At 47.8% G+C, this 136,523-nt stretch overlaps 5 protein-coding genes across 15 annotated transcripts; 2 read left to right on the top strand and 3 right to left on the bottom strand.

The window, feature by feature from the left end:
• The first annotated feature begins 24,713 nt into the window (after positions 1-24,713).
• Positions 24,714-27,159, top strand: KLF2 (KLF transcription factor 2). The gene is made up of 3 exons (XM_062015252.1): positions 24,714-24,831; positions 24,968-25,865; positions 26,248-27,159. Exons 1-3 carry the CDS (start codon positions 24,757-24,759, stop codon positions 26,421-26,423), a joined length of 1,149 nt encoding a protein of 382 aa, XP_061871236.1. The 5' UTR covers positions 24,714-24,756; the 3' UTR covers positions 26,424-27,159.
• A 6,421-nt stretch (positions 27,160-33,580) lies between these two features.
• On the bottom strand, positions 33,581-73,037 carry EPS15L1 (epidermal growth factor receptor pathway substrate 15 like 1). Of its 9 annotated transcripts, none has more exons than XM_062015212.1 (24): positions 72,968-73,037; positions 68,482-68,523; positions 68,200-68,289; positions 67,793-67,840; positions 67,207-67,302; positions 66,499-66,561; positions 65,489-65,614; positions 64,059-64,118; positions 63,487-63,723; positions 62,882-63,039; positions 62,274-62,430; positions 59,988-60,073; positions 59,530-59,602; positions 58,828-58,995; positions 58,350-58,547; positions 57,942-58,106; positions 57,263-57,389; positions 57,090-57,140; positions 56,572-56,708; positions 55,524-55,584; positions 55,077-55,159; positions 53,586-53,718; positions 43,304-43,509; positions 33,581-38,961 (listed from the first exon to the last, which is right to left on the bottom strand). In XM_062015212.1, the coding sequence occupies exons 1-24, from the start codon at positions 72,995-72,997 to the stop codon at positions 38,815-38,817; spliced, it is 2,742 nt and encodes a 913-aa protein (XP_061871196.1). In that variant the 5' UTR covers positions 72,998-73,037; the 3' UTR covers positions 33,581-38,814. The 9 variants fall into 9 exon arrangements, with proteins under 9 accessions (XP_061871196.1, XP_061871197.1, XP_061871198.1 ...); XM_062015213.1 differs by having other exon boundaries at positions 58,834-58,995; XM_062015214.1 differs by lacking the exon at positions 57,090-57,140.
• Positions 73,038-76,658: 3,621 nt separating this feature from the next.
• On the top strand, positions 76,659-81,145 carry C25H19orf44 (chromosome 25 C19orf44 homolog). The gene is made up of 8 exons (XM_062014769.1): positions 76,659-76,814; positions 77,011-77,637; positions 77,902-78,217; positions 78,753-78,829; positions 79,118-79,505; positions 80,232-80,327; positions 80,454-80,611; positions 80,981-81,145. The coding sequence occupies exons 1-8, from the start codon at positions 76,659-76,661 to the stop codon at positions 81,065-81,067; spliced, it is 1,905 nt and encodes a 634-aa protein (XP_061870753.1). The 3' UTR covers positions 81,068-81,145.
• Positions 81,146-82,539: 1,394 nt separating this feature from the next.
• LOC133627851 (la-related protein 6-like) lies at positions 82,540-84,599 on the bottom strand. Its single transcript, XM_062015246.1, has 3 exons — positions 84,433-84,599; positions 84,049-84,259; positions 82,540-83,562 (listed from the first exon to the last, which is right to left on the bottom strand). Exons 1-3 carry the CDS (start codon positions 84,597-84,599, stop codon positions 82,624-82,626), a joined length of 1,317 nt encoding a protein of 438 aa, XP_061871230.1. The 3' UTR covers positions 82,540-82,623.
• A 1,793-nt stretch (positions 84,600-86,392) lies between these two features.
• RFX2 (regulatory factor X2) lies at positions 86,393-128,149 on the bottom strand. Of its 3 annotated transcripts, none has more exons than XM_062015233.1 (17): positions 128,077-128,149; positions 107,741-107,853; positions 106,089-106,178; positions 105,116-105,195; positions 103,628-103,892; positions 97,049-97,230; positions 96,246-96,365; positions 95,064-95,179; positions 94,426-94,544; positions 94,009-94,121; positions 93,168-93,319; positions 92,195-92,292; positions 91,410-91,559; positions 90,387-90,595; positions 89,749-89,902; positions 88,295-88,337; positions 86,393-88,146 (listed from the first exon to the last, which is right to left on the bottom strand). In XM_062015233.1, the coding sequence occupies exons 2-17, from the start codon at positions 107,843-107,845 to the stop codon at positions 88,043-88,045; spliced, it is 2,100 nt and encodes a 699-aa protein (XP_061871217.1). In that variant the 5' UTR covers positions 107,846-107,853; positions 128,077-128,149; the 3' UTR covers positions 86,393-88,042. The 3 variants fall into 3 exon arrangements, with proteins under 3 accessions (XP_061871217.1, XP_061871216.1, XP_061871215.1); XM_062015232.1 differs by lacking the exons at positions 107,741-107,853; positions 128,077-128,149 and adding an exon at positions 106,485-106,623 and having other exon boundaries at positions 86,393-87,705; positions 87,995-88,146; XM_062015231.1 differs by lacking the exons at positions 107,741-107,853; positions 128,077-128,149 and adding an exon at positions 106,485-106,623.
• Between the last annotated feature and the right edge of the window lie 8,374 nt (positions 128,150-136,523).

The following is a 136,523-nucleotide window of genomic DNA, read 5'->3' as shown; positions in this document are numbered from 1 at the left end:
CTCCTCTCCTTCCCCAGGCGTGCAACACTGACCTCACCTGCACGGCATTTCATTGCTGACTGCTGAGATAACTCAGCAGCGCTCTGCACGCAGGGAGCTGCGTGTCCCGGAGCAGCAAGGGGCTCTACTCCACCTCTGCAACAACCCAGTAGGTGTGTGTCGCTTTCCCTCCCGTCCCCGGGCAGTGCTGCCAGCAGATGGCATTCTGAGCACGCTGCCTGCTCTGGCACTCGGCAGCACGGAGCAGCCTGTCCTCGGTGTCTTGGGCTTGGAAAACGTTCTTCATTGCTCCAAGTATATTGGGCACCACCAACACCAACGCTCCTTCTTCAGGCTTCCATGCAGTGTGAGTGTGTTTTGAAGCTGTCTCCCCAGGTTAGTTTGACAGTTCTCTGTCAGCCTTTGTGCCTGTCACTCAGGGGCTGCTGGACCCGTGTGGCAGCAGCAGGGATGAGCTGCTCTGCGCTGCCAAACGAGCAGCTCCTCACACTTGCACTTCACTGGTGTTGGGACGTGGCTGAGGCACAAAGTGAAGAGTTGGCTGGTAGCCTGGAAGCTCCTGTTTGATACAACACATGAGGAGCATCTTCACTTCCCCTCTCTTTGATTACCTCTAGAGAAAACTGGTTGTGTTGGGATAAAAGCAGCCAGAACCTGCCTCTGAGTTAGATAAAATGTGAGTTAGAGAAGCTTCACGTCCCTGCAGTCTCCCAGCTGGGGGATTCCTCTGTTGCTTCTTTTACATGTTTCTCCTCTTCCTGCCTGGACTTTGTGCCTGTCCCCCACTTGGATTGCTTAGATCTGCTTCACAACTCATCTGAGCTGCTCTGGGCTCTAAAACATTCACACAGAGACAATCCACAGCGGATTAGCCTCAGCTGAAGAGGCTGCACCCGTTTGCTTCTCACCTGACATTCTGTGACGAGAAATGGACTCAACTTTGGCACCTCTGCCTGGTGCCAAATGCAATGTGTTGCAATTTGTTCAGTGCTGCTGTTTTTTTCCCCCCTCTGTGGTTGACACCCAGTGCTGTTTGTGACTCGAGCAGCCCTGGCACGGGGAGGGTTGATGGCCTTGCACAAAGTGAGAGCAAAGCGAAGGGACAAGGCCACTGATGTTAATGGCAGCGGCAATTAACGATCCAGCCCTGCAACCCGCTGCAGAAATGGCTCTGGGATCATGAAGGATCATAAACCTCTTCCTCTTTTGTTTTCTCCCCTCACTGAATTATGTGCAATGCTCAGTGAGCTCAGCTCCTGCCCTCCCTACGCACGGAGAAAACTCGTTGCTCCTGTGCTTGCAGCACGTTGCCCTGACTCAGCGTTTGTGAAAGCTCAGTTACTCACAGCCCTGGCTGCTCTCACAGGCAGGAGATCCTTGTTTGCAGTTATTTCACTCTGGCAGGAGAGCATTGTCACAGAATCTCAGGGGCTGGAAGGGACCTGGGAAGCTCATCCAGTGCAACCCCCCTGCCAGAGCAGCACCACCTAGAGCAGGGCACACAGGGACTCATCCAGCTGGGTTGGAACGTCTGCAGAGAAGGAGCCTCCACAGCCCATCTGGGCAGCCCCTGCCAGTGCTCCCTCACCTCAACAGGGAGGAAACTCTTCCTTGTGTTGCTTTGGAACCTCTCCTGTTCCAGCTTGTTGCCCCTTGTCCTGTCATTGGCCATCCCTGAGCACAGCCTGGCTCCAGCCTCCTCACACCCACCCTTGATGGATGTATAACCATGAGTGAGGTCACCCCTCAGTCTCCTCTTCTCCAAGCTCCAGAGCCCCAGCTCCCTCAGCCTTTAGTTAAAGAGTTTGTGCCCTTCTGTTCCCTCCCTTCCTGGGGCTGGAGCTCTGGGCTCTGGCAGTGCAGGGTCCGTGTGTGACTCGTGGCTGTCTCTGCCTGTGAGCTCTTCATGATGTGACCATTGCTCTGGGCAGCAAAGCAACTCATGCACCAGTTCCTAACAGAGAAGTGTGATGTGTTTTTAGAGCCAGGACTTGTGCCTCAACTCAGTTTGTGTTTCATGCTCCTGAAAACAAATGATTCTTGTTTTATTAGGATGCTTTCTGGGCAAGGTTCCCAGGGGCTTGGTGCAGCCCTCTGACCTTGAGATGGCCAAAAGCTCTGCAGCATCAGTGGCGTGGCAGGGGAAGATTAAAGCCACTTTTCCCCCTTCAGCTGCTCTGTGGTTGGTGGCAGCCTGGCTCAGCCAGAAGATTTGGATAACTTTGAGTTCAATATCAGACATTACACCCAGTTTGATTTCATGGCCTCTCTCTCCTTCCTCCTCTCCTTCTTTCCCCCTTCAGGCTGCCAGCATCTCTTTATGCTCACCCTGGTCTTGCTGGCTGGCCTGGCAGTTGCAGCCTTGCTCTGATACAGCTTTGTTGTGCTCTAGTTGCAGTTGCTCTGTGGACTTGAACCTGGAGCCTCCAAGTTCATTTGCAGGCTGATGGGCAAATAAATAAGCAGAAACAGGCCTGAATCAAATGATCAGCAACATGAAGAACAAGCTGCTCCCAGAGTCAGCGTGCTGGGCTCCAGCCTGTTCTGGAGAGAGTTTTGTAGGCTTAGTTCAAATCTTGGCTGTGGATTTGTACCTTGGATCAAAGTTTTGTTGCAGGCCCTTCTCCAATATAAAGCAAAGAAACATAAAACAACAACTATCCAGTGAAATCCAAACACAATCTGCTCTATGTTATGCTACAAAAATGAATGAACTCTGCCTCCCACCCTCTCCCACTGTGGCTTGCTGTGAATAAGCACTGCTCAAAGGAAAGCACCACAAGAAGTTCTGCCTCTTTCCAGCAGGAATAACAATGGAGCAAGGAACAAAATAAAGGCTGACTGGTTTGATCTCTGCTCTTCCAGTTGGGCAGGTAGAGGGGAAGAGCAGAGGGAGAGTTTGAAGCAACATTGAAAGGATTCAGCACTGAGCTGAAGCCAAGTATTCAACCATAAAAATGTCCTTCATGGGTAGCCTCCTCTCCCTGACTGGTGACTTTCTAGACCAGCTGAAGCAGCAGGGTGGTTGCACCATGGATTTTGAAGGACAGAAGATGATCTAAGGCAGTCAGACTAGGCTAAATGCTGAAATCTCTCCTATTTGGGAATCCTCAAGTCCCTGATGGAGCTGGTGCAGTGCAAGGAAGGCTCTGCAGAGTGATTTTTCCCTGGCAGGCTCTGGATTGCACTGTTGGGAAACCAGGGGTAGAGCCCAGGCTTCCAACCAGTGAGAGCACAAATCTCACTCTGGGTTTTTTCCTCCTTAAGCCTTACTTAAAGATCAACCAGTCCCTGCCCACGTGCTGGGGAGGGTAAGTGCGCTCTGGCACCAGCAGGGAACGAGGGGTTGGAGGATCCCACCAAGTCTGGAGCCAGCAGAGGTTCTGGGTTTCTTTTATCAAGATTTAGGAGGTTTTTCTCTCAAGGGCTGTGTGAGTGGGCTGGGTGGCAAATACCCATTGGGTGCCAGGTAGGAAAGCTCAGCTGTGCATGAGGGACAGACAGTTAAGGGGTAACAGAACCCAGCCCCAGCTCTGCTGTTATGTTCATAAGTCCTTCCTTAAAGCTCCTGGAGTGCTGAGTTCAGGCTGTGTACCAGTGACTGCTGGGGTCCACACAAAGAGATGGGACAAAGCTACACTGGCAGGAAGAGTCTGAAGAGGCTTCAGGGTGGCAGTTGGCTAAAAAGCTCAGGGGAGAGGAGGTGAGACCTGACCAGAAACAGCAACAGCGTAAACAGCTGAAATCTGCTCTTTGGTCGTCAAAGGTAAAACAGCACCTTGTGAAGCTGGAAATGAACGTGCTCCATGTTTTCTTTGGTCAGCTTCACAGTGTAAAATTCCACCTTTTCACCAGATTTGTTTAGAAAAGGACTTAATCCAGCAAGTGCTGCCCCATCCCTGAGGCAGGAACCCTTTGCTAACGGAGCCAAGCTCTCAGCTACGTTCCAGCCACCTCTAATGACTCCCCTGCCCAACAGCACACACACACACACACACTCACACTCACACTCACACACAGGCTGCAGGACCAGTGTTTATTTTCTTTCTTGCTTATTTATTAAAGCAGAAAAGCACAAGACAGAGCCCCTTCTAGTGCTGTGAGCTCCACAATTGTTGCCGTTTCCGAGAGGTCACGAGGGTCCCAGATAACATTCGCAGCTCAGTGCTCTGTTGTCCTTTCCTTGTTATCAACAGGAAACATCTTTTAGCAGCACAGGAACTGGAGCTTTGTCATTGGCCTGGTGCAAGAACATGACAGTGTTTTCTCATCCTATCAGGACTGGGATATTTTGGGAGCTGGTATATAAAGGCCACAGAGCACACGGTGTCTTTGGGACGCTGGGAGCAGGTTGGTGGCAGGAGTCACTGTGCTTTGCTGGTTTAGCAGTTGCTATAGTTGCAGCCTGAAGGCTTTTGCTCAGCCTGTGTGGTTCTGGGGGGCTGTTCCACCACAGTTCATACAGATATTTGTGCTGTTTGAGTGCAGATGGGCACGTTTACAGCAATTAACAGGGTGACAGAAGCCTTGTGGAGGAGCCTTCAGCGAATCAGGCTTTGTTTAGCTCTCGTTAAACCACTCACAGAGCTTCCAAGGTGCAGGGTTGAGCTGTGTCCAAGCCACTTTCAGCTTCACTCCATGATCAGATGCTCTCTTTGGGCTCTGAGGTGCTGTGTGATCCATGTGGAGCAGGGAACAGCCCTTTCTGCCTCATGCACTTGGTGGCAAAAAGTCCAGTGGCATCTATCACTCGTGTTCAGCTCAGAGCAGAGAGCAGGGAGATGGAGCTGGAAAGAGCTGAGCTGGAAGGGAGCCAACACTGCAATTCATATTCCCTACAGAATGACACCACTTGCTGCGTCCAAACCTCAGTTTGATAAAGCTGCTGTGGGGACTCCACAGTCCAAGGCTTCTAAGATGCATCTTCTCCAAAAGCTGCAGTTCAGAGCTGCTGCAGCTCATGTCCAGGGCCATGGAGTGGTGTCTGTGCTGTGCAGCCCCTCACACACTGGTTGCTCCTTCACCTCCAAAACCTCAGAGAAATCCTTCCTAGAGGGTGGTTTTTTCCCCCTGCTGAGCTCATCAAAGCTCCTGCCCTCACCAGAAGCCACACACCTCCACACTGGGTGTAAATTTCCTGCAGGTGCCATGGGACATCCCCAGCTGAGAGCAGGGCACCCTGTGCTGAGTCAGTGTGGTGCAGGGGGCTGGTGCCTGGCCTCAGGAGAGCTCTGCTCTCGGGGAACGTCTCACCCACGTTTCCTGCACGAATCCCGTGTGAGAGCAGCGGCTGCAGCAGGGCACAGGCGAAGCCAAGGCCGTGGGAAGGCTCAGCTGAGCCTCCTGTGTCCCATCCTGCCTGCCTGGGCAACTGGCACCCAAAGATGTTCTGTTCCCTGCCCTCCAGCCATGGCCCATCGCTGCAGACGTTGCCTCTTTTCTGGGACTCAGAACCAGGGAGTTTCCCCTTCCCCACCTCCAGGACACTGGTTGCCCTTCTGCTTTGCCACAAGGGTTAGAAGCTGTTGGCTCTGTGCTTGCCTGGGGAGTGCTGGCCTCACATCTCCTGGCTCCTGACCATCTCCTCTCCCCACACCCAGAGAGTGAGAGGGAATATGAACACTACACAGCTGCTTGTCCCTGCACCCAGGGTGCAGTTCTGAAGGGAGACCCTCACTCTGCCTCGCTATGGTCCAACATTCACCTGTGCCCCGTGACAGATCCCCCTTCAAAGCCATTACAAAGCTGTGCAAGCAGGGGAAAGGCTTCAGGAGTGTGTTGTGGATCCTGCCTGCAGGATCCTGCTGCTGGCAGCGTGAGATCTGCTCCCCAGGGCTCCCCAGGGCTGCAGAACTGGCTGTTTGCACCGCTCTGGGCTCGAAGGACTTGGGATAAAGCTGCAGGAGCTGAGGGCTGGGGCACAGCTGAGAGCTTCACGTTTTGGTGGAGCTTAGCAAAAGCAGTTGCTGTACACTGGAGTCACCAGTGTGGGGTCAGGGCTGTGTGTGAAGGAAACACCAGCAGGGCTGCTCCATGCTCAGCAGGGTGAGGCACCCGCCTCAGACTCAGCAAACCCAAGTGTGCAGGGCTGTGAGCAGCTGCAGGGCACCAAGTCTGTAACAGCCTCAGGGTGGAGAAGTGTCTGGGGCTGCCACTCCTCACCTCTTTGGGGTTTTTCCCCTGTTAAGTGGCTCTGTCACTGCTTTTCTCTGGGTCCCCAACAGGGGAAGGTCAGTCCCAGCTGCTTCCCACAGCTCTGCAGAGCAGCAGTGCCATCGGCTGGGAAAGCTCCTGAGAGAGACACGGGCTCACTGCTGCTGTGGCTCAAAGTGAAGAAGCCTTTGGGCTGCACCAGGAGGAGACCCTCCTCTTGTTTTGGCTGATACTCTTGTGAAGAAACCAACAGCTGCTTTCCATGGCGTGTGCTCAGCACCACTGAGCCCTCAGTGCCAGCCTTGGGGCTGCTCATGGCGTGTGCTCAGCACCACTGAGCCCTCAGTGCCAGCCTTGGGGCTGCTCATGATGATGCTCAGCACCACTGAGCCCTCAGTGCCAGCCTTGGGGCTGCTCATGGCGTGTGCTCAGCACCACTGAGCCCTCAGTGCCAGCCTCGGGGCTGCTCATGGCGTGTGCTCAGCACCACTGAGCCCTCAGTGCCAGCCTTGGGGCTGCTCATGATGATGCTCAGCACCACTGAGCTCTCAGTGCCAGCCTTGGGGCTGCTCATGGCGTGTGCTCAGCACCACTGAGCCCTCAGTGCCAGCCTTGGGGCTGCTCATGATGCTCAGCTGAGCCCACGTCTGGGGCTCCCAGTTGCTCCACAGCAAGAGCAGAGCCAGAAGCAGCCCAGAGCAGGGTGAGGGGCTGAGCCACAGTGGTGGGAAAATGCCCTGAGTAGAGGTTTTTTGATTGTAACCCTTTCCCCACCCCAACTTGTTGTAAAGCCACCATGGGAATGAAACCAACTGGCTGCCTGTCCATTGCCACACCAGGGCACTGCATCTGCTTTTGCCCCACCAAGGAGCCAACACCGAGCGTGGGGCAAAGCACCAACAGCCCTTTGCCGTGGCTTTTGGCAGGGGGAGGGGGAATCAAACACACTCTTAGAGTGTTGAACTTTGGGGCAAAACAGCTTATTTTGCCCTTGGCCACCATCATTCACCAAACACCCCACCACAAGGTTGGTCTGAAGGAAACCACACACGACTTGACTCCCGTTATCTCGTCTCAGCGGCGGAGAGCTCGCTGTGGTTACAGGGCTCCTCGTTTCTGAGAAGAGAGGATCACATTTAATCATTGTGTCAGTTGGCACAAACACCCTGTTTGTAGTGAAATGCTCAAAAACAGCCCCTTTATCTCCCCCTTGATCAAGATTCTGACGATAGAAGCTCTTTAACGTTGAAGCTCATCAGTGATGGAGCATCTGAAGGGCTCAGCCACCAGCCCTGTTTACTGAAACTCATTGGAAAGAATGGACTGACCTCTCCTGCCTAATATAACAAATACAGGATCAGTGATCTCCACCCAAGGGCAACTGGGCCTTGGCAAACTTTGCTTTGGCTCAGAGATATTATTCCTGGACTCGTGTGGGGGCAGATTCCAACTCCCCGAGCAGCACGTTTCAGCGCCCAGAGGGCCCGTGGAGGCGGCCTCAGAGCACGTCCATGACCAGCTGCACAACTGCAGAAGCCAAGAGGAATCTGGAGGCAGAGAGCTTTTGGAAGCCTGGGGGAAGAACACTCTGATTATTCCCCATCTGCCCCACACCAGGAGGGCCAGAGGCTTCCCCCAGCGTTTGCTGCAGCGAGTCCCGAGCGCTGCTGATGTCAGGGCGATGCTGCTGAGGGGTGTTACATCAGCCACTGCTCACACAGCCCCAGCTCTGACTCCTCCTCGTTCACAGGGTTTTGTTGGCACTGACTGGTGCTGTCTTGTGAGGTCTCAAGCCCAGCAGAGCCTCCCCTGTGCCACAGATTGAACAGGCATCGCTCCTTGCCTTAAACAGCTCATGTGTCACTCACTGACATCCAACCAAGTCTGAATCCCTGTTGTAGAGCCAGTGTCTGCAACACCCACTTTGCACAGAGGGTCAGTGATGGCAAAGGCTGAGCCCTCAGGAGGTGGGCAGTGCCACTGGTGAGGTGCAATGGCTGGTGCTGGTGCCACTTTCAAAGGCAGCAGTAAGTTTTCTGCAGAAAAAGGCTGTTTGAGCTCTCAGTAAACCAGCAGCAGTGACCCTGGCAGGGTGTCTGGGGCTGTGCCCTCCTCCAGCAGCATCTCCCCCAGCCCCAGCAGCAGCCTCCAGAGGAGCTCCAGAGGGCAAAAGGAGCGTTGCTGCCAGTCCCTGTGACGTGCCAGCTCAGCCCCGGGCGCTGGGGAGCAGCTCCTGGCTCGTGGCACCTTTCCTTTCCTAGAGCTGAGTTTCAGTGGTTTCTAACGACTCTTTCAGTTGACATGAAATTGTGGAGGAGTTGAAAACTCATCTTTGCTCGTGGCACAACCCAAGTCAAACAGCCAAACGAAAAGGCAACACAGGAGGCAGCTCTCAGCCTTCACCCTGCCCCTGAAACAGCTCGTTACACCCCTTTCCTCCTGCCACCCCTGTCCTGCTGCTGCCCAGCTGCCACTAATTCCTTGACAGCCACGTTCCAAGGGCTCATCTCTCTGCAGAAGCATCAGGGGGGTGAAAACTGGAGCTGCTCTTCTGCTGCAACAAGCCCATTTCCTTGGGGAGCACCGTCCAAAGGCACAGCATCAGCACTGCTCGTCCCATCAGCCTCCCCACACCACAGCTCATCTGCCAGCATCACAGGAGGGCTGGGGCTGGCTTGCAAGCCAGAAAAGCCCAATCAAACAGAAACACCCAGGACAGGACAGCTGGTGAGATTCACAGCACTGGGGTAACCCCAGGAGTGGTTGCCTTGTGCTTTTTTCTCCCACCTTTTAAGGCTGGAGGCTTGCACAGGCTTTAACTGAGGCTTGAACTTGTTTTGTGCCATTTGCTGCTGGTTGCTGGTGCACAGATGCACACAGGATAGGTATCTATACATACAACAAGGAGGGGTTGAGTTCCCTCACCCCCACCCCCAAAAACATTGAAACATTGAATCCCAATGGCTAATCAGCTGCTTTTGGGCACAGTTCTCTGTCTACAGAGTCAGGAGCCCATCTGTTGTTGTCACCTTCCCTCCCATGCACCCCAAATAGAGATGGTTGTGTTTACCATCTATTGAGATGTGTGTGCATGTAATTATGGGTCTATTTGTGGGTTCTGTATCTAGAACATGCAGATCTGTATCTCCACAATTGCATCAGAATGCAAGGACTTATCTGTGTTTGCTCTGCAAAAAACGAAGCACCTATAAAGGCTGAGTTATGATGTTATAAATCTCTGTGAGTCAGGACACTGGCCCTTTGCTGCTATTCCCAGTTGCAGCACCTCACCCTTACTGGCCCTGGCAGTATTTTTATAGAGGAGCTGAAAACACTGAGTGGAAGCAAAAAATGATCCCAAGCTGTGGCCAAGCCCCAGCAGCTTCTTCACTCGCTACTCACCAGCAGAGAAACAACTTTCATTGCCTGGGAGGTTGCAGTGAGGGGCTGGCTGAGCTGGAGCTGAGTGCCATGGCTTGACTTGCAGGGAAATGGGACCAGGGATGTGCATTTATCTCCATTTCACTGGCTGGGTGGCAGTTTGGTGTAACCTGGAAGCTTCTCTCTGTCTTTGGAAGCTTTTCCCCCTCGTGTCTTGGTGTCAGAAGGGAACTGAACACCCCATTAGAGTGCAGAGGGGATGCTCAGATGGTTGCTCTAATGCTTTGATACTGTGTTAACCCAGAAACTGATCCTAAACACAAAGCCACACACCCTGAAGCATTACAAATGCTGCAGTTCATCTGCCATCAAAGTGTCCTGAGGGTCTCAGGAAGATTTCAGCTTGTTTGGCCATTTGGGCTGGATTGCCAAGGGAGGAGCTACAAAGATCCAGACTAAACCTACCCCACAATAAATAGTCACTGCTGTGCTGTAGCCCCAGGCTGGGAAGCCAAGAAAGGAGCAAAAAAGTTGGTCAAAAGGAAAAACAAATAAAAAAGGAAAGAAAAACAAAACTCTGGGGGAGGGAAGAGGCCAAACACATGGAAGGTTTGCTGCAGGTGGCTTCAGTTTCAAAGCCACTCGTGTCCTTTACTACAGAGTATGTGGCTGTCCACAGCCCCTTGAGGTTTACTGATGGACTCTGAAGCTGCTGGAGCTCCTAGCAGGGCTTTCTATAGATGAGCTGCAGAGAGGACTGACAGTTCTGAGGCTGCCAAAACAGCCCGAGTGGATCCATTTACAGCTTCAAGATGAGCAAGCAAAGCTACAACAAAGGCTGGTAGCTTCAGCCTTTGAAATGCCAGCTTCCAGCATGCAGGCAGTGGAAAATAATACTTGGTTAACTTCTTGTTTAGGAAAAGAAAAAGCAGAACACTTCCTTTAATGACATGTTAGCTAAGAGTGGTGCTTTTATGACTCTCTCATAGTCACTGATGAATCACTGCATGCAAGCACAGGGACAGCCTGTTCCTATCTAAAGGTTGCTACCCTGGTGCTTCTCTGGCAACCAAAACAAGGTGCTTCTCTTGCTCCATCTCATCCTCATCAGCAATTCCAGCTGGTGCAAGCTCTTGCAGGGCTGGTCAAGGTTATCACCTGATTACCCTCAGCCATGGGTGCAGGCAGCTCCATCCCCCAGGCACTGGGCACTCAACATTGCCAGTGTCACAGCTCCTGCTTCCCACCATGGCAAAGCCAAGGTGTCTCTGGAACTTTCCTTGCAGTGTATTCCCTCCTGGTGCAGTTCCTGTGTTCAGACATTTCTGTTCTCTCCAGACCCCTTACATTTAGGATTACACATCCTTGGGTTTGATCTTTTGCATTAACAAAAACACCCCTCAGCCCTTTCATCTGAAGCTGAATGGTGAGGGCTCGGTGCATCTGCCAGAGCTCCTGGCTCAGCTCAAGTCCTACAGGAGCAGCCTCTTCCCAGTGACTCCCTGAAGCTGCTTTTTCACTTTCACTTGTATGCCAAAAATAAACAAAACATCAGGACAGGGGTTTTTTCTTTCCAGTTACACAATCACCAGAAATATCCTGACTCCATCCACTGGGGCTCAATGGTCCAGCAGTGTCAAGTGTGGAGGAACGGTTCTGTCCCAGAGTTCAGGCTCCAGGAGCAAAGCTCCACGTGGCCCAGTCACAACCACTGCAAAGCAAAGTCAATCCCCTCTCTTTTATAACTACAGAGGGAGGGAGGGAGATGGCAACGGTGAGGGCAGCCAGTCTGTGCTGCTCCTCAGCAGCTTCCTGAGGGGAATTATCACAGCCCAGCACTTCTGCCAGGTCCTTTCATGTCTGCTTATTATTTACTGCTCTTGGGAAAACAAAAGGTCAGTTGATTTCTGACAAGCCACGGGATTCAGGGCACTTTGTTTCCATCTTAATTCCTTACAGTGGGTTTAGGACAGGAGTGTGACAGCAGCCACCCCTACCCTGGTTTCCCAGCTCCTCTCCCCTCCCTGTCCCGAGAGCACAACGTGCCACCGGCTTCCAGAGCTCTCTTTGCAAATCTTCCACAGGTCTCTTTGCAAATTGAGGGCTCCATTTGTTTTCCTTCCTCATGCATATTTCAGATTCCCTTTTTTAAGTCTGAAGGCTTTGCATGGGTGTAATTCAGAGCAGACTGGGGCCTGGCATAGTTTACATACCACTGAGTTCTGGGAGCCCAATTTCTGGAGGGAGATATACATATAAAAAAGAGATTATATGAAGCATTATGATGCAGTTGAGGAGTAACTGGCTGGAAAGAAAGGACTATAAAGGCAGAAGGATTTTACTGTGTGATTTTTAGGTGCACACACACAGATGAGAGCATTGTGTCCATCAACAATAACCAGAATGGCATCAGCCTCTCTCCAAACCTATGGTCTTAATTGGGAGGTTTAGCTTCCTGGCACTCATATATTTATATATGTGTGTATATATATAAAAGCCATCTAGACTTTAAATGATATTGCAAAAAGTAGAACTAGCATGATAAACCTTCAAAGCTGAAATAAAAGGGAGGCTGTGTTTTAAGGGAGTGCTGGGTATTGACACAGCCGGCAGCGCTCAGCCCCAGCCTGAGCCAGGGCAAGGCTGTGGTTGCACTTGTGGATAAAAATATTGCAGCCTGCTCCTGCTTTTAGGAACTAAAACTTCAGTTCCCAATAGCTCCCTCTGTAATTCTCTTTCCAAATAAAAGGAGGAACTATTCCTGGCTCGGAACGGTGGATTTCTGTGGCTGCTGGGACTAGAGTGAAGGCAAGTCTGGAATGTGAGGAATGAGCCCCTCGGTGCCAGCTCCCAGCCCACGGCCATTGAGGCTTCAGATGGGTTGAAGTTTACATTTGGACTCTGTTATTGTACAACTTCTTAATTAGAACGTTGCTGTGGTGCAGATCCCTGATGCTCCTTGCTCACAGATCCATTCCCATCTGTCTCAAAGCCGCTGCTTGGGGAGGCTGGTTGGGTTTGGTGGGGAGGCTTCAGGCCATCTGCTCGCCAAATGATTTGGGCTTTATTTGGCTCCTTCTAATTGCAGAGATCCAAAGCCATCCCTGACAGCCCCTGGCTTCCAGCAACGGAAACACCAGCTCTTTTTCTCCAAGTGCTTCAGTGCTTGTCGCTGGTGTGGGCTGAATCCTGATGCAGTTCAAGAAATAACCTGCCAAGTTTGTCACTGATGAATCAGTTTGGGATTTTCCCTGTGAGCTGCAGAAACAACACAGACCACTGATGCTCACCATCATCTCTGGTTTCCCATTGAAATGCCACTTAAAGGCAGCAGAAAAAGATGTGGCAAGCTCACTTGGGGCTTCTGGATGTCATCATAACCCAATCATAGCTGCTCTTAGGAGTAACAGCACCAGAAACTCTTCTTGTCATGACCTGTCTGGAGGCATTTAGGTCCTGAAATATGGCTTCAGGTTTACTATGGACAAAGAAGAGGCTTGAACCTGACTTTTGCTCTCAGCAAACAGTGGGAGTTTAGTCCAGTGTCACTGAGGGAGAGAAAAACCTGTAAGTTAACATCCCACAGCTGGGGTTTTGGTGGGGTTTGGGGTGGTTGCTCTCAGTGGGGGTGAGAGCTGCCCCTAAAGCCAGTGTCAGAGCTGGCCCAGCTTTTGAAGGACATTCCCTCAAGGATTTCTCAGCAAGGCCCCCAGAAACTGGCTCCAGGGAGAACTCAGCAGACAGCAATGGCTTTGGGATAACTCTGCTATTGAGGGGGAAATCCAGGCTTTCCAGCTGAACAGCCCTGTGTGCTTCCCTGTGCCAGGGAGCTCAGCCATGGCAATCTTTTGAGCCCAGGTTTAGATTCTCCTTTGGCCAGAGGCACTTGAATATGTATCATGTGTGTGGTTGGGGGGTATAAACATCCACACACCTCTCTCCAGGACACTGTTTTATTCCTGAGACACAGACCAGCCCACAGTGACAGCCTCTTCAGTCCTCCACCTGAAGCAGATCTGCAGTGTCCCACAAATTCAAACCTACAGGAGCTCATACAGGACCCCAAAACGTGAGACAAGGCTCAGACACTGCAGTCCAAGAGAGCAGCTCTGACAGTGGGGAAGCACCTTGTCCTGCATCAGGCACAGCTACACAGCTATTGCTCTGTTCCCATTTACTATTGGGTGTACAGTGATCACCATTTCCAGCGTGGCATCCACGGGATCCTTCTGCAGCTCCTCCCTGCGCTGCAAATGGCCCCTGAGAGCTCAGAGAAACCTTTGGGCAGCTCTAAGTGAGCAAGGAAATCAAGTCCCTTCCTATCTCAACCCCCAAGCCCACAGTTAGTCAGCTGAAAAGGACAACAAGAAACACAGTGAACCTCCCCAGTCTGTGACTGTGTCACCTCTGGAGGCTTCAGACCTTGGCTTTTATCACCCTACACCTTGATGGTTCGTATCAAGAGAAGCCCCTCTGGCATGTCAGCTCCTGCTCCCTCCACAGCAGCTGCCTGCTCTGATCCACACTCCTGCACCACACCTTATTTTTAGCTCTGAATCTTGGTTTTTTGGGTGTAAAGCAAAAGGAGGTGTTATTATTTCCACATAATCGAGGCAGAAAAAAAAAAACAGTTTCACTTTCTTTGAAGCTTTTTATCTCCCTACAACTGGATTTGAATCTCTGACTTCATCACCACAACCCCAGAGCCATAACCACAAGGCCACATGGTCCCAGAGCTGTTTTTGGAGGTGGTAGTGATGTGAGTTATTTTAGAAGCTGCTAGCTATAAATTTCAGTTATATTTGAAGGAGGGTGAGTTCACTTTGAAAGCCCTTGGTGAGCTGGTCCTTCAGTGACTAGTGGGCAATTACTGAGGCTGCTGGCAGGAGCTGGAATGGAAGGCTGTGCTGCAGCTCCTACCATAAACCACTGAGTAAAACAAACAGCAGTTGTGAGTGATAGTTACACTCATTGTCCTTGTTGGTGTTACTGTCCCAGGACGGGTTGTGACGCGGAAAGTGGAGCTGCACAAAGTCAGGTTTTCATTACACTGAGCCCCAAATAGCATCCAAACAAGCCCATTTTAGCTGGACTCAGCCTGATAAACTCAACCCAACCACCTTGATTCTTATTTTAACAAGGCTTCACCCTGACCCTTCAGTTCATGAGGCATTTTTTTGCACTCTTGGTTTCCTGCCTGAAAATAAACATGAATCTGCTCCTGCAGAGCACTTGTTCCATAGACCAAAGGCTACGAGCTGTGATTGCAACTGCAAAAACCAGCAGCAGAACTGGAAAGGTTTATCCAGGGAAGAGTGTCCCTGGCTCAACCAAAGCCCAGTTGTTGGATGTGAGATGAGATGAGATAAAAGCCGCAAAGAAGCAACAAATGAACAGCAGAATGAGCTGCTAAAAGCTCTTTGGGATTTGGCTCTTTGACACCTAGAAGCTGGTTACGTTATTCCCCCCCTCCTTTTCTCATAAGAGTAAATTTGAACTGCACAACTCAACCACATCTCTGTGAGAAGCAGATAACTTTGGGAGTCAAATGATTTCAATCAGAAAAAGGGTCATCTGAGAGATGGTGGTAGTTACCCATTCAAGATCGTGCTTGATACACCCAGTTCAGTGCTTCACTCTCACTGCTGCAGCAAAGAGCTGCTCCAGACACTCTCTTGAGAGGTGTAAAACAGATCCTCACTTTACTCTCTTCCTCATGACCTTCCTCACTGCAGATGCTTCCACACACCAGCCCAGTTCCAAGGGAAAGGCAAAAACGCTGCTGCAAAACCAACAGAGACGGGCGACCTTCAGACCAGAATCATCCCCTTTTGCTTTCCATGAGGTATAACCAGTGGCTCAGGGCATGACTGGAGAGACTGGAAGACTGAAGAGAGTCCTTTAGGGAGGAAAAAGATGATGGGAAGGAATTCCACAGCTCTGCAGAGCTGGAACAGCTCTCACTGCAATTGCCTTTTGTCATGCCAGGGTGGGATGAAATCTCCATCACTCTCTCCTTTAAGTACAAACAGAGCCTTACAACTCCTTCACAATTCACAGCCTACATGTGCAAGATGTAGATGATTAAAATTGAGGGAGGAGAACAAACACACCTGAGAGCCCAGCAAAGGGGCAGCTCAGGGAAATCCTCCTGCTCCAGCCAACCTGCTCCTGACAACCCTGCTGAGAGAAGTACTGGGACTAGAGGGGCCAGGGAGGTGTCACAGGTGATTCTTATTCATGCCCAGAGTAAGAAATAACCCTGAAGGCAATGCCTGAGCTGGGACCACTGGAAATACTCCTAGTTATATTTGAAGGCACAAATCATGTGTCTTGTACGGTGGAGTTATCCCAGTTCTCTCTCTTTGGAGACTTTTCTAGCTCAGCCAGCTCACCTTCCAAGCCGTTGGCAGTGGCAGACAGGAGAAGTCACTTCACAGCAAGGGTTTAAAGTGATAACTGAGGGGAAGATTCCATTCCCAGCATCAAAGGTCACATTTGTTCTGCTGTCTGAGAGCGGTTTTGGAAGCAGGAGCCCCTCTGGAGTCACAAGGGAAAGTTGACGTGAAAAGCACAAGATATGGAGGGATGTTATAGGGAAAATCCGTGGGCAAAGGCACCAGTAAAGTGCAGCTGAGCTGGCTGCTGCCCCTCAGGAAAGCAGGAGCCGCCTGTGCCTGCTCCATCATTTCCCAGGCGAGGACCGGCAGCGTCAGGGCCATGCTGAGCGCTGGGACACGGCCCCTTCCACCGAGGAACTCACAACAGCCATGTTGTGCTGGTTTCCAGGAAGGAAAAGTTGCTCCTGGAGCCTAAGAAAACTGTCACCAAAATCTCAAAGGAGGAGGGAAAATGAAAGCCCACCTCAAGCCCAAGCCCACCAAACCCAGCGAACAAACAGGGAAAACATTGCAGCAGGAGCCATCTGTGCAGAGCCAGAAAAACTCCTTTTCCATCCCGACAAACCGCTATAAATAAAACCTGAGCTATGAAAAGGGTGAAGGCAGAGAAGGGCTGTTTACATAGGAGCATTCTGTGCTTGGTTCAGGCTAATTTGTCACCGCTGGAGGAGCCTGGTCCGTTCGCTGGAGGCCGTCCAGAGCTTTCAAAGGTTTTCTGTCAGGGCTTGACAAGCTGCCAGGTTTTTTTTCGTGGAGCCGAGCAGTCTCAGGCCTGTTGTTCTCAGAGATTTGGTGAGCCAGGGCCGCATGTTAGCAGGAAACAGAGCCAAGTGGGCTTCCTGAGCGTCTGAGAGAGGAAACTCTGTAATAAGCATGGAGGCTGTGGTTAAAAATAACTCTGGTATATAAAGGCTGCGAAGGATCCCCTCTCGCTCATACGCGCCGCTGCCTCTTGGCCGGCTGCTGCGCGCTGAGTTCATGGGGCTGACACACTCATCTCCTCAGAGCAGGTGGTTCTGAGGCAGGAGGAGGCAGCAAAAGGGCTGGTGAAGAAGCAGAGCACCAGGCAGCTCCCATTTGGGGTGTTTGCAGCGTCTTCAGAGAGGGTCGTGAGGGCTGAGCCGCAGCGTCCTGGGCTCTGGCTTCAGGCTGAGCTAAAGTTGTGCTGGAATAAATAAACTGGCTTTGCTGTGATCTGAAACTGTGAAAAAGGGGAACAGGGTGAATCATGCAGAGGCTTGAGCAAGAGGAGAAAGGGCCCCCAGAATTGTTACCACCGGGCCCAGTGTGGCTTGTACCACTTCTGCTACAGAAGCTTCGGTGCCGCTCCGTGCCCCAGCGCCCGAGCAGCTCAGTGTGGCAACCGCCAGCTGGAGGGACTGGCCACCAGCAATCAGTGTTCTGCAGTCCCCATGCGCTGCTCTCTCAGCCAGGAGGAGCCTGTGTGCTCGTGCTGGCTCCAGATGGTTTTGCATGGGATGAGACCCATCTCTCTCCTCTCCAAGGCACATTTTCCTTGCAAATGTGTGCTCAAACCCACGGGGGTGGTTTGGTGAGTGAAAGCTCCCAGGTCCCTGCTGTAACCTGACCCCCACGTCCATGCCCAGCTCCATTCTGACACTTCTTTGTAGCCCATATTCTGCTGTAATTGGCAAAACACATTCTTCCCAGGCTGGTGTTTTTATTGCAAACATTTCTTTGGCACTTTCTGTGGCGAATGAAACGAAAATTTCACAACTCATTCTCCAAAGTTGCATTGTGCTGGGCCCTGCCTTGAGAAGCATCCCATTGCTCAAGAAGAGCTGTAACCCCTCCAAGGGATTTCAACAGCATTATTCCCTTCAACTCTAAGTGCTCTATAGCACTAAAGAGTAACAGTTTTGACCAGCATCAGCCCCTGGCTGGCACATCATCCCTTGTGAGCCAGTGGTGTGACATTTCCTTGAAGGTATTAATCAGCTGAACCATTTGGAGCAGGTTTTCAGGTGCAGGGGAAAACCAAGCTGAAGTTTTTAGTTCTGAACACAAAGCTGGTTTGAGGGGTTTTTTTTTCCCCCTCCAACAAGACACAAATCACTAAGCACAGATGGACAGAGGCATTTAAATATATAAATACCCTAAAAGGGAGGAATTAATAGATCAAGGGAGGGAGGGAAAAAAAGGGCAACAACAATGGACAAAAGTGTCTGGAAAAGAGTCTGTCCCAAAATACCCCACTGACGTCTCAAAGCTTCATCATGATGATATAATTAATTGTGGTCATGGAAAAAAGAAACATATATATATATACACACACACACCATTCTGAATACTTCAGTGATCTAAGGCTGAAAAGGACCTCACAGTCCAGGAAGACAAATGAGATCAGCTGCTCTATACATGCAGCCTATCATGCAGAGATGCCTTGTCTTCCTCTCCCTGGCTAACTCACTAAGCTCTGATTCATACTTCCATGTATTCAACCAGGGAAAGTAATTCCAGGCAGCCAGCAATACCAATTAACAGTGTCACAGTTAATGAAATGCTTGCTCCAGTATTTCCCATTACTCAACTGCAGGACATATGACTAATAAATAATACAGGTGCAGTACAAAGAAGGTATTTTATAAGGGAGAACTAAACCCCACATGTTCATCACGTTAAACAAGGCTTTCCACCCCACAGCCTATATGAACTCCTCTGTGTATTTGGGGAATAAACCCCCACTTACCAGATAAGACCATAACCTAGAAGGATGTTCTGTATGTCAGTGAGGGGAAAGGGAACCCCAAGCCTTCCTTGCTTGTGGGTGGTTGTAAGGTTTGTCCAGTCTTCTCTCCCCCTGCTCCAGTAAAAACCTGAGAACTTCAAAGTGACAAACAGCTCTGGGAAGACCAAGGTCATCTACATCTGCTGGGCTGACTCAGACTGCAGCAGACCTCACAAATTAAAAAGAGAGAAAAATGCATCTGATTAGTTCTTTGAAGTTGCCTCAAGTAGATTTTCCCCCTCTCCTGCGTTAATTAAACCCCAAACGCCTCCCTCACTTCTAAACCCAGCCAGCTTTGCATGTCTTACAATTACTGTCCTAAGTGGACGTGAGAGATAAGACACCACTTTGCTTTTTTCTCCTGTCATCTCCAACCAATTAGACAAGTTGTCTCCTAAAACACAGACCAGCAGAGATGTGACCAGACCCAAAACCTCACGGTGTTACCAGCCATTCTAGTCCAGCATCAGACGAGTCTCGTCCTGCTGGGGCTCCTGACTCTGTGGAGCTTTTCTGTGTCTCGTTCATAGTAACGTGGGGTGGCTTTTTTTCTGAATGGAGGCACGTAGCTACTCTCTGACCTCTGCTCCCATTTCTTCCACCCCCTTCTTGCCCATTTCTTCACCAGAGATTTGCTTCTGTAATAAAAAGTATTTGGCAACAACTGAGCTCTGCGAGTCACGGCCGGTGAGTGATACCCCAAGCAGTCTCACTGACACAACGAAACCCACTTGCAGGGTGTTTTTGGAGCTGTGGTATCACTGCACAGTTCTGTAAAAATAAACAGAAATGTATTGAAATATCTGTCAAATGTGTTTTTAATTGACAGCTGAAAGGGACATCTGCAAGACACCATCTGTGCCTCCAGCAGCCGCGTCAGCCAGAGCTGGCAGAGGCGCAGCGACGTGCTCAGCCAGAGCTGATCGTTACCAAAAAATGGCAGAAATTGGTGAGGTTTGAGGAGGCTCCAAATCAAAAGCAACAAGAAATCACTTGCAGCTGGATGCCATCATTGTCCACACAGCAAACTCGAAGCAGCAATACTTAATTACCTCGATTCCATGTAGCAAACAGCTGACTTTGTTGCTGCTGCTGCACAATTTGACTGAGCCACGAACGTGCTTCAACGGCAGGGAAAGTGCTTTCTGAGGAAAGATCTCTTTCTATAACCTGACACTTATTAAAGTGGAATTTCAGCTTGTTTTCTCCTTGCCTTGATGGAAGGCTGCCTAGCTAAAGGGTGCAGTGGTTGAAAGGATCAGGGCTTGACTCATGCTCATCTTTGCAGACTGAGCGAGCAAAGCTCTGGGCTGAAAGGAGCGAGGGCTGCAGTGCCCTGGGATGGAGATGACAGGACTGTCAATAATTGTGCTGAAAAAGCGGAAGTGCTAACAAATATTTCTGTTCTGTCTTTGGGAAAACAGCCAGATGCTGCAGTCAGATCAGACAACCATGATGTCGAAATACTTTCCATTCCCGTAACTAAGGAGGATGTTAAAACAACTGCTGCTCATCTCAAACAATATGAAGTTGCCAGGTCTGGGTAACTTAGAAGTGAGAGTTTCAAAAGACCCAACTAAGGACATATCCAGATGGTTCATGTTCATCATCAAACCCATTTCACAACAGCGGGGAAGCCCCAGGTGACTTGAGGAATGTTCACACTATGTCAATATATTAACAGGCAGAATGACCCAGATCCACCTGCCAGTGTTACAGAAACCTGGGCAAAAGACTGGAAGGGTTTGACCTACACACACAAAAAAGAGACTTATAAAGAAAGATGGTTTAGTTAATGACAGAGGTATTTGAAATGAGGCAGCAGTGCTGATGGAACAAGCGAGGCTCTGTGAGGAGCAAGAAGGTGAGCAATCAATGAGGCTGCACATGGGCTGATGGCTCCAAACACAAGCTGATGCATCTTGAAATCTAATTCCAGTTTTAATCAGGCCAGTTTATTAGTTCTTGGTCTTTTTTTTTATCATCACTTGCCATTAAATGCTGTTAACAATGACCTGGAAGAAAACAAACTGTTACTGATAACGTCCCAGATGACAAAGATCAAGGAAGTGCAACATAATTTGAAGAACAGGCCATTGTTAAAGGATTGTTAGAACTGCACTGTCCAGGCAGAAACAAGCACCACACGTGGCCACACAGGCAAGCTCAAGGCCATACTTCTAGGAACAAAAGATGCCAGCAGCTCTGCTCTTTGGCAAACACAGGTCCCTATCTAGACCAAAAAAAATGGGGCAGGAGAATTGCTCTGCTGGAGAAGGCAAATGTCAGGTGTCTCTTTTCCATGGTATCTCTTTTGCAGTCTCTTTTTGCTGCTCTGTGCAGCTTTAACTCAGCTGCATTCCTCCTGGTTGTTCCAAGCATCTCGTGGTCTCCCCAGCCCTGCACCACCAGCCTCCCAGGGCTCTGTTTCACCTCCCAGCCTCCCCCCCTCCTTCCCCTTCAATTAAATCTAAGCAAAAAGCCTCTATCCAGCACTGGGTGCAGACCCTGTGGGCATGGTGGTGGTGGCCTTGAGTAGGAAGCTGTGATGTGATGGAAGAGCTGGGAGAGGAGAAGGCTTTGCAAAACAGTTAGAGGCGAGCTTCAGAGCCATGCCGTGGCTGAGGGTGCACAAGTGCAGTCCTTGGCTGCAGAGAGGTGACTCGCCTGCTGCTCCACATTTCCAGTGCTCTCACCTCAAGGAAGGTTTGGAAAATAATTCAAAGGAGAATCATAACAAGTATTAAAAGGAAAATGTGTCACAGTAAATGTTTAACAAGCGCCTTCAACTTCAGCTCATCAAAGAGACAGTTGGTTCACCTTTAAGTCTCTGAATGGGAACCGACTCCAGTCATGAAAGGTCTGGTCAAAAAGGCTCCTTTATCAACTTAATTCATGGTGTTACTTTAATCAGACCAAAGGCCTACAGGATTAAATCAGTCTCTCCAAATGAAGACACACCCCTCAAAGGAAAAAAAAAAAGCCCTGTTTCATTTTATGTGGTTGTTTACATCATTTGATGAACTTCCTTGAGAGCGGACTCTCAAATGTACCAACCCAGAATCTCCAGATTGAATTAGCAAAAGAAATGGCAGAGACAACATAACTATGGCAATTTGAGGTGGCAGGCAGGGAAATCCTGTGATAAGGCTCGTGTTGTTTAAACAGAAGTGGCTGGTCACAGTGTTACTAGTGAGGTCTCCTCTGAGAGGTCTCCTCCTCAGCTGGTTCACCCTGCTGTTATTACGTGTGCTCTAGGTGCAGTCAGGACTTTCTGAGAACAATCCCATGAGAAAGGAGCTTTTTGTTTGTTTGTGTGAGTGCTGCAATGAGTCAGAGTGCTCCAGCAGCCAGGTGACTGACGTGGGCATTCTCACCAGCCCATCCAGCTGCAGTGTTTCACCCAGGCTGCAGTTCACCACGCAGCCCCAGCTCTGATTCTTCTACTGACAAGTGGCCTCTTGGTCCTGATCCCTTTAAAAGCTTCTCCTGATGTAAAAAGCAACAACAAGAGATCAGCAGCAACACCTAGAAAAATCAACTGTGCTGTACAAAAATGGCTGAGCCTGTGTTGACTTTGGCTGGGAGACAAATCACACATAATTTAGCTCTCCTCTACCCACAGCAGATTAACAAATACTTTCTAATCTCACATTCCTCACATTTATACACCAGTGGCATCACCCCCCAAATCCATGCTGCCATCAGCTAGGTCAGATATTTAAAATAAGCATTGCATCTAGCAGGAAAAGGCAGCAAATGTCAGCACAACCATCACAGACCAAGGGGAAGGTCACGGCAAAGTTGGGCTCAATTTGTGCAGAATTAGTGACTCACAAGGTAAATAAATTCTCACCTTGGGCTCATCAGCTTTAGCATAACTACAGGGTTATTTTTTAGCTTCACCACTTTAGTTGAAAACAAAAAGAAACTGAAGGCAGTGGGGCTGTTGTTCTGTGCCCTTGGCTCTCGTTCTCACTGTCCACTAAATGTTTCTTCTACGCAAAGGGAAAAAAACCCCACAGTTAGGTGAAGGAGTGGGTGCAGGGCCACAGACAAAAGCCCTTGCAGTGCCTACTGAAGGCAGCATGGGGCTGGAGCTCCTCAGTGCAATGTACACATGCAGTTGTATATCCTAGAAACAAAATATTTAGCTGTAGCTGTTGCTGAAATCACAAGCACATAAACTGACACAGACGCTCGGGGTGTGTTATCGAGGGACCCTTCACATTCATTCGGAATCCATCAGAGTCTGTTTTCTTGGCTGACTCACAGCACCATATATATGGATTGTACACTTACTAACATTTTATTAGAGGAAAAGAGTTTACATTGAAAGATTACACAAGTGTGACATTACAGAGCTATGAGTCATACATCTTTGTGTACCTCGTTACCATGCATTCAGTGTATTGATTCTGCTCCAGTCACAGGAGTTTGGCTGCTGCCCCTGGCCATCCTGTGAACTTTGAGAATGAAAAGTATAGAAAGTTAAACAAATGAGATTCGTTACTTCCAAACGTGTAGCTCTTGGAAAAGATCATTTACTCACCCTAGCAACTGTGCTTTCCTCAGATGGCTGCAGGCAGCCACAAGCCTGGGATGGGCTCGAATGAACATGCTCCAAATTCTTGTGAGACCCAGAGCCCGTGGTCCTCTCCCCTCACGGGGCACACAGCAGATGAAAGTGAGAGTTGTTCTACACTCCTCTGATCTCCAGCTCACTTAGGAATGCTTTTAGAAGTGATTGCAAGGGAAATATGGAGGGGGTAAGGGGAAAGCATAGCTCTTTCTCTGAACAGGCTCTCAGAGAACCAGCCTGCCCTAGGATATAGATCATCGTGTGTCTTCCTTTAAGAGCTGCCTCTTTTGCTCTTGGATGACGCCAAACTGCCCCAATCCCCAAATTCGGGAGGCTGGGGCACGTTATCAAATAGTACCAGAGAATAGCTCCTTCAGACTGGGTATCTGAGCCAGAGGCCAAGGTAAGGGAGGAGAACAGTCTTCCCTTCTGAAAAATCCAGCCCAGGACCATAAGTTGGCTCGGACCAGAGCAGATCACAGAAGCTACTTGCATTATTTCTCTCATCATGTCACAGGGAAATGTTGCTTTTGGCAATCTTTGTGAGGCAAATGGAAACTCTGCTAGAGACCCAAACTTGCATGAAACACAAGTCTCCAGCACTTTCCCTTCAGGGAGACGAGACAAAGAGCGGCATTAAACAGCGTTGTGTGGGCACAGAGACGTGCCCGTGAGACCCGAGGATGGCCAGAGCTGAGGGCTCCCGTCACCAGGTCGCCCATGTGCCCACCCAAGCAGAGCAACGCATCCACCTCGCTCGCCGTGCTCCTTACACCTCCCGCTCCCACCCTCCCTTTCTGGGTCTGGGCCCACACGGGGTGAGGCCAGGCCGTGGGGCAGCGGCTGGGACGGGTGTGGGGCCAAAACCTTCCTTCACAGTGCCCCACAAGGGCAGGAACCCCTCGGCGTCCCCTGTCCACGGCAGGACCCTCAGACCCTCTGAGCTTGGACCCATCAGTGTCCCCTCACGTTGCTTCCAGGGCAGGGAGCTCAGTGTCTCCTGTCCCTCAGCACGTCCCTCACGGTACTTCTGAGGGCACAGTCCCCTCGTGTCAGTGTCCCCAGCAGCGACAGACCCCTCAGTGTCCCCTCAGCTCACGAGGGCCCCTCGGCACCCCCGGGGCTGGGAACAGACCCTCAGTTCTCCCTTGGCCGGGGCTCGGGGGGATGGTGGTGGTGGGGGGGTGAGGCAGCTCCATGGCCGCCCCTCAGCCCGGTGCGGAGGGGAAAGCGGCGAGGGGCCCGCGGGCCGCCCCGAGCCGTTCCGTACCGAGCCGTGCCGGGCCGGGCCCCGCTCCGCTCCGCCCCGCTCGGGCTTTTATACCGGGGCTAAATTTAGGCTGCGCCCGAGCCGCTGCCTCCCGCCCGCCCCGTCCGGGACGCGTTTCCTCCGCTCCCTGCAATTGGCCTGAGGGCGCCCGCGCCCGCGTTATAAGGTGCGGAGGGCGGCTCTCGGCGCCGCGCCGTCCGCCGTCCCGCCCGGCAGCACCATGGCGCTGACCGACACCATCCTGCCCTCCTTCGCCACCTTCGCCAGCCCCTGCCGCGAGAAAACCCTCCACGAAGTGAGTCTCGGCCCCTTCCCGGCGCGGCTCGGCCGGGATCCTGCTTCTCCCCAAACCGTTCACTTCCCCACCCCCCCCGCTCCTCGGCTCCTCTCAAACGCCACCTCTCACCTTCTCTCTTTTCTTTCTCTCGCAGAGGTGGAAGTGCGAGCAGGAGGCCAAGACCCCCGCGGGCAGCTGGGGCGGCCTTTCCCCGCGCAAGGAGGATGAAGATCTCAACAACGTGCTGGATTTTATCCTTTCCATGGGCAGTGACAGCTACAGCCAGGGAGCAGCCGGTGGAGACTATCCCCCAGCCCAAGGGGAGAGCGGCGGCGGCAGCTTTTACCAGACAAACCCGTCCCAGGGATGCTACAGTGGGCTGGAGCAGGGCAGCCCCCCGCCCTACAGCGCCGGCATGGTGCCGGAGATGATGCGCTCGGACATGGACTCCAACTACTGCCCTCCCGGCAGCGTCCACGGGAGGTTCTTCGTGACACCCAGCTTTGGGGGCCCACAGTTCGTTGAGAACATTAAACCCGAGCCCGATATGGACAATTACGGACCCGTCCTGGGGCTGGTGCCCCAGGCTTGCCCAAAGATCAAGCAGGAGGGCAACGCGACCTGCATGATGGCCTACGAGCAGCCCCGGGTCGCCAGCTCCCCCCAGATCCCCGGCGCAGAGACACCCCCCCTGAGCCCCGACGACCTGATGGTGAATGACTGCCACACGCAGATGATGTGCCCCTCGTCCGTGTCCTTCCAGCAGAGCTACCACCCAGCCTCCAACTTCCACCACCCGCAGACCCACCTGCAGTACCAGAACACCTCCCAGTTCGGCCTTTTCGAGGACAGCCTGCCCTTACAACCCTCTGCTCCCAGGGGCATGCTCACCCCTCCTTCCTCGCCTCTGGAGCTGCTGGACTCCAAACCAAAACGAGGACGTCGGTCCTGGCCACGGAAGAGAACAGCCACTCACACGTGCACCTACGCGGGTTGTGGGAAGACCTACACCAAGAGTTCACACCTGAAGGCTCACCTCAGGACACACACAGGTAAACAGGGCTGGTCCATCCTGCTCGCTGGTCCTGTGTGAAACGGCTTGAGCATGAGCTTTAACCCCAGAGTCCCTTAAGCTCCAGGGGCATTCCTGGTTGGGCTTTGACAGGCGGTCAGAGCGATGATATCTGAGTGCTTTCCCGTGCTTGTGTGTGTCAAAGCCTCTCTAAGGGCTTTTAACACCCTTCCTCAGCAAAGGCTTTCCCCTCGCAGGTGTAGGTTAGTGAAGGAATTGCTAGAGCAGGTTGGCTTCAAAGCACTTGGATCTGGCAGAAGGGCTGGGTGGCAAATCAAAGGAGGTGCTGAGATAAAGTGGGGAGCTTTGCCTGTGTGTGGGAGTGCCACGCTGAGTCACGCTCTGTCTGCTCTCTCCCCCAGGTGAGAAGCCCTACCACTGCAACTGGGACGGCTGCGGCTGGAAGTTCGCCCGCTCCGACGAGCTCACCCGGCACTATCGCAAACACACCGGGCACCGGCCCTTCCAGTGCCACCTCTGCGACAGGGCCTTCTCCAGGTCAGACCACCTGGCTCTGCACATGAAGCGGCACATGTAGCCCCCGCAGACTCCCAGCTGCCCACAGTGGACGTTATTTAAACTGCTCAGGTGCAGAAGGGTTTGGGAAAAGAAACCAATGTTGTAGCTGGTACTACGTAGGGGAGGCACCGACGCTCCGGCGATGGACGCTGAGGAGATTTGACCCAAGGAGACTTAGCCAGTCAGCTCCTGCAGAGAACTTGACGGGACTCAATCAGTGAACCTGCCCATCCCAGGCAGAACAAGGGTTATTTATGCAGCTTGTGTGAAGGGTGAACTCCGTAAGACTCCATACAGATTGTATAGAAGAAGCTGTAAATATGTCTGTCTGTTTTCTAACTGCCCAAGTCCTTAAGCTTTACGAGACAATGTTTGTATGGAAACTGCCTGAAGTTGACCCTAGAAGAGGTTTAAATGAATGTTACTGTAGTTAAGGATGTTGTTTTAGATCTCAGTTGAAGACATGGCTAAGAGAACACTCCTACAGTTTAGACTGTTTGTTTCACAGGTGCAATAATATTCTTGTCTGCCATGATCTACACTAGAAGTACAGGGCTTGATGTCTTGTAAGGAAAAAGAACCTATTTTACTGTAATGTTTTTTATATATTGTAAATAATTTTATACAAGGAGAACTATTGTATGTGTAAATAGAAGACAAATGGGTATTTTGCCTATTCCTGTTTTTATAAGAGCCTCGTGGTTTTCAGTGTTTGAAGACATTTCTTCTTTTTAATAAAACAAGTTTTTAATTGCTGTGATTCTTCCTCTGCTTTTTACATCTCTCCCTCTTCCTTCTTCTTCTTCCCCTCCCTGACAGCCAGACCAACAAACACCTGGCTACACTTTAAATCCTCAACAACTGTAAGAGCATGCTTCAAAAACACCCAATCGAGCTGATCTAGGTGGGAGCTGCTTCTGCAGGGGGGTTGGACTGGATGAGCTCTAAAGGTCCCTTCCAGCCCCCACCATTCTATGAATCTATGATCTCTGAAGGTCCCTTCCAACCCCCCCATTCTATGAGTCTCTGACTCCACCTGAGCTGTGGATTCCTCCCAGCTCCATAGCAGTGGGGAACTCGCTCTCAGGGGTAAAACACGAGACAATACGGTGTTTGATCAAAACAAGAATCAGCTAGGACAGGGGAGATCACATTCAAAATCCACTTCCTAAAAATGGTTAAGCAAGCAACTCTGTAATTTCAGTCTCATTTCTAGTTTGTGCTAGACTATTTTAATAACATCCTTAATGTTTTCCAGATGCAGGGACACTTTTGCCAGCAGCGTGTGGGTTTTCACTATAAATTTAAACACTGCATTTTTGTAATTACGGAGGCTTATTTTAGGGCATTCTTGTACATAAATTACCCTGCTCTCAAGAGCACGGGGCAGAATTCCACTAGAACAGTAGTGGAATTTAAACAGGGCTTCACAACACAGGTTAAAATACCTTCATAAGTCATTCCCCCACACTTCACAGTCACCGAAGGATTTGTGATCCCGCCTAGATTTCGGGAGGGAAGGGGGATATTAACTGTTTAGGAGGGAAAGAAGTCAGCCAGGAATCCACCTTCTGAAAACTCGTTTCACACTGCAATAGTGACCACGGTAAATAGCTGTAACAAGTCAAAGGGAGCCCTCAAAAGCTCCTCCACAGCTGAGATCCAAAGTGCATCTATGCAACAACTGGGATGAGAACCCTCTGCTTTTACAGCCCTGATACTCAATCACATCCCTGTTCATTAAGTAGCCAGGTTGGGTTCGATGTTGGAGCATTTCTCCTGAACCTCTGTATACTTGGAACTCGATTTTAACCAAGACTGTGACACATTTGTGACTCTACAAGTCAGAACAACACGAGGGTGAAATCAACAGCAACGCATTCAAAGTCACTACGAATATAGCTGCTCTTCTGTGAAAGCAAAGGCTGCAGTTGTTCATGTGGAACAGATGTATTTTGGGCTTCAGATCATTGACATGGAAGAATGAGTTCCACATTTCACTTTTATAGCTCTTTCAAAGTGAACTAGAAGGGAGATTTAACGTTTCTTCATTAAAAACAAAACTCATTTATTTGCTAGAAAAGAAATATAATTGCACAATCTAATTCCAGCAAGTGAGGGTGACTGAAAGATGTTCTAAACTTAGCACATGTCTTGTTGCAACAGGGCTAGGTATTTCCTTCTCTTTCCCCATAGCTGAGGACTTCAAAATTCAGCATGTCCTGTGGTGTTTGTAGCCTTTAGAATGGGATTTGTCGAGATGAATTCTCACCCTGAGCCGTTCCACAGCCCCCTGGCTTTCCCTTGCTCTTTCTAGAGATCTGACAAGGGTTTTAGTCATGCCCAGGTTTCAGGGACACTGCAATCTGAAGCTGCTCCCTGTTTTGTAACTAAGCTGCAGGTTTGGCAGCTGGCTGCAGGGGGTACAGCCACCCCTCAGTGCACAGCCCCACGTTGGGCTCAGGAAGGTCTCCAGAGCTCTCCAGCAGCAGGGGAGAGCTTAGAGGCATCACAGCGTGGTTATCTGGTTCTGCCCATCCCCAGGCATCACTCTTGACCTCTGTTAGAGGCAAGGATTTGACTTGGTGGCCTTTGGTCTGGCTGATTCTTATCATCCTCCCAAGTGACAAAGCTACAGCCAGGGAATCAGACCAGGCTGTGTGCAGAGATAAAGGTCACTGCACTCAGCAACCCCACTTGTGTGTCTCCTCTGCAGCACCCACTGCAATGGCATGGGTGCTCCTCCTCCAGCACCTCTGCACAGGGACATCCAAGCTTCCCTTTGCTGCACTGAATCAGGCTGTGAGGGTCATACCCATCGCTTCCTCTGCACTAGACAGCCTTCAGGTGAGACACTGTTAGCAAACAATGCCCACATCGTGATGAACCGTGGTGACAAGCTCTGCTGGGTGCCATTCACTAGGTAACAGTGGGCAGGTTGTGTCCTTGGAGATTGGTGACTCAACTGGAAACAGGGCACAGCCATCCTCATGTGTAATCATTAAAAGAGACACTTTGGGAATGTATTTAAATCTCTAAATGAAGAATCCTAGGTATAAAATGAACATTGATCAGGTGCTTCAACAAGTGTCTCAGACTCTATCAACACCGGTCCCAGCGTGGGGAGGGGCAGGGGGACAAAACACTGACAAAAGCTCCTGACCAAGCCCAGTTCAATAGTTGAAGGGAGGGCACAGATGATCATTTCTATGTGGTCTTTACAGGAAACTGCAGGTTCTTCAATCTCGAGGTGATCTTGTAGCAGCAAGACAGAGATGCTGATCTCACTCTTCTCACATTCCATTCTGAGTAATTGTCAACTCTCTTTTTCTTCTTTGTTTTCTCCCTTAAATTAGCACATCCAAAGATGCATCAATTAGATTCCACCAATCTACCCAAGCTCCCCTGGCCAGCAGGAGATCACTGACCTTCTGGAACCTCTCTAATCAGAGACCATCAGCTCAGCATCTTTCAAGTAGCTTTGTTCTAATTGCTCTGAAAGACCCAGAACCCCGGGTGCCTCTCAAGGAGCACACAGCAAAGAGCTGCCCCTTCCAGCTGCAGCTATCCTAGATTTCATTTTGACACACCAGGGAAGGAAAAACAAGACAAGAAACTGCAGTTAGAGCCGATGGGAGGAAACGTGGAGTCCGTTGTAAACAAGATTTTCACACGTATTCTTATAAGATACCGCAGTGATGGGCTCACTATAATGCAAGACAGATTGCCAGATTAGATTGAGCACAGAAGTACAGAAACTAGCAAATCCTGCACAGTGTTCCCAGTGAAAGCTTCAGCAGATATTTCTGCATTCCAGCCATGCATCCAGGGGAGTTTCTGTTTTCAAGTCAGTTAATTTCCACTCTGGGTTTCAGAACCCATGTGTTTCGCTGGGCTGAAAACGGTTTTGCTCTCACCTGCTGACTTCAGAAGTGTCAGTTACAGCTGTACTATGTGGGAACTGCAGAAAACACCGTCAGGCAGAGGCTGTTGCTGCTGAAGCAGCACCCAGAGCAGAGCCCCGTCCTGCCACTGGTGCAGCGGCTCGGGAGCTGCAGCATCCTGCCCAGCAGCACAGCACCACGCCAGCACCCTCCTTTCCAATCCATTGCTTGGAAGGTTGGATTAGGAACCCTCTGGCTTTTCTGGAAGTTGGTTCTGTAGATGATCACAGCTGGGGGAGGGGCGGGGAGGGAAGTTGAAGCTTTGACTTTGGCACTAGCTCACCTTGTGCAGGGATGGGGATTTCATCCTGTGCGAGTCCTTGGTTACTTGCAGTCATCCACAAACTGCCTGAAAACATTGGCTGGCTCTAAACTTTGGTCCTCCATCCACAAGAAGTGCCAAAAAAAGTTTGTCCATTCTTCAAATTACAGGATTGTGGGGTTCTGTGGGGGCTTTTTTTTCGTGGTAGAAGCTCTGTGGTTTCTAAAGCTATTTTGTGCACCTATAACACAGAGTAGCTGTTAGGCTTGTCTTAAATTGAACTCTTGAAGCCAGAACCCCAAGCTCCAGCAATTTCTTTTGCTATATTTAAATAAAACAACTACAACAAAGTAATGGAGCCATTGCCATGGCAACTAGCAGTGTTGGGGAGAAACATAAGGAGGAACATTCAATCCAAACCCTGTGTAATTGAATAGGGAGAAAGCTATCCCTGTTGCTAACATCCAGACGTGCTTGGTGGCATCTACAAACCTGGACATTCCTGCGTGTTCTTGAAGCAGCCGCTCTCAGCTGGGTCTGTAACAGGTCCCACCTGCCCAGGACTCATCCTGTGTGCCAAGAACAGAATGGTTAGAGCTCCTGAAAGTCACTGGGCACTGCAGCAACAAACCCTCTGTGCCCCGACTGACAGCCCAGGCGCCGCACAGCTCCGTTCAGAAACGTGCTTCCCATGGATTTGGAGGAGAAGGAACAGGAGAAGGAACAGGTTTACAAGCCAAACAGCAGTAAAACCTAAAGCACGTAGCCATACATGATTCACAGCTCCTGAGGGTAACTGGCTCAACTGATTGATTCCCAGAAACACCTTGAAGCTCTGTACTGTTTGATCACAAACAAGCCATTCTCCATGGCTCAGGCTGAGACTGTGAACAGCCTTTGCCATGAAGCAGTGCTCAGTGCAGAGAGGAGGCAGGGGCTTATCCTCAACTTGTTAGGCAGAAAATATGTTTGATTTAATCTTTTGAGGTCTGACTGTTCAGCCACAATTATTTGATCTCACAGTGTTTTTTATGCAGACACAAAGAAACCCCCAGTCACGTGCCCTGCTTCATATAATGAAGATGCATTAACTCCACCAAAACCACCTTTCCAAGCACCAGGAGAGCAGGAGTAGCTTTTATTTACTCTGTAACTATGGTTAGCATTAGTTACCTGTGTTTATCTGCTTCAGTTATAATTCCTTTTGGCAAATCAACATTTTTCTGCCCTTTGTTGCAAGCATAAACTGAGCAACACACAAGCTGTAGATGAACTTACCTACTTCAGGTTTATCCTTAAAGACAGTGTCACTTTACATCAGTTTTACTGGTTTCTTGCTCTTCTTGCAGAGTATTCCTATCACTATTCCAGAACTATGTGGCATCTCACACTGGACATCCCCTGGGACATGTAAGATATTAGGTGAGAAGCTCCCAAGCCTGAGGAACCAAACCCCCCCCACACACAAAATCCTCGATCCACAACAACCACCTTTTGTACAGCCTGTGCATAAGTGTTTTTTTGGATGAATTAGTGATTTTATATCTCAAGAACTTGCAAAATAAGGGATACTGGATGCCTGGGTGCCCTTGCTGTGGGTGCAAGGGATGGGCAGAGAGAGCACAGGCCTTTGTTCTTCTGTGCAGTTTCTGTCTGAAAAGCTGTGATGGAGGACAACATTAATGGGAAGTTCAAGAGCAGAAAGAAATCCTGTGTGCAGCTGGCAAGGAGTGTGCTGTGGATCCATCCACAGGCAAAGCTGCAGCCTTCCTGAGAAGTGCTGCATCAGCACCTATAAAAGGCTTTAATTGCGGTCATTACGTTAAAAACAACGCCAAGCAGAGGAGGTGAAAGCTGTTCAGAGGGACTGAACTGATAGTCAGGCACAGCAGACAGGACATTCAGCAATCTCTCCCCTCCCTCAGCAAAGCAGGGCTGCAACTTCAGCAGTAGAAGGCAGCAAGGGCTCCAGGAGCTCACTTTCACATTGGGAGCTGGGCTGGGGCTGTGTTTGGGTACAGGCAACACATGCCACATTTCCTTTGGAGGTTTAACAGAGGGGCTTGTGGCTTCCAATTCCTTTAGTTCCCACTTGCAACTCTTTCTTCTCCAACAGGATGCCCATGCTGTTCTTCCCTTCCCAAGGAAGGACCTTTTGGCCTCTATGCAATGCCTGGTACAGGGAGTCCTTTTGCATTAGGCACAGACAACATGGGTTATGCAAGTACTGGAAGAGTGGAAGGACAAGGATGTTGTACATGCCAGGCTCCCAAAACCTGAGTGGGAGCTTTGGCCCACATCTTTGTAAGCAAAGAGGAACGTTACACAAGCAGAAAAGTTGGATAGGAAGCTGTGCCTGTCTGACTGTGACACAGTACAGTCAATCCCTGGCTTCGGAGTGGCAGCAGACTCAAGGTATTGCTGGAGAGCAACTTCAAGAAGAACCTGCCTTGGCAATCTCTTGTCAACCATGTCAGTGTGTGCAGAGTAAATAAAACAAACAGATGGGAGAATAATGAGTCAAAGTGAATAATGTCAAATAGCACGATAGTGAGGCGTGTTTTTCCAGCGAGCAGAAAGGGTTTGTCACTGCTGATCTCTCTGACCCCTCCCAGCTGAAATTGCCTGGCTGTTTGGCATTGCAGCACACAAACTGTTTTGGAAAGGGCGAGGCCTTGGATTTTCTGACTGGTCTGTCCAGTCCAAACATGGCCAGGACAAGGAAGAAAGGGAAGGAAACAAGAGAAAAGAGTGTGCAGAGGGTACCAAAAACCCCCCACCACAATCTCAGTGCAGAAGCTTTTGTGTCCAACTTTGTGAATCAAGGAGGGGGGGAAAAAAAAGCCCATTCACAACTTTTTAAACAACAACCAAGTTGTTCAAAGGGAGATTCACAGAGTTGACACAACAGCCTGTGAAACCATGGGCAAACCAACCAACAGTAAAGAAAGATTGCTGAAGTCTCAGAGCTCCAAAAAGTAACTTTTCATTTATTATATTAAACAATAACATTTCTTATTAAACAATAAACACACAAAATGGGTTAAAATTAAAATACCTTTCGTTATGATGTTTGGAAGATAAATATAACTACAATAATGTACATGGCTGGAGAGTAATATTAGTCAAACTTAGGCCAACGTTGCAGTTTCCACTTTGCACTTCCACCTTTTTTTTAGGTCAGGCTTAGGAACGTGACACTAAGAGGGACAACCAGAAGAGCACTCGGGAACAGCAGAGGAACCATAGTCACTAGTTTTCCTTTGAAAGTGGAACTTAAAGGGGAAGGTGGAAGTTTGGACAAATGAAAATTCCATTTTATAACAAATTCATCCTTTATTTAGGAAATTTCCCAGGGAAAAGAGCAGGAGATGAACTGATAAAACAGGTGTGTCAATGAACGAGGGACAACGCATTTAGTCTGGAAATAAACACCTATGGTTCCACCATGCTCCAAGCAAAACTCCTTTCTAAGAAAAGATGTTTGCTGTGAAGTCTACAGAGATGCAATGGTTGGCACACAACAAAAAGCCTTAGCTGCTCCTCCAGCGTAGGAAGGTATTTGAACTAGACCGTGATTAGCACAGATCAATTCACTGTATCAAGGGTTCCAACTCGAAATGAGCATTAAACAGAAATGAGAATTCCTGAGAGGGAGGAAGAAAACAAAAGAAAAAGGGGAGAAATCAAACTCTCACACAAGGGAAAGCAACAGCTCTACTCAGACCAAAACTCCTTGGGCCTCGGTTCTACACAATAAATACTCTTCTCAATGGAGAAACACTAAAGAAGAAATAGTAACCCCAAAAGGATTATAAGAAGAATCCAAGCAAAGTGCATTATCTTTGAGCTTCAGGTGACCAAATAAATTTCCACCAAACTTTCTGATGACAGATTTCACAGAGAGGAATTTCTTTACAAAGAAAAGGTTGCACACAGCCAGACCCAGCTTGGAATTTCCTACACGTTGAGAGCACAGGACGTGAGACAAACCCCTGTAAGGACTGGGAAGCCTCAGAGGGCTGAGACTTCATCAGGGAAAAAACTGCCAATGTAAAAATATTTCATAGAGCATGACTGTAGGAGCATCTGTTTGTATTGCAGTGACTGGGATGTTTTACAAGCAGCCTGATTTGAATGTAACTCAGGGAAAGCACTCGAGGCAAATGTGAACATCCTGCTCTGTAAAGGCTGATGTGGGTAATTCAATACCTGTGTCCCACATGCAGGCTTTGCATGCGTAGGTTCAACGTGAGCAATTGTCTGTCTTTCCTGTTTTAACTGTTGTGCCTGGGTGCTGGGTGCAATTCACAGCTTTCCATGACTCATTCCAGCAGTGACGACACTCTGGATAAAACACACATGTGCCACAATAAAAGCCTACTGAACTCTTAGTGACTGCTCAGCCTACCACACAGTCTCATCATTTCTTTGAGCAGAGAGCAGAATCACCTCCATTCCTTCCTCAAAGCCAAGAATGCAATGGGATGGTCATTCCTCCTGAAGTAAAAGCTTAGGTGGAAATGGAGGAAAACCAGAGCTGGAATCCAGATGACAAGTGATGTGGAACTTATACAAGGGGAATGAAGCAAGAAAAACGTGTTTCCCACCTTGGCATGTGGCTGTGTGGGGTGTTTGTGTGGCTGGGAACAGCGCCTTAGAGTGATTAAAAAAGGGGGGGCGGGAAAATCCATCAAAACCAGAAGTGAAACTACAAGTAAGAGAAAAATCCTTGCCTCAGCCTGGAGGGGAAAGAAAAGACACCAGCACACGACCATCACAGGCAAGGAGAGGAGGAATTAACCATTCCAAAAAGACACCTGAAAAACCTCCAACGAAGGTGAAACCCCAGCCAGTGCAGGTGACACTTACCCTCTGCCAGCCTTCCCTCTGACTCCTGGCCCAGCTAGCAAACAAGAGGTTTTCATGGCAATGCAAGTAATCTTGAAACATGTTTATTAGAAGTAGTCATTTCTCCTTTTCCTTTCACCAGAACTCTGAAATTCTAAGAGCTATGATCTGCATTTCTGTCAAAATGCCATTTCTGTCTCCATCTCTGTTTAGAGAATACATAGACACCAGCTTTAATATATAGAATATATGTGCATATTCTACATATTCATTGTATATACACATTTTCTGTACAGCACAAGGAACTAGATACTAGACATACTGCGTAGACAGATATAGTATATACACACACTATTGTTACATTATACAATACACTATGTATATATATACACACAAGACACAAATAGCATGGATCTCATCATGTACACTCTATATGCATTGTGTAGGCTCACATTTTGTATCTCTTGCATTGTACACACTTCCTCTGCCCAAATAGTGACAGGCCCTCTTTGTGCTTGAGATTTCACTGCTCTGGGAGGAAGAAGGTCGATGCCTTGAGATCAAAAGTTCTGTCCTAGAAGCACAAGCGCGGGGTTATGATACAAAACACGGAGCTACAGGCCTTGGGGGAGAATGTGGGTGATCTCCCTCTTTTTATATGGAAAACTGTATTAAATACAACGAGGAGGAATCACAGCAAAGTTTTCTTCTACTGCAGCGACTCAGAGAGTGTTTTGGTAAACCTAAGGCTACTAAATCTAATACACTGTGCATAGAGAACTTGTCCTGCCCTTGTTCATTTGCTTGATCTTCAGTTACTATCCAAGCAAATATGAAGAATGAGTCAGTAAGGAAATAGGAAAAATGAGCAATTAGCTCTAACACTACATGGAATGAGAGATTTAATTCACATTTCTGGCTTCCTGCTGGAGGCCTTGAAAACACCGACTCATTGCCTCAGAAGCGTTAGAAATTACAGCATTTCAGAGCTCTGCCAAAGGAGCTGAAAGTCTTGTTATGGAACATAACTCAGAAAATGAATCAAGGCATTTAGCTCATCCACCCCGTCCCCCTGGAGTGACATCAGCCCAAGCTGCAGGCCAGAAGTGGGTTTTTCCTTTCTCAAAGGGCCCCAGCGCATGAATGGGGTTTTATTGTAGCAGGAGAGACACCACCAAGGCTCAGCCCAAATGAAAAGGAACAGGAGAATCTTACACGTGGACACAATTTGCTTTAACTTCACTGAGAGTCCTGCAGGTGTTCAGGTGTGAAAGCTGCTCTTTCCCAGCTAAAGCTTTCTCTCCTGTTAGCTGCAGACACAGCCACGTTTGCTCTCAGCCCTGTACGCTGACAGAAAAGAGGATTTGTTGACATTTTACTATGTCTGATGGTTAAATCTGATGCCTCTTAGAGAAAAATTACCACAAGGGGAAGAGATTTCAAGTCAGGTTCTGGAAATTTAGGAATATCTTATTCTGCATTTCAAAGAGTCATTAAAACACAGCGTGAGAGACCATTCCATGGCTGTTACAGACACAAGAGTGCAGCTTCTCCCCTGCTGAGAGGCATGAAAGGTTTGCATTATTTGTACTACCATCACCACAGGAGAGACAGAGCAAACTGGGAACTGTGACTCCTCAAACTGCATTTTGAGAGACAGGGTTTGTGTCCATGGATTGCTGCAGACACGACTGGATGGATGGGCATGGCTGTGTGTGCAGGCACAGGCACACGCTCTCCCATGGACCTACTCACAAAAGCCTGAGACAACAAATGCCACATCTCAGCTGCTTTTCAGAGCTGGAAATTACTGAGATTGAAAATGATTCAATCTGATTCTCATCTCTCTGTGAGGAAAGCATCCAGAATAAGGCAATTACAGCAGAATGGGGAAAGAGCATTTTCATTCAGTGAACAGGCACTATCATTGTCTTATGAAAAGTAAAAGGAAGGATGCAAGGACAGAAAAACTAGAGATGCATTAGAGATGATGAAGGAGGTTGCATCAGTAAAACCAGACTGTTAAGCTTTGTATTCCTACAGGATCAGGGATAGGAAAGCAGATACAGGTTACACCTTTGTGCTAGATCCCTACTCTGTTTACACATAAAGTCCAAGGCAGAGACAACTGAGGTTTCAGAAAAGGCATTTGTAGTAAGTAAATACTGCACAGACTTGCAAGGGTTTATTTTACATATGACATGTAAAACACATGCTGTTCTGTCCTGATATATACCAGTTCTACAGGTATATAGAAAAGCTGCTCCTACTTGGACTTACTACTGCAAGCCATATTTTAAAGCCAAGCCAGCCTGCCAGTACTTCTGTAAGTTACACATCAACATCTATTTGGCAAATGAAATGTTTCAACTTGACCTTATTTCAGCTAAATGATTTTTGACCTATAACTCCATAAGATAGGTGGAATTAAAGAAGCAGAGGTAAGGGACTGTCTCACACAAATAATATGCTCTATGTTCTGGTGGCTGGAGCAAAAGAGGGTAAAATAAATTGTAGGGATGAACATTGCTCCTGCTTAGTTTTCTGTTCCAGTTGATTGCTTGATTTTACTGGAAAGCATCACCCCAACTTGTGCCACGCTCCTGCAATCCCATCTGCTTATTCAGCTCGATTTTGCCTAATGGTTTAACTGCCAAATCATTTGTTCAGTTTGCTACAACTGAATTAACTCCCTCTTTTACAGCATCTCTTGCAAGTATTAGAAATCAATGCAAACAACTATCCAAATGAGAAGAACCCCTCGTTGACAGAGGCTTTGATTCCATGACACTGTCTGCAGTTCACTATATTCACCATCTAGAAAACACCAGATTCTTTTGTAAAAGCCACATCTGGATAAACAAGGGACCATGTAATAAACAAATGGATGCTGAAGATTCTGGCACAGGTGATGCAGATGATCAGCCTACCAGGAATTAGTAAATCAATATAACAAGTGAGAGCTACTTCTATGGTCTCCAGGTGACATTTTTCTTTGACATTCATACTGCAGCCTCAAAAAAAAACCCCACCCCCACTGGAATCCAGGTCAGAAAAAGCCAGATTCACAAGATGCAGTTGCAAAACTGTCTCCCAGATAAAGAAGCTTTGCTTTCAGGTGTTTTCTCTCTTACAAGCAGTGAGTTTTACCTGGCACACAGAACACAGTGCTTCCTGCTCACGATGCACCCGCCGAGCCCCACGGAGCCCGGTTTGCTGCAACCCGCCAGTCCTGCTGAGAGCTGAAGGTGACTAAAACGATTCTCACAACATAAACCAAGAACTGAGTATTTTTATAAAAAAGCTGTGTTTAAAGGTTTCACTTGGACAAGGTGGAGCCAGAGAACCTCTGTTTAAGAGTTTGGCATGTCAGCCTTACTGAGTGCAATAGCCAACTCAAGGTCTTCTTGCTCTTGTCTCCGCAACCGCGCTAGTCTTTCTTGCTCTGCTTTTTCACTCTCCCGCTTGGCCCATGCCAGCTGCTGCTCTTCATTGCCAAACTACAAAATGAAAATGGAGAAGAAATTAATCAACTCACCAAAAAGCTCGAGGACATTATATGAAAAACACAACGAATCAGACTTATGAAAGCTAAGAAGCAACTGTACCAAGCTGGCTTAGGGCAGTTCCTCTGGATCAAGGTAAAACATTCCCTCACTGATTTCCTCACTTCATCCTTTATTTCCTTAATTTCTTCCTCCTCCCACCGGGAAACTAACTCATGTGGGCTGCAGGTCCCTGCATCCATGTCTCAGTTGGTATGAAAATGGCCAGGGGACTGGAGCCAAACAAAAACTCCACAAACACAAAATGAGCAAGTGAGCGGTTTGGGGAGCACAGCAAGCTACAGCCATCCTTGGGAACAGCAAATACCGGTAAAAATAAAGAGTGATTTACTCTTGTGCAACTCGACTGCAGAGAGTTTTGTTGTGGCACTTCTTGCTAAGGGTGAGGGGTTTGAATAATGACTCCAGAGTCTGTTGATTTGTGGGAAGTTTCATCACCACATCAGAAGTTACAGAAAGTGCTTCTGTTGCTGCATCAAATACACACAGAGGGGTTTTTTCTAGTGAGAGAATCCAATTTGCTTCATGAGTAAACACTAAGGAGACATGTCCCATTATAACACTCGGCTCCTAAGCCTGTTTGAGCTTCCCAAAACACATGAAGCACCCTGCAGCAAAGCTTTTCCATCCCCCTCTCCCACCATTTACCGCCGCACTCGGCTTGTTTGAAACTTTTGCTCCAAATATTAAAACACTTGATTGAAATCACAACAATTTAAACCCAAACTACAAGCAGGGAGTGTTTAATTTTAGCATTGTCTGAAGAGGAAGATGTTCAAAGCAGCCTTGCACAGCTGCATGCAAATGTTTGGATTGCACCCACTTCTAAAATTTGCTTTGTACGATCCTTTTGGGTTTTTGAAGGAAAACATGTCATTTGGGGCTGGCCTTGGGTTGGGGCTTTTTTTTTGGGAAGCCTGTGTGGAATTTATAGTTTCAATTGCATCTGAATGTATACAGCACAAATGACCCTGTGGCTCAGCCCAGGGTAACTGTGGGCACTGCAAAACGTGCCATTAGCTGACAGGGCTGCACCTTCCTGGGCGAGTGTGAGATATTGAACTGAGCATCAAAAGCAATGCTAAGTGCCAGGCCTGCCTTGCTGCCTGTGTGATGGCCCCTACTCCTGCCTTTTCCACTCTGCCCTATAATCAGTATTTTGTAAATGGATGTGTCTGAATTTCAAGCCAAGTCCAATTTGTATTTACTCATAATACAGTTCAATTATGCTTGATCTTATTTGTTTTGCTGTGTGCTTCTGGATGCTCCCAATTCCTCATTCCATGGCTCTCAGTGGGAATTTTCAGAGGTTTCGATGCCAAAAAATAAAGTGGGCTATTTGAAAATGACTCTTCTTTAAACAATACTTCTAGCAAAATGCAGCTGAGGACCTTTGCAGTCAGTGGTACTGAAAGACAACCAAAGTGCCACACAGGAAGGGATATTTCACTTTTTCAATGGAGAAAAGCTGCTCTCGTGACTCACTGGGACACTCTCAGCTGACAGGGAAGGTCTGAAAGCTCACCAAGGTTTTAAGTAGGTGATTCTTTTCAAGATGGACTTAAATGGCAGCAGGACTTCACTTATTCTGAGCATTTAAAAAGATCATATAGCTGGATGGAGAGTAACAGTTACTGATTTCCAAAAGACAATGAGCTCTGGTCAAACCCTCTGGGGTGTCTTTTTTATGTTGAGAAAACAGTTTGACTTATATAGCTTCCACCTTAGGCTAAGCCTTCCCAAGCTTACAAGAGTCTCAATTATGACTTGTTTATGGCACATAAGTTATATTTTTGTGGTTAAAAAAGCTGAGTTCAAAAAAAAAAAGCCCAACAGAAAAAAACCCCAAAAACAGAGAGAAAAGACAAACAGGCAACAAATGGTTCTGTAACTCCCTTAGTGAAAGACACAACCTCTCAGTAATGCCACTGACTCTTGCTCAGCTTGCCTAGAAAAGGTTGTGCAACTGAATTACAACTCATTTGAATACAATAACACATTTCTTTTGCATACAGCCAGGTTCCATGAAGTCTACAAGTATGTATCACATATCTGCCATTTCATTCAAAACCCTTTTTGAAAGGTAGATGCAGACCCAAGGCATTAAGGAGGGAAACAGCAGAGTGCTGTCAGTGAAACTCATCACACAAAAAGCTCTGCGCTGCCCTGGCTGTGCTCAATGAGCAGCTCGGATCAGAACTTTCAGTTTCATTCCAAGTGCTCTGTTCTTTAAACTGAGGATGGAACCTAGAAACACCTGTAACATCAGCTACCAACAGAGTTTTGTTTCAGTCATGTTAATGTCAGAGGAGAAGTTAAGAATGCAATGAGAATATATTGAAACTCTGGGTGCAGGAACTTGCAACAGCAAATAACTCCAATTAAAAACCAGGTTATTAAACTATTCAAACCCAGAGGATTTGACAGTTCTGTCCTCAGAGCCCATGGACTCAGAACTCTGTGTGTTAAAAAAACCTTCTGTATGTAAAATTGCTTTTCATTTCCATGATGAAAGTCTCTCAGACATCAGATAAAGAGAAGCACATTGTTCTTGCTGGTTACAGGTAACTCACACAACTCAAGGCTTCATACAGAAGCATTAGCAATTATCAGTGTAGCAACATAACTGTGATACAGGCAAGCAAAAAACCTCCAACAAACTGAAAAGAGCAGGGATCAAGTCTCTCTCTTTTCAGTTAAACTCAGTTAACACCTTTTTTCCCTTACAGAAAGCAATTCACACAACTGATTAAAAAGCCAGTTTCATTTGATGAAGTGGCTCCTGCTCAAGATCTCATTTCTCCTAGTTTTCCCTTCCACAAGTTAATCTCATCTGCTGAAAACATGATGGCACAGCAAATTTAACACTAGAGCACCCACTGGAAGGAGGACCAGAGCTTTTGGTTAATCATTTCATACAAACACTCAATGTAAGGCACATTTTTAACTTAAATGCAGTCTGTGAAGGGAGACAAGCAGCACTGGGTAACAGCCATTCCATTCCATTAGCTGTCTTTCACTGAAGGAAGAAATTGCATGTTGTTCAAGAAATTGCAGATAAAGCAAGTTTTGTGTCTGATTTTTATTAAGAATGTCACCATTTTGTATACATTCACAGAATTTAACTGTGCAAATTCAACAGGCTAGTACTAGCTGTGGTAAAGCATACACAATACCTTGAACTTGGACGTCTTCAGTATCAGAGATAAATTAAAGCACTGAGGCCAGCTAAAAGTATGCACAGATGACCTCAGTTAACAATATAAAATAGGAAAGTGATACACATTTACTAGTAACTAATAACTGGGGAGGGGGGGAAAGACCAACATTGGAAATAAGCAACCTGAAAGGTTCAGCTTATTAGAGATCTCTGCTTCTTGAACACTGAACTGTGTCCATCAGAGTCTGGTAACAGCCTAAGTTGGCAATTTTACTGCAAGGCAATGCAACAGAACAAAAACACATGAAAGGGGGAAGAGGCCTGAGGCTGGGGATGGAACAGATTTCTATCTACTTGTGGAAGCAGTAAGAACCACACTACTACTACACTTACAAGGATTTCCAGCACTAAGAGCAGAGCCAGGCTTTTAGAAACCCTGCTGGTTTTAAATGAATGGGTAACTTGGCTTTGCTCTCAAACCTTCTGATACTGTCTTTTGCAGTGCAGTTTCTACAAAACAATTATCTTTGTCTAACAAGGTTGGGTTTTTTTCTACAGCACCAGCATTTGGAACAAAATTCAACAGCTAAATTGTCAATCTCTGCCTCATCTGTGTATCTTTATGACCACATTCCATCATATACAGCAAAACATTGCGACAGGATTGTCAGAGGTTCCTTTTCACAAACAATTACAAATAGCTTATAGGATCCTTTGAAGGATCTGCTTCTCAGGATATGGTGAAACTGCTATAGAAATGTTTTCAACAATTGAATCTTTACATCATGGGCTCTCAAAAATCAGTTTACAAAATAACCTCCATGCAACAAAAACAATACACAGATTCTGCTACAAAGAACTGGTGAGCAAAGGCACACTCTACTAAAAGAATTTAAATGCAAATGAACCCTTTAAAATTTAGTATGAAACTTCTTTTTTATTGAAATAATGCCTTTTTATTACAGAAAGTATTAATACAAAAACAATGAGGACAGCATGAAGGTACTAAGAGACAGAAGCCAGTGAACAGTAGGTTTGCAGTTAAAACAAAAACCCAATAGATTGCTGCAAGCAGAGCAGAAAGTGGTTTGCTCAGAGACAATGAACTTAACTTACAGAGCTGAAGTCTGCAAACCCCAAGGAAGAGTCTTTAGAAGTTTTACTTGAAGAGGAGGGAGCAAATGGATCTTTTCCACTAAATGGGTCCCCAAACCCCTTTTTACTTTGAAACGGGTCACTGCTGTCAGCCCCAAATGGCTGGAATGGATCATGGGGCTTGGGAAAATCTGCAGACCCAAGGTGGCTTACAGGAGTACTTTTACCTGGAAAGTTTAGGAAAACAAAACAAAACAAAAGGAGAAAAAGAGAAGTTACTTACCAGGGACAATGCAAAGCTCTTAAATAGGAAACTGTGTTGATACCCTTTAGCATCATCCATTCTTGCTGGGGTGGTTTAAAACGTAACCAGATCTAGTGGTACTCATTTCTCAGTGCAAGTCATCTCAAACACTTGTTTCATTTAAATGGATTTATTACCTTGCTTATACATACTGCAATGTGAAATGATAAACCCCAATATATTTGGTCAGAAGGAGCTGACAAGCATGACTTTAGTTAACTTTCCAGGATTGGAGACGTTTCCAGTTCGAATTAAGGATCATGGAAAAGACAAAATACTCCAAAACACAAATCACGGAAGAGAAATAACGACCCATGTCAAAGAGAATGAAATAGGAACTTGTCAATCACTTTACAGAATGGATGCATTCTTTCTCTTTTTCCTGGAACTGGTTTATCCTCCTACCACCATACACACAAGGGAAAAGAGGCTGAGTGAGACATCACCTTGTTCTGCTGCCACCTTTTGTGGGTGACTGTTTGGTCTAATAACAAATGACATCAATTGAACTACTTTGTATGCTCATAAGTAATGGCAACTTTATTCTAAAATACAAAGAAAACTGAGGTATCTGCACTTGTAGTTTAAGAACAACACAAAACAAGAGCCCTCTGCATTTTCTTCTCCTTCCTCTGCTGCCAGCTACTAACAAGCAAATTCCTCACAGGATCCCTCACCCTATATTGCCCCTAACCAATTTTGATTATGATAGAGGCAAAAATAACCCATTTTAATCTGCTCTTTTCTTAGGATAAATCTGCTGCTGCCAAAACCACTCTGTGGAACTGATGTCTGTTAACACACATGCAGGGTTTGCAATGCATTTGCTCAGCAAACCTTGGGGTTTTTTGTTTTGTAGGAGGCCTGTTTAATGTTTCTGCACAAAGCCCCTGGTGGTTTCTGAACGCAGACAAAGACATTGGGGTTCCTCCTGCTTCATCTTCATAACAGATCACAAAGAATAACTTTGCTGTAGAGGAAATGTCACCACGTACACTTCACTTACTGCTAAATAACGTGAACACTTTTCACTTTATGTCCTGAGTGCAATTTTCTTCAGTTCTTTAATGCTTTAGAGAGCTCTAACTTTGTAGAACAGGTGGAGGAGGGAAACTCTTACAAAGTCAGGTTTGTTTTTTGCAGAGCAACTTTAAAGGCAGTGCCCATGCTGATTACATCAATCCTGGCACCCAGGACGGAGTCCTCAACGAGCTCTCTTTCACTACACTTTGTACATTGCTTATAGTTTGTTTAATCCTGCCACACTCAGCAAACATGGGTTTGAGGCCTGGCAGAAGTTTGTTTGGTTCAGTTAACATGTTCAAATTTACTCATGTATTAGCCACAAATTAGTAATAACACCACCAGAATTATCTTCCTGACACCCTTGCTGGCTTGTACTGAGTGTGAATCTCTCAGAGCACTAAGTGTGTACACAAAGAACTCTGGATTCCCTGGTTTAGCATGTCAAGAACGTGGGTACAGTATTTGTGTAAAGCAAAAAATACACAAACCACATGAAAAATTCACCAACTGAACAGGAGGACATTGGTAACAGCATAATATTGCAAAATCTACTCTTACTAGAGGCTGAGATTGCACGAATCTGACCTTCGCTGGAAAACGAGTCGTTACGCGACGCTGCTCGCCGTTTTTGAGGTATGGCAGCACGAAAGTGCAGGCAAACAGTTGTAACCCTGACTTATTTGATTCTTCTGCTAATAGTTTCAGGGGAAAAAAGTTCAGAAAAAAGCAAAACAGGTCTTATTCTGAAACCACAGCAGTTTCAGCAGTTACCCAAGTGGTGCACCCAAACCACACCGAGGACTCACTTCAGCAAAAAGAGGCGATGAACAGAATGGTTTACCACAGCAAATGCTGTTAACTTCTAGTGAACTCCACCCATATGAAGGGTTTATCTAATTTCATGCCCCACAGCAAACTTTAGGGTTGAGATCTATAGTTCAAGGCAAACATAATCTCACTGGTAGGATGCAATTACAGGATCTGTCTCACTGAATTACAAGATACTGACAGTGAAATGGTGAAGTGAAACATTTATAGTTTTCTCTCTACTCAACATTTCAAGGATGGTCTTAACTTTCTGCTTAGAAGAGCATCTTACTGAAGTATGAGAAGCAGCATAAAATGATGTGTTTGAGGACTGGATTGTGCAAACTCACAGGCAAACAGAGCTGAGTTGAGATGACTTTAAACTTTCACTAAACAAGTGCTCCTTTCCAGGAAACTTTCTGAAGTGAAAAAAAATCGTGCCTTAAAAGGTCACAGGACAAGTAGTGATAGTTAAGTGTGAGTTAAGTCCATACCTGTGATTATGCTTGAACATGTAACACCAGGGTTCTTACCTCTCACAACATTTCTATGGCAGAGGAAGTGTTACTCTACAAAACCTCGGAGACTCTGCAGTTTTTAAGCTGCCTCCCAGCACATCTTTCTCTTGGCACTTTCTCAAATTTATGTCTCATTCCTAACTTACTCAGCATGTTTTTCACAGATCTGTTAAAATTTTCCAGCTCTTCCACTGCTGCAGAATAAAAAACTCTCATAAACTGTGAACTCCAGGAACTTGCAGGAAAAGATATGACTAGTTTTTTTTCAGAGCGTGCTTGAAGATGAGGTAAGTTCAAACTGAGTTTCTACAGAACACTCAGAGGTATTTGTCTCCAACAAGGGCTGTTTTTGCACTGTATTTCAAACTCAACTGTTTGGTAAAAATGCTCTTTGCACAAAATCACAACATATATTTTCAGCTACAGAAGGAAGAATTTTTTCCTATGCAAAGAAACCTCAAAACTGGTTTTGCTTAATATTTGCAAGATCTGCACCTTGAGCTCGCCTGTAACTCTGCAAACCTCAGAGAAACAAGCTGAAAACTACCAACTCCTTGGAAGGTGAGGAGAGAAATCGTTACACATTCAGCCTAACATTCTGTTCTGAAACAGATTCTGCACAGCTTCTTTCAATAATGGGTACAGAAATATCTTTAGTGTGAGAGATCAGCACAAACAACAGAATCAAAGCGTGAATGGAATTTTTAGGTTGTGGCTCAGCAGGTGCTCCACCCATGACTCATTTCTCCTACACAACAAGGGATGCTTGTGTTCTAATGCAACTGTCAGGTCTTCTAGAAGGCATGAAAAATGATTTAATAACCCTCCTTTCCTGTCAGTCACAAACTTTGAGGCTGAGTTTTTCACTCTCGGCTGCAGATGAGGTGAAAAAGCTAAAAGGTAAACAGGCACCACGCTACTTGTGAGTAACTTTGGGTACTGGAGAAGCTGGAAGGAAGCAGGTGTGTGGTGCCACTCAGAAAGAAAGGCAACAACTTTGTGCTCCTGTGACCGTGCAACAAACAAAATACAGAACTCTCAGCTCACCTCTACACCAAATAATTCATCCCCACAACTCCAATGTGCCCCTGCAAACAAATGCAAGGGAATTGTCCCTTTTTTCCTCATGAATGCAATTATTTGGGTCATAACTCCTGATTCCAGCTGTTGCATACACTGTGGCTGCTTGCTTCTTAACATTCTCTCAGCAAATACACAGAGCAGATTTCTATGCAAATTCCTATCCTGGGAACATTGTCCATGGTGCAGGTCAAAAAAGAATGGCCACAAAAATGTGATGTGTTTAAAGACTGAGTATTCAGCAGACATCCTTTTCTCTCAAGAAATTAAATCAGCAAATGCACACAACAAAGCACTCAGGCTTTGGCTTGTTCTTAAGTACTGAGCAAACTGTGAAGTCTTAATTTTCATCTATTTGAGACATCAAAGACACAGCATAGGCAAACAAGCACTGCTGAAAACACCCCATTTGTATGTCCAACTCAAAAAGCACCAAAGATCTATGCTGCTTCCCTCCCTGGAACCTGTTAATGAGGGCAATGTGAGCTGCCAGTGCTCTTGCACTGCTTCACACATAAAAAAAAGGCCAAAATGGTAAAAAGTCAAGCCATATGCCTAAAATTTAGAGAAGTGACACACTGAAAAAGAACTATATTTATCGTTGACATGAAGGAGGAGGAAGCATCAAACACAAAGGAAGGCAGCAGCAGAACAGGGCTGCACCAACAATGCCTGGCAGCTACTTGCACTGCCCTTCTCATCTGTGCAGGCACAGTGGTGGCTGACACCGTGAGGCACCTGATGATGCTCAGCAGTAGTGAGAGGCATCTAAGATGGTTCGAGGGGTGCAAAAGGTATTTCAGAGTGAATCTAGCTCCAAAACTTCTAGTCAGACAATCCTGGTCCAGGTAAGCCCAGGCTATGTGCACATCTGGGTATGGACTCCCTAAAGCTCTGAAGTCTAATTGCCTTCAGAATAAGAATGTTATACTGAAAGAAAAGAACTGTGAACACTTAGGGGGGCAAATCTATCTTCCATTTAACTTCCAAGGCCCATGCACCATAGGAATGGAACAGAAAGCTGCTCTGTGAGTTGGCTGTTAACTTCTCACGCATTTCTAGCTTCCTTGAGGCCCACAAGAATCTTCTGCCACCACACTTGTGTAGAAAGGGCAAAGGATCCTTTTCCAATATTTTGACATTTCAAAACCACTACCAGACATAAAAACAACGTGAGAAGGGAACTGAAGACTTTAACTCAAAAACAGAGGTGTTAACCACTAACCTCTGAAATGGCAATTTATAAATTCAGTTGTCATCACACAGCAGACCTACCAAGAATAAAGGCAGCAGAAAACCAAGCCAAAGCTCTTCCACAGCCTCCCTGTGTGTAGTCTGGACTATTCATTTCCCAGTATAATTTATTTTAATGCCTGTACTTGAAGAGGCAGCTAAATAAACACACTCATTTCTCTTTTTTACATTGGATGAATTCAAGTTACATGATATTTCCCTGCTATTCATCTCAAAGAAAAGATGGTTTGTTACAAGTACATTAGCACTGAAGAAGTTCACTGTTAATACAATACCCACCACCTCTACTAGTTATATATACAGTACATTTAATATTAACACTGATCCAGGCTAAGCAAAGCTAGAATGAGAACTTGGTTTACTAAAGAATAACTGCAAGAAGAAAGCACCCTGGCATGGAAAAGTGGCTTTTCTTGCTGCGTTTTTAGGACTTTTATATTCTTTCAAGGTAAGAAAGGTCAAAACCACTATAAGCAGGCAATAAAAATTTAGAAGAGGTTGAAGGTTACACACTGGTTAGTGGTGAAGGTTCTTCCACTAATATCACTGGTTAACAGTACTGTTATAACCGCAATGTGGAATGCATGGTGCTGCATTTAAAGGAAGTGGTAAGGGTGGGGCAGAAGCAGTAGGTCCCACGATCAAAGCACTAGAGCATTGAATTTTACTTATAACCCAATCACTGACACCCACACAGCAGCTTCCTGTGCTTTAAAAAAAAAAAAGAAAGAGAAAAAAAAAAGAGAGAGAGAGAAAAAAAATCTGTTTCTCTCTTTTTGTAATCAACAACTTTTACCTAGAAACTAGTTAGCGGTGAGCTCTGACTGATTGCAATCTGCAGCCCCTGGCACAAAACAGGATTGGTAATCTGTGAGAACCTACAAAACCCATCTTAACTGACAGGTTTCAGTCTAGCATCTCTCTCAGACTTTTTAATTCTTCACTCTACAAAAGTCAAGAACTAGTGGCTGGGGTTGAATCCACTGAAACACAAGGAGAAAGGAACAACCCCATGCACCAGGACAGGCTGGGGATCAGCTCTGCAGAGAGAGACCTGGCAGTGCTGGGTGAGAATAAACTGCCCATGAGCAGCAACGTGCCCTCGTGGGCAAGAGCCAATGGCAGTCTGGGGGCAGCAAGAAGAGTGTGAGCAGCAGGGCCAGGGAGGTTCTGCTCCCCCTCTGCTCTGCCCTGCTGAGGCCTCATCTGGAGTCCTGTGGCCAGTTCTGGGCTCCTCAGCTCCAGAGGGACAGGGAACTGCTGGAGAGAGGCCAGTGCAGGGCCACCAAGATGATCAGGGCACTGGAGCATCTTTCATGTGAGGAAAGGCTGCGGGACCTGGGGCTGTTTAGTCTGGAGAAGAGGAGACTGAGGGGGGATCTTATTAACAGCTACAAATATCTCACTGGTGGGTGTCAGGAGCTTGGGGCAGCACTTTTTTTCAATGGCATCCAGCAACAGGACAAGGGCTGATGGGATGAAGCTGGAACACAAACAGTTCCACTTAAACATAAGAAAAAGCTATTTGAGTGTTGGAGTGAGGGAGCCCTGGCCCAGGCTGCCCAGGGAGGGTGTGGAGGCTCCTTCCTTGGAGGGCTTCAAGACCCACCTGGACACGTTCCTGTGTGACCTGATCTAGGTGGGAGCTGCTTCTGCAGGGGGAGTTGGACTGGATGAGCTCTAAAGGTCCCTTCCAACCCCACCATGCTGTGATTCTAGTGTAAGACATGCAAAGTGCAGAGAAGTTCAGCTGTGCTGAACACTGCAGGTAATTCTCTAGGGCAGAAAAGGAAATGTTCTGCTAAATCTACAAACCTTTGAGGACAGCTTGAGATAATAATTTGCACTGGAATGTAGATCCATGTCACAGGACACTTTTGCTGAAGTTTGTCAATACACACCACTATTCCTTTTGTTAATGGAAGTAATTAGTCCTGTCTTGTTGCCATCATAGCCTGTTCTGCAAAGGCCTGCTTAAATCTGCATCGTTTTCTGGTGCTTTTTGAACATTATTCAAGGGAGAGAATCAAGAAATATAGCCCAAAGAAATCTTCTAGTTCTCCAGTACCACCTGGTGAACATCAAATTACTTCAGCCATGTCCCAGGGGAGCTGTATGATGTCCATTAGGAACTTCATGGACTAGGAATACATTCCTGAAGAGAAAGAACATGCACATGCTCCTTGGGGGATTTTTATTACAACAGAGTAGTCAGAAAAGCTAAAGAGCTTTTCCTTAGCTGATCTTCCTCAGTCTAAAAAGAGAATCTTAAAGCAGGTGAGGGACACAGATACTGCTTTTTCAAATCTTTTCATGTAAGAGCTTTGATGTACAGTGGTGTCCAGGCTTGCTCGTCCTGAAACACCTTCTTCTCATTCTCATTCTGTCTTTTTTTGTTCACTGATCTATTAGCTTTCCTCTAATTCTCTTTAGAGATTCTGCACTTTATCTTTAAGTAGCTATATTGAAAAATAGGAGAGCATTTAACCAGAAAAATAACCATCAGAAAAAAGTGTCCCCTGAACCAAGCAAGGATCAGTTCAAGACTGTAACATCTAAAAGATCTTGAAAGAGTCTTGAAAGACTTGATCCAAAAAAAGAGAAAGAATGATTTATGAAGAACAAAACAAGCCTAAGCCTGAGATTCAGCCTAAAATACAACTTTAAGGAAATAATCTCATGATTGTCATCTCTTTAGTTTTTAAGAAAGGAAAGATCTGGATCTCAAGGGTGTCTAATCCATGCCACACTGTTTGCCTGTCCTTGCCAGACAGTAACAACCACAGACAGCTGGGACCTGAAAACTCAGCTAACACAGACAGCAGATCACAGCTGCTGATTTGCTTCCCAGTGTTCAGGCTTTGAAAAAATACCAAACACCAACCAAACCGAACCAAACCAACCAACCAACCTTCACTTTACAAGCAGCCAGCAAACAAGCTGGGATTGGTGAGGGCTGACACTGCAAACTCACTGCAGTCCTGCTACTGACAAAGCTGGCAAGAGCAGAAAAGTTCCCTTAAGCATAGTAGGAAGACTGTCTCCAGAGCCCTTCTGTGAGAGCAGGTAATCTGAGCTATGTGTTCCTTTTACAGGTTTTTCCAGGTACATCTGAAGGCCTTTTGATCTGACCTTCACTAAACAAGGCTATGTCTGAAGTGTTTCCCTGTCCTTGTGTTCAGATCCAGTAGTTTGCTTGGCCTTTGTCTTGTGAAGAAACAAGACCTGATGCACAACTCATTGTTCATCTGGACAGAACACTGACCATACACTGGGCAGATGGGAGCTGTGGCACACCTTGTCCACAGCCTGAGCATCCAGGACACCCTGCAGTACCTCTGTGGATCCATCAGACAGTGCTTGCATGTCACACAACTCCTAAAAAACTGCACACAGAACAGTCCTGAACCAGGAACAATCCCTGGTGGGTTTTGCTGCTTTCTCCCATCAACAACTACTCTGGAAATCAGTCAGGTTTCAATGCTCTGCACAAATATTGATCAGGACTTTTAACTTGACCAGAATGCTGAGCACAAGAAAAGCTTTAGATATTAGACCTTCATTGCACCTGCCTACCAACATGCAAACCAACCACACCGATGCCCTTCAGCATCAAAAATGCCCCCTGACATAAAGAACTGTTTGTACCAAAACCAAACTGGGGCCAGAAAGGTAAACTACAGATTTGTCTGGTAGTAACTTGCATTTATTCATCCTTCAGCAAGATCTTTATCACCTGTACTTGTTTTTTTTATTAAGCAGACCAATGAGAAAAGTCAGAAACAACGGAAGCTTCTGTCTGTTTGTTTTCTGAGCACTGTTCCCATTTCTGACACTCACTTGCACGTCTGTATCTCTTGCTACAATCGCAGTCTATTACTATATAATTTCTCATGCTCTAAGCAACCACTGAAGATTGCCTCAGTTGTGGAAGGAAGGGAGGAGTGTAACTGCATAAGCACATGAGGCTCATTTGCTTTAAAAAAACCCCTCTGCTTTGTTTCCTCCTCAGTCTATTTTATCATAACAACATTTGTTTTTGGTAGAGGAGCGGAACCTCACAAATATTGTGTCTCCCAAGGAGAGGGGAAGGTACACACTTCAACCAGTGAAAGGCTGAGTGCACACATATACATGAAAAACAAACCATTAAAGCTAAACAGTCTCCAAAATGCCTCAATGTGTACAAAAGGAGTGATGGAGACACACAGATCCAAAGTAACCCCACGATTCAAACAGGATGGGTGCAGAGTGCATGCTTTGCTCCCAAATGCAACAGCAAAAAGGCAAACAATTCACATATTTAGGCAGGGAGACATCAATAATGGATCTGTTCTCTTTGTACTATGCTTCCTAACACTGTCAGTGGATATATAAGAAAACTGGGTGTTGATCCATGTGTTTGGTGCTTAGTCAGGAGCAGAATCCAGCTTGCTTGAGACATCTACATGTTCACTGCTAGTGCTAACTGAACGACACCACTGTGAAAAGGAGACTTGAAACTAAGAGCTCTGAGTGGCTCCAGCTCTTAAAAGAGTTTTGCTGGTATTTGAGTATTTTGAAAACCAAGTGTAGGGAGGGTGAACAAGTTCAATCTCTTGATTCAGTTCAGGAGACTCATACATCCATACATAATGGACTTGAAGCAGGAACAAACCATATATTCAGAGAAGTGGTTCAGTAAACACAACAATGTGTGAATGCAAGAATGATCATACCTGGACAGATCAGGACAGGTCTATCTAGCTCTGCACTCTGTTCTTGTTAGGATCTAGTAGCAAATGCCTCAGGAAGAACATCAAAACAAATGAAGACACAGCCATACTTCAGACTACCTTGAGAGAGAATACTTTGACTTTTAGAGAACCCTGTTGCCTCTAATGAATTTTTCTTCTAAGAATTAACTAGTTCTTTTGAAAGTCCATTTCAGCTGTTTTGCATCCTCCAGATTCTCTGGTCCAAAAAAGTTCCTAAATGTAGAGTACTGTATAAAACCAAATCTCTGTTTATTCTGAAGGTGTCATTTACAAATCTCACGTGTTAACTACTTGGAAAAGACAGATTTGTTTCCTCTCCCCTCATTTTCAGATTGTACAGATCTGTTACACCAGCCCCTAATCATTTGTTTTCCAGACTGAAGAGCTCCAGTCTGGTTTTTACTGACAACTCCTGCCAATTCACTGATAGTCTCATACCTTCCCTGCATGGCTGAAACACAACATGAGACAGAAGACTGTCAGCTTGCCCTTGTGGGCAATACTATAGAGGAAATGGGGAGAACTGGCTATTGAGGAAAAACAAACAACCTCCTTACCACTGGGTGGCTTGGGTCGTGGAGGGACATTTTTCTTTGGTGGTAACGCTGGTGTGTCCGATTTGCTTTTGAAAGGGTCATCTGAGAATCCCACCCCTCCAAAAGAGGAGGCAAAAGGGTCTGAAGCTACTGACTACATGAGAAAAAAGAGAAGGAAATATAAACACATTGTAGAATATCCATTGTTTCATGAAAGCTACTCAAGCAAAAGCATCAACTTCAAAAAATGAGGTCAGTTACAGTGGTGTAAGAGGCTAGTGCCCACTGACAGGCACTAGGATCTCATTAACAGCTGAAAGTGCTCTTTATCACTTCAGTACTTGCAGAGCTTTTAGTCCCAGTAAAAAGATGATGAGAAAAAGAAAAGGAAGTAAAACTCTACTTTTTAACTGTTTGGCAGTGAGCAGTCATACCACAGTTTGGCCCTTGTCCTGATAAACAGAACGTGACAGGAGCTGGAGAGCCTTGGCAGGTGGCAGCATGGATGCTCCTGTCCAGGCTTTTCTGGAGTTCCACCCAGCTATTTGTCCTTTATTTTTGGGAAAAGCTGAGGGAAAATTCCCCAAACCACATGTTTAATCTTTGTGAATAACTCTGCTATTGATGACAAAAGGGCACACACAAAAACATTATCCATGCAGGGAAATGCATCATTGGGAAAGGAAGAAAGAGCAATTCTGTGGGCAAAGCTGAAGCTCCCAGTCAGACGCTCAACTCGAGCCCAACGTGTCAGTATTGGTAACGGCTGCTGCCACCTAGAGGAGAGCTAAAAACCTACCAAAACCAGTAAGAAAAGTTAGGAAAACACACCCCCAGAACTCTAATTAGTCGAAGTGATGCAATAATCTGTTTTCTAGTTACCATTTAACCCTTGGACATTGCAGATTGTCATGGAACTAAGTGTAAACAGTTGGGCAACTGATGTCAATTGTAAATTCCAGACTCCATCTCAGGAAGCTAACAGCAGCCTGAGACTGATCCAGGAGGTAAGGATGTAGTCCTCTGTGAGGTATCCTATACACCTAGTTTATACCAACAAACCAAGGGAACAGAGCTGGGAAATGTAAGCACATCACGTTTTCCACCTTCCTCTGGTTCGAAATTTAAGAGATATTTAAGAGACAAACTCAAGAGAAATTTAAGAGAGAAAGCACTAAGAAGCAGACTTCAGGACTTGGTGAAAGGTTGGACACAAATATACCAGTATGTGGAACAACCACCTTTTCTTACAAGTGAAACCTGTAAGTTATTTCTTTTGCTCCTCTGGTATTTGTGGAAAGTTGATTTATCCCTGTTGAATCTACCAGTCTTGGTAAGGATTTGCCACATCTGAGACGGATGGAAAACACTTTGATAGCAACTAGTGAGGTTGATCAGTAAAATATTAACAGGAGTGGGTTATCAGCTGAAAAGTTACAATCATATACAGCCTTAAAATAGTATCTGCACATTAATTTGTAAAAGGACAGTTGCTTTCCTTGTAACCTTTACCTTTGACATCTGGCTGAAGTCTGCAAATCCCTCACAACTACTGAAAGCACCGCTTCCAAATGGATCCAGTGTTCCAAATGGGTCTGAAACAGATACAGGGGGAAAAAGACAAGTTATTAAAAATAATACTAAAGAACTCTGAAGAATGCTGAGTGCCAATGAAACACAAAACTAGGCAACTGATTAAAACACATCTGCAGTTTGCCCTGGCATGAGACTCTACGAGAGTATTCCATTAAACAGGTTTTCTAGCAGTTGTTTGGAAAGAAAAGGGAAACTGAAGTATATAGTGTATACAAAGACTTAATCTTCACTGTCTGTAACAGGACCACAATGCTACTTGCCAACAGTTCACAAGACACTTCATTCTCAACTTGTACATTTGATCATTCTCTCATAAAGAGTTATTTCCTTATTCATCTTCAGGAGAAAGCTTTCTCTTCTTACCTGGACCTTTTGAAGAGATGCTGGAAGATGTAAAAGGATCACTGCTTTCAAAAGGGTCAGGCTAAATAAGAACAGATACACACAGTTATTGTTCTGCTGTCCTGTGCACTTGTCTTTTCATGCATATTAAAATCTCTGAAGACAAATCACTTCCCATTTCAGACCCTTCTGGTCAGTGGCCAAAAATCAACTGATGATATGAAATTTGCATTTTTAGTGCTTTTGGCTATTGCTACGGCTCCAACAAAACACCAAGTGAAACACACTCAAGTGAAAAGGTATCACACTGAAACACAAATGGCATCAGTTGCCAGGGTAAACTAAAAAATTACACCCAGAAGTGTAAGTCTTTAGGCAACAGAGACTGAATATTCAGGTCGGGCATTGACTTTATTACTCATTCAGAGTCTGTATGTCCCTTCTTTTTAAACAGATGGTGTTTACAGTTGCTCTTTAGTTTGAAAAGTCTGCTGTTATCACAAATCTGTATTGCAAGACAAGCTAAATCCCCAGACTGACACTGGAATAGTGCTCAAACACTTGGGTGGCAAGTCAAGGAGTGCCATAGGGTGAAGGAAAGGGTGGAGTGAAAAAACAAACCCACCACACACACACATGTAAGGACAGCTTAAGAACTGTGACTGTACATTTGACAAACTGCTCTGTGCAGTCCTTCCACTGTGTTGGCTCTATTGTCTGTTGGTGGCTCTGCAATCCTTTAGCCAGCTCAGTTCCTCAATCCAATTCCCTATGTGACTGCACAAACAGAAACAGCCATGGAATGGAGGTAATGGTGTGAACTGAGTGGGTGCTGCTGGCAAAAGAAAGAACCCACCTAACTGCACCTTCATGGTGAACACACATCATTGTCATGGAACTGGAAAGAACAAACTGCTGATTGCCTTAACAAATCCATACAAAGAAAATGAATGATACTTCATCAGTTAGGAGAAAAGCATCTGGTGACATTTGGTTCCTCTTAGCTGTCAGACAATAAGCTTGGCAATAGCAAAGAAACCTATTATGTGTAGATTTAAAAAGTACTGACCTTTGAGGGCAAAGTGGGGGGTTTTGTGAATGGATCTGAGGTAAACGGGTCACTCTTCACCTGTTTCTTGAAGAAATCCTCAGGGGCAGAGCTACGAAATGGGTCACTTTCCTTAAATGGATCACCTCCAAATGGATCTAGAAGGGAGTTTAAAAGATAAATAGGATGTAGCACCTAGTGTGTCCACGGTGAGCCATTCTGTGCTTGACCTCAGACTCGCTGCTGTCATTTGTCTTATAAAAACACAGTGATTTGGTAAATCTGATGGACTTCCAGACACTTCTCTCAACAGGGTATTTACAAAGTTTGCACAAGTACATGTTTAAATTAAGGTTATGGACTTAGTAAAGAGTTACATGCATGTTATTAACATACAGATCCTGAACACATGCCCTGTCAGGTTTCTATGTTCCCACATGCAAATGAAAAATGTGAAGCCAGGGAAACCTTGGAAATCTTTGTGTTTTGGCTACATATTGTTGATATGACATCTGTCCTGTCATCAAAAGGGCTATTACCTGCTGGAGCAGGTGCTTGTTCTGCAAAAGGATCATGCTGGAATGGGTCACCTATGCAGAATAGAAAAATCATTTGTTTTATCTGCTATTTAGCAAGATGATAAAAGTCTGTGAAAACATCATTTACTCAACAACTGGTCTTCAAGGTCTCAGGTAAACCACTGGTCACTTACTGCCTTTGAAAGGGTCTGCTCCCTTAAATGGATCAGATTTGAAAGGATCTTCTGACTGGAATGGATCTGTATGCAATTCTTGGGTATTATTGCTAAACATCAAGGCTTTATTCTTAAATGGATCCTCCTGAAAATGAAGAGGAGAAACATTGGAACAACTCACCATGATTAAAATGCCCAGTTCCCCATCTAGCAGAAATTCTGTGCTATCTTGATTCCTGTTTGACAACCTTAAAAATTACTTCCTAAAGAACTTTTTGAGTAAGTGGCTTCTAAGCAGAAGCAATTACACAGTAGAAAGATGCAGCCCGAGGCTACCCAGGACAGGAAAAGATAACGGTCCTCAGAACAAGAAACGGTGAAACTGTTTCTCATAATGATGTACCAAGTTCTTAAATACTCAAAGAACAAAAATCAACCAAACCCCCAACCAACACAGTATCAAAACCAATGTTCTCTCCTAGCACAAGATCTAACCCCAGCCTTAAAAACTAGGTTTATCCATCAGCATTACTACCGTGGCCCTGCCTTGCACTGGCGGTTGCTGCCTGGCAGGGGCTGCAGCACCTACAGACACAAAAAAGCCACTGAACGAGTACTGAAACCTTTTCAGATTATTTGCAAGTCACAAACCTAATTATTGTAAAACACACTGAACAACAGTAATGTTTTTGTTTACCATAGCTCCATAGTTGCTTCTTTCTGTCTGCCCAAGGCCTTCACTTATATCTGCTAGATTTGTCAGGCTCCCACCGTGAATCCCATTGAGAGCTTCATTGTTTTCTTCTATACTCTTACTCACTTCTTGATGACTCTCTTGAAGTTGAGAAAGTTTACTTCTTGCCTAAGCAGTGAAACATGCTTTAGTATGTTATGCATTCAACAACATCACCATGCTCATACTTTTGTGTTGCAAGACAGTTGCATTTTCCCCTCAGCACAGCTGAACTTTTCCTGACTCAAACTGGGAATTAACTTACTAAGCACCAGTTAAAAAGGTTTGTTATATGGACCAGTATTTTTTCTCTTCTGAAAAGTGACCTTTCTAGTTAAGCAAAGAAGAAGTTTTATCAACTACAGTGAATACCTGGTTTATTTCTTCCTGTGTTGATTTTAAAGATTTGATGATTGTTTCAAGCTGCACTTTTCCAGCCTGGATACTCTGCTCTAGCTGAGTCTCTTCCTGCTGGAGGCGATTCAGTTCTGCTTTTGCTCTATTAAGGTCATCTTCCTGTAATTTTAAATCTGATTCCTGAGATTGAATTTGCATCTTTAGTGATGAAATCTGAAAACAGTATGTTACAAAAAATCAGAGTGAAATTTGAAAGAAATGAAAGTTACCAGGATGAATTTGTGATAAATAACAGAAGGTTGCAAAGCAACTTATCAACTGCTAAGGAGCATCACAAGAACTTGATAGGAAGAACTGCACAAAATCCTTGCTAAAAGCACTGAGGGCATCCAGTAAAAGCAAGGATTATTATTGTTTTAAATGACAGAAACACCAGAATAGAATTCCTTTCAACAAAACACCACACTCTTGAGTATGTCCAGAACTAACGTACACTCACCACCTGCGTTTCTTCCTGGCATTTCTGCCTTACATCATTCAGCATATCTTTCAGTTTGGCTTTCTGCTGGTCCATTTCATCCAGACGGTCTTGGGCATCTTGTTTCTGAGCCTCTAGCTCTTGCAAGCTGCTTGTCTCCCTGTCCAAATCGTTTTGCAGTTCCTGAGGAAAATTCCACAGATTGTCACTTACATTTGGCTGTTGTATTGAACTGAGACAATTCCTAAAAGTCATTTGGGAATGATCAACCCCAGGGAAAAACCCCAAAGGTTTTTATTGCCACAGAGGCTATTCCCTGCAGGAGTATGTTTTGTTTCTGCAGGAACTTGTGTGAGGCAACAGGAAACGAAGCAGTGCCCACAAGAGGTCGGAGGACTGTGATATGGAGCACATGTAATTAAGCCATCCTAATTATCAAACCCAACGCTCTCTGAGTAACAATGGCCTAAATTAGTCAAGCACAAAAGACCTTTCAAACTGCTGTCATGTCACCTTGTATTCTATTTCTATTAATCAGCATGAGAAGAAAACGTTTCTGATGAAGAAAAGAAAATAAAGGTCTTCCTGTAAGTCAGAGGAAAATCCTATGAAAGGAGGAAAGACTTGCCCAGAAGCAACACAAGCAAAGAACGGGCCATTCCCCATGTGTTCCTTTAGTTTAAAATGAAAACTAATAGTGACAAATAGAGTTTTTACCTGAACTTCATTGGTTTTCTGTCTGATTGATTCTTCCTTTTCCCTAATGTCTTGCTCTAGTGAGTATTTTTCTCTGCAACACAAGCAAGCACACGTATTCCTGATTAGATCAAGAACACAACACCTGCACGCACGAGAAATCAACCACGTATCATTCTGGAGACACCACGCAGTCAAAACTGTCAGCTCATACTCCAACACATTCTTTAAAGGACTACAGTTGAAAACATAACAATTATTCTTTGAAAAATGCTATCTGTTCCATAAGTAATCTCCTGAAACCACCTGGTAGAATCCAGGCTGGCTTTACACAATTGGCTAATTGTAGGGTATCAGTGGGAGATTTGCCACCAACTGCAGTGACAGGTCATCACAAACAGAAGTAATAGACTCATCAGTACCATATATTTAACTGGTTCTCCTACTGCAAGACTTTGCTAATAGTCCACAGCCATTACCTCTGCAGCTGTGCAATTTCTTGACTAATATCATCCAGTTCCTTCACCCCTGTAAATTCTCCTGATCCAACGGAACTGGAACTGTCCTGTTAAGAAGGAAACAGTCCATTAAAATACCAAGTCATAACAGAAGATCTTCCTTTAAAGGCTGAGGACAGAGGTGGGACACAATCCTCAGCATGTGCACTTGCAAAGTTCTACAGGAGACATCAAACTGTTATGGCACAAGCCCTGAGCATGCCACACAACTCTACCTGTGAGACAGAACTTTCTCTACAGCAATTTAACAGACAAGACAGTTGAAACACACAGCAGTTGAAGTCCATGCACAATGTCAACACACAAACTGCAGGCAATGGTGGAAGTAAAATTCCAAACCTAAAACCCCAGCTCTACTCTAGGCAACAGCAAAGCTTCCAGGGAACATAATGAAATCAGATTGTAATTTCAATCTTCTTGAGCCCTGCCACAAACCAATGCCAGTCTCTGGAATTACACCCAAATTCCTACAGGTCATTTCTACAGGTGTAGATCAGGGAAGATGCAGAGAGTATCCCTTGCCAAGTCAATTATCTAAGCTATTAAGGAAGGATCTCAGCAAATTTGTTGTTATAATACAAAGATTGCCAGGGCAATACTGAACTCAGTGACCAACATGAAGCCTACCATTTCTGAATTGGGCTTTATAAAGAATGGTTTGCTTGCTTTGCTCACTTGGAGATTGCTGTGATAATCAGGGAAAGTATGGCTTTATTCAGCATAAAAAGACCCAAGAACCCAACCAACAAACCACACACAGAGCACAGGGAAGTGTGGCCCTTTTTTGCACAAACAATAGGTGAATATTATATAGTTTAAATAAGTTAAGTCCTCACTTTTCAGTGAACATTTTCTGTTGTTCACCTGCCATTAAGTGAACACAACAACAACCCAAACTCATTTGTCAAACTAGCAAATCAAAAGCTTCTAATGTCACTTTTTTCTCTTCAGATCAGATGCAGATTTGCTGAGAGACCACTACTGTGTGCTGCACAGGACCATAAGAAAGTGTTACCCAATATGACTATGCAACAGGTTAAAATGAACTGCTGCATTGGTGAGGACCACACAGCTCATTGTTCCACGTGAGCATAAAACTCCCCTGCCACATTCACAGGAGCACACAGTTTATTTCATGTTCTATGCAGCAAAAACCACAGCAGATGAAAAAACCATACATACAATGAACTGAAAACACTGGGAAGGTTAAAGCTCGTGCACCAAAGTGTGTTTATTGCCCACAGCTTCAGAAAACCAGCATGTGAGTAACTTTAACAGGCCAACAGTTACCTGTCGAAGAACTTCCTGACAGAGCAACGCACCTCAAAAGGAAGCAACATCACCAGGTAACCAGCCAACACAAGTTCACACTACTGCCATGTTATCATCATGCCAAGGACAGATGTCACAGAACATAGTAGCAACAAGACAGGAGAAGGTGTAGAAATGCAGCAGCATGCACAAATAGATGTGCATTCTTTTGGATGATACAATTACTCACACGACGCATTTCTGTTAGAGCTGAGATCTCAGATCCTACAGAGGTCAAGTAACCTGACAGAGTCTATAGAAAAAGGATATAGGAAAAACCTTAAAAGGACCAGAGAAGCAACAATTTCAATACATTTAGAGGTTCAAAAGCTTTCTGGTTAGGGAAAGTAAAAACACAGTAAAGGAAAACACTATATAACACAGCAAAAGGGTGAATGCATTGATGTGACAGGAGCTGGTTGTTTCAAAAATACACTAACACACTCTTGAGGAAAGGAACAAAGCAGAGTTCAGTAAAGGATTAGATGCTTCAGTCAGATGGTATTAAGAGTGATGGAGCTAAGGTTATGGGCTGTCATGCTACACGGGATGAATCAACCACCAACACCCAGAAACTAAGGCGGCATCACTCTTCATTTAGCCATGACAAAAAAGGATGTTTTCATGGGAGGAATTTGGTACTGATCAGTCAGGGACAGGCTACTAAACGAGCTTTTAACAGCTCCCTAAAGTTAAAGAGCATCCTTTTCTACAAAGGACTATTTTTCATGCCAGTCTTTTCTCACTCTTACTATTCCTTTAGTTGTGGAATATTCTACTACATTTTTCCTTATTTCCTGTCCTGTGCCATTACAAATGTACACACCCCATCAACTGTCCAAGAACTTTGTAAGAAGAGATAAGAAAAGGAAAATGTGTCAATTCTTTACCAAAATATGAAACAAAAAAAGAATCTACAGATCATCAGTAAGTTACCTGTATGGGAGTGTTCCTCTCTGTGGGAGGGATCATGTCTGGGGACAACACTTGTGGAGGATCAATCCCTTTACTGACCTTCTGTTGGATGAGATACATTGCTAGTGCAAACTGATCTTTGCTTAACTTTCCCATCTGTCTTGTGTCTGCCAAAGCCCTGTAAAAAAAAAGATCATATTTAGAAACGAGAAAAGCTTTATTCCCCTCTACCAAGAAGCCTGAAATACACACAGACATGTAATTTTCTACTGATTCAGCCTCATCAGAGCTTGCTTATTCCAGTGAAAGAGTTCCATAAACAGGCCAGTATTTCATTAGACATATTTAACTGAGTAAAACAGCATCACTCTGAGAAAATATTTAGAGCACTAGAACTTAAAAAACCAATCACAAGACACAGACTGACCTAGAGCCCCCTCCCAGAAAGGCAAAGTCAGTATCATCTCTTCCTTGTTGCCCACATACTATGGTCTGGCAACAGGACAGGAAGGTTGAGTTTTGTTTGGTGGTTGTTCTCTTTCAATGTTAGGATCACATTTCTGCCTGGATAATAATCTGGCTTTCCAGATCAGCAAGCTATAAAAATACAGCTACTAAGGAATTCTTACCATATATGTGCTAGGAGATTCTGAGACAGACCTGAATGCATAAAAATGTCCTTTACTTCTTGGCCACTCACAAAACCATCCATGTCTGTGTCTGTTTTTAAGAAAATCTCATCGTATCGTGCTTTTTCAGACACTGGCACCACCCAGTTCACAGATGGCTGTAAAACAAAGGTTCACACTTCAGAAGATGATAAAGACTCTTTATCAACACACTGAGCATATACAACACTATTCAGAATTTGATGTGTATTTGATACATCCTCATGCTCATAACACTGGAGCTTGAGGAGGCAGAGGAGTGATTTCTTTGGTATTAAAGCAGATACACAAATACAACCTTTCCATGGTTTCACTTTCTACGAAAAGTGAAAGTTCCCTGGAAGATTTGCTGCCTCATGGTCACTCTGACTAAAATTCACCTGCTCTTCTTCCATCCCTCCACACTCACTTCATTCCCTCCACCCAAACCACTCAACAACAAACACAGAAAAGCACTGACATAAGGCAGGAATCAAAGAGCAGGGTTTCTCCTGATGTTTACTGATACAAAAACACCCCAAAACTAAACCAAACAAAAAAGGAGAAGAGAAAAACTATCTTTGTACCTGTGCTTGTTTGATGCTGTGCTTGGGAGACAAACTGCCTGTGCTGTTGAGACTGTTGACACTACCGTGAGACGGGGTGGAACGGAGGCTGTCTTTAGGTGGAGGACTGGCAGGGAGAACAGGAACTGCACCAGGAAAGACGGGTGTCTTCTTTCTTTTAGAAGGTGGTATGAGAGAAGGGGGTAATAGTGAAGGAACTGGCTCTTTCTCAAGAGCTCTATAAACCAAATGCATTGCCTGCAAAGGCAAAAAGGTCAGACAATGGTAACAATTAGAAGAAAAAGCAACCAGAACTTTCCAGTGTCAGTCATGTACTTATTGATAAAACAAAGACAGCAAGGTCAGAGCTGTGAACCACAGCAGATCATTTGGAATGGAATTCCAGAAAGTTTAATCTTGATGACACAGGCAAAGGTCAGCAGATGAATTTGAGAAAGATCATTTAATGGCTCCAAGTGAACAATTTAGATTAGAAGTCAACTGTAGCAGAGAAAACTGCAAAGCTCTTGAGAAAAATAATGGGTGATTTGCTCTAGCAGACACACTGTGAATTGAGAATTAAAGCAACCTACCACAGCAAATTCATCCTTGTCCAGGTGACCATCTTTATCAATATCACTGAGATCCCAGACCTACAGCAATTAGGATAAAAACAATGATTTGGAGACCAAGTTACATTTTGTGCTTTAGATGTCAGTCATCATCACATTAACTGTGCTCTCTAAACACTCCTCACAGATTTGTGTGAAGGTCATGTTATACCTGACCTCTGATGAAACACTCTGGATTACAGCTTTCTGGCAATGTGAATCAACACTGGCTCTCAAATTCTGGATGCAACACAGGCAGGTCTTTTCAGCTTTCTATGTTGCAATTAAGCTGTCATCAAGCTGACTAAAACCATCCAGAGGTGGCTTTCAGAATGGTCCAGAGGGTGTGGGCTAGCAAATCAGCCAAATGTGTCTTAGAATGTGAAAAGATTTGAGAAGAAAATACATTTCTGTTTTGTAATAGTTTTCCCAGTCTTTGTTTGCAGTCAAAAAGATATGTCCAGCTCCCAGAACTTTCTGTAGAAGAGAACTGAGGCATCTGTCAACTTTAGTTCATAGTTAAGTCGAGTCAATGAAACTTGTAGGAGATTTAGGACACAAACCCTTGTGTACTCTAATGCTCAGCCAACAGCACTGTTTAATCAGCAACATGACTTGGAGACAACAGAGTGGACAGAAAGCTCAACCATCTCAACTCTACTCCCAGTTTTACAGCTGGAACCCTGTACAACTTTTAGCTCATTCCCTCAGTCCCCTACGTTGCCTGTAAACTTCTGTGGAAGAGGAAGAAGTTTCCTGAATCTCTATCATGACAATAACAAGATAAAATACAAAGCCTCTCAAGACTGAGTACTTCACAGCTGACAAGTACAGAATTAAACCAAGTCAAGCTTAGATTTTGTAGGAAATCAGGAGAAAGAGGCATTTATTTCTGAAGAGATCAAAGTACACAAAGCAGATACAGCTCTTACATTGAATCTATATCAATATGCAAAACATTTAAGAATAGGTACTTCAAATGGAAGCAGAAAAGTAAGGTTTCCTTGCCAATATGCAATGGATACACTCAACTCAGATCTCAATTTGACAGCAACAATGAACTAGGAGGTTTTGAAGTGTCCTCTTGTACAAATGGGGAGCAGATTCAATGGTATGTCTAATAACTTGCATTTCGAAAAATGACACAACGGTGGCATATCAGGTTATAAAAGCTCTGATGGTTTAGGAGAGCTTTTTCTTGCTTTTAAACAACCTAAATCAGCATCTCCAGCTCTCAAAATTAATACTGCTTCATACTACTTCAGAGACTACTTAATGTTCTTTCTTTATAACATGCACTTGACAAGCCTCAGTCAAAACCTGACCTATGCTGGTAAGTTACATTTAACTCCTTCACATTGCAACTACAAGAAGCTAAACAGAGAAGAGCTAAATCTAAACAGCATACTTACCCTTCCTAGGATATCAAGAGGTAGCTTTGAATTCATCAGTACTGGTTTTACTTTGTCTCCTGAAAGTAAACCATTTACTGGCAAAAGGCTTTCAAAAATACCATCAAACTTTGCTTTTTCTTCCACCTAGTTGGTAAGAAATAGCCTGAATAAGTAAAAAAGTGTGCCTGTGTGAGTGTTGAAAATGAGATCTTGCAAGAAATTAAGCCTGGTCAGTAATGCTTTCACTCTAAATTTCTGAGCTTGCATGCAAACACCAATGCTGTATTTAAATGTAAACCCCATGGAGCTACATTTAGGAGCTTAATTTCAAAGCTAAGGCCATGACAGCTAAGAGATTTTAACATGTAGCACACAAGATGTGTTTCTGTAGTGCTCTAAAGGGACAAAGTGTTCTGATCAAAACGCTGCTGACCAGACTTTAAACAGACTTTGACAAACTCCATGGAACTAAAATCTGTTCTTCCCAAGGAACCTGCTTCCCACTTTCAGGTACAACATGCAAGTATAAATTAGATGCAAAAAATCAGCATTGCAAGTTATTGTATTAAATCTCTACCTTTTGGACAATGTTTGCATTTGAAAATGAACCACAAATACCCCCCCAATGATATATATTGTGTGTATCACAGAGTATTAATTCTATCATTATGAACTTTAATGTTTCAGGATGGAGTTGGTGAAATGCTTTGCTGTTCTCAGTGGGCTTCCTTTATACAAACATGAAAGTGCCTTCTACTGGGATTCTGGGAGGAATCCAGGCAGAAGATTAAAATTCATTGTGTCGTACAAACACGACACCAGGGGTTGTCAAAGGCTTGTTTAATGGTTCTTTCAAATATAAAACTACAGCTCAATATTCTCTATTGTGCACAAGTCTGTCATCAGAAAGAGAGGACTTCTGAAATGGGAAATGTATTTGATACAAAATTTTCTCACTGGGAAAATTACAGACAAGGAAAACATTGGCTTGTAAAGAACAGATGGAATGTCTTGTCTTTTACACTTACCCTAACAGCCCAGTGAGTCTCTGCTGAAGGTGGTGTCATCAGCAAAGGACTGCTAGAGTCATGCTAGAAATTAAAGAATATTATATATATACATATACACATGTAGACATATAAAATACACACACTTCTGTCTCTAACCCTCACTAATTGTTTCAAGAGCTGGTTATAGAATAGAGAATCACGGGACAGAATCGTTATGGTTGGAAAAGACCTTCAGGACCCTCGAGTCCAGCCATACAGAATATTTATGCAGCTTAAGTACACTGAAAAAAAGGAAAAAGGCATGTACTCAGATAAAAAGCTGTCATATTGATTTGTACTATTACAGTACTTTGATAATTAGGTACCCAGATACAGAACTGAGACAAGTTAAAGGAGGTTCCAGAGCAGCTGCTGCAGGCAGAGCTGCAGTTGTGCCCTTTACTCCACATTTCTGTATATATATCTTCTTTTTCCTCTTCTCTTTTTCCATATGCTTAGAGTGCAGCCTTATCAGCTTCCTGAAGAAGCTGACTGTAGTTACCACTTGCACCAGGAAGGGGCTGCTACATACTACTTGGGAAGACAGGGCTATGGCAGCCACGACTGCAGTTGCATTAAGGAATCGTCAGAACCACGGCATTTATGGACAGAAGATTATTCCAGAATACCAACTAAAGTCTGACTTCTCCTGTAACACATGCATACATGTAGGCATGTACTACTTACAAATTTAGGAGGTGGCACAGTCAAGTTCAGACTGCTCAGGTTAACATCGTGGCCGTTCTGTGCACACGCTACAAGGCGCAAAGCGACATAGAAACCCTACAAAAGAGTGTTTCCTGTTAAGAAAAGCAACTGGTCCTGATCATTCTCCAATAATCCACTTAGGATCTTGCAGCTTGTACATGTGCAGCTCAGTAGAGCATGGAAACAAGCCCCAAACTGCACAGTGACAACTACCCCAGTGTTTTTAACAGGTGATTCAGGAAAAACAGGACAGTAACATGGAAGCAAGAGCAGGAAACTTCAAAGCCACGTGTGAAGGACTCTCCCATCGTTAAATAAAGTGACCATTGATGCATTATACACACTGTTCATTCACAGAAGGGATGCAAAATTAGATCCAACCTTCTCCAGAATGTAATATACCTGGATATGGGCAGTGCTGGGAAAAAAACCTCATCTTGTAAATGAAAACTTCTAAAAAATCCTTTAAAAGCCACAGAGAACTAGTACTGACAGCAGGTTTTCCTTGGAAAAAAGGCTAATCTGTGGGAGGAAACAGAAGAGGTCACAGACAAACTTCATTTACCTGTTTATCCAAGTATCCTTTACCCTCTGGGTCAGCCAAATCCCATATCTGTGAAGATACAAAATAAAAGCCACTGTGACTTTAGTACAAAACTTAGCTCACCAGTTCCACAGCACTCTGCCTTCCTGAACATAGGAACGGATCATATCATAGGTCTTCTTGACATACATCATTTAATTCTCAAGTTAACATCAAAAATGTTACACAAAAGGCATTTTTCTCCCTTTAGCTTCCTGTGAAAACCCAATCACCTTAGAGCTATTACTAATCTGAGGTTAACCTCATGTTGTGTGGATTCTCACTTGCATTCCACCAGATTCCTCTTTGCAACCCCCTTCTCCTCAATGTTAGCTGCAGTTAAGCAAATGCACCAAGGATTGCTGCATTACCTAATCTCTTCAACTTACTTGTCCAAGGATAATGTCAGAGAGACCAGACTTTTTAAGAAACAGTGCAGCTTCACTCGCCCCAACTCTCCCTGTGTATGTTGGATCTACCTGAAAGACAAAACTCACATTCAGTTGGAGCACATCTGTCGTGAAAGCAGAGGTAAGAAAGGTCAAAAGGATTGCACAAGCATGCATTACCACACAGCAGAGAGAACTGACCCAAGTTTCACACTGCAATGGGCAAGGGGAGGGAAGTCTTGGGGAAATGAAAATGGCTCTTCTTTTGTTTTAAGAACCTACCTGTTTGTAATAAGTTTCATATAACGGATTCCCAGCAGAAAACTGAAAAAGAAGAGAGATGTTGAGGGAATGAATGAACTGCAATCACAGACAGAGCATCTTTAGGGACTGACAGGAAGAAAGAGTTCATTTGCACCAGCGTTCATTTGCTGTGTTCCAAACTGGATACTTGAAATCTAAGTGTCAATAACACAGACTCCCCCAAGACTTGCAGTCATCAGACTACTGTCACCTCTTAAAACTTCTTTGAGGAACAACTTTGAACCATTAGCCAAAGTATTTCAGATCACAGTTTGAGAACTGCTGATATAACACTGTTTGACTGCCTCTTGCACTGTAAATACACTTAGACAATATTTTCAGCAGACCATTATACACACACACACACAGACAGAGCCCTGGGACATCAAAATGTGCCTGTTTCTGTGTTTTCAGGACCAGGATCTTAAACTGAAATGGTTAAAAATGAAACCAGGGTGAATGGTTAATTAACAAACACCACAATTCCCTGACAAGGTCGTTTGAAGATTTCAGTTTGGTGTTATCACACTGCATCACACCAAAGCAGCAGCCACCAAGATAAGTCCTGCCTTTCTGGAATACTAAATACAGTTTCAAGTTCTAGCCACATGCAGGCTATACCTCTACACTGTTCTCCATCCTCAATGGCAAGAGGAAAACCACTGCAGTCCAGTCTCAAACAAGTCACTCTGTAGAGCAAAGGCCTTAAAAAAACAAGCAACACACCAGCCCAATAAACACAGTCTAATGACTGAGACACAGAGATGTTGAAACACCCCAAAGCCTGCTGGGGACAAACAGGACACGAGTCAGACACCTGAGGAATCACACTAACTCTCATCACTGGCATGTCACCTCCCAAATGCTCCCTTCCACTGTGCCAGCCATGTGGATTTCAGGATGTTCTGCCTACACTGAAAGGAGGGGAGAAAGGAATACCATGACAGAAGAGACCGATGAAGAACGACAAAAGAAGCCCCTGCAATCTCCAACGAGACACTCTAGAAGCTCCTGCTCTTCCAGAAGAAAGCTGTGACCAGAACTCACCAATCTGACTCATCACTTTGCTGGCCTGTAAACGATCAACACAGATAAGTGCTGTGTTCCTCTCCCAAATAGGAAACGCAGAAGGCAGAGAAAATGTGGAAGTAGGAAATAGTCTGTCCAACTCCAGATAACATCTAAGCTTTTTTAGCCAACTCTAACCCAACTATATACCCCTCATTTATCAGAAGGCTCAGAGAAGGTAGCCAATGACCAACAAGCTCCACTAACTACTTGGGCAAATATCCTGGAGCATGCAGAGACTGGATTCATACCAAGATATGGAGCAAACCACTCCAGCAGCAGTACTGAATGATCTCATCCCATCACCAGACATCCTTGTCATCCTCATTGGAGATTGTCAGCCATGACATACAGCTGACTTACCTGACAGAGGTGGCAGGAATCCAGAGTGATGTGGTGAAACGCTGTGAAGTGGCCTCTACAGCAATATATTCATCCAGGGGCTGCTGGAAAGCCCTTCATCACTCAATTCTCTGCTTGCAGAATTTTACAAAGATCAAGCCTCTCTGACCCATTTACCTAAATGACTGCATCTCTGTGATGAAGCAGACCAGACAAAATGGGCTCAAGTGATAAAAATAGCATAGCTGCCTATCTACCTGTCACCACACATGACTCCATCACTATCATTCAAGAAGCTTCTGTAATTTGATGACATCTGCTGATGAAGAACCTAAACCAGACAGTGTCAATGCTGGCAATCAGAGAAAAACATTTTGAGGAGTTTGCAGTTGATGAACAGTCAAAAGATATTATACCCTGTTACAAGAGCAGCTCAGTTTGACTTCCAGCCTAACAACCCTCTGGTTGTCTACTCCATATGCCTCAAAACACCATCTATAACCAACACTTTACACTGTCTCTCAAACAGACACTTCTGATGCTTTGTTGTTTGACCTCTAACTTGATTTCCTGTACAAATCTGAAGTCTCAGACTTGGACTCTCACAGCAGATCTGATACACTTGTGGTACACAGAACTCACACAAGGATACGTCCCCATGTCCCTTAGTGCAGGTCTGGGAAAAAGGCAGGCACAAGCTGCTGCCACCAGAACAATTAATAAAGCCAGTTCCTGCGAGCTCTCTTTACTGAGGTCACCTCACTGCCACAAAGAACTTGGGATCAGATGATTTTCCTTGGTCTCCTCCCGTTTCACAACTTTCTTTCAGACACTTGTCACATCATATGACAGCCAAAAATAGTACTGTGAAAGGGGAAAAAAGAGCATGGTGTCCCACAAAGATGAGAGCCAAAAGAAGGTGGCTGCTGCCCCAGAAAGATTACCTTTGCCCCTACTTGCTGAGTATCCTGAGTTGTCACAGAAGACTGAGCTACAAAACAATCTGCACTGTCCCAGGATCTCTAAGGTGACTCTCCAGGGGCTGCAGGTTGAACATGCCTGGCCCAGTGGAGAGACCACTGATAAGGTGACCAAATATTTAAGAAAATAAAGTTATCAAAGGGTAAATCAAATCCAGTTTCAGTTGTTGTTTAATTCCCAGACTGGATTTTACATGCTTGCTCTTCAACTGCTTTTGGGCACAGCCAGTTGAAAGGAAGACAGCTGAAGCTTCAACAGTTTGCATACTCTTAGACATGTAAATTCTCCTTCACAAAAGCCTCATCTCATGGAACAATAGAACCATAAGGAAAGTCATTTATGAGAACAAATATCATTAAACACTTTCACATACTTGAACCACCCCTATTGTTTATGGTTCCTAATATGTTGATATCAATATCTCTGAGTGAACTCGTGTCAACATTACAGCATATGTAACCTCTCCTATTCCTTCTGACACCCTTTCTGGCACTTACTGTAACTACCATGTATCTCTGGAATGAGCATAACAGAGGAAGTTTATTAATTCCCAGGGAAATTCTGTTTACTGCCTTGATTACACAGAGATTAACTCTTGACAGTTCAGCATGGAAAAAAAGTCGTAAATCCAGAACTCTGCCAACGAGTTAGTTGGAAAATAATATGTCAAAATAACTGCTGTTTACAGAACACAGAACAAAACATCGTTGATGTTGGTCTCTCAAACAGCAATTAGAATTTCAACAACAGAAGAAGCAGGATTTCTAGTACAAGAAACATTTTATACATTTTTAGCAAGGTACTACAGAAGCTCCAGATAACAAACTCTTTCAAGTCCAGAGTTTATCTCTCAGAAGATATTTTGCACCGCATTCTTTCACTCAAAAACTTCTGGTAACAGTTTGTATGGGCATTGATGTTATCAGATGTTTCTGAACACATTCATTTCGTTCAAGAGATGTTAATCTGGACTCCTACTGGTATTCAGAAGCTAAAAAGCAGTGTGCTCTCTTATTAAGACACTACCAATAGCAGTTGTTCTGAATTCCTGCCTGACCTAGCCACAGTGCAGAAGAGTTTTGACTCCAAGGCATTGTGGGGTGATGGTGCTTTGCCTTTGTTTTAACAGAAATAAGTAAATGCTCTGTCTTCACAGCAGTATGGAAAAGAACAAAAAGGAGTCGAGGTGTTCAGGTTTGAATTATTCATGTAAGAAATTAATCAAGAATCTACCCGAGGACTGCAAACGCTGAAGCAGAGCTTGACACAGCCTCTCCCAGAGGCATGCTCTACGCCACTCTCCTTGTGCGAGACAAGCTCCAAGGGTCAGGCTCTTCCCCTCCCCTGCAGGGTGAAAACCTCTTCACGCAGAGTCCTTTACCGCTGTACCCGCGCCCATGGCCACGCTACTCACGCACCTCGCAAGTATTAAACACAGTCACGACACTCCCGAGAACTAAACGCGGCAGCAACCCCGTGTTGCAAAGGGGGAAACAGGGGGATGTGACCAAAGCCGGAGCCCCATTTCCCCTGCAGCCCAGCCCTAGACCTCACCCCAGGGACCGCATGAACGCCCGCAGCTCAACGGCAGGACCTGCAGCTCAAAGCCCTCAGCAAGCCTCGGTGCAGCCCCTTCCCCTCCCCAGGGGTGCAGCTCCGGGGCCTCCATGAGGGGGGAGCGCCAGCGCCTTTTGTGCCCCCAAAGAAGCGGCCGGCGGCTGCCCCAGGGGCTCAGCCCCGGCCTCACGGCGGGAGACGAGCCGAGGGCCGCTCGCCCTCCCTCGCCCCCGCCCAGGGGCTGCTCCCCGCCGCGCACCGACACCGTCCCCCCGCCAGCCGAGCGGGGCCGAGCTGCCCCGGAGCCGCGGGGAGCGGCGGGGCCTGCGCCCCTGCGCCGACCCGGCCCCGGATGCACCCGCCCGCAGCAGCGGGACCCGCAGCGGGGAGGGCCCGTCCCCCCTTCCCCGCGGCCGCTCCACCTCCGGGCCCGCGGGGCCGCGTCTCCTCCCGGCCAAGCCGCTCCCCCCGGCCCGCCACCGCTCCGGCAGAGCGCGGCCGCCGCCGGGCCGGTTACCTGCTGGCTGAGGGGGATGAGCGCCGCCATCTTCCTCCCACTGATTCGGGCAGCGGCCGGGGCGGGGGGAAGGCGGGGGGAAGGCGGGGGGAAGGCGGGGGGAAGGCGGGGGGAAGGCGGGGGGAAGGCGGGGGGAAGGCGGGGGGAAGGCGGGGGGAAGGCGGGGGGAAGGCGGGGGGAAGGCGGGGGGAAGGCGGGGGGAAGGCGGGGGGAGCCCGCCCGGCCGCTCCTGGCACCGCACGGCCCGGGCGGGCAGAGCAGGGGCCTGCGGGGCAGCCGCTGTCCCGGAGATCGTTCAGCAGCTCGAGAGAGGCGTTTGACCTCCCCAGAACAAAGCGGCTGCGGCTTATCCGTCCCCGGCAGCCGTTTCCCACCCCGAGCTGGGGCTGCTCCCGCTGCCCCGTGCTGCCGCAGCTCAGACGTGGCTTTCCGCCAGCGAAGCTGCCGCTGACCTGCCTCACCCTCACCCTCCCGTAGGGAACAGAGTAGGTCTAGGGAAAACGGCAGCTGCCCTGTGCAATGCCTTCCAAGTAACGGAGTGAAGGCAGGGACAGGCCTTTTAGCTGGCCCAAAGTAAGCTTCCTGGAGCTTATGGTCAAGTATTCAGCATCAAATGGAGCACAGGTAAAGCCCTGACCACAATGTACAAACACAGCAGGGCAGCCACGGATGAGCCAAATCAACAGGAGGATGGTTACAGAACATGTAAAGGGCAGCTGTGCTTACAGTGTGCTTAATGGCTTTCAGGGTTATTTGTCAGGGGAGAACTGTTTTTCAAGGGACAGCACTTGGACTAGCAGAAGCAGAATTTGACCTCAGCTGCCACACAAGCTACAAACTGTCTGGGCTGAAGTCAAGGCTTCCACAGACCATCTCCTTCCCCACACAACAGTGCTGATGTATCCCTGAGGTAAGTGCAAAACCTTTAGCTGGGAAAGTCTGGCTTCAGTTCTTGCTAAAGGCACAGCATTAGGTCTTGGCAGGAAAGGAAATGCTGAAGAACTGGAGAAGAAAGCAATTGAACAAATTACAAGAGAGGTCAGACAGAAAAATAGGCACATGGTTCAGGGTTTCAGGCTCCACACACAACATTAGTGGGAAAAAGCCCAAAGTTAAGACAGCTTGCAGGCACTGTGTGTGTTCATTTCAGACCTTTGAAAGGGAAAAGCTGTCTGAAAACATTTAAACATCTAAGGACAGATTTACAGACAGACAGACTACCATCACTCGGGTCCTACAGGGAGCTGGAATGTCCCCTCAGTACATCGGTGATGGAGCCAAGAGCAGCCTCCATGCATTAATCCCCACAACCCTGACAGGGGCACAATCATTCCAGAAGCTTAGCAAAGCTTATCTGCTTAGTTTGAAGTGTGTTGTGAAACAAGCATTCACACATTTGATGTGCTGAACTCTTTAATGAAACAGCATAAAGACCTTAATGTGATCTTTCCTCAACCAAAACCAGCGTGTGTTCTGCATTTAACACTAAACCATGGGAGTGGGAAACAGCTCCAAAGTCCCAGCACTTTATTACAGGTGATTTTCAGGGGTAAGGCAGAGTTTATGAAACATTTCACCTTTCCTGCAGAGAATGGAACTAGGTTATGGCATTTCTGTTAATCATAACTACAACTGTCAGGGAAATTGAATGGTTCTCAAATCCTTTTTAACACAACTGTGTTGCTGCAGATCCCAATGAGCTGGGAACAAGCTATCAAAAGCTTCAGAGATATTTGAGGGAAAAAAAAAGTATCCTTCTTTCCAAGAACAACTAAAGCTCTTCCTTCTCAGTAGGGTTCCTCACTGCTCCATCCTTTCCAGATTCTTTTTGATCAAAGGTTTAAGAGAAAGCTGGAGAGACAAAGTCATTTTCCCTCTGTAGCCTTTTCTCTCTCCTGTTCTTCCTCAGCCTGCTTTATGTTCATTTCCTCTCCAGGTTATTAAGAGTCTATTTTTATGCACCAATAGGTTCTTGATCAGATTACACAGAAGGTTTTCCTTGAATGTGGTAATAAAGAACAGGAACAGACTCCAGAATTTCACATGACATTTGTTTCTCTTTATATTTCATCTCCAAAGTCTTCTGCAAATACCTCATCCTCTGTTCCCAAGGATTTGACAAGAAACTGTGCCAGCTCTCATGTGAAGGAACAGGGGCAGACAAGGATGCCTTGTGGTTTTCCTAAGGGTTTCTTTTTTACCCAACATGTTTGTGTTGTTTATTCAATATAACCCCACAGATCTTCGCAGCATTTGATGAAGAATTCTCTCATTCTGGACAACCATTTGCAAGACTCAACTGTAGACACTTCACTGCTCTTCTTTGAAGTTTGAAGTCTCATTACTGGCTAGTCAGAGACAAAGCTGAGACAGAGGAAGATCTCAGAGGTACTCCAGAACACAGTTTTCTCCTTACTAATCTTTTCTTAAGTCAGGAGTAACTGAGCTGCTCGAAGCCTCAGTTATGCACCCCAAGTCAGGTGAAACAAGTCACACTTTACAACACTTAACACTAATTAGTTTAAGCCCCTTACTTACCTGTAGATGATTTTTGACAACAGAAGATTCTAGCAATTTTCAGTTACATCCTTCAAATCAGCTCAGAATGTTTTCATAAATATGTATTTAATACCCATTTAGAGAGCTCACAAGGATGGCAGAGTTAACTGCTGACACAACATCCTTATTTCCTTAAGACTGCTTTCCTGTATGATTTTTCCACCACTTCCACAACCATCTGTGAAGAACTGCACAACACCGACCACAGTGTCTCAGGAACAAATAACTAAGCTCATCCATTGTAATAACGTGAATCTCTTCACGTTAGGGTCTTAGGTTCTTGTCCCAGCTTGAGAAAGATGATCTTAACATCACTCCCCCCACCACACTCTATCATGGAATCATAGAATGGTGGGGGTTGGAAGGGACCTTTAGAGATCATCCAGTTCAACAACCTCCTGCTAAAGCAGTTCCACCTAGATCAGGTCACACAGGAACGTGTCCAGACCTCCAAGGAAGGAGCCTCCACCCCCTCCCTGGGCAGTGGGGACATGTTTCTGTTCATGTTTCACACTGACTTTGTTACTAAATAGGTTAAATTGTAAGAACATGGCATAAAATTTAGAGTTTTTGCTAGTTTGTAAGACCTGTAAAGATACTGGGGTAAAAGTGAAGCTTATATCTTCCTCCATTTCCACAGAGAAAATACTTCTTTTGCCCAATGCAGTGAAAGTGGCCGTTCCCCAAATGAAACCCACATACCTTTACTTCGCGCTGTGTCTCCATAAAACTTCCCTCAAGGGAGTTTCAGGTCCTTGGGCTTAGAATTCCCCCACCTCGTCCGCGGCCCGGACACCGGCGCTCTCCCGTCCGCCGCCCGGACACCGGCGCTCTCCCGCCGCACCTCCGGGGCTCTCCCGCCGCACCTCCGCCGTCCGGCCGCCGCTGCGGCCCGCTCGTAACGCCAGAGACAAACTGGCGCCCTCACGCCTCAAATCTCCCTCCTTCAGGGACCCGCCCGTTGCCTTGGAGCCTCTGATTGGCTGCGCGTTCCCCCGCTTGTTGTAAGGCGGGATCCGATTGGCTGAACTCCTCGCCGAGGGAAGGGCGGGACCGCAATGCATGCTGGGTCTTGTAGCCGAGGCTCTCACGCGCAGTGTGCCTTCTGCCGATTGGCTGGTTACGCCCAGGCATGGCCGGCACGCGGCGGGGCTCCGCGCGGAGCCAATCAGGACGCGGGATATTGGGGAGTCCCGATCCGGCCTCAGAGGAGCCGTGTCCGGGCGCGGCGGGGTCGCCATGGCCGCGATGGCTCCGGCGCAGCGCGGCCCCGCGGGCGGGGGCACAGGTGAGGCGGCAGCGGCCGCATCTCCCCTCAGCGCCAGCCGCGCTCGGCCCCGCGCCGCTGTCTCGGCCGCGTGTGGGGAGCGGCCAGGCCGGGGGAGAGGGACGAGGCGGCCCGGGGTGGGCCGTGCCGAGGGCAGGGCCGTGGGGAGCTGAACCGAGCAGCCACCACAGGGCCCTTCGCATCCTTCTCTCGGCAGGAACGCAGCGATGCACCCCGCAGGAGAGCCCTTACAGCCGGGTACGGCGACCAGCCTCGTTCCTCCGGTGACCTCGCCGTGGCTGACACAGAGATGGGGAAACCTGAAGAGGCTGCGCTGTGCCCCGGCAGGTTCCTGCAGCTGTGCAATGAAAACGGCCGTGCGAGCCGGCGCTCGGGACGTGCTGTGCAGACACCGAAGGGACACGAAGCCAGGAGCACTCAGGCCAGCGCTTCCCAAGCACGGACCAGCTCGCTCCTGAGGAAAGTGGCACAACTGGAAAGCAAATTCATCCATCAGAAACGGCAGGTGGGATTGCAGAGCACTGAGCTGGGCCAGAAGCCTTTGGCTGAAGAGTCCACATCATCCAGCCATGAACACAGTGCAAAGGGCAAGAAATACCTGAAAAATTCTGCTGTCACCAGTACAAACGTGACCCTCAGTAATGCCCCTCCTAAGGAAAAGGAAAGAACCCAAAGCTCCAGAGAGAGTGTTGTGGTTAAACAGCAGTTTGGTTTGGACAGCGATGGGGAGGAGATGGGAGAGCTGCTGCAGAGTGTGTTGGAGTTCTGTGATGGAAATAAGACTCAGAGGGTTGCTGTGAGTGGCTCCAGATGTGCTGGAAAGGTAAATACTGACTGCACTGGGTGGTGCATTTTTAGTCCCTCTTTTATGAAACCATTTCCATTGGTAGGTCACTGTTTAGATAACACTAAACTTGTAATTTTGCATTTCTGGCTTGTTCAGTCAAGAAATCAGATCAGAGGTCATGATGTGCCTGAGCTTCAACTCACATGTTCAGATGGCTGCTCTTTCACCCATTATCATTTGTCTTCCTTTTTGCTGATCTACACATAGTAACACCTAAATCTCTTTCATGTTTCTCCAAAGGGTAAGACTCCTCCATCTCCTAAGGAAGTTTCACTGTCAGAGGCATCTCAAGTGTCTTCATTTCACAGCAAAGGCTCAGAGAAAGATGTTTCTGGCAGAGTTAATCCACCAACACCTTCCCCAGCCAGCAGAAACCTGTCAGTACAACATGGCAGGAGATCTCAGCCACTGTCTTCTGTGAAAAACAACCCTGTCAAGGTTACTCTGCCTGGAATGGACACCATCAAGCAGAGCCAAATATCACCTGAAAGTGACAGGAGTGAGATAACATCATTAGATGAGTTATTTTCCGAAGCAGCTAGCAGCAGCTCAGGTGGTAAGTGACCTCTGCAAGGCTGCCTCAGGAGACTTGGCATGAATTGTACAAACAATCTGATAAACTGGCTCATAAACAAGGGCAAATGCTCACTTGAAGGATTCACTGGTGTCATTTTACATAAGCAGAGGCTCAAGGGAATTCTGTTGGTCTCCTTTTTCTCTCTTGCAACATGTCTGTGTTGCTCTTGGCTTTGGGTGCCATGGGCTCAGTTTCATGATGCTCCCACTGAATTCTCACAGTTCAATTTCAGCATTTGGAGCAGTTTTCATCTAGCAGTGGGACAAGGTGCTCATGAGCCCGTGTGACAACAAGTGTCAAAGAAGGGCAGCAAGAACCTCTTGGCCTTGGCTTGGCAGAAGAGGAGCTTTTTGAAAGAGCTGCTGCTAAGTTAAAGGCTGAGGGTGGCTGCTGCAGCATTTTGCTGCCAGTGAGGGATGAAGCACTGTCCTGAGGGGTTTATTTGCACTTTTCTTGCTTAAGTGCTCTGTAATTTCCTTGCAAAGCCTGATGACAGTATGTCACTTCATTGCAGATTTCAGACTGAACGTCCTGAGCCTTGATGATTTAGCACCAAACATCACCAGTGAGGCAGCAGAATTAGAGCAGAAAGTAAGTAGAAATTCTCTCCCAGTGCATAGTTCCATTCTGCCTTGGCTGGAGGGTGGATGTGCTGGAATGAGCCTGTTCTAGGCTGAGGTGGGCATGTCTCACCAGCTCTGAGGGTTACAGCAGGATTTCCCAGTCTAAGGAAACCAAAATTCCTCACTTTTGGTGCCTGCATCTCCTTACTGAAGGTCACACAAAAGAGCAATGCTGTAATTTGCCACTAAAGGAGCAGCTGACTCTGTGATACACAGTAGAGTTGTGTTGATTCCCCTAAACTGCCTCATTTTGCAGGGCACAGACATCCAAATTGCTCCAGAATCAAACAGAAATCCCCCAGAAGATACATTCCTGGTGGAAAACACTGTGACTGAAGCTGAAGTCTCTGAGCATTTAAGTGGAGTTTCTGTAGACTTCCCTGGACACAAGGAGGATTACCTTGACCAGGATGGGAGAACTCGTTCTGAAGGCTGTGAGAGGGTTCTGTCCACAGCAGACAGTGAATCTGTACCAGAAGTGTCAGAGGAACATCCCCAGAGCTGCACATACTCTGGAGAATCCCCATCTCCAGTGGCATCACCTGTCTGTACCAGAGAGCAGCAGGAGCAGAGACACAGAGGAGCTGTCAGAGAAGCTGCAGTTCAGACAGTGGAGCCTCCCCTCACCTGGTGCTGCTCAAGGAGTAAGCTCACAAGATGTTGCCCTTTGCAGGCCATATTTACATGTTATGTGTTTGCCTGCTCTTAGCTGCAGTCCTGGCTCCCCCTGGCTGAAGTCCAGGCAACAGCTCAGTCTGCTCTCTGCAGACACTGGGCAGCAGAGGAAGAGCTTGCAGCTGCTTCTTGCTAAACCCCAGGCTCAGGCTGGATGAGCTGCTGGCAGTCACAGCTTGCAGTAGCCCCAGGAATGTCCTCAAGTGGAATTCCACCTTGGTGTTACTTCTTTGCTGTTGTGGACAGCCCTGAGCTGTTGCTGAGGGCATCACCCAGTGCAGGTTTCCTTTTGCAAGTCCTGTGGCCCCATTTAGAAAAGCCAGAGGTGGCCTTTCACAGTTTCCAAGGAGTAGCTCCTGTCCTGCTTCTCCTTACTTAGAGGAAGAAAGTGGTAAGAGCCACTTCTTGCATCCCTCAAGGAGGAGAAAATGGAAAGCCAGGTGAGCTTGGCAACAGCAGCTGCTCAAGTACAAAAGCCTTTGTTTTGCCTTTGTGTAGGGTTAGAAAAGACTTTTGGCAAGAGCCTGTGCTGGGAAAGTGGGAGCAAAGAAACCTGAGGTGGCACAGAACTAGTTCAGCTGCTCTTTTTTGGCTGGCAGCATTCCCTGTAGGCTCCACAGCAACACTGCTGGAGGTGAAGCTGGCACTAAACCTTTCCTCCCTCCAGCCCCAGTAACTGATGTTTCTGTACACAGCAGCTGCCTCCTGCCCACTTCACCCAGCCCTAGGAAGCAGTTACCTTGATGCAGGGCCTGTTGCCAGTCCTCTTGTCAGCATGGATGCAGCAGAAGGTACTAAAAGACATGTTTCTTGCTCTTCTGGTGTGGTTTTATCCACCCAGCCCCTGCTTGGGTAACTTGCCCCCTCTGTTCTGACCACGAGGCGTTGCTGAAGCCTTTGTGTTCTGCTCCTGGCAGCGCCGGGCTCCTGGGCCCTGGGGTTAAATGCCCTGTTCAAACAGCACGTGCTGCTGATCCAGCAGTTTGTGGACAACTATCAGCATCTCCACTTGTCCCTGCTGGAGTCCCTGGAGAAGGAAAACTACCACTACCACACCCTGGAGGAGACTAAAGAGGTACTGGTGAGAAACCAATGTGTAATCCTCATCAAATGCTCCTACAAACAGATCTGTGTGTGTGTTACTCATCTGATGAAGTTCATAGCATTGAATAAATTACTTTGTAGAAGCAGAACATGATGCTGCTTGTGCCCATACTGGTAACAACTCAGGACTTTCACAGGCTGAGTAGTTGCTGTGGTTTGGAAAGAGGGAGCTTTCTGCTGGAGCATTTGGCTGTCCTCAGAGCAGCTCAGTCCTGTCCCCTGCAGCAGCAGCAGGGTCTCTGTTGGTAGCACAGACAAGTGCTGGTATCTTACTAAGATTTACTAAATACCAGAAAGTGTTTCAGCTCCATGCTGAGTGTGTGTGTTAACTGTTTTGCAGTACATCAGGAAGCACAGACCCCCACCTCTAACACTGGAGCAAGCACGGGAGGAAGTCCAGAGGGCACAGGAGGAGGAACTGCTTTGAGCTGTAAAGGATTCATGTTTACAGAGCTCAGGCTGGAACAAGAAACCCCAACTGCTCAGAGTAAACATTAAACACTCCATACTGAAGGGTTTGGGTGAACTGCTGTGACTCTGTTAGAAGTTCCCACCTAGCTGAGCTGGAGAAGCTGCACCTGAGAAGTGGGAGTCCTGGTGGGGGGCATTTGGCCTGGGGACAGCCTGGCTGGGGGGCACCTTCCCTTGGACCAGGTCCCTCTAGGCCCCCAGAGCACCAGCAGCTCAGCAGGCAGGATGGGTGTCCCTGCAGTGCCGAGGCCTGGGCTGACATCAGCCTTCCCCCAGCCCTCAGGCACCTCACCTGTGCCCCACCATCAGTCAGAGCTGATGAGAGCAGCTCAGCAGTAACAGCAGCAGCTCCCTCAGCACTCAGGGGTCCATCCCAGCAGGACCCATGGGTTTGTGGGTGTCCAGCTTGCCTAACAGGTCACTGACTCCATCCTCCTGCCCCAAGGGAAGGTCTCCCCTGTCTCTCTCTCCCAGGGGCTGGAAGGACTGAAGCAAGGAAGGTATTGAGTAGCTCTGTGTCTGTGCATCCTCCCTCACCAGGGCAGCCTCCAGCAGCAGGCTCACACACTCCCTCCTCTTCCTTGTGCTGGGGATGTTGATGCTTACCCTCCATTGTCCGTAGTGTCTGGTCACTTTCACAGCCACAAGTAACTATCACGAGAGAACAAACTGACAGTGATTTGATGGGATCAGACCAATTAGACACATGGGACTCCCAGAACTGCAGGGAGTCACCCCTTAGACCAGCCTCACACCCCCTCCAGGCTGTGCTCACTGTAACCATCCCACCATCACCATGACAAGTACAAAGCACAGAGCTGAACAGAAGTCAGAGGTGCTCCAGGAACCTTCACTCTACCTCTGAGAGATCCTTGAGAAAGCCTAAGCTCTGCCTTTGACCAGCAACTGCCTGCTCTGCACAGCAGCCTCTCCAGGACAGGCCCCTGTGCCCCCACAGCAGGGAGCAGGTCTGAGGAGCCAAGCAGAGGGTCCCTCCTCACACCCCCTGTGCTCAGCTCTACAGCCCAGCTTTGCCTCCCAGCCACAGCCAAGTGACCCCAAATCACCCCACCGCTGGCACCAGAGGCTGGACCATCCTCCCCTCTGTCCCCAGAGCACCAGCGGGGTGGGAGGGGGGGGAAAGGGGAGGAAAACAGAATCGCAGTGCGCTGCTCAGGGACTGCCTGAAGTTTCATCCGTTTATTGCCCATTTCCCATCCAGCTCCACAGCCCCGGACACGGCCCCCAGCCACGGGCAGCGCACGGGAGGCGCCCGCTGGCGCTGAGCCCCGTGCTCGGGGCAGCCCGGGGGTGCTGCCGGGGCTGGGGGAGCTGCTCCGCACCCCGGGGACGGGCCCAGCACCCTGCTGGCAGCATCCAGCCTCGCGCCCTGACCCACCACCAGCGGCTCCCGGCGGTTCTCGGGGGCTCCAGAGAGCGACTCCGCTCCAGAGGAGAAAGCAAACAGAAACGAAAGACGGGAAAAGCCTCAAACCCGAACCCAAGGGAGCCTCAGTGCTGCAGGACAAGCTCTCCTCTGCCAAAGGTGCTGCAGAAGCCCTCGGTGCCATCGGAGGCGCGGGGCGGGGGGAGCAGCCCGTCCTGCAGCCCCAGCGGCTCGGGACCCCGCTTCTCCGCCCACGGGCTGCCGGGGGGAGGTTTCGCATCCAGAGAGGAGCCGCCGTGCCAGGGCCCCCAGGCCCCGCTCCCCCAGCCGCAGCCGCGGGGGCTCCGGGTGCCGGGGCCGAGCGGGGCAAAGGCTCCGCCGGGGAGCAGCGACCCCGCGACGGCGCCGCCGAGGCCGCCGCCGGGCCAGGCCGGGGGCTCCTTGTGCAGGGGAAGCGGCAGCGAGGCCGGGGCGCCGTGGCACTCCAGGGAGCCGCAGCACGACGAGTCCCCGGGGCCGTAAGGGAAGGCCACGACGGCCGCCGGCGCCTTCCAGGCCGGCTGCTCCAGCAGCTCCTCCGGCAGCTCCCGCTCGGCGCCGGCCTTCTTCTTGGAGCCCTTCCCGCAGAGCCGGACCACCCTGATGCCTCGGCCGCCCGCCTGGCTCTGCTGACCGAGGTCTTCAAAGGCCCTGCAGGCGCTCTCCAGGCTCTCGTACTCCACCAGCGCGCAGCACCTGCGGAGCAGCTCCGGGAACCGCGCCGCGTAGCGCCGCACGTCCGCGGGCAGCCGGCGGCCGGGCCGCAGCATGCGGATGGAGGCGATGGCGCCGAACGGGCTGAACAGCCGCGTGATGGTCTCCAGGAAGCTCCTCTGCAGCAGCGGGAGCCGTTCCTGCGGCAGCAGCTCCCAGGCCAGCAGCAGTTTGCTGGGGGGGATGCTCAGCAGGGACTCGGGGATGGGGACCCGTCGCCTCACTTTGGTTCCCTCCTTGTTCACCTCCAGCAGCTCCGAGAAGCGCAGGGCGTAGAGCGTGAGCCGCCAGTCCCGGGTCAGGTATTTCACCTGTGGGAGATGGGACGGGGCCACTGCATCCCTGGGACTCTCCCCACGCAGAGATCACCCCCAGGCTGCAACCCCACCGGGCTGACGGCCCCCCCTTTCACGTGAGCATCCCTGGGGCTGGCAGGAGGTCCTCGGCGCCCCCTGGGCTGTGGCAACGAGCTACAGCTTCCTCGTCTGTCACACCACCAGCACTTGCCTGCAGTTGGTTGATTACTGGATGATCTCTCTCAAAGCAGCGAAGGGCAACCATGGGCAGAAGAGCCGAATCCAGCCCTGGGGGGTGCTTTGAGCCCTGGGAGGTTCATCACTTCCCCAGCCACCCTCCCTCCACTGAGAGCTGCTGCACTGCACAGAAGGCAAAGAGCAGAGCCCAGCTCTGCACCGCCAGCACTTCACTGGGACACAGCCTGAGCGGAGCTGGACCTCCCTCTGTATCCCCCATGAGGGACACCTCTATGTCCCTGACCAGTGCCAGGGGCTGCTTACCTTCTTGAAGGAGGTGAGCAGTTTAATGCTGACAAAGCCCATCTTGTTCTTCTGGACGTGTTTCAGCAGAAAAGCATCCTTGGCCAGGTTCTCATCCGAGAGGTAAAACTCCACCTGGGACACGATCCTGCGGATGAGCTGCGGGTCGGGGACGGAGCTGCCGCAGCCCCACGGCTCAGACCCCACGTCCTCACTCCTGTCACAGAAGCTCCTGCCACAGCAGCAGGGACACGGCTGTGAGTTGGAGGCCTTTGGGATGGGAAGCACTGCCCAGGGGCAGCAGCTTTGCCCCGGCGACGGCAGAGCAACACCAGCCTGGCCACGAGGCTAAACCCAGCCAAGGCACATGGCTCAGCCCACAGCCACGTCCCAGCAGCCACATACCCACTGAAGCTGTCCAGGAAGCTGTCCTGGCTGAGCAGAGCAGAGGAGCAGCCCCCAGGAGAGAGGAGCTGAAGTGCTGGGAAGGGATTTCTTTGCCTTGGCAGAGGTGAGCTGCAGCTGGGCTGGGAACCCAGCCCCAAAGCCCCAGCAGAGCCATGGGATGGCATCATCCTTCACCTGGGATGTTACAAGGGACAAGGACAGTGCTGAGATGCCTCCTGACTACAGCCAGCCCCAGGGCAGAGCCCTGCTCTGGCTGCAGCCCCCAAGCCCAGCCCAGGGGAGCAGAGGCAGCTCCTTGCTGTGCCCCTACCTGCTGGGTCACTGCTGCAAAGGGTAGAAAGGCCCAGCACTACATCCTGAAGAGCTGCAGGAAACAGACCCCAACACACCCTCCTCACCTCAAACAAACCCAAACTAAGGCTCCTAAAGAACAAAAGGACAAGCCCAGCCCCAGGGGCCAGGCAGGCTGCTGGCTTATAAGAGCAGCCACCCAGGAGCTGCAGGGAGGGGCTACAGACCTGCCCCCATCAAAAACCCTCCTCAGGCTGCAGGTGAAGCTTGTGTGCAGGCTCAATGGCCTCAGCTGAGCCCTAATGAGGCTCCTGCAGCAGCTGCTGAGCCAGCCCAGCCCAGGCAGGGCAGGAGCCCCAGTACCAGTGCCTGGGGGTACCCAGTGGGGCTCTGAACCACTGCCACGAGGCATCTCGGTCTGTGCCTCAGTTTCTCTGTCTTGCACCGTGACAGGAACAGTCACATGAAGGAGGAGGGAGGGTTTGGTGACAGGCAAAGGTCCTTCCTGCATAAATACCCCCTCCCTATTGCCATGAGAGGTGGCAGAAGAGCCCCAAGAACAGGGTGAAGCCCAGGGAAGGATGTGAGTCCCTGGGAAAGAATGAGACTGAGGGGCAGGACAGCCCAGAGCTTCACTGTGAGATGGGCAGGTCCAGGATGAAACTTGTTGCTGTTGCCTGAGCCCTATGTTGGGCAGCAGGGAGGTGAGGACACAGCTGCCAGAGCAGGGGGTAGGGCAGGCAGGGGCAGCTCTGCTGGGCAGGGGGTGATGCCAGGGCATGGGGCTGTGGGGGCTGCCATGGACCAGGGCAGCCATCAGGAGGGATCCTGGGAGCCTGACCTGGCTACTCCTCAGCCCAAGTGCCCAGGCAGGGGCTCTGAGCTGATGTTGCTCTGTGGCCACAGGGACTGGCCAAGGGCTCATCACACATCAGCCTGAGCTACTGAAACGAGCTGCCCCTGGGCTGGCAGCATCTTCCCCATGGGCAGCCCAGGTCCTGGCTGCAGCACTGCAGGCTGCTCCTGCCACCCCTGCAGGACAGGCAGAGGGGAGCAAGGACCAGAGGCTGGGGCTAAACCTTCCTCTTCCCGAGGGGTGAGAGCAGGATCCTCACTGCTCACACTTGCAGACAAACCACAGAGGGTGGAAGCAGTAAGTGCAAGCTTCTTGTGACCCCCCTGTGCTCCACAGCAGCCTCATCCTTCAGCTCCTCTCCTCCAGGACCTCTGGAGGGTTGTGACATCCATCACAGCTCAGCAGCCGCTGCTCCGTGGGGAACCAGCAGATCCCTGGGACCCTCCTGGCAGAAACGGCACCACAGCGGTTCTCATGCAGGCCTGAGCACTGATACATGTTTATTGCTGTTCAGGTTTAGCTGGGGGTTTTGTGCATGTCAGGCTCAGGTGGTTCTCCAGGCTCCTTGCACAGTGCTGCAGAGCTCCACAGCACCTCAGCTGCAGGTCACTGGGAAGCAGAAGGTGACCAGGGGTGGGTGGGGAGCGGCTGCAAGGAAGAGCCAAAGCACCAGCTTGGGTTCCCCCCACACTCAGTGGCAACAGGGGACTTCAAACACTTGGTTGCTCAGTTGTTTGGGGGTTGTTTAGGCCATCATCATCACCATCATCAAGCTCTGGAAGTGCAGACCCTGCCCCAGCAGCCACTGTCACTATGTACAGACAGAGCAGCTCTGTCCCTGCTCCCTGCTCCAAGGGACGTTCTGAGCCAGCACAGCACAGGAGCCAAACAGGTGCCACTCCACAGCTCCTCCTTACTCTCCATTAGCAATGTTTCTGTTTTGCAGGTGTCACAGCTACCTCAGCACCCTCTGGAACGAGTAAATAAGGTATTTGGGTGGAATATACTCTGATATGCAAATGTACAGGAGAGCCCTGGGGAGGCTCCCACGGATACTGCAGCAGTGGAAGGAACCACGGCAGCTCTTTCTGACACAGCCTTTATTCACACACACATCTGCCCCAGGGCTTTGTTTTTGCAGTTTGGCTGGATGACAGATGCCACCTTCCCTCCTCTGCCCTGAAGCCCACGTCAGCCCAGACCCCACAGGAGAATGAAACCCCACTGAGGGCTGAAGCCGCCCTGGCTCAGCCCCACGGGAGCCACCGACACGATGCTGCAAGGAAGAGGTGAAGTGATAGATAGGGAGGAGCAAATGCTGCTGTGGTGCTGAGCACCCCTGGCCACCATGGGATGGGCTGTTTCACCAGAGTCTGAGCTGTGCCAGCTCGCCCAGAGCTGGGGGGGAAGTGGGCAGAGGCCCACCCTAAGGCACTGCAGTCACACACCCTCACCCAGGCAGCTGCACCCAACCCTCCACACCTTGGCAGGACATCAAGCAAGGACTGTACAAAACCCAGGGCACAGGATCAGTCCCCCTCTGCCTGGGTACCCTGGCTGTGGGATTGCCCACGGGCATCAGAGTGCGGTGGGCAACAAAACACACTTGGTGACCAGCTGCTGCTTCCTCAGAGTCCTTTGGTATCTTGATTTGGCCCCACAGTGTCCCAGGAGCATCCGTGGATCAGAGATGAAACACCAACCAAGCTGGGGAGACGTGGGAGCTCGTCCTGTAGTCCCAGGGGCTGCACATGGCAGTCCCAGAGCACACACGTGCCAGTCCCAGAGCACACACATGTCAGTCTCAGAGCACACACATGTCAGTCTCAGAGCACACACATGGCAGTCCCAGAGCACACACGTGCCAGTCCCAGAGCACACACATGCACTGCTCCACTGGCAGCAGATGGATGTGCAGCCTGGAGCCCTCTGCTCAGGTGGGCACAAGAGGGATGTGCTGTCCTGCAGCTCCCTGGTGCAATGATTTGGTGAAGTCAGAGCTAGGACAACTTGTCTTGAAAGGCTGGAGGAGAAGGGTCAGGTATTCTTCTTGGGCACTGATTGGTTCAAGTTTGTATCACAGTGAAGGCTGAGAAGTGGGGAAGAAACCTAAACCACCTTCCCTGAAAGGAGAAAGCTTCATTTGCCCACCTGGCTCAGGCTGGAGAGGACAGCCTCTCCTAGCCAGGCACATCCAATGCTCTGCTGCCCACAGAGGCTTCCATTGCTTGGTGGCAGACTTTGGGCCTTTGGCAGCAGCCAGGCTGGAGGCACACGGGGGCCCAGCCAGCCCCGTCCCGCCCGCCCGGGCTCGGCCCTGGAGCCCATCCTCAGACACAAGTAAAGGTAAAGAGAGACTAAGAGGCACTAATAACGCAGATATGGGGAGACTCAGGCTTGAGATCATCAAACCTGGCTCTGGATTTCTTCATCCAGCTGGAGAAGAGCCAAGTCCTGGCTTCAGATGTCCTGCAGCGAGTGGCCGGGGTCGCTGCGCTCCCGCTTCACCAGCGGCTCCCCCGCGCCCCGCGACTCCGAGTCGCTGCCCAGCTCACTCATGTCATCTGCAAGGGACAGGGCTCAGCATCACACTGGGGACCAGAGGGGAGGGAGGGGGAGGTTTGCTCCCCAACACAGCGGGATGAAAGAGCCAACGTGAGGTTCTCCCCCTCCCCGACCCGGGATTGCCCTTGGGGAGGGGAGTGGGGGTACCTTTGTCCAGCAGAGTTGGGGACAGGGATGTGAGGTCACCAAACTGAAAGAAAAAGGAGGGACAAGGTAAGTGAGGCTTATTGGAGACTCAAGGCACCAAACCTGCAAGCTGGCATCTAACCTGCAAGCAATTCTAACAACCAGCCTAAAGAGCTCAGGAGAAGCATCAGCAGTGAGGAGCAGAAAGCAAAAGCAGCCGCGTGTTTGGGGGACGAGCTCGTCACTCAGCCCCTGGGCAAACACCACACACAGCCATCCAGGGCAGGGCTCAGCAGGATTTCATCCACAACCAAATGCTGCCACAGGCCAAAGGATGATGCCTCTTCTCAAGGCCTCTGGCAACTGCTCAGTCACAGCAGCTCTTCACCCTTCCTGCTGAACACCCCACCTAAGCTGCAGGAGAGTGCTTGGCCTTGCAAGGCCACGGTGCCAAGTGTAACCAGAGAGCTAGGGGGACAGATTTGGTTCTGGAGGTGTGTTGTCTTCCTCTGTGATGAGGTCTGAAACACTAAACTGCTGTAACAATCATGCTGAAGTCATGGGAGGGGGAGAGCAGAAGGAGCTGAGGAGAGCAGGAGTTATAAAGGGAGAGATGGAAAGCCACGTTTCATCGTTGGCTGGGAAGAATCAGCCTCCTGCTGGAGAAGAGAAATACTGCAGGAGTTTAATGAAAGCAAAACCTGAGGCTAGGCTGGTGCTGGAGGCCACCCTCTGCCTGTCATGTTCCTTTGATATTGAAGCAGAGGCTTTGCAGGGAACGGGGAACCTGCAGCACTGCTGCCCTGGTGCAGCAGCACGTGCCTAAAGGGAGGAGAGCAAAAAGCACCCAAGTGGCTTTCTCTGGCTGCTCTATAGGTGGCTGATACCTAAATCTGTGCATTTCAGAATGAAAAGCTGGATGTGGCTTCAGCTGGGCAGGACAGGAGCTGCCTGTGAGCCAGGCACATGACCCCAAAGCCTCCCAACACCACAAACAACCCATCACTTCTCCACATCAAAACCAGAGACAGTGGCTGACTGTGCAGGGACCTCTGGGGCTGACAGAGGCCTGAAGAAGTTCCATGAGTGGCACCACTGAAAGTTGCAGGGAAAGTACCTTTGGACCTTGTTTTGCTTGGTTTAGTTTATGTGCTTGATGGGACTTTGCTGTCACAGGAACCCCAAAGTCAGGGTTGGCTCCCACAGGTTATGGAGGGAAGTGGGGAGGTTCCTTGCCTCCCTCCTCCAGGTCTCCAAAGCCCAGCTCAACTTCCCCCAAGCCCACAGGCTGAGGTATAAGTGAGCCAGGATGGAAGATGCTCAGGGAGGTGGATCCTTGTGCCAAGCACTCGAGGCACCTCAGTCAACCCTCTGGCTATAAAACCGTGTCCAGGGCACAGTGTGGCTGGTGACTCAGCTGTGTCTCCAAGCCCTGCTCAGCTTGGGGTTGATTCTGGAGAAGAAGCAATTCTCACCTCTCCCATGACAGCAATTGGTGTCTCCCCTGTCGCCTGGGCAACACGGTGCTCCACCAGGTAGAACATGTACTCGTCATAGAGCAGGCGGATGAGGTGGAAGGAGCCGAAGCTGGCGGCGCTGCGCAGGGTGAGGTCCCGAATCACCATGGAGCTGCAAAGCAAACCCAGAGCCTGTGGTTTACACTGCATCATGGCTGATGGCAATTCCTGACCCTGAAGGGACTGTGGGACATGGTGTTCTGTTTCTGTCTCTAACCCAAGAGTGGCAAAGCATTGTAAGAGAAGAGCTGATGGAGTAGCTTATCCCCATCCTGAAAGGCTCCAGGAGACACAGTCCTGGCACTGAGACAAGAGGAAAATGTGCTGCCCCAAGCTCTTGTCATCCACCTTTTAAATACTTGTGTCAACGAGGTGCCCCTGAGCTCAGGCTTCTCTTCTCCAGGCTGAGCAGCCCCAGGTCTCTCAGCCTTTCCTCCTCACACACATGTTCCAGCCCCTCAGCATCTTGGTGTCCCTGCCCTGGCCTCTCTCCAGCACTTCCCTGTCCCTCCTGAGCTGGGGAGCCCAGAACTGGACACAGGGCTCCAGATGAGGCCTCAGCAGGGCAGAGTTATTGTAAGAATAAGGAAATGTACCTATAGAAAGACCATTTCAGCAGGAACTGCCTGGCTGCCTTGGGGAAGCTGGGGCTGCCCTCGTGGTGCTTCAGGACTTGAGTAACAACATTATCCAGCCAACTTGCCCACTGGTCCAGAGAACTCTGCTGCTGCAGAGTGAGCTTGAAATCCTGCTCCAGCTTCTGTACCATGCCTTCCTCACACTGGCACACCCACGAGGCTTGCTCCTGCTCAGGAAGGAGAGATGACAGTTACTCATGCCAGGCCTGCACAGACATTACCTCCAAAACAAGGAATTTAGCTTCATTTCTAAGAGACAAGGACTCCACACCAGCCCTGAGCCATATCTCCTCTGCTCCATCCAGACCACAGGACAGTGTAACTGGGAGAACTGTGTTATTGGTGAGAGCACTACTTTTACAGTTCTTAAGCACCTTCTCCACTATTCCCAGTGGGATGGCCAACTCACCTGGAGAAGTAACACCAAAACTGTTAAATGCTTCATTTAATTGCTTCTTAGTATTGGAAGGAATCACAGAGTCACTTGGGTTGGCAAAGTCCTTGAAGCTGCTGCAGTCCTAGTCCTCCCCTCACCCTGCCCAGCCCAGCACTGACCCACAGCCCTCAGCACCTCAGCTCCAGGGCTTTGGGATCCCTCCAGGGCTGGGCACTCCCCCAGCTCCCTGGGCAGCCTGGCACAGGGGCTGACACCCCTCTCAGGGGAACAGTTCTGCCTCAGCTCCAATCTCAACCTCCCCTGGGGCAACTTGAAGCAGTTTCCTCTTGTCCTGTCATTCATTACTGGAGACAAGAGACCAGGCCTCCTGGCAGGGAGTTGCAGAGTGCTCCTGTCTCCCCTCAACCTCCTCTTAGGCTGAACACCCCCATTCCCTCAGCTGCTCCCCATCACACTCGTGTCCCCAGCTTCAGTGCCCACCTCTGGCCACACTCCAGCAAGAAGATGCTGCTTAGCAGCAGATAACCTCATGTCAGAACCCCAGTTCCAGACCAGGTGGGGTAGGAGGAGCCCCCCCAGGTTACCTGGACGTTGGCGAAGTCGACGCGGTTGAGGTCGCTGAGCATCTGGTTGATCTGGGAGGTGTTCTGCAGCACAGCACGAGCTGCCTGCGCCAAGTGGTTCAGGGACGTGTATCTCCGGAGGGTCTGAGCAAAGGCACTCACCACCCCCACCTGCAGGACAGCACAGGCCACTGTGAGCAGCGGGCTGGAAGGCAAACTCTCAGTGCTGAGCTCTTCCCGAGGCTGTGCTGGGTAACCTGCAGTTTCCAGCCACAGCACAGGCCAGCACTCCAGAGGAGCCCTTTGGCAGCACCTATTGCATCTTGCAAACCAGCTTCCTTTATGGAAACTGACAGGTTTTCACACTCTGCCTCCAGCAGAGACCAAGGAGGTGAGAACAGGCTGCAAGAATCCATGGGTTTAGGAGAGAGGGAGCAGGAGCCTCAGATTCAGCCTCTGCAATGCCCATCAGTCCAGGAGCTGCCCTGGGCTTTTATCCCAGTACAGAGACTTTCTCTCCCACCAAGTTTTATCCACAATTTCAGGACACAGGAAGAGCTCAATGGCCAGAGCATCATCAGCTTCTGACACAAAGGAACTGCCCTACCTGTCCTCCTGCTCCTTGCTGGCTTTGGTTCACAGTTACTCATCACACCAGGCTAGACTGGCCAAACCCCAGCAGAGATTTCCAGTCACTGTGGAAAGCTCACACACACACACAGAGCTCACACATACACACACACAGAGCTCAAACACACACACACAGAGCTGCCATCCCTGACCTGCACCGTGCTCCCTCTGCTTACCTTGGTCTGCACAACGTGGGGGGGAAATTCACTCATGGCATTCATCAGCCACCCTTCCAGGCTCTTGGCAAAGTTCCGAATGGCCTGTGTGAGTGTGCCTGCAAAGAAGTCTGCAGAGTTAGAAAAGCTGCCTGGATCATCTTTGGACACCACTTTCTAGTTTAGGACCCTGTGGAAGGCACAGCCTCTGACCTGGTTAGCTGTGATCTCGATTTAGCATCAAGGAAATCTGCTGGCTCCTGAGATGCAGTCACATTGTCCTTATTCTTGTTCTCTAATGTTGTTACTAAACCTTTTCTTCTTATTCCTATTCCTATTCCTACTCCTATTCTTCCTATTCCTGTTCTTCTGGAACATCTCTCTGATGAGGAAAGGCTGCAGGACCTGGGGCTGTTCAGCCTGGAGAAGAGAAGACTGAGGAGGGATCTCATTAACACAAGCAGTTAAAAGGTGGCTGTCAGGGGGATGGGGGGACACTTTTTCCTGCTGTCCCAGGTGACAGGACAAGGGGTGATGGACATAAGCTGGAACACATAAAGTTCCACTTGAACCCAAGGAGCAAGTCCTTTGGTGCTGAGGTGAGGGAGCCCTGGCCCAGGCTGCCCAGGGAGGGTGTGGAGGCTCCTCAGGAGGTTTCCAACCCCACCTGGACACGTTCCTGTGCCCCCTGAGCCAGGGGAAGCTGCTGGAGCAGGGGCTGGGGCAGCTCTGCAGGGCCCTTCCAGGCCCCACCATTCTATGATCCTTCTAGTCCTAGTCCTAGTGCTGTTGTCACAATAGCTTAGATTGTATTCAAAACAAAAACCTCTGCATCAGTTTCTGCAATGGAAACCTTTGTGGCAGGTGGTAGCCAGAGGCAGCAACTAAGGGATTGCTGTTTGTCAGACACACCCTGTGACTCAGCCCAGCAAGGTGCAGGAGCTGAGCAGGGTTTGGGACCAACCATGGTGAGATCACAGTGCAGGACACTCACTGGGCACCGGCCTGAGCACGTCTGGGATGAGAATCTCCACCAGAGCCTGGTACAAGATGTGATCGCAGCTTCTCATCCATTTCAGGATGGGCTCGTATTTGCACAGCGTGATCAGCTTATCTTTTGGGAGAGTCCCTTCGTGCTCTTCTTCACTGCAGGAGGAGGAGGAGGGAGGCAGCATTAGCAGCAGGTTTGCACTCAGTCTATTTACCCTTCCTCTAGATTTCTAACCCCAGTTTTCAGCAGGAAAATAGCTGCTTCCTCCAAAAGGAAACGTCTGATCATTTGTACAAGTCTTGTCTGACTGAGCAAGAGCCTCTCCATCCACAGGGTCAGAGCTCTGACCAGTTTTCCCTCAGCTCTGCATCTCCTGGTGCCTGTCTGCCTGCCTTTGCCTCAGCTCTGCCTTTGGCCTTGGTTGCTTTTCACACTCCCATGTTCACGTGTACCTGGGAGTTCTACTTCAGTACAGACATTGCAGTAAGCAAATGCTCAGCTGATTCCTCCTAACCCTTCACACCCCTCCCCTCTGCTCTGAAACTCCTCAGCTGTTGCAGTAGGGATAAGAGATGTCATTTGTGCAGAGACAGATGCCACAAATGGTTTCAAGGTGTTTTACACCTTCAAATGCTGAATGTTCTCAGTGTCACAAGTGCTTTAATATGGTCATGACCACACCAAGCTCAGGCTCCAAGGAAAGCAGCTGCATCCCTGTAATGATTCTGCAGAGAGGTAAATACAAAGCAGTCCAAATGCCCAATGATGCTGAAAATGCCTTCTTAAGAGAAAAAAACCACCCAACTATGGAGGCTTCCGAGCTGAGCAGAGCACAGCAGCACACCTGGATGGCAGAGCAGCAGAGCCGTCACTAGATGGGGCTTTGGGACTCCAGAAGGATTGCCACAGCTTCTCGATGTAATGAAACTGAAGGTTCATCACAACATCCAAAGTCGCCTGTCAACAAAGAACACGAGTCAGGAGCTGCTCTGCCAGCACCTGGCCACACAGTGTGAGCATCAGCCTCATCTGCTGCCGTTGGCACTGAAGCCATTGACAAGAAAAGCCGCGGGAAGGGGATTGTTTTACAAATGAGCATAAGGTGAAACAGGGCAGAGGCTGAAGAGACTGACACAAAGCACAGTGTTTGAGCTGTAACTCAGGCATTCCCTGTCACATTCCTGCTTTTCACCAGAGCAGGGTATGAGAGGAGCAGGTGAATGTGTCCCACATCAAGTAACAGATCATTCCAAAGCATCACCTCACAGTGTCTCCTGTACAGAAGCTGCAGGGTTTTCACATCAGTCATGGTGACTCCTTCTTGTAAGAGGACAGTTCCTAGGTCAGGGGCTGGGAACTCGGGGAAGACGTGGGTTACATCTGGAGATAAAAAGAGATTGGGAAAGCTGGTGAGAGTTAGGAGCAATCCCAGTGAGTGCAAGGTGCTGCTGTTGCTGGTGGCTCTCTTGCATGTTCTGATTGGGGATGAAACCAGGAGAAATGAGACTGATCATCTAGTGCTTTCCCAGTTCATGCTGCTGGAGTGGGCAAAAAGCAGCCCATTTTATTCAGAGGGGAAGGGAAAATGCTTTCTCTTCCCCTGTAATAAAAGAAACGAGAACATCCTGTCTAAGAAGAAACCAACAGACCTGACAGCACAAGGAAAAAGCCTTCCTGTGGGTATAAGGATTAGCAAATGAACTTACAGCAGGTGTGACATTACCAGAGCTCGTTAGAAGATATAAAGAGACAGAGGTGTCTGTAATCTATAACACTGTAGGTTTCCTAGAAAAGCACACAAATGCAAAACAGATGGGGTTTGTTGGACAAGACCTTCCCTCTTCTGAAAGTCTGAAATTCAGTCCTGAGCTATCCAACACGTTCAAGCTGGCTCCTCACCTATGAACTGCTGATGGTGTTGGCTCTGAGCAGCGACCGATTGCTCCGGCGTGGCGTGAGGGTTGCTGTTGGCCCCGCTCTCTGCAGTGCCATCCATCTTCTGGGCTGCTCTGTACCTGCATGGAGAGTGTGGCTTGGGGTTTACACAGGCACGAGCCAACATGCACGTGGTCTTTGCAACACAGACACACAGACTTCTGCCTTCATCCCATAACACAGGAGGCTGCACCCAGGGTCAGCATTTTGAGGGATGACCATTGATGTCACCTCGACCGGAGGGTGAAGCTCAGAACCTGCTTTTGCAAAGCACTCCCCAGGAGAGAATGAAAGGGGTTAAGATGTTTGCTCAAGGTGACATCAAACACAGAAAGCAAGCAGCAGAGCTGCAGTGGGTGCCAGGGTGCAGGCTCTCAGCCTGGGGAGGTGACTTTTGCATTTGCTTTCTATTTGGGAGATGGAGAAATAAATTCTTCTGCATCTTCCTCACTCCAGCAAGAACCAGAAAGTGTCTGTGCTTCCAGGAGACAATTCCAAGCTCCTTTGCACATTGTTTTTTACATGAAAACTTACTCAGATGCAAGATTAACCACAGCACTATCTCACTTGTACTGCTGCACACAATAAAATGCCCCAAACTGAACCTAAAACCCACTTAAGCACAACACAAGCCCCCGAGTCCCTCACACTGATTTGCCACAAATAATTCCATAGCCAAGGTCATAAACAGTTTGGTCAGAGGGAGGCAGGGAAGAACTGCCCATAAGGTGGCATTCTCTGCATAGCAGCCACAATCCAGCTGATTGATGAATCAAGCCAGTGGCAAACAGGATAGACAGAAAAACACCATTTCACAGGCTCATAGTTTGAGTTGGGAGGGCCCTTTAAAGCCCCTCTAGCCCAAACCCCCTGCAGTGAGCAGGGACGTCTTCAACTTGAGCAGGTTGCTCAGAGCTCCATCCAACCTGACCTTGAATACAGGGATGGGGCATCTACCAGAATCGGTTTTGGACCTTTCCTCTACCCAGAGCAGTCAGGGACTTGCACCCTCTTCTTCCACAGCTCAGCTCTGGCACTTCAGGAACACTTGGGTATGAGCCATCCCCTTTGCTCCCAAGCCAGACCAAGTCTCTGGATGGGGTCTGCAGCTTTGTTTGGGAAAGGCTCCAAGATGAACAGCCCTACCTTTGCTTCTGGTGGATGGGCTGCTGCCTCATTGCCATGTACTGGGTGTCCTCCTGCAGTCGGTTCAGCGGAGACTCTGGCTTCAGACGGATCCCATAATAATGGTATTTGGAGTTTCCCCTGGAAGTAGCAGCATTGAAACTGCTTAGTCCAAGCCAGACAACACTGCAGCCCTGCAATTTACTCCTAGGCTTGTTTTGACAGTGCACCCTACTTCTTACAGCACACATGGGTTCACTGCCAAGCGCTATTCGAATGCCATCATCCCCTATAAAACTTAAACCCACATGTCACAAAGATCAGTGACATCCACATTTAAAGCCCAGCAAGGCTTGTGCCAAGTAACCCATGGTAACTGGAGAAGAGACAAGCATTACAATACAAAGTGTTATTAAACAGAATGACAAAGGCCTCAGGGGACACTTTGCTATTTGATGAGGTAAACCAAGGATTTGGGGTTTTTCATCCATAAAAACGAACTTGTATCTTTATCTAGACTGGGATAGAACAAGCCTGATTGAATAGTCAACTATGGTAAGAAAAACATCTTCTGCAGAGACCTGTGAGATCCCCTATGGCTTGTCTGCAATGAGCTGTGTTACCAAGCCTCTCACACCACTGATTCGTGGTGAGAAACCCAAGTTTTCCCTTCCAACACACAGAAATTACTTCAGTGCCTCAGAGCAGCGTTTGTTTTCCCCTCCAGACCTCAGAAGACAGACCTGTGCCTGCTCAGCAGGTTCTCAGTGTGCAGAAGTGGTAGGAAGTGGGGAGGTTTTGGTGAAATGCAGACTGCCACCAACCTGGTTCCCAGGCGCCGAGTCCTCAGCCCCATGAACACCGAGCGGATCAGCTTCCCGAAGGAAGCGGCGTTCACCGGGTCCAGCTTGTGCTCCTGGCAGTGCCTCAGGTAATGGTTGTAGAGGGAGCTCCTGGGAAGGCTGACACCTTCTGCTGTCTCATAGTTGTCCAACAACCACTGGAGCTTTATGTGTGGAAAGCACAGAGAAAGAAAGAGCACGTGAAAGTCTAAAGAGGGCCAGGCTGGGGCTGGCTCAAACAGCGGCAGCGCTTAAACGTCAGGAGAGCTCATCTGAGTGCTGCAGGTCACAGGGACTTAATGCTGGGTAATGAATCCATACAGGTTAATTCACACAGCTGCTGCCAGTTGCATTTTTATAAAAGGACCTCAAGTCAAGACCCTACATAAAACCACTGCCAGATACTGGCAAGAGCATTTCGAACACAGCCCAGCTGCCATCCCGGCGTCCACCTTGGGTACCTGCAGAGCCACAACACAGCTGGAAGAACTCGTGTTTTCCAAGGAGAAAGCTGTTGGCACACTGCCTGAGAGGAAGGCATTTTAGTGGAACCACATACACTGCAAAGTGTTTATTCATTTGAAGATTGGCAGGTCTGCCACTGTTCCCTTACCAACAACACCCACAGTTACCAAAGCAACCCGAACACCCCAGCAGGCCCAGCCAGGGTTTGTTCAGAGTTTACTGTCTGAACTTCTTCTGTCATTTCTGTTGACTCAAGTTTGCAATGAATATCAATTCTTTACACACAGCTGGCTGGAAAGGGCAGGTCTGGTACACAATGTCAGCACAGGGATTCAAATGCAAAGTGACAACCCCCACCCCAGTCTCCATCAGGCCCATTGACTTCAGCATCACCACAGTGAGTGTCAGATCGAGTGAATCTTTGAAGGAATTAGATGTAAGAATGGACTCAAATCGATAGGTTTGGTAAAAGCCCTTGCACTGTCCTCAGGGCCACCTGGGAATAACATTTTCAAGGCTTCCCTCTCCATGCAGACCTCCAAACCTGCTCCCCCAGAAGCAGCTGCATTCACACCAGAGCAGTGGCAAAACAGACTCAGGTGCTGGATGCCACAGTATGAGCCACAACATCTCCCCAGAACAATCAGCTCAAGCACACACTGTAATTAAGCCCAGATTAAGTGTAGATACCGGGGAGACTAAAGCATGCTCATGGATGGACAAGCTGGTCTTTGCTTAAGGCCTCTCCACTTGTAATCCAATATCAGGCTCCTTTCTACCATTGTCTCCTGGTGAAACTTGGGGGACTGAATTCACCACTCTACTTGAGGTTTATACCAAAATGACACCTCTGGCCCCTCACTCCATTGCCCTGTTCCCAGTTTATGTCTTTCATCTCCAACTTTGCCCTCACAAAACGCTTCTCAGCACCCACAAGTGTACATTCTGAGGTTGTCACTCACATATCCCAACTTCTGCTACATAAAATGAGATGGAGCCAAAGCTGTACCATTGAAAGGATTTCATCCTTAGTTGGGTTTGATCCTCACTGGTGGGGTGATGTGAGGAGCAGAACAGGCTTTGACTCTGTGTGAGCCCTGCTCAGCAATAACTAAAACATCTCTGCATTATCAGCAGTGTTTTCAGCACAAACCCAAAGCCCAGCCCCACACCAGCTCCTCTGAGGAAAAGGAACTCTACTCCAGCCCAAACCAGCTCATTATTTTGCTTTCAGCCTTGAGAAATCACAGTCACTTGCTGCTTCACTCTCTGGTTCTCATGCACAAGCCTGACAACAGCATGTCTCAGTCACACAAGCATTTGGGATAGGTTGTCCTCTGTCTGCTTTTTTTTGTGTTGTTTCTTTCAACATAAAGAGCTGGGTGAAGAGGGCAAAGGTTGTTCCTTTGCAGGACCTGAGAATGCCAACAGATCTGTCCCCAAATACAAAGCAAAAGGAAACCTGTTAGAATAAAGAAGTGCCACTTTGTGCACTGTGGCTCATCAGTGCAGAACTTGCCTCAGCCTGATCCAAAACACAACCAAGTCAAGGCAAGCCCAGAGACTTGAGCAGGACTTGAGATGTCACGGGAGCATGTGCTCACCGTTCAGCACTACGGCATGGGGGCCACAAAGCAGGGTGCAGGAGGCCCAGCAGAACAGGGGGAACTTCACACAAAGCAGGGCAGTTGTTGGCACAGCGAGGAGAGGCCTGGCAAGTGGATTTAGCAGAGCATTGTAACAGTGTTCTGGAGGCACAGAAAGAGGCAATAAAGCACTCACAGGAGCAGGCTCTTGGTACACACTGTCTAGGTGATATCTGTCATGATTCATGCCAAGTTATTGCTGGAGAACTGCAAGTGATCTTCCAGCCACCTTTCAATCCCAATGAAGAGAACACTCAAGTGTGTTTATGTAATTGCCAGCAATTTCCATTGCAAGGCAGATGAAATCAATAACCACAGGGCAGAGGCAGTTAACAGAACCCAGAGCATCTCAGAAACAAACATGAACATCATAGCACTTGGGTCTGGAGGATTCTTCTTTGGTGGGAACGGGCTGTTTTTGGGGCAACCCAGCAGAACCACAGGCTGCTTGGAATGGTTGTTGAATACACCAAACAGCTAGAAAATAATGCTGCTACCAAAGCAGGGAGAAGGTTGTAAATGCTGGTTGTAACTTACATGGCTGTTGAGCAAACTGCTTTTGTGTGATGTAATCCCTTCATGTTTGTGTAGGTTTTCAATCGCCATTTCAAGCTAAAGGAAATGTGCACAGAGGAAAAACAGAGGGGAAACAAAACAGAGAGAGAAAGGAAATCAGATAGTTAGCAACAGCCAGGATTATTATTTCTTTATTAATATTTGAATGATGAATGCCCTACACCAACAGGCTCGTGGAAACAAACAGAGGCAAACAGATGAGGCACAGTCCTGATGGGATGAAGCTGCAGAGATGTTATTGCACAGCATGCAAACTAAACACCACAGCCAGAATGCCTGGGAGGGGAAGGACAGAGACACAGGGGCTTTTGATCTGCCACTGGATGCATTGCCCAGGCAGAAAAGAGAAGCAATTTTCCTTCTCCTTTCCCCTTCATGCCTAGAGCAAAAACACAATGTGACAGATGGGCTGAGGCAGAGCAAAGGAGATTTGGTACAGAGAAGGTGCATTTTACCCAGACCTTTCCAGGAAAACTGGAAGCAGTGACTTTGGTTAGGGTTATTTCTTAACTTCTGGCAAAAAAACCCCTTAATGGCAACTCAATAAAGCAGAGGCAGAAGGCTGACACACAGGATGGATAAGCTGGAATGGGTCAGAGCTCTTTGCTACTGAAGAGAACTGCAAAGGGACTCTGAAGGAAGAAGACAGGTTTCAACTAAGAGAGCTTCTTCCCACCAAGACAGGCTGGAACATCTTGATGCTCATGTCCACTGATGTCAGAGCTTCTGCAAGCAGAGCCATGGTAAGGCAGCCTGGCCCATGAAGAGCCCTGTTGCTTCCCTTTCTCTAGCTCCTGCTCTCCACTCAGCCCAGCCATGGCTGCTGCCTTGTGCCTGGCCCTTCTCCTGGACCCTTCTTGTCTTCTCTGTTCTGCTCCTGGGGCTCCCTTGGCAGCCTCTGGCAGATGGCTGCTGATCCCACAGCTCTGGTGCCCCTGAGCACAAGCTTTTTAAAACCAAACCAAACCACCTCTAACCTCTCACATGGCAGAAGCACAAGCTGAGATGTTCTCAAACCCATTACCTGTGATCTCTAAGTGCAGGAAGGACAAGACAGCACATATTCAGGCAGTCAAACCTGCAGCCAGCAGCTATCTCTAGCATCTGTCCTCACTTGACATTCATGGTTGTACATTCATCTGCAGGCAGGAAGCATCTGCACAGAGATCTGTCAAAGGCCTCCTTCACAGACCAGCTAGCTCCCTGTACTCCAGCTTGCACTGACTCATGGCATGATGAAGATAAAAATTGAGATAAACCCAGCCATTTACAAAGCCAAGCTCTGTCAGAAAGGTGGGAGAACAGAACAAGCCAGATCTGACTCCTGAAGTGACATTCACCAACCAAAGACACAGTCTGTGCTGAATCCCCTTCTGAACCTGCCACCCTGTCCAAGCACCCCCAGCACTTGTCCTTTGCTCTCCAAACAGAAGTGCCACCACTGTGGCACTGCTCAAGAAGTTATCACTGAATTCAAAAGAGGGTCAGATGCAGAAGACTACGTGTCAGTGGGGGTGTTTGAGAACACAGCCTAGCAAACAGTGAGGAACCAAAGGCTGATTGCTGATGCAGCCTTCAGGAAATGAGTCAGTGATGGAGGGAGACACCATTTCCTTCCTCTGAGCAGAGAGCAGTGAGGTGCCAGTTGAGAAACAACTCTTGGGCAAGCACAGAATCGCTGCTTGGCCTTTTGGTAAGTGTCCCACCCAAACAGACACCATGCATCTGCAGGGAAAGCCTCACAAGCAGCCCTGCACAAAGGTGAGGAGCTCTGAGGACTCACTTAGAGGAAGTCTCAAGGATTTCCTCTCTTGGTATAATTGAATTGAAATGAAGATTAATAGTGCTCTGCTGACACAGATGTTTTCTGTGGTGGCCACTGACAGGACAAGAGGTAACAGGCACAAGCTGGAACACAAGAAGTTCCACTGAAACACAAGGAGAAGCTCCTTTGGTGCTCAGGGAGGGTCTGGAGGCTCCTCTCGGGAGGTTTCCAACCCCACCTGGACACGTTCCTGTGCCCCCTGATTTTGAAGTCTCAGAGCTCAACACCCTCCAAGCCTTCTCTCTTATCCATTCCTTGCAGCTGCCTCTCAGCTTACCAAGCCCTCACATTGCTCACACAGCCTTCCACTGTCTGTCCACCCATTCTGATGTGATTCAAAGCAGTTATTGTGGCTCTGCTCTGTCCCTGTCTGACTCTGGTCTGTGCAGGAAGAACTGAAAGCCACAGACATATCCTTATAGTCTCATTCAAGCACTATTTCACCCTCTTAAGCCACAGACATTTTGTGTTAAACCAGAAAGCTTCAGAAAGTTCATTCCTCCATGCAACAGAGTGAACCAATTGCAGATGCATTTTCAGAAAGCTAACTTCCTACATTCATTTTTTTACCAGTCAGCTTTATCTCTGCAAACAGCATCTGTCCATGGGCCATTTCTATCAATACATGTCCTCTTCAGGCTTTTTACATTGTGCCATCACCATGGAAATTAAAGAAATAAACCCCAAACCCAAGAGGAATGTTGTGTTGTGAGATGCAGTCCCACACAGGTGACAAGATCAGCAGCTACCTCCTTCAAAACAACAAGCCTGAGCAAAAAACAGAGGATGGTCCAAGGCTAGAATGTAACCATGAACACACACACACACACAATCCTTGCATAAGGATCAAACACACACACAATCCTTGCCCAAGGATCAAACCCCAGCTAATCCAGATGCATCTGTCATTTTCTCATCCACCCAAAGCTAAAGACTTTTCCCCTACTTCTACCTAAGGCAGAGCACATTTACCCCAGGAACAAAGGCAACCTTTCAGGAGACAAAGATTCAAAGAACACATGAAGTGTGTGTTCTAAATCTCTGTGGGAAAAGAAAGTCCAAGCTAAGCAGCCAGATTTTCAAGAGCACTCAGGAGGAAATGGCTCTTGCTTTCCTCCCTGGGTGCTGCTGTTCACACTTTAAGGCTGGCCCCACACACCATTCCATGCTTGTAATGATGTTTACATACATAAACACATGATCAGTCTGGAAAGGAGGGTGAGCAGTGGCCCAGAAAATGGACCCACCTGAGCAGCTGCTGCTTAGGGCTGCTGGACTCTCAGAGAGAAGCCCTGGTAACTTCTAGCTGCAGAAAGGCTGCTTTGGGTTAATAACAGTCGTATTCCCCCCTCCAAATGCCACAGAGCTGTTCAGCTGTGCTACTAACAACCTGACTCCTGCACTGACAGTTAGAGGGACATGATTAAAAAATAATTAGAGCTTCAAACCAATTCTGTTTTACCAGCATTACCCCTGCAGTACATTTACTGTAATATATGGCATGGACAGAATACACAATGGTGTAGGAGATACACACAAAGGCTGTTCAGTCACTGCATTTGGCACGATCAGCTTGACATGCATTAGGGTGGGCTAATTATGATAATGGATTTTTCAGGTCCCTTCATAATTAAGGTTACATTTGTGTACTTGTTCATCTGGGTTGAGCCAAGCCCTGTGTTCAGGTGTCATACTTCTGAGGAAAAGTAAATACAGACAATTCTTTTGAATTGAGAAACTCAAAGATTTTGCTCAGAGGAAAGGAAACCCAACACTTCCATGACTTTTCTCTTATCTGCACGTGGCATAGTTGCAATGATCCCCTTGGGAAGCTCGACAAGCCTCTGCCCACCAGCAACAGCCATCCCAAACGCCTGCTGGAGAACATATCCAGTACACCAGTGTCTATTCCGTCCCTTGCATTTGCATGGCACGTTATACAGACAGATACACAGTGCTAATGACAGCAAGTTTCATTTTCTGAAGGCTTTTCAGTTCCCTTGGATTAATTCCTGGCCCTTGAGCTGCAACATCTGCAGGGCTACATACCGTTGCTGGAGAGGAGCGTGAAGTATGTGACAGAGAATGTCTAGTGTTTTCCATCCCCCCATGAATGAGATAGGCTCCCGAGCCGGAGAGGATCGGACTTCCCCCAATGTCCATGGTGATGCCCACCATGTTGTGAGAGGGAATGGCTGGAGGAGAGGATGCCGCTGTAGTCACCTGAGCTCCACCTCCCTGCGCTTCGAAATAGGACGCGGCGCTGCTGGGGGCGTAAATCTGAGCTTCGGGGTTGTAGGAGTAGGCAGCTCGTCTGTGGAAGGAAGGACAGGGTCAGGAGGAGCTTGGGGAGTTAACCTCAGGGACGAGGCTTTCTGAAATCTGGGCCACCCTTGCACAAAAAGACTCGGTTCTGGGGGCGGTTGCTCCCTTGAAATGGAAGCCTGTGCTGTAAAAGTCATTCCTGACAGGAGGAGCCTTGGAGCAAAGGCCCAGAGCCACAGTGAGAGCAGAGAGCCCGGGAGCTGCTCTGCAGCCATTGCAGGTAACCTTGGTGCAGAAGGCTGAGAGCATCCCAGAGGGCAGCAGGGCATCAGGCCCAGAGCTGGAGGCACAGCAAGACAGGAGGAAGAGGAAACCTTACCAAAACCGCTTCTTCCTCCAGCAGTTATGGTCTGATTCCTAAAGCCCCCTCACCTCACCTCACATCTCACCTCACCTCACCTCACCTCACCACACAAGGAGCTGGGCAAAGGAAAAGACCAGACCCTTTTATGTAGGAGGAATCCCTGGAGCAAAAGACCCTCTCCATGAGGACAGCACCTCCTCCATGGCTGGGGTCTGCCTGAAACCACCCCCACGTACACACAGTTGTTCCTCCTCTTCTTCCTTTTACCAGGCAGCACCAGCAGAAGCACCAGGTTGGAAGGAGCAGCCTGGGAGGACTGAAGGGCTCAACCCAGCTGGGAGGGGGAAAGGGCTCTGCTCCAGTGTCATGGTTTGACCCCAGACAGCAACTAAGCCCCACACAGACACTTGGTCCCTCCCCCCTCTCCCAGGGGGATGGAGAGGAGAATGGAAAACAAGTAAAACTTGAGGGTTGGGATAAGAACAGTGTAATCACTACAATCAAAGATAGTAGTAACAAGACCAATAAAACAGTAATGCAAGTGTTAACTAAAAGAGGACTAAACCCCAAGAAAGGACAAGTGCTGCCCAATGCAATTGCTCATCACTCTGATGCAAACCTGAGCAGCCAACTGCCCCAGCCTGGGCATGACTCCTGTGGCATGGAGTAGCCCTTTGCTAGTTAGGGCCTGCTCTCCTGGCCATGCTCCCTCCCAGCTCCTTGTGCCCCTCCTCACTAGCAGAGCATGAGAAACTGAGAAGTCTTTCACTTAAGGTAAGTGCCACTTAGCAACAATTAAAACATGAGTGTGCTATCAATGTTGTTCTCACACTAAATCCAAAACACAGGGAGGAAATGAACTGTATCCCAACTGAAATGATGACATACAGCCTACAAGAGACTCTTACATGGTTCCATTGGTATAAACAGCTTCTCCTCCTTCCACATACTGGACCTGAGATGGATATACGTGCTGCACGGATTGCACCTGAAACAAGCAGCATAAACTCGAGTTATGGATGTGTTACTGCCTCAGAACAGCAGGAAAAATTGCCTATTACATCCTTAAACGACTTCCAACCACACCTTAACATTTAGACTTTCTTTTTCAAATAAAAATAAACCCCAAGCAAACACCCCCCCCCCCTCAGGAATCCCAAATCCCACTGCTCCATGAGCAGTGGAAACAATGGAGCTGGGTTTCCTCTGCACGCTCTCAGGGCTGTCCTCCACTGCCTAATAACGGTGAGATCATGCTGCAGCCTTCAGAGGAGGCTGACAGTGTCCATCTGCACCCCAGCCCTGGGTTTTAGTGAGCTGGGAGGGATGCAGTTGCCCTCTGACAAGGTTTTTGTTTCCTGAAACTGAGCAACCAAGTAAAAAATTGCTAGAGGAAAAAAGGCAAGAGAGTCAGAGTCAGTGTCCACAGGAAGCAGCACCACATGTGCCTGGTTTCTTAGGAAACAAGGACTGCAAAAGGCAAAGTTCAGGTAAATAAAAACACTGGCAGGGCTGTGTGTCACCTCCCCTTTGAGTGGAGCCACACACCGTCAGTCCATTTAGCTGTGTGATTAAAAACACCTTGACAAAGGAGGGCTGCTTGCACATGGCAATATAAAACTCTCATTAAACCTTCAAATATATGAAGGACAATTGCTACAGTGAAGATCTCTTCTGTACTTCAAATGTCTTGAGAGTTTCTTTTGCCATCAGTCTAAGAGAGATGGAAAAAGCTGCTCTCGCAGTGCTCTCCAGTTCTCTAATCGGATACAACTCTTTAGATGAGAGCAGGGATTTCCCTAAGCAGCCACCTGACACAGTTCCCAACGTTAGCTGAGACATGGGGGTCCCTGTGTGGTGTCTCACCCCAGAGATATTTACCTGTTGTGGAACCTGCTGAACTCTGGGCACAGAGATTTGCTGCATCTGCGCTCCTTTGGGAGCGGAGCCTGCTGCTTGGACCAAAACCCTCTGAAAGAAGAAGATACGGCAGTTAGGCATTCTCTTTCCATGGAAAGCTTGGAGGCTGTAAGCAGTGCACAATGGACACAGTATAAAGCCTTGTTTTCAAGTCAGGCCGTGGCAATGCCACCTCCACCAAAGTCTCAGCAAGATCCTTTCCTCTCTCCTGCTTTTTACCCATTTTCTGTCATTACTTTTACCAAATGACACATCTCCTGTGGCACAGCTGCCCAGCTCAGCTGCTTGTGTAGTTTGTCACTGCCTGTCTGGTTGCTCCCACTACCATCCAACCCAAAAACATGAATCATCCCCAACCTGTAAGATGAAGCCATCCTGCTCAAACAGCCTCTGCTCACACCGGAAGGCAGACCAGTGATCAGCACCACCAAAGGCTTCAGCCTCACACCAGTCACGCTGCCAATAGTTCATTCCTACTATTTTCTTTGTCCTCCTGGTGAGAAGGGAAGGCTCTAGATGTTCCTCTTCAGCAGCCTGCCACTGGGTCTTCCTTAATCCATGGAGTTCCACTCGATACTCTGTGTCATGATGCCAGCACTGGCAAGGGCTGGGCAGCTAATGTCATAATCCAAAGCTGATGGGCTTTTTTAATCTTCTTTAAGAGTTGTCACAGTCAAACCACACTAATGCCTGATGGTCCCTGCAAGGCTTGTCAGCAGTGACAGTGCCATCCACATGGTTACAAGAGGAGCAAAGAGCATCACCCCGAGAGATGGAAGATGGGAAGGCTGAGAGAGGACAGGGAGATGGCCAAGCATGCAGCAAGCCACATGCTCTGAATGTCCCTGTCTCCTGGTGAACTGAATGCTCCTACCAATTCCTACAATTGCTCCTTTTCATCAGCATCCAATGGCAGCTACTTCTGCTCTCTTGGGAGCTGGAGAAGGGTGTAGCTAAGTTACACCCACCCATCCTCTTATCCCTCCAGCTTCCTGCGACAGAAACTTCTTTTGATAGTTCCCCAAAAGGCATGAAAAGGAACCAGTTTTACTTAACCCTTCCCATTTTGCACTGGGCCATTTTCATTCATCAGCTGGAGATATCATTTCATTCCTATCAGGAGACTCCCCAAGTGCATCATGTTCATGTATATGAACAATGTAAAATGTCAGGATCCACGTGCCAAAGGAAGACACCAGCACATGGCTTCTCCACCCTGCACAGGCACTCCCCCACCTCTTCTACCTTGAGCTCGATACCTGATCTGCAGAGCTGCCTTTAAGGACTGTTTTGTTTTCTCCTGCTTATATTGACACATCAAATAGTGACAACAGGAAACTACACTGAAGCAAACACCAAACTGACCCGAGTGACCTTCTTGGGTAGCTAAGTTAAAATGTAAAGCCCGTGTTTGAATCCTGCATGTTCATACGGCTAACAACGTGAAACATCCATGGCCTGGAACACCAAGTCCAGCAACAGGCTCTCCCAGCTACCTCCACAAGCTCATTAACAGTCCTCTCCTTCATAGAAAAACGCTGGATTAAAATACATCTGCCAGTAAAACAAGTCTGTTCTCCATGGAAACACATCCCCAGCCGTGCATACGTTACCTGCTGCGACGCCGGCACTGGCTGCACTACCGGAGCTTGGGCTGATGCAGAAGGGTGAAGTGCCACAGAAGCTGCTGAGTCTGACCCGGCCTCTGAACTCTGCATGCTCACTGCTGGGAAGAGCAGAGGGGAGATCAGCAAGAGAACACACAGCTACACACTGCAGCAAAACACCCAAGGAACGAAAATCCCAGTGGAAGACGCAGGGGAAGGGTGAGGAAGGAAGGCAGCGACCTTCCTACACACAGCTCTCTCTTTAGTCTTGGAGCTAATTTTAATGCAGTATTATATTAAGAAAAAAAGAAAGTTGCACAATTGTTCCACAGAAGGAGAGGAAAGGAACAGAAAATGCACTTCTAAATATAACCAAAAAGTAGCATTGGAAAATGCTTGTGTCATAGTGAGGGTAACTTCAGGTCTGGAAGAGTAACAGCATATGTTTGAAAGGGTTTTTTCCTCCCCTCGGCCTTGCTGTGTGTAACTACTGAGAGAAAACCCCAAAATCCCACCTAAGCACGAGCCTGGAGCTTACCAAATGCTTTCATTTGGAAGGTGAGGTGGTCAATTGGGTTTATAATCACAACCAATAGTCAAACAGGACTATCAGAGGAACAGTGATTCACCATAAAGTCACCCTCTCAGGGAAACACCCTCCATCTGTGTCCCTGCCCAAAAATCTCAGCAGCCTCACCAAGGTCCCGAAACAGAGGCATGTGCTGCTGCCATGCTGGAGCAGGACCTCCTCCAGTCCTGCTCCCATGCTGCAGCCCTGTTTTATTTCTCTTCCCCATTCAGTATTTGAACTTTTTCCTCAACTTCGCACAAGTTACGAGGCAAAAGGGAGAAAGAGAAAGTGAAGGCCACCAGACCCTGTTCCTTTGCTGGCTCTTTGTGGTACAAGGAAGTGCAAGGGGGAGGTGAGGTGATAGAAGTTACCAGTTTATTCTCTTTCAGCCACTGAAACTCACTCCAAATATTGCGCTTCTTGACAAAACAGGGTTTTAAGTTTGTTTTTCCAGTCCTTGCTGACCTCATATTCCCATGCTACCCATTAGCAAATGACAACAATTACTCTCCCAGCTTCCCTGGAACCCCACAGTTTGCAAGTCATTTTCTCTTTCACATCCCCCTTCTTGCATCCAAGAGAAAAGAGCTAACACAGACCCTCACATAGTCACTGCTCCAAATACAGCTACCACAGTAGTTTAAGAAGCCAGAGACAAGGCAGAGGAATTAAATCACTTTTTATCAGCATTTGTGTCCCTTCATGGCCCTCAGCTCTGCCCAACCCCATTCCCTGAGGCTCCACTATAGAAGGGCAGCAGCTGCCTCTCCCCATCATGGCCTTTGCACAGTTTTTAGCCAAAACTTCTTTGTCAGAAGACACCAGTTGCAACAGCACTTGTGGCATCATGGAAATGAGATTAATTCTTGTGGTAGGGTCAGATCTTGGCATTTCAGGTCCATGGAAAGGTCTCTTTTCAAGTGTAGTTATAATCAGAGAAGGACACTTATAGATACTAGATCATAATTACAACCTACTCATCTCTGCTGATAAACTCTGTCTTCTGCTTTCACTCAATGCCCAAAAGAGGCAGAAAGGGTGGAAGACAAACTGTCTGCTGCCCAAATAAATCATCAACATGATTGTCAGAACTGTTACGAAACACAGGCTCTGTTGATGATGACAACCAAGCCAGACACAAAGACTCCAATGCAATCTGCATCTGGTACTTCCAGACAAGGTGGGCAGACACAGAAGTACTGGACTACAAAGGCACATGGACAAAACTTCTTCTTATTATGTTGTTTATCAGTGAAACATCCTGGAGAAAGAAGAATTCATTTCCCACTAAAGCCATCGTGTGCTTCCTGAGAACCAGAGACAGATAACGTGTGCCTCATCTGCTGGTGTTAATTGGTACTGATGAGAAGTTGACAATGTCAACAGAGTTCCTGTGCTCTGAGAAACCATGGCAAGGTGCTGCAAAGCTTTGCTGTTGTCCTGGGAGCACAGCTACCAAGTGAGCCAGAGCTCCAGAGGATGGATAAAGCACCAGCTTTCGAGGAGGAGAAGAAATGTGGCATCCAAAGTCTTGCTCTTCCCTCTTCTTCAAAGCTGTGCATACAAAGTAAGGAACAACCTTGGAGCTCCTTCATGAGCTGCTGGAGCTTGGCTGTCTGCTTGTGCAGCTCTGTCAGTTCTGCCACAGCCCTGAAGCAAATGTCCATGAAAGAACTTCACTGGTCTTCTTTGGTCTCGTCTTTTCAGCTCCCACAGGGGAGGAAGTTTTATGGTGTCATGATCCCCAATAGCAGCTCAAAAGTGAGCCCTGCTCTTCCCCAAAGAGCTGAGATTTGCTGCCTTCCTCTTAGATCTGGTCTGAGAAAGAGAGGTTCGTCCCAGCCATGCCTGCTTCCCACTCCTGGCTGGGGGAGAAGGCTGTAGCTCTCTAGCTGCAGAAGTGACCGACAGAAGCTATTAAAAGGTGTCTCGTGGCTTCTGGACAGCTGGTGAAAGCCTGACAGCTTGGCAGCCCCCCTGGCACTGGGTAGCTTGCACAAACTGAGAAGTTAATTAGTAGTCAACAAAGCTACTGATAGCTCACAGAGAGGATCAGCATTCACAGTTGATTTTCTCAGCTTTGGGGCTCTTTAGTGGGCTAAGAGCAAAAAGCAAGTCGGTTATTAGGCACCAGGGAAAGAGCAGACAGGACCTGACCATGCACAGGCTGAGAAGGGCCTTACTCAAGACACTGGCATTTCAGGTAGAGACAAGTTTAAAAGTCTGGTTGCTCAATGCAGCCAGTGATGTCACATGCAGCATCACAACTGTGGAAGGCATTGCAGAAATCTGGATTCCAGGTTGCATCATCACTGAATGAATCAGGCAGAGAAAGCGGCCGCTGCCTCTGGAAACGCTGTGTTTACACCAAGCTCTCTGGTATCCAAGCAAACAGCAGTGACAGGAAAGGAAATACAGAAAAAACCTAATAACTTCTGGGTGCTATTTCTGGGTCTGCCACCAGCTTGCTCCGTGACCTTGAACGGGACCTTCCCCTTCTCCCTGCTTCAATTTTCCCACTCCTAAAAAAGCCACAACACCCCCCAGGTAAGGTGTTTTTTGAGCACTGGTCTCAGGAGCTGTCAAAGTCTGAATGCATTTGAGAAAGACAAGTAGTAATATCACAAGCCTTGAGGGTTGATAAAAACTCCAGTTGTCACTGTCTCATTCATAAGCCACGTTGCCTTCATGTAAATAGCCTTGCCTTTGTTAATCTCTCCTGCCTAAACCAGCTCCAAAACGCTGGGAAAACACAGATAAGCGCAGCACTTCAAAATATTTGCCACATTTAAATTTGCAGCAAGAGGGGGGAGAAAAGGAAGGGACAGCAGAGGAATATCAGCTTTCTCCTTGCCTTGGGGTGCTGAGGAGGGAAAGCAGCAGCCTCTGCACAGGTCCCTAAGCTCCCCAGGAGAGCTTGGGAAAGGAGGGGGCTGCTGCAAGGACCCCCAGCAGTGAGAAGGGTGTCCCTGAGCCTCTGCTGTCCAGGAGAGCAGGAGGAACTGCAAGTATTTTTACACAGAATGTTTTAATCTAAACAATCAGCTCCTGAACACTCAAACACTCCACCAAAACAAAGCAAAGGTTTCAGAGCTAAATGCTGAGACCTCAAACATCTAATAACTGCTGCTGCTCAGAGCCAGAGCAGGGAGTCTGCCCACGGGGAGAAGTTGCTTCATGTTTCTTCGGTGCTCTGGTCCTCACTCTGTGGGACACACAAGCACACAGGTAGCTGAGCACCAGCAGCCATCCCTGACAGCTTCCAGATGTCAAATCAAGGGTGGAACTGGCAGAGTCTGACTCTTGTGTGGGGTATTTAAGTCCTGTCTTCACAGATATTTCTTTTATGAAGGTGAAAATGTAAAAGATATTGGCTACACTGTACCAGCACTCAGTGAACACCTTCTGCTCATCCAGAACAATCACACTAAGTGTTGCATTCAAAACACTAAACCCATTCCTGCTCCAGCAGATCATTTGCTCACCTGAAGATAAAACAAACCATCAACGATTTCATTTGCTTTTCCAAGCTCACTTGGCCATTTTTTGACCTTATTTCAACTTCCTCAGCTTCAGGATACAGCTCTGAACTGTTAATAGAAATCCCTGATACTTGGTGTTTTACTGGAAACATAGGAAGGTGGTAGTTTACTTTCATAAATAATGAGTTGTTTCTCATCCCTAACAGTGAGCTGCTGGGATCCAAACCCAGACCCAAGGCTTTGCCTTCTTGCTTTCCTTTTTTTTTGGTGCATTTTTTGCATACTTTGAAGGGAAGGTTTACACAGAAAGAGCTATTTGGTTTCCAAAGCTTCCATTCAGGTTTAGCTGGCTTGGAGCTTAGATAAATAGGAAAACCAGAACAGCAATAACCCAATTCAGAAGAAACACAAATGTTCTTTCACTATCTCATTTGATATCAGCTTCAAGTGTTGTTTCTCCCAACTACAGAGAAAGTATGGTGTGTGCATTGAATAGCTTCACTGCTGAGCATCTTCAGCACGCTCCAAAGTGACTGAAATAATGAAATAAATGCAGGGAGCAGCAGGTTTTGACTTTCTCTTCTGGCAGATGCACTTCATCCATCAGCTTTAGGCACCACATTCTATGCCACGTTTATTTTACTAAAGAAAAACCCCCTTAAACATTTTCCATTTCATCCACTGGCTTCGTCTCTCAATCCTTTGCCCTGACAGGTGTTGGCTGTGTTTTAACCAGAGCACACCAGGGAAGGGCTTTGTTCTTGGGAAGAAGTAGCTATTTATTTGATGTGAATGAAGAAAGGATCAAGTGAATCATACCACCTTAGAGCAGAACAAAGGCAAACACTCATCTCAGCCCCCCCGTGCTTTCTGCCTCCATGTGCCTCCTTTACCTCCAAGAAACATCAAGTGTTCCCTTGGAATTCCCATCAGCAAGTAGTCCTTTGTCCCATTGTCCATAAAGCTCAGAAGCCAGAGAAGCACATGAGCAGGCACTTGAAGATGGCCAACACGAGCTCTGAAATGAGACCAAGGGCCAAGTATGACCCCCACCTTTGCACCTTCTTTGGAAAAACCAAGCTCCCAACACAGCTGTTAGCAGTGGGTGCAAATCTGGCTGTTTAGCACCTGAATGTAATCCTTGGCCAAAATGTTGTACAATTAGCAGGTGGGTTGGACTAGATGATCTCTAAAGGTCCTTTCCAACCCCTACCATTCTGTGATTCTATGAGACTAGCTTCATTTAGGAGAGTTACAGTATTTCCTCAGTTTGGAACTACTCTAAAAGCCCTGGAAGAAGAGGTTGCTATTCTGGCTTTCAGAGGGGGCCAGGAAACAGCTTAAGACTGGACAGGGTTCATCAAAACCCTGACCACAGCACCAAAACTCCTCATCCCATTCCAAGGCCATCCCATAATGCCTGCAGCCACATTACACCAAGCCACCCTACAGAGCTTGGGCTGCTGCAAGATGCAACATGTCCTCGGGTACCATTCACATGGAGCAGCACACTCACATTTCACAACCAACCCCTCCTCAACCAGCATCTCCTTCCAGCAGATGGGGAGAACTTTGGGCCATCTCTGTACTCTGAGCACTGTGGACATACCCTCATCCCCATTGTAGCCAAAAGTGAGCTCTTCCAGACTAAAATAAGGTGGCACTTGAGCCAGATCATCTAAAGTGTGTCCTCAAGCACGTGGTGTAACCTTTAGCCCTTTACTACCCAGTGGTAAGTAGAGGGATGGGAAGGTGGAAGAACAAATACAACAAGGAACTAGCTAATGAGCTGATTCTGGAGAGCTTGCTTATTATATTGCTTCAAAATGTTATAAACAGAGAAGGCACCAGAGCCTTCCACTGATTAGGTTAAATTAATTTAGACCAGAAGCAAATGCTGTTTGTCTAAGAGCTCTAGTTACCTGGAAACACAGATAAACCCAAAATATGCTTTTCAAGGACAGCAGGCAGTGTAGCTGAAACCTTGTCCTCATGGAAAAAGACAAATTTGGAAATGGCTTTTATTAGCAATAGTTAATAATACACCAAAATACAAATATACACTCAGTCTTTAATTAGACCTCATGGAACCAAGTCAAGTAATAGACACCCACCCAGTCCCACACGTAATTGTTGTGTAACAGCAGTTCACTGATCTTTGCTGTTTCTTTAAAAGTAACTTTTCAGCCAGGCAGAAGAGAGCAAGGAATGTATCCATGCTGGCCCTGTGATCTGGAGTTTCCTTAAGAGCCAGCTGAGGCTCCATAGTAGAAGCTGTGAAGGTTTAATGTTGCTGGCAGCAGCCTGTGGTGCTCAGACCTGAACATGGGCAAAGAAACGTTGAAACCTCCCTCTAGTAGAAAAATCTGTCCTGTTTTCTTTCTAGGTTAATGATACAAACACTCTCCAAGTGTCAAAAGCCAGGACTGGATTCCTTCAGACCTGCACACGTCCCTTCTGGCACTCAGAAATGCAGGGGCCAGCATCCAGCCTGTTAGTGCTGTGCTGCATTTCACCCTCAGTCTCCCACAGGCTCACCTGCACCAGTCCCAGCTCTTTGCTTTTAAGACAAATTCCAACAGCTTCCAGATTTTTTAGCCAAGCACAACCCTGGCAGCAAGTGCTTGAAACTCCTTGTTTCTTCCCTATGAACTAGTTTGTACTTGACTTGAAAAGTTTTGCTACAATGATGGCAAAATGAACTACCTAAGGGAAAACTTGTTGCTGTTTACTGAGCAGTGAGCAAGCTTTCACATCTGGAAGGATGAGAGTCACACACTACCTTGTGCTCCATGTCCAGGCCTTTCAGATACTGGCTACAACACATGCACTGGTGGTATCTGGTGAAAGCAAGCACAAGTTCTGGGCTCAACCTAATAATTTCCCCCTATTTTTAATAGGTGCACTGTAAGGTCTTCCCAGGGCTGTGATTCAATGGTGTGCCAGGCAAAAACTGGCACAAAAGCATTTTAAAGGTTCCTTTCTAGGACAAACCTGTGTGTTCCTCAGCCTTCACTTTTTACTTGTTCAGACTAGATAATCCTTCAATGGACTTAAGGCTAGCCAGCCTTTTGACAGTGTTAGGTGGGACCTTGCTGCACCATTTCATGTAGATGTGGGGCAGTTGATTCCACCATGCCTGTGCTGTGAAGAGCAAATGCAGGAGTAACCACTGCCAAGACAGTCTGGTATATCAGTATTTATTTATACAGCACCATTCACAAGCTCTGTGGTACTCAGAAAAGTTAAGCAGAACAAGCCACAAACATAAACTGTGGCTGCTCAGAGATGATTTTAGAGCATCAGCTGTCAGTGTTCTGGAGGTCACTACCATGGGGTGGACTGAAACGTGGTATAAATAAGTGGTCATGAATGTTAGTGTTGCTGTGGGCTTGTATTGGGGAGTTTGAGAAGCCAGAAAGGAGACTTGGGGCAAGGAGAAAAATAAGAAGTGGTCGGTATTCCCTCTGCAAGGCAGGTAGCAGCTGGGTGGGTATGAGGATAAGGGCTTGTCTGCTTTTTCCTGACACTAAAGGCAAGTTTCTTTGTCTCTCAAACACCTCCATGAGCTCTGACCACACTGCCTGCACATGAGCTCTCCCAGGCTGTGCTAACTCTCACACTCCCAAGGAACATCACCCTGACCTGCTATGGGTGTTACTGGGAAGGAACCACCACAGAGGTCTGGGCTCTGCTCCTGCACTCCACATCGCCCTTACTGCGATGGTGCCACACCAAAACAGCCTCATGGGGATGTGCAAACCTCTCTCACAAGAGTCTGACATTTGCTTGTCGATGATTCTGCTTCTACATGTGCAGTAAAACTGCCTCAAGTTCAAAATCTAGGCTGCCTGAGTGCATTTGCAAGCCAAAGGCTGGCAAGGGGGGGCAGGTCCCAAAACCAGCCTTGTAGTTGGTATTCAGCTGTTCCATTGCAGTTTCCAGTGCATGTTTCAGCAAGTAATGGGACAGAAGCAACTGCTTTCCAGACCAGTGCACAGCTACCAGCAAAGAGGGAGGAATGAGATGGGTTTTTTCCCTTCCTGTGGAAATGTAAGGTTCATGCAGCTATTGGTGAGTGGCACTGCAGAGTCCAGGGCTAAACAAGGCCCCAGACAGAAAACACAAACTATCTAGAGACATGCAATTCTTCCTGGGAAGGCAAAGAAACTAGAAAGCTGCTTCAGATGCCCCAGAAATGCAGTTTGGGGATATGTATGTGTATATTCTGCACTTGGAGAAAGGCACTGCTGTGGTTTTGGTAGGGTAACAACAGCACAGGCTGTATGCTACATGAAGGGGAGAAATGAAAGGGTTGCAACAACAGTACACTGCTCTAATAGTTCCTGCTCTTCCAAAGATAGGGAATAGACTGTTACCAAACTAGAATTCACCAAGTTATACCTTTTACCCAAGCAATAAATTCCTGTGGGCAGTATTTTTGGCCTGGAGATAAGAGTGGGTGGCTTTCTGCCATTCAGCCCACTAAACTGTCTGCCTGTAGTCTGGCTGGAGAGGGAGGTCAGCTAACACCCAGAAACCACTTCATTTTATCCATCCCCTAAGTGGGCAAGGCAAAGCTGCAGTTTTGAAGCTCATCCTGGGATGAGGATCACGCTTGGAGTCTATCGAGCAGAGCGGGAAGATTTCGAATCACAAACTAACAGCGAGGGGGGGAGTTGTCATTAGTCCTAATTCTGAGAGAACTCTGAGGTGTTTTGGCGTCGGAGGAACGAGCTCAAAGCCATCGGCAGCCGGAGGAAGAGGCCGATGCTCGGGGAGGCTCCGGGACCCGCGCTGTTTGGGGAGCAACAGCGGTTGCCAGGGACAACGCGGTCCCCTCCCGTGTTCAGGGCGCGTTGCCGGGCAACGCCGGGAGCGCTTCCCAAACCAAACATCCCCATCCCCGCCGCGAACGCACACTAAATATGTCAGCGGGTATTTTCAGAAGCCCGGGAGGACTGACAAATAATTTATTTGCTATAGTAACTGCCGGGGCCGGGGGGGGAGGCGGGATGAGGATTGCGGGGTTTGCTCTTTGTTTGGGGTTTATTCGATGTTTCAGCCTGGATCTCTGCAGATGCCCAGGAAAGGAACAATTTTGTGGTTAAAAAAAACACACCCCTTATTAAGGAGTTCACCTCTTTGGCACAACGTAGTTCTTACTCATTGTGCAGAGCTCTATGTGCCTCCCTCAGAGCCCGGGGAAGCAGCAGCCCTGAACGAGCCCTCTTTCAGCTGCTCTCCCCACCCCCTCCCCCCTCCACTTGTAGGTTCCTCGAAGTTTCCCAGCAGAATTTAAATCCTCTAAAACCAGGATTTATTTTATTTAAACCAGATTTGCCTTTCTTGCTGGTATCCCTGAGTCCAGGGAATGGTAATCTGGCTGGGAAAGAAGAATTTGAGAGAGTGGTTGCAGGTTTTGAGGAGGAGAAAGTCACTAGAAAAGATTCAGTGGTTCTGTTCTAGGGACATGGGAGACTGATCTAAATGCCCTACTTTGCTTTTTAAAATATATATTAAAACTGGAGACAACTAATCATAAGCAACATCTTATTACCACAGGATTTTAAGGGACAACTTGTTCTCTGTGGAAATAAAGAATTGAGATGGGCTTTTGCTGGGCTGGTGGAAACATTGTCCTGGCTGCAGGGCTGTGATCTGAACCATAAAAGTTCTGCTGTGCTTGCTAATCATCATTAAGGCCACTTGCTGCTGTCACAGGTTCCCAGATTCAATAGGAGCAGTTTGGGCAGAATTTGTCCCTCCAGCTTTTAAATGGAAGCATCACATCAGTTCACCTTCAGGGTGATCAATGAGAAAGCCTCTCACTGAAAGCTGCTGATTTCCAGGTGTGGATGGAGGGGCTTTCAGTGCCTCTGAAGCTTCTCTGACATTTAAAAGGAAGCAGAAATCACTGATCCACTGGATGAAAACTAAAAAGTCAGAGTGCTGGGCACTTCTCAAATAAGGGCTTTCAAAAATTCTGTTCTTTAGGGGTTATTTTTGTTTTCAAACCATTGCTGACCTCAGCCCCCAAGCTGCTCCTTGGCCTTCTAGCATCTGATTGCATTTCTGTCCTTCGCAGGGGGACTCGTGTGCCTCTTGCATGAGAGCAGCAGATCCAGGAATGTTTTGCAGGAGGTAGATGAATCTTTTTCTTGTGCTGTTCAGAACAGCAAATCATTCAATGCAGCCAAGAGTTCAGCTTGGCAACTTGCAACTGACAACTGGAAATTAGGAAATGGCATAACTTGAGGAATCTGCCCAGACAAGTGATAAAATCCACAGCACTTGCAGCTATTTGAGGTGACCTGGTAGCATTTGTACCCATCATGCAAACAGGTAAACTCAAACCAAGCTCCTGTACTTACAGTATCCTTACCCATTCTACCCATTGCCTTATGGTAGACTTGAAATGTCCAAGCTGTGTGAAATAAGGTGAAAAGATGCTTTAACATGGCAACATTTGGCCAAGTAAAGGACTTTTAGGAGATAACTCTTTTAGGAGGAACATCTCTGCCATGACAGCAGAAGCAGCGTAGATCAACATGACCAACCTCCTGATAACTCTGATCTCCTCAAACACCAGCCTGCAAACAAGCAAGCCAAAACTCCTAAAACTTTTTGTCTAGAGCCCCTTGGTCCTTCCACCACAGTTACTGGAGTGATATCTTTGCTAGCATTGACCCATCAACTCATTTCAGAGCTCTCTGAAAGAGACACTATTCTTATTCCTCATTAAGATGGGCAAATTAAAGATTCTTCATATTTCTTATTCCTTTCTAAGTGCTCTCACACCTGCTTTAATGTGCTAAAAAGTTACTGCTGGGATGAGGAAAACACTTTGAGAGCTGACACCTCTCATCTCAAGTGAGGATACTAGTGGGGGATTTTAGAGTTTCTGTTGCTGGAGTCCTGTTACTCCCACAGAGCTAAGCCTGACAAGAAAAAGGTTTCCAGTGTTCCAACTCTTACTGAAAAAGTAAAAAGAAGAACCCAGTTTCAGAAAGTCACTATTTAAACAATCAGCCTTCCTTATTTTTACCTCCTAGTGGTTTTTAATCCAACTTTACACCTTGGGGAATGTCTGGCCTCATGGAGGAGGGAGCAGTTTATTTACAATCATATGGCAGCTCAGCCTCCTTTCCCACCCTCTTCCCTCCCCAAAGTATCTTTCTACTTTTGCTTTCCAGAAAATGAAATGTACATCCACTTCTCACAAGAAAGACAGCAATGTTAGAAACGTTAAGTGTGACTGCAGGAGCTATTTCCAGTCTGTACAGCATTTACTGTGGTATACTGAAGAGGCAGTGAAATGCTAATGATCTCCAGACTGCTAGAGATATCGTCCTAAATAGAAGGAAAAAGTCACTGTGAGAGGGTTTTTTTGCCCATTCCATCTCCAGAAACCCTACAAAACTTTAACACCTTCCTTTGGCTAAAGCTCTCCAAGTTACACTTGAAAAAACTGTAAAAGGGAAAACAGATGGGGGTGAGGGAGTGGATAGAGATGATCTGACAGAGCTAAAATATCCATTAGTGGTAAATTCCACCATCTCCTTCCCCCTTTCATAAAAGAAATGGACTGCATGGGTCAGATTCCACCCACAAACCAAGAAACCAGTTCCAGCCACATTCCCTCAGCCAGCCCTTTTTATTCTCCTGCTTGTCTAACTGGCTGCTAGGCAACCCCAGCAGCATTGCTGCTCATATGCATTATTAACTATTATTTCCTTCCTGCCTCTCTTGCTACAAAAAGGCAGCAACCTCAATCCATAGCAGACCTTTCTTTCCCCAAAAGTGAATGCTGGCTAAACTAACGTGGAAACACAGTTAAAGCCATATGAAGGTTGAAGAGACTCAGTTAAGCTATAGGATGCTCTTGATGCAGGGATTATGGGAAGTATAGGGTTTCCAACATCCAGCATTAGCCACTTACCCCACCTACCCTCATTAGGAGCTGAAGAACTCATTTTTTTCATGTACCAGGAGATCTAGTCACTTTGAGTGAACCTCTGGAGTTAACTGCTTCTGCACTGCCTATGGAAGGGGTTTAAATCCTGATTGAAGTTTTATCCTGATTTAAGTCAAGCAATGCAAACATCCCCACTGCTCCTGCTGCCTCCAGCCCTTCCACAGTGGTAAGTCTCCTGTGAAAACAAAGCCTTGGTTTGGGCGAGTCACAAAGTTGTAAAGCAAGTGATACAGCAGAAAAGATGCTGTTGCTCTGCCCAAGGGCAAGGCTTCCTGCTCCCAGTGAACCAGTTCTGCAAATACCATCTCCATCTTTGCCACAGGCAATTCTTCCAGAAATTTCAGCACACATTTGGCCTGAAGAAACAAAAAAAAATCAAAACTGGGAGAGGACAAATTAAGTAGCAACTGTCAGTGTTTAGAAATGGCCAGGATGCTTCAGCTCAGGAAGGAAACTCAGCAACATTTTCAGCTCCCCTCGATGGCCTGGTCCCCAGCTTGGGTGACACTCATGTACCCAAAGCAGTTACCAGAATAATAGAGGAGGAAGGTGCTGCTTAGGACCTCAGGACCACAAAACTCTCCTTTGCAGGAAGACTCCAAAGGCAGAAGGAAGGGGCTGCAGCCTGCTGCCCTGGGAGGATGGGCTGCTGACAGGCAGAGTGCAGCACTCCTCCAGCCCAGTGACATTTTTGAGTAATTACAAAACCTTAAGATCCATTCTAATGTTAATTTGCTGGCTAGTTGTTGTGGAGAACTGTAATTAGATGTTGTGCAGCTACCATGCAGACTGGAAGGAATGCTAAGAATGCCTCCACTTGCAAACTGAGCAACAGCAGAAGATGGTGAGCTGAAGCAGAGAGAAGCATCCACACAGAGCCTGGGAAGGAGTCCAGATCCAAAGTAGGACTTGGTACCAGAAGGTCCTGGTATGAGATCCCTTCTTCAGATGCAGAAGGACTCCACTGCAGTCAAAACACAAGCTGCCAAGCAATGGCAATGTTGAGCCAAGCCTCTATCTAGCAAGCAATGAGAAGGTCAGGTATGCTTTGCTTTACACCTTTACACACTCTTTCCCTACAGTAGCATTGGCTCAGGGACCAGAAGGGTACTTCTCTTTGCAGGTAGCCAGGAAACACCACTGCACTGCTAACTTTCAAAGCAGAACGATTTGTTCTCTAAAAAAACCTCTCTGTGGCTCCTTTATTCACAGAGCAGATACTCAGTGGGGATAGAGGGAAGAGCCTCTTCAGTGAAGCCAGATGGAACTCCAAATCCAGACAGTTTAGTCAGAGAGCTAAGGGGAGGATGTCAAAACATGCTTTCCATTAACGTAAGAGCAGAAAACACAACTGGTTTCAAATACTATATACAAACAATTACTGTTCTGCTAACAGAACTTTTGCCAATACAAGTGATTTTTTAACCATAGTTAGTTTAAACCAGCAGCCAGAGCATTGTAAGTCAGCAATATGGTATCTTATTCTTAAATGTTTGCCTGGGATGCTGTGTGACATCAGACTTCAGTCAAAATAAACTTCAGCAAATTCTCTGTTAAAATGATCCCATCTGCCTGTTTCAAAGGGGGGAAACAGAGTAGATTTTGTTAATCCTGAACTTCCAGTTCAATCTTCCAGAACAGAAGGGTCAATTTCTATTCTTCTTTAGCATGTTGTAAACTGAAAGTGACTGGGTTGGGTTCAGTGCTCTCATACACATTCCAGGCATTAATAGCAGGGCTTAAAAATCAAGTAAGACAATTTTCTCAGCAGAGAAGTTCTGCTCTGTGCAGATGGAGGGAAAAGAGGAAAAACATCATCATCATCTTCTCTGCATCTGCACTTACGTAGCTCAGGCAAAAGGCACTCCAGTAGAAATAATGCACATTGTTCAGCTGAGCAGTCATGGCAGGGTTTTTATCTTTCCTCTACAATCACTATAAGCCAAAGAAGTCAATCAGCTCACCCTCCCACACCAACACCGAGCTACAGAGGGATCCTTCAAAGATACTATTCAAGAAAGGCACTCAGAGGAGTACTGCAAGCAATTGATACGAAGTTCACAAGAGATTTTGGTGTCACTGGGAAAGAGACAGCTACAGCAGTGATACTAGAAGCCATTTAAAAAGGGGAAAGAAACACGGGTTTGATATGCTGTTTGCAGCCTCGTTCTCCAGTTTTGCCTGTGTGTGCACAGGTGTCCAAGGGAGAACATCAGTTGTGCTTCTGCAGTGGGAAAATGCTCACTGTTGCTATAGACTCAAAAAATGGCATGAGGACAGAGGTTAGTTCACCTTCCAAAATAGCTTAGAAGCACAGGCTACTTTTGATTTGAGGGGAAAGCATACTTCCAGGGAACAGGCTGCAGCTCAACCCTTAACCTTCTGTTGCAAGAAAATTAGTAAAGTTCTTATAGATAGGAAAAAAAGGCATAAAAACTCCTGCAGAGAGGCCACAAGCTGTCAGCTCTTACCAACTTTCAATTTGCTATTAGCCCACGATGGCTAAAAGGCAAGAGGTGCAGAGCAGACATTCATCCATAAGCAATTTACTTTTCTCCAGTGGAAATGCAGCATCATGTTGTGGCTCATCATGTCATTCAATCCTCATATGTGAAGAAAGCAGTTAGAAATCAGGAGATGCATTCAAAATGTTCACCAGGACACATTTTGTTGTCCAACATCATCACATAAATTCAACCAAGTAGCTGGCCAAAATGAAAGCTGCCACAGAAATTCCTTAATGATAGACTAATAAGAGACTCATCCCCAAAGTATTTCTTCAGGGAACATGAATAAGAATTGCAAGGTATGATGTATTCATTTAGTTATTTGGTAGCATTTAAGGAAAAAAAGCTTGAGTTCTAAGGACATGAAGTTAGAGTACAGATGGAAAAATGCAGCCCACAACACAAATTGTCTCTTGAAACGTGCAAAGAGAAGGAGTGTCACTGAAACTATTCAGTATTCCTCAGAAGGTACCACAAACAGAGTAACATGGAACAGAGTTTATGAACAAGCCTACCCATCCCAGCTTGCTGGCTCCTGGAAAAAAGGCAGGTACTGAATATTTTGCCTTCTGGAAAAATGGAAATGAAAGCATGGAACAAGCAAAGTAAGGTTTCATAAACAGAAGTACCAATAAATGCAGATTCTGGGTCAGAAAAAGATCAGATTTGCTAGACCAGGGACCAGCTTAGGCCTCAGAGCACAGTCCCAGGGGAGGGTCTAAGGAAACATCAACAAGGAAGGGCTCCAGTGGCAAAGAGATGCATTAGAAATGTGGAATAAGTATCCTTCAGCATGGCATGCTTTTGGAACTACACTGTCATCATTTCTATATACCTGTATACACACACATGTGTGCATACATGTGTATATATATTTAAAATGTCCTTGTATGTCCACATACACAGATCCAGCCCCAGGGCCTGCATAAACACACAGAGAGATTTTTATTGATAGACACACCCTGATATATTTTGATAGTAAAATGTCTCCTTGCAGTCCCCATGGAGGGAGTGATGAGCAGTGCTTCTTACAAATGAGAGACCAAGACAGAGCTTGCATGGTACCTGTGCAGCAAAAGACAAAGCCTACTTCCCTCCAGGGCAACAGTAAGGGGACTTACACCTTCCTGAGCATTACAATAAGGCAGATGATGTTTTTAGGAGTGATTGCATCTGTGAAAAAGATGCAGAAAAGTACCCAGCCCACAGTTTGTATTTAAGAGAGGCTCCCCAGCTCGGCTGTAACCCACCATGACAACAGATCCAGTGGAATAAACAAAGACATTGCTGGGCCCATACTGTGTGGATGCTCTGTCCTCACATACTGACTTCCAAAAATCCCCTCTACAAAGTAGGTGTTTGGAGTTTGTTCCATAGGCACCGAGGCGGTCACTCACACCTCACACAGCTCCTCCCTGAAGGCACAGCAAGGCCTTTGCTCTCAGTGCAGTTGAACTCTGAAAGGGTTATGGATCTTCTACAGCCTACAGATCCTTTACTTGGATCCTAGTAACTTGAACCCCAGATCCTTTACTTAGCCCTAGTAACAAAGGGCTGTGGCTACAGCCCTTCCCTACAGTCCCGAGATGACGCAGCAGCAGCTGATGAGGCATGGCCCTGGAATGTTTTGGATAGGGAAGGCAGAGGAGGTTTCTGTGACAGATAAAACATGCTGCCAGCACAAAAGAATTCATTCTCATCTTGGTCATAGGATAATCTTCGCTCTGCCTCTTCCATGAAACCACTGTGAGCACTTTGGGGCAGAGACCAGCCCCTCACTGAACTGCTGTACTGCACCCAGCTAATGGATTGTCAGGGTAGGTTGAGGCTTCCTGGCACTGTAACAGCTCAAACATCCACGGGCTTCAACCAGTGTTAGATAACAAGTCTAACAGAAGCTGTTGCTACTTGGTACCTCTGAACTGACTGGAAATGTCAGCAGCCAGGTAAACCTCCAGGAACACACAGCTTATTAAGTGTTACACAACTTTTTATCTAAAAGTGAGTTGGGAGTTTTGGTGCTTTTGTTTCTTAGTGGGTTTTTTTTTCTTTTAATATGATCAGAAGAGGAAGATTTTTGCATTCTTTGACATGAAATCACACGTACACACATCAGGATGATTTGTTTTAACAAGTCAGATGAACTGAGGAACATAAGGAAATTTCAACTTCTCTAGTCCTTCTGTTTTAGCTGGGTGAAATGCAAACATGCTTCAGAAAATCATGACCCAAAACTGAAGGTGAGGTTGTTTTTTTTCCCTTTACCTGCTAACTGGAAACAGTTTGTGTTCTGATGTGCCCTGAAATAATTGCCCCCATACCTCCTGTGCTATAGCTAGTGACCTGTAGGAAAGGATTCCTTTTTGATCAGTGTATTAAGGGGTAAATGGCTTGCACTGAAGTGTTTTGCTGTGTATTTCTGTACTTCGGGCATAATGCTACTTAGAAACAGACTAAGGTGAGGAAGCCAGCACGTCCTTAGACAACAAGGTGGATTTGTGAATGTCTGAAGACAGGAATTCCTAACTGCCAGTCAAAATAAGAGAAAACACCAAGTCTCAAAGCATAGATCACAGAAAAAAACCCCTTGCATATGTTTCAGCTATCTGAAATCCCTCATGACTGAGCTGCAGGCGCTGACACGGGGGAGGTGAGGAGCTGCTCTCTGCAGCACCCACGGCAAGCCCTGGCAGGCGGCTCTGGGCAGCGCCTGGCTGGGGCTGGCGGCCGTCCAGACCATCACTGCACCGGCATTTGTTTTGAGGGAGGGAGGGAAAGAGGGGGGAAACTTAGTTTAAATATAACTCATCAGCCTCCAGGAGAAACTTGGGCTGAGAAGTCGGGTGGGAAGATAACGCCTGTTGAATCAGCAGTGCCCCCCCGCCCCGTGCTGCGTCTCCGCACGCCACAGGACGCTTTTAGCTCGAGAGCACTAAAACTGAACGAGGGAAATCTGTTAGAATCCGTTAAAACAGCAATATTTACAGGTCTGCATTAAACAAAAACATGTTGTGATTAAATGTAGCAGCTGTCAGTGCTCTGAGGTGTTACAAGCGTGAGACTATTTAAAGACAATGACTGGCGCCGTCTACTTACTGCGACCCAGCTAGGAAAAGCTACAGTTATTAACTGCTGACTGAGGCTTTACATCTAGAGCAGCCCTGAAGAAGCTGTCACAGAGAGGGGAACCAGTACAGAGGTGACATTTAGTGGCAATGAAAATGCTCTCGACTGCAGAATTGACCTCAGCAGACAGCCAGGACACACACCAGTGGCACTGGCTGCTCGTGTCTTCAGCAATTATGGCCTTACTTTACTCTTTTAGATGTACACCTGCAAAAACATACCAAAAGGGGATTTTAATGTACCTTCACATACATAACACACACTTTAACTGTGACTCCATCCAGGACACACTCAGTCTGACACCTTGAGATGGGTCACCCCATCCCTCCCTGTCACCCTGCTGCAGGGGACTCTGCAGAACCCGTGGTGCCAGGTTTCCTGATGAAGATGAACCTTCACTTATATACCAAATCTACAAATGTCTATGCCAAATCTACAAAATGCTCTTTGAAAGAGCAGATCTGACCCTAATTTGCTGCACTGAGCCGTGGCTGCACCTCTTACACCCTCTCTCCATTTGCTGTCGGATTTCATGCTGGCTGGGACCTTTCCATAGCAAACAGAGCTGGTATGAGGGACTCCAGGACAGGTATTAGGAGAGAATGAGATGCAAATGGAACAGCAGGGAAATGCAAAGCAGGGATTGTCTGTGGGGGGTCCCATATGAAGTCTGAATGACCTGGCTCCCACATTCCTCTGTGGCAGCAGATGCCCTTATCAGCACCAGGATTGCATTGGGATCATTCCCATGTTGCAGAAAGCAAGTGAGGACACAGAAATTCCAGTTGTCAACCTCTTGCTTGCTTTTGCGTGGGTTTTCACCCCTTACAGCCAAGATCCTGCAGACACCTGAGAACCCAGATGCTGTATTTCCAAACCTCATTAGTATGGGGACAGCTTAAAACCAAACAGGACATGCCCACGTTTGTGTACACCGAAAGGCACATGCAAAACACCTCACAGAACTAAACTGCATTTCAGGTCCCTTGGGACAGGCCTATTGAAAGGTAAAGAACCAGTTGGATGTGTTGTTTTCTTTTCAAAGTGCTCTAAGACTTTAAAAATGAAAGCAATGAGTGTCAGTGGTGGAGCTGCCACATCCCAGGCTCCACATCAGATAGCCAACAAGTGAGGTTTTCCTCGCTCAACTTCACCCACTTACAAGCCCAACTTTGCTCATCGTAACCTCCCTCAACTGAAAAAGGTACCTTCAGAGGCTGACTGAACCCGTCCTAAAAGGTAACCACGAGAGACCTTCCAATGACAGCCCTCCACTCAACATCTGATTCTAAACCACAACCTGATATACGACTGAATTCATCTTCAGCTGAAACAAACCCACACCAAAAAGTCAAACAGCAGAGGCAAAGAAGGAATCCCTGTCTTTGGGATACAGATATTGAGAGGCTGATTTTTCTTTAAAGACAGCAATTATTCTCAAATGATTTGTATCTGAGAGAGCTGAAAAGTTTGGGCAGAAGCAGATGAAAAATGCCTTGAGTACCAAATGAATCTGGAGCTCAGTTTAAGGTTGTGCCAAGTGCAAAAACATAAAGTAGATTTAATGGAATGATTATTTATTCCACTCTGCTCTTTAATTAGTAAAACTTGCTTCTTTCAATAGCAACCCCTCCCCCAAAAAAGCCCCAAACTTTAGAGAAGTATCTAAGCAAAAAGAATGGAAAGACTTAATCAGACTGCTGGAACTCACGCTTGAAACAGGCACATAGACAAAATCCTGCTTTAACAGATGAGTCTCGTTTCACAGCATACTTTATTCAAAACAAACGGGAGAAAGCAAGGCAAGAATAGCTGGCAGATGCTTAAAAATAGGTCTTACTGCATTTTTCGCTCGTTTCTGAGCCCGGCGTGAAAGCAAGCGCTGGGATTTCAGAGCTCTGGCAAACTAATGGGACGAGGTGGAGTTGAAATCAACCCCTCATCCCAGTAAGAGGAAAATCCCGGAGGGAAAAAAACCGGAGACAACACAACAACGTAGGCAAGCTTCCGAACGAGAAGGCACTGGGGCTGCCTGGGCTGAGTCCCCTCCGCCCAGCTCCCACCCGGCTCTTCGCAAGCTCCCACCACCCCGGGAGAGGCGCCGGAGCCCGGCGCGGTCTGTAGCAGCCGCGGTTTGTTCCCGAACGCTTGTTCCGAAGCAAACCTGACGCTCAGAGAAAGGAGTGAAAGGGAAACAAAACCCCAAACCGACCCGGGGAGAAGTTGGTTCCGGCGGGGAGGATGCTGCCCCCTCCCCGCCGCCGCCCCCGCCACGCCGCAGCTTGGATCCGCGTTCCCCGGGCAGGGCCGGCCGCGCTCCGGGCGGTGTCCGCGGCCAGCGGCATCAGAGGCGGAGGCGGGGACGGAGGGATCGTGTTGTGTCCCCCGCTCCCAACTTCCCGGGGGCGGCGCGGGGAGCTCCCTGAGCCCCGGGCAGCACCGAGGGGCGGCCGAGCACGGGGGAACGCGCTTGTGGCCGGGCCGGCGGGACCGGAGCGGGGGGAGGGGGGGTGGTTCCCGTGTCCGCTGCCGCCTCCCGCCTCACCAACTCCCGCAGAGGCCGCCAAGAGCCTCGGGCCGGCTCCCCCCCCGTCCCAAATCCACCCCGCCGCGGTCCCCCTCAGCGGGTGGGACCCCCGCGGCCGGACCCGCCGGCGGGGCGCCGCGCCCCCGCTCACCTGCCCTCCCCGCCGGGCGCCGCGGGCTGCGCTGGGCTCCGGCCGCCGGGGCCGCGCGTTGCTCCCGTTGGCAAGTAACAGTCTCCAGGGCTACGGTCACTATGGCGCCTGGCGCCGGGTCTCGAGGCAACTGTTGCTACCCGCTCCCCGCACGTCACCGCCCGGCCCCGCCCGCGCCGCCTCAGGGCGGGGGAAGGGGCGTGGCCAGCGCAGCGCCGCCTGCGATTGGCTCCGCGGCTGCCTGTCACTCGGGGAGGGGGCGGGGCGAAGAGGGGGCGGACCAATGGCGGCGGGGAGGAGGCGGGGCGGAGAGTTGGCGGGCGCTTTGGCGCCTCAGCGCGGGGCGCGGCGGGACCGAGAGGGGCTGAGGCGGGAGGGGCGGCGGCGTGAGGCGGCGCCGGGGCAGGCCGCAGCTCCCGCACCCCGATAAAGCGCCTTTTCCCCCGCAGCTACCAACGAAGCAACAGTTCCCGTGCGCTCCCGAGCAGCCGCGTACACGGCCGGGCGGGCTCGGGGCTCAGCTGCCGCTGGTTTCTCCTCAGGACGTCGTTCCCATCGCCACGGGCCGTGCAGTCGCCAGGGGAAGGGGCTCCCGGCCCCGTGAGGGTGTGACCTGAGGCACCAGCAGCGCTGGGGGAGGCGATTTCAGCACGTTTCAGGTGAAGGTTCCTTGGAATCCCCTCCCTGAGTGACCAGGAGAAACTCCTGCTGTGTCCAGAAGGGGATTTGTAGCCTTAGGTACTATTTGCGGCCTGGGCATGACGGCCTGGGCTGGCCAGCAAAGCTCTGGTGGGTGCCCTGAGTGTATCCAGACTAAAATATCCATCAGGATGGCTTTTATTCCTTGATTTTGGGGGAAAACAGGCTTTTTGTAGGGAGCATCACAAATTCTGCCCCTGCAAGGTGTAGGATCCTCCTCTAGGTACAGATTCCTAGTATAACAAATCAGTCTGTACAAACCCTTCCTTGGGAATGAACATTAACTAGTTGTGAGAAGTCCAGCCCACGCTGAGCCACCTCGTCCTGGTCTTTTTGCAAAGAAAGGCCAAATCTTCTTGTTTTCTGATGTTTTGTGTCTGTCCCTGAGAAAGAGACAGCAAAGGAATCACTGTCACTGCTGTTTGTGTCATTTTCCTCTTTTTTACCTTGTTTTTTTTAATAGGTGACAAATTTCAACACATTTGAAAGTTCAGATGGTTCCATTGGACAGATTCTGAGAGGTTTCTCTTTGCAACTAAAGGACCTTGATAGGATGATGATGATGAGCCTGGGCATGGCTTTGTGGTTAAGGTTAAAGACAGATTTGCTCCTAAAGAAGAAATTATGAATGGAGGGATAGCTTTAAAAACAAGCAGGGATTTGTCCTTCTTGCTTTTAGTTCCATCTCCCACCAACATACATTGACCTCACTGATCCTGAGCTGGCCACACAGAGCCTACTCAGTCCTATACCCTGGGTATTCCTCTGAAGTTTGAAGTGACTGGTAGATATGAGGTGGCTAAGACACTTGCTTTAAGCACAGGAGAGAAAGGTGCTGTTTATTCTCATTCTGGCAGTAAGGACTGCATAATAAAACCCAACACAGTCTCCAGGTCAGCCTCAGCTCTCCTCTGTGGTTTCTGAAGGCAGGTGCTGCCAAGGAGAGCAGCGTTTTTAACAAAGCTTCTTATAAATGCTTCTGTTTCTGGAGGGTTTTGTTGTTGTGAGGCTTTTTTTCCTCTAGTTAAACCCAGCAGAATCACTATGGATGCTTTGCAATTGCTTTGAAAAATCCCCACCAGACACCTCAAGGATCATCTTATTGACACACAAGAAAAAGCTTTTATGGTGTGCTTTTTTCTGTAACGTTTTCTGAAAAGTATGTCCCAGCCTAAGCCAAGGAAGTGTGTGGAATCTGTACCCATGGAGACTCCAATAACACAGCCAGCTCCAAGCACCGCAGCGTTAGTAGTTCTGCTTACCTCACACGTCAGGAAAGGAGCTGCTGGAAAAGGGAGAGATGGGGAGAAAGTAACTGAGAGAGGCAAGAGGAATTGGAGAGGCTGGATTTGCTGATCTCTCCTCAGGTTTGGGGTTCATGTACTTGCTTTCAACAGCTTACTGCGAGAGTTTTACTGCAACGATTCACAGAACTGTGTCTGAGCAGTAAGGATACCCCAGGTGAGAATCTGAGAAGCTCCAAAGAAAAACAAGTCACTCTCTGAATGGATCACAGACCCTTCAGCCAAAGATATGTTTAAGAGCTCAACCTTTAGGTGACAATGTGACTTCAACAGTAAAATAGAAAACAGAGATGGAATAAGTTTTGAGAAGCCTTTTAGAAGCCTTTTAATGCACACAAACACCCACCTTTGCCATGGGAAATGGAGACCAGGTTAAAATCTTTTCCTTAACAACTCCTGATGTGTTTGAGGATTGTTCTTGTTTCTTCCCTCAATATCTCGTTTTCTAAATTAAACAAGCCCCTGCTTTGATGTGGGGTTTTTTCCTGTAAAAAAACCTCTCAGCCCATGGAGCACCAGACTGGGTCTGGAGGAATAAGCCTTGTTTAAGCAAGCTGCCAGTCAAGAGAGAGAAGCAGCTAAGGCTGCTTGCAAAGCAGCACATTTGCTGCAGCTGTAACAGACACCCACAGGAGGGCACGTTCCTCAAAGCAAACTGGAATTCAGCTAAAAGCTCCCTGGAACTTTCCTACCTGAAAGCTTTCTGTGTCAGGTTCTCCTCTGTCCAGGCTGTATTTTACTGAGTGATCCCAGTTCATCTGGTGCAAAACACAGGGAGCCTGAACATAGGCTGTGTCCACTCTACCACAGTATAAATGCCATCACCCCATGCAAGCTAAGGACATTGTCTAAACAGGTTCTGGCTTTGCAGCCAGGTAGTTAAGGAGAAGCACTTGAAATCAGAGGGGATCTCCATGCCAGCTACTCCTGAGGAAACTTCTTCAGCAGGCCTGAAGCAAACAGAGGTCGTGGCTTTCCCTGTGTGGAGCTGCTGCATCCCTCAAGCCCTGCAGGTACCAGTAAAGCTGGGTGAGAGCCTGTTCCAATCACAGCCCCAGGAGTGTTGTCTGCTGCATCACACACCTCTGAATTTGCTGCTGGTCAGATAACAACCCTATTCAGTGCTCTGGCTGGGCTTAAGAGGATAAATTTGTTGAGTGTGGTTGTGCCAAGATGATGCTGGAATCTCCCACTGGCATCACAGCACACATCCTCCCCTGCCCATGCAGCAGGAAAACGACATCTGGGCTGTCACTGCTCCAGTGTTACAGATGCTCTCTGCTGCCCTGACAGCATATCACAGCTGCTTGCCTTCCAGCCTTACCCAGCCTGAAAGTGAACAAGTGAGTACTGGAGATGGGAGAAAGAAGAAAGAGCATTCATCCCTTCCCTTGCCCTTTCTTCTGTCTCCCTCGAGTGGCAGCAAGTATCACAACAGTCTCCAGCAAAGGCTTCCCAGCTGGTTTGAGGTCGTGGACTTTGAAGAGTTTCTTCCTCTCAACCTTGTGTCTTCTTCCTAACAAGCTTTTAGCACGGATGGACACTCAAATGCTCTCTTCCCCCCACCCTGGAAGTTTCCTTGCAGCAGAATTAAAGGCCTGGGCAGTTACCCAGACTGTTATCTGTTTAGTTTGGCTGTAGCTGGCTGGAAATTCTGCAAAAATCACTGGAGTAGAGTCATGGAAAAACCAGTATATATGGGTTTCTATGTACCACACCCTGCAGGGAGCTGCAGCCTTCTCAGCTTGCAAGAGCTACAGGAGGATGTGTCCACAACTTGGACCTAAGCAAAGAGCCATATCCGTGTGACTAAATCAACAGAGCTTGTGTCAACACAACTGTTGTGTGGAGGCAACATCTGTGCACTTTAACTCTCAATGGCTGAAGAGCCCTGGCACAAGGTTTCAGTGGAAGTTCTGCACAATGCAGAACTGCTTTTCTAGGGCAGTGAGTTTAAATGAGTCTCTCCCTGTTTGCCAGATAGCTACAGGCACTAAGAATGACAGGGAGGGACACAGCAACCAGCAGCTGGTTCAGGGCTATTCAGTCACTGAGAGTTAAATTACAGGTAAACTATTTGAGCTGCTGTGGCAGGATAGAGCAGAGCAAAGGGCTGCCCAGGGTGTAACTCACGCTGGCCAGGTAAGCAGGCACAGAATTAGTCTGGAAACCAGACCATGGGAGGACAACCACTTCCTATCTGCCTGCCTTGGGGATGTCTCCAACGTTTCAGGTCACTTCTTCCATCCCAAATGGAGACAAAAAGTTGAAGTCTTATGGAAGTTTGGAGCCTGAAAGGTTCAGCTTGTTCACTGGGCATTTCAAAGCTCTGTAACTTTGCTGCTACAGCAAGTTTATGTTTAAAAAACACAGAAAAATAACATTAAGGAGCCCTGTGGATTATTAACCTTCCAGAGTGAACTGCAGGTCTTGCACTGCACTCCAACCACAGGCAACCAGCATCAGCTTCTCTGCTTGTACTGTCTCAGTACACAGAATGGTATCTGACCTCTGTGCAGTCAAGTGATAGAGCCTGTTTGTGTGTTGCTATCTCTAAGTTTGGTTACACATTCATCTCCTTTCCCAGTTACAACACAGTTTAATCAGGGAGGACAGACAGGACAGAGCTTGGCTCTGCTTTGGGCTAGATCTGCCTGGTAAACAATGTGACACCGATGCAACAAAGTCCCTTGGCCTGGGGCTGGGGAAGCCAGCTGCCCATCCTCATCCTGCAGCAGGCAGACAAAAGATGTACCTGTCCTGTTTATTGAAGGTCCAGAGACACAGCTGGTTGGGGTTTGTTTCCTGAGCTGCTGGAAACAACTCCCCTCTTCCACCTGTACCTTCTGTCTGCATCTTATTTCAGAGCAAATGGCTTTCCATCAAATTCTTCTTCAAAAGCACAATCACCCGTGGGCATGAATCACACTGCAATCTGGTGTTAGCTCTTGATGCTCAGGGGATACAGGCCAGACCTCCCAAGAGAGGTGACATCTACAACAGAGGTGATATCTAGCATCAAACTAAGTTATTAAATGGACTAGCTATCCTGACTCTTCACTGCCTTTGTCCATGCACGTGGCACACGCTGCACTTTGCATGGTGTCAAGCAACAGACAGCCTTTGCCTTTAGTGTCTTGTTCAAAACCCACCAGTGTGCAGCTTTTACTGAATATAAAAAGAAAATGAGAAGGTGTCTGTGCCCCTGCCAGGCAGGACAAACACCTTCTGCATCAGTTTTATTTAGGAGAACGAAACTGCAGAAGAGTCAGATCATTATAGCCAGAGCCAGACAAAGGTCACTTCTCAGCTTGCCTGCTCTGGTGATGACTCCTTGGCTCTCCTGAAGCTATGTTTATTTGTTTATTACCCAGCTGAGAGCTAGATATGAATCCAGAACTTCACTGGCTGTGGGATTTTAGTGTGTGTGTGTGTGTTTTGGGGGCTTTGATTTGCTGCTTTCTTTCCCCAGTTCCTGTGGCTCCCTTCACACCACCAGAAGGGTTTGCAAGTCCTTGGTGGGAAAGTTTAAGTTTAAAAATGACTATGCTATAAACAGATTCTTCTGTCTCCTCCCTTCCTCTTGTCCACGTGCTAACCAGCACATCTCAGTGCATTCACCCCCTTGCTGAGCTTTGTGTGGAAACTGCTGAAACACTGCGTGGCCCTGCCCCTACCCCCTTATCTTCCAAGTCAATGTCCTGAGGTGCAGCCACATCTTGGGCTGAGCCACTCAGTGAGATCTGTGAGCATTAGTGGAGGAATTCTAGCTCAGAATAGCTTACAGACCCAATGCCAGGGCTGGATGGGAAGAGTGATAGAAAAGAGAAGGTGTGTTTTACTGTCTCAGGTCATTTAGGTGGGCAGACATGACTTGTGCCATACAGGGAATGATTAAGCTGAAGAACAGACACATTTCCACTCTCTCTGTGTCCACAGCTGAATGAAGAGAGGATTTGACTTGCAAAGGGAATTTCTCCTGTTCAGTCAGAAAGGAGCAGTGATGTTCTGTAGGTCACAGGAAAGCTGTGGCCAAGCTGAAGGAGGCAGCTCTCAGCAGCAGCCAGCCTGTGCCTCAGCCACAATCTAACCCTCCTCAGGAAGAACTGTGCTGTCTGTACAGCACTTTTCAACCACAGCTGGGTGACTTGATATATACAAGCCTAAAGTACCATGGCCTCAATCTGCATTATCCCAGACCTTGGCAAGGCCCTTATCCTGCCACTCTTGTCTTGTGAAGGACACCTCTGTGCTTGATGATATCTTATTCCACCTCACTCTGCTGCTGCAGCAGAGCTCAAGGCAGGATGGAAACAGGAAAGCATCATCGAGTCACACCATTAACTCAGCACTGCCATGTCCACCCCTAAACCATGTCCCTCAGTACACACCTCCATGGCTGTTGTATATCTCCAGGAGTGTGTCTATAGGAAAAAAGTGACTCATAATGGAGTCTACAAGGAAAAGCATCTCCAGAGGGGGAGGTTTCCTTCCCATTTCTTGAATGCTCTGCATTGGCCTTGTGGAAGCTTGGTCCACAGGCAGATTCTGTAAGCAAGGACTTTCCCCAGCTCTCACACCTGGTGACCTGCAGCTGTGACACATCTTCAGACCTGTGTCCAACCACAACCAGCACTTCATCTGAGTAATTGACAATTTATGTCATGTGGATAACCTGTATTACCATGCTGATGTGGGCTGGCTGACCAGTTACACAGTGCATTTCAACTGTTAGGTCTGCTGTACAGAGCCAAACACTTAAGCACTATCCTTCCTTATCTGCTCCTGTGCTGTAAAATACACAGCTTTGCTTTGGATGTTGATCTTGGCAGGAAGCACAGTGCAGGGCATGGCTGCTTCTGCAGAGCTGTGTCAATTGGCATCAGATGAGAAACTGGCTTTTATTCCCTTTGAAGTCCCAGAGACTGAAAATATCTAGGCACATAGTAGATAGGGTTTTTTCCACTTGCCTCTCTCCTCCCTGTAGCAAACAAACACAGGACTAAGACATGGTCTTAATGCTTCCCCCCACCCCTTTTCACTCTTCCCACGTGACAATGTCTGGAACTCCTGCTGCTTGCAATTCTCACAGCATAAATACTCAAAGTCATCAATCACAAGGCAGGTGACTGGAACAACTGATACCTGCAAAGACTGGAAAGTGTTTCCTGGTGCTGACAGCCACTGTTAGAATCCACTCCAGGTGCTTCTGCACCACGTTAATGCTTCCTGGAGCTGCCTGGGCCACCCTGCTCTTGGTGCCTCAGTGGGAACCCTGGGACTTCACTGGAGTTAATTGCCAGTAAATACAAAGCCAGCAAAGGTGATGCTTGACAAAGGGTGCAGTCCCTCCAGTGCATTTGCTAGTTTAAGCTTAACTACTCCATGGTTATTGACAAAGGGCTGAGCTGTGCTATCATCAGTCAATAATAACAGCTCTTGTCCTTATGCCAAGCTATAAGCTGATCCCCTGAAGGCTGTGAGACAACCCCCCTCCTTCCCATGGCAGAGCTGCCTGGGGACCACCTGCACTTACCTTTGCTCTTTGCACATCCTTCACCAGTGATGTTGTCCTCTGATTCCAGAACCTACAGGAGTCTTGTAAACATCTCAGCATCTACTTTTGCAGTGATGCAACCTCAGTTGGATAGAGAAGGTCACTGGGAGCACGAAAAGCAACTTGTCCAAAGCAATTTGTTGGCTCAGGGCACAGCCAAAAATAGAATTTGTTATTCCTGCCACTTGAGCTGACCTTTGGGTTCTGCCACTGGATCTTTATTGATTGGCTGACAATTACATGTGCTTGTAAGCAGAGCAGGTACCAGCTACCAGCCAAACAAAGTGGGTTAGCTGTCTGCTAAGTCCATCTCCCCAGCTTTCTGGATGCTGCTCATATCCTTGCTCTTCAGAATCAGCACTTTTGTCATCTGAGTTGAAACAGAGCCCTGCAAGAGGTGGCAAACAGTCAGCAAAGCAAGAACTCCTGGTGCCTGGACCTGCAGAGAGCCCCGTGCAGGGGTCACCATCTCACTGTGCTGTGGCTGCTTTGCAGCTGCAATATCCTCAGTGCTCATCTGTCCCCTGGGCCTGCTGCTGCTCCAGCTGCAGCTCCAACCATCTGGCAGCAGGTTCCCTCATCACATATTCCTTAGGTTTGCTCATCCACTAAATGTACCCTCCCACCCTGGCTGAGTGGGGAATAGCTGAGAGGTGGGGGGAGGGAGAAAAAGGGGGGAGGAGGGGAGGAAAAAACACAACGTTTACGAAATGTTGCAGCAGCAAAATAGCAGCAAGAATTCATCTGATGGATGCAGCTGCTCTGCTAACAGGATAAACAAGGATCTGGCTTTCCTGCAACTCTTACCAGCCAGAAAAACACATGAGAACAGTGAGATGATGTACCTGACCAGAGCCTTTAAAAACAGGAATTAAAACCCATGGCAC

The sequence above is a fragment of the Colius striatus genome, chromosome 25, assembly GCF_028858725.1.
Source record: "Colius striatus isolate bColStr4 chromosome 25, bColStr4.1.hap1, whole genome shotgun sequence".
Lineage (NCBI taxonomy): Eukaryota > Metazoa > Chordata > Aves > Coliiformes > Coliidae > Colius > Colius striatus.
Note: the sequence above shows the minus strand (reverse complement) of the source record. Positions and strands in the feature narration are given on the sequence as shown.

What these genes read in the sequence shown, in the direction of transcription:
- KLF2 (XM_062015252.1), top strand. Translation starts at nt 24,757, where the DNA reads ATGGCGCTGACCGACACCATCCTGCCCTCCTTCGCCACCTTCGCCAGC. An exon ending in GCGAGAAAACCCTCCACGAA is followed by an intron (nt 24,832 to 24,967) that starts GTGAGTCTCGGC and finishes TTTCTCTCGCAG; the next exon opens with AGGTGGAAGTGCGAGCAGGA. An exon ending in TCACCTCAGGACACACACAG is followed by an intron (nt 25,866 to 26,247) that starts GTAAACAGGGCT and finishes TCTCTCCCCCAG; the next exon opens with GTGAGAAGCCCTACCACTGC.
- EPS15L1 (XM_062015212.1), bottom strand. Translation starts at nt 72,997, where the DNA reads ATGGCGGCGCTCATCCCCCTCAGCCAGCAG. An exon ending in AAGGATACTTGGATAAACAG is followed by an intron (nt 67,303 to 67,792) that starts GTAAATGAAGTT and finishes ACTCTTTTGTAG; the next exon opens with GGTTTCTATGTCGCTTTGCG. An exon ending in CTCTTGATATCCTAGGAAGG is followed by an intron (nt 64,119 to 65,488) that starts GTAAGTATGCTG and finishes TAATTGCTGTAG; the next exon opens with GTCTGGGATCTCAGTGATAT.
- C25H19orf44 (XM_062014769.1), top strand. Translation starts at nt 76,659, where the DNA reads ATGGCCGGCACGCGGCGGGGCTCCGCGCGGAGCCAATCAGGACGCGGG. An exon ending in AGCTAGCAGCAGCTCAGGTG is followed by an intron (nt 78,218 to 78,752) that starts GTAAGTGACCTC and finishes ACTTCATTGCAG; the next exon opens with ATTTCAGACTGAACGTCCTG. An exon ending in CCCTGGAGGAGACTAAAGAG is followed by an intron (nt 80,612 to 80,980) that starts GTACTGGTGAGA and finishes ACTGTTTTGCAG; the next exon opens with TACATCAGGAAGCACAGACC.
- LOC133627851 (XM_062015246.1), bottom strand. Translation starts at nt 84,599, where the DNA reads ATGCCATCCCATGGCTCTGCTGGGGCTTTGGGGCTGGGTTCCCAGCCC. An exon ending in TTCCTGGACAGCTTCAGTGG is followed by an intron (nt 84,260 to 84,432) that starts GTATGTGGCTGC and finishes CTGCTGTGGCAG; the next exon opens with GAGCTTCTGTGACAGGAGTG. An exon ending in TGCTCACCTCCTTCAAGAAG is followed by an intron (nt 83,563 to 84,048) that starts GTAAGCAGCCCC and finishes CATCTCCCACAG; the next exon opens with GTGAAATACCTGACCCGGGA.
- RFX2 (XM_062015231.1), bottom strand. Translation starts at nt 106,598, where the DNA reads ATGAACTATTGGCAGCGTGACTGGTGTGAGGCTGAAGCCTTTGGTGGT. An exon ending in AGGATGGCTTCATCTTACAG is followed by an intron (nt 106,179 to 106,484) that starts GTTGGGGATGAT and finishes TTCTTCTTTCAG; the next exon opens with AGGGTTTTGGTCCAAGCAGC. An exon ending in CACGCTCCTCTCCAGCAACG is followed by an intron (nt 97,231 to 103,627) that starts GTATGTAGCCCT and finishes CCACACATAAAG; the next exon opens with CTCCAGTGGTTGTTGGACAA.